Below are 125,841 nucleotides of genomic sequence, written 5' to 3' on the forward strand. Positions count from 1 at the left end.
ATCCTAGAAGAAGTTCATATGTAGGGGATACTGAAACAAAACAGAAGTGTCCTGCCCCAGACACACCCAGGCTGAAACTAAAACTTACTCTGAAAGATGAGGAAAAATACTGAAAAAAACCCCTAATTGTAATAGAGGAATTTATATCCATTTTAAAGTTTTTTGTAGTAACTGCACTGGACCATGATCTGAAAAGGTAGGCTTCAGCTGCTCAGTCAATCCGTAATTCTGCATACAGCCCAGCTAAAGCTCCAGGCATATGAATAGATTGTATTAAGTAACTACCTGTTTTCAGATTTCTTCAGCTGCCAGTCTTTACCCTTGCAGGCTCTCTGTAACATACGAAATAAAAAGGTCTTAAAATAACCCCATGCACTAAAAAATGCTGGGAGAGGACCAGCTGGAAGGCAGCCTGGCAGAAAAGAAGGTGGGGTCCTGGCGGACACCAAGTTGAACATGAGCCAGCAGTGTGCCCTTGCTGCGAAGGCGGCCAAAGTTATCCCAGACTACATTAGGAGGAATGTTGTGAGCAGGTCAAGGAATGTGATCCTTCCCCTCTACTCAGCACTGGTAAGGCCACACCTGCTGCACTGTTCTGTACAAAGCGAGACATAGAGATACCCCGGTGAGGGTCCTGCAAAGGGCCACTAAGACGATTAAGGGACTAGAGCACCTCACATGATGAAAGGCTGAGAGAGCTGGGACTTTATAACCTGGAGAAAAGAAGGTTCTTAGTGTGAATAAACACCTGAAGGGAAGGTGTACAGAAGGTGGAGCCATGCTCTTTTCAGTGGTGCCCAGTGAATAGGACAAGAGGCAATGGGCGTCAACTGAAACCTGGAAGTTTCCATCTGAAAAACTTTTTCCTATGAGGATGACTGAGCAATGGCAGAGGTTTCTCAGAGAGGCTTGGAGTCTCCATCTGTGAACATATTCAAAAGCCATCTGGAGATGGATCTGGGCAACTCTCTCCCAGCAGCCCTGCTTGAACAAGGGTGTGGGATCAGATGACCTCCAGAGGTCCCTTCTAACCCCAACCATTCTCTGATCTGTGATTCTGTAAAATATTACTCAAATTGACAAAAGATTAAAGAGAAAAAAATAAAAAAATACAGGAATAATTGAAAAAATTAGTCTTTAACAAGAAAACTAGGGAAAATATGCCTGAGCAACTAGAGCAGCAGAATCTTTCTGGTACATTTATTTATAACAAGTACTTAATAAAACAGCTAGAAAAAAAAATATAAACCAGAAGGAGGACATACAAATCCACAGATTATAAAAGAATTATATAGCTAATTTATGAACTACTGACAATTAAATTGGTATGCTAAGAGGAGAAGGTAGTGAGAAATAAAAAAAATTCAAAAGGAAGAAATATGGTTTGCACTTGTCCCATGGAAGTCCAAGGAATTCTAGCACTTGGTTTTCGGTATCTCTCACTTCTCCTTTCAGAAAAACAATTGAATATATGTTATTAGAAAAAAAAATGTATGACCCCAAAGAGAGACTGAGAACATACTAGAACCATAAGCAATAGAAAAAAAAAAAAGAATAGGATCAAAAGATCACAGAATAACTTATGTTGGAAAGTACCCCTGAAGTTCATTCAGTCCAGCCTCCATCTGAAAGCAGGGTCAGCTATGAGATATGACCAACTTGTTCGTATGCAGCTTGGTCTTGAAAACCTTCAAGGACTGCACAACTTCTCTGTTTTGATGGTTGACTGACCACAGTGTAAAAAGGTTTTTCCTTAAATCCAGCTCGACCTTGTCTTGTTTCAACATCAGTTCGCTATCTCTTGTCATCCCATCACACAGCACCATGAATAGCCTGGCTCTAGGTCCCCCAAAAACCATATCTTCTCCATGTTGAACAAGGCTCAGCTTCTCCTCCTGAGGCAAATCCTTCAACCCATGACTATCTTGGTGGCCCTCCACTAAACTCACTCCAGTTTTAAATGTAAATGACAAATCCTGGGTAAGATAAATAGCACAATCACTTCAGAGATAACCATAACGCAGTGATGAATAGTCTTTTTAGAACAGTCTTGAATTTTACATCTTAGAGAACTGATAATATATAAAAGACACAATTTGAAAAGATCTCCCTATTCAGGAACGAAGATGAACTTTTGCTTAACTTTTATTGAGATCAAAGTCCCACTTAGACAATTATGTTTAAGAATCTACTTGCATTTCTTAACAAGGATAGACTCGAGCACATGTTAAAGCGTTTTCCTGAATCTGGGCAAGAGAATGCAGAATATAACCTGTAACTGGACTTTGTATCTGATTACAGTGCCTTTCAAAACTTTACCCACAAATGATTCATATTTTCCCAAACCCTTACAAAACCTGATGAACTGCAAAGCAATTAAAAGACTGAAACAAAAGGTAATGGAAGAACATATACCAAGTCTGGAAAGAGGTGGTACAAGACACAACAGAGTTCATTTAGTATTACTAAAGATTTCCATTAGCTACCCATGGCGATAGATAAATAGCACTTACACTTGTAAATGACATTGTACCATTACAAATTCTAGTGAAAAGAGTGAAATACATTGCAAAGAAGTCTGAAAATATCAGACTATGGAAGCCAACACCGCTCGCCTTGCTTATACAAAATTCCCATTAAAACCATAAGGTGTGCAGAATTTGGCTCCTGGAAAGAGGAAATAAAGGAACAAATCCAAAGCCCACTGAAGTCAATAGGAGACATTCTTCTGACCTCAATGGGCTTTGGACATCACCCAAAATGAGATTCACTCTGGAAAAACGCAAGCTGAAGGAAATAATCATTCAAAAAGTATCTGGGAGAGAGATGTTTGGAAAACCTGGAAATCAAAGAATACCTAGGAGACTTTGTGTAATATATGATACGTGACAAGAGCTTATGAGCACTGTTACAAGACTGTACCTTTTCTAAAAGCTGATTAGTCTAGAAATGAAGACAGAATATAAGAAAGAAGGAAACAATCAATTCCGTCCATTTAGGGAGCAGAAGTCACAGGGATATCATATCACAGTGCACGTAAGTTGTTTTGTATGGAATTTAAAATGTGCCAATCATCAAAAAAAACCACAGCACCAAATTATCCCATTTGTGAAATCCCTAATTTCTCAGCTCTTTTCCCAGATACAAGTCTGCATATAGGAATCCATGGTCAGACTTCAACATGATAGAAGTGTCGTATTTTTTATTTGGTCCTCTTCTCATTTTAATGATGGTCAACAGAGCCTTTTAAGATTCTATCTTTCCCATTACACATGAATACCTTTTGCTAACCCAAGGATGTCCTCCTTCTTTGGTGGAAGGACACCCACTTTCATTCTCCTGTACACCTTGCTGCTGCCAGATGGAGAAAATTTTTCAAGAGTATACATACACCCCAGTAAAATGAAGGTCTGACCTTATTCTCAAGATCAAATAGACTCAACATCCACACTATGAATTCTCAAGATACCTATCCTCAACTGGATAAGGACATCTATAAGCACATGCTATATAGCAGAAAATGATAAAGGTGGTTTCTCCTCATCTGGTCTTCTGCTGACAGAAGCACATGTCTCCATTTATTCAGTGAAAGAACCTACGAACTGAATAAACTGATAGTATTGAAGGCTCTGGCAGGCTGACTAACTCATCTACTGCAGTTCAGAATATCTTGATCCTTCTCTGCTGTCACTACTGTTGCTCCTGAGGAGAAGAAAACTTTATTTCTCACAAAAAAAAACCCAAACAAGCTCTCTCAAACCTAAACTCCAACACAAACCATGTGTGGCTCAATAAATAAGATTCATGAGGTTTTGCAATTTACTGCTTCATTGGTCCAGATCACCTCTATATAACTTTTGCTTGTAAGACATAGATAAGAAAAGGGTGAAGACAACAAGACATCCCTGAATAAATGTATTGGAATAAATAATTGCAAGATGATTATGATAACGACACAGCTACAGTTCATTCTAGGATGTCTTTAGGTTCATACACTGTAGGTTATGTGCTATTTGTACCATCATTTCTGGTTTAAAATCTTTCTATTCTTAGATTTTAAAACAAGAATAATTATTTTTTTTGGAATTGTATAGCTGACCCTTCACAGAAAATGTTGGAAAACATTTTATTCTGAAATATTCATCTTTATGCTTCATAGATTTTTGGACAACTTTACATTTAAAGCTCATTGGCTTTTGCTAGAAAATCATGCCTCAACATGACTGTAATTCTTTCAGTGGGCTCAATCCTGTGAAATCCAGAGCACTAATTTCTATCAGTTCTCAGGTTTTCCCCAAATCTGATCTCTTGTGACATCATAAAATGTTCAATGAAATGAAATCACAAAGAAAGGATTAATTCTCATGGGTAGGAAGAAAAAGGAATACATGGATTTTAAAACACAAAGTTTGCAAAGAAAGTTCTTTAACAATAAAAAGGGAAAAGAGAAATTGTGGATAACATGATACACAAGAGAACCTTTCTTAGTAAATTGCATTGCAAAATCTTTTTATGAAGCTTCAGTAGGTTTTTAGAAAGTAGAACCCTATGCTCTTACACTAAATCCTCTGTGATTTTATAACACTGATACTGGAAAAATCAAACCTCTTGCCTGAAAGCTCTAGTTTCAATTAACGAGGATGTTAAGCATTTTTTTCAGATACATGAAAAGAGTGACAGGATTATAGACCACCAAATTGTTGGTATTTTAAGAATCTGACAGGCTCAGCACCATGTGCCATTCTAGCCTCTCTGTGTATCCTTTGTGGTTAAAACTCTTAAGCACTTTAAATTCTTTTGGTCAGTATTTTTTTCCTTTTAGGGCAGACAACTAGAAGCACATTCCAAGTAACCATTTATGGTGTACAGAAAATTATAAGATTCTAAAATCACCTCTTTGAAGGTGTTTCCAGGCATTGGATAGTAAAACAAATATTTTATTTATAAAAAAAAAGGTTGTTGTTTTAAATCTAGAATATAATTATCTATGTTCCAAATCAAATGAAAGACAGTAACAGCACAAAGACAGAGCAGAATAATACATGTCAAATCCTAGAGCCTTTACTTGGACAAATCTCCCATCAAGCTTTGGTGGCAGCTTTGCCTGATGAAATATAGCTAAGCCAGACCTGAAATAAGCAAAAATTTAAGAAGGCACATCAGTGGATTTGGTTATGGAACAACAAATGAAATGTTTATTTTTCTTGTCTGAAAAATAACAACAATCAATATAAAAGTGGAAGTCCACTAAAATGGTAGTCCTCAGATATATTTATCCAGATACAAAAGAGGACCAAAAAGATGTTTGAAGAAACAGATGACTTTCCAGAATATTTGATACAGGCTGGAAGAAATATGCAAAGAAATTTTTCAAATCATCAAGTTTTGGCAAACAGAACTGACTGTAGCTTTGCATAACTTCATTTACAAGTGGCTCAGTTCTCTCATATTTCTTCTTTTCCAATGAATAAGACAAAACTGTGGACTGGTCCCGTGCAGGAAACGCATCTGCGTGTTGGGGCTTACGGTGGGGAAGAGGCCAAAGCTCCTGTGCTGCAGCCAGGAAACCCACCAGGAAGCAGGTTCCTTGGAGCCCAACACCTGGGGAAGAGCTGGTGGACATGCAGCCCAGCAGACTGTCCCACTCGGCAGACCAGCGCGCCGGGAGGCAGGGGATGAGGGGAGCTGCCAACCACCTGCAGCTGGTATGTCAGGTCATGGAGCAGGAGAAAGATTCTGGCACTGTGCTAGGAAAGTCTGTAAGACATACCCCTATCTGTGGGGGTGCGTGGATGCTGGAGCCAAATCTGTGAGTCTCACACTCAGCGCACAAAAACTTAACAGCTCAGATGGATGGATAAAATCTGTATCAGTGTAGAAACTGCATGGGATGAAAGCTTTACAGTTCTGCAGAGGAATCTGGTTCTGCTCTGTGCCATCTGTGCACCAATTGTGTGGATTGTTTGTTGAGCTTTGTTTGTTTTTTTTTCATTCAAGAAAGATATAGAAGTCAGTAGAAAGAATGCACTTCAGGTCAGTTTAACTCCTGAGCTATTCTTTTTTGCCCTCACCACTGCTGATTACAGGTTCCAATTCCATACAAGAATTAAAAAGAAGATTCATGCCTAATTACTGTTTTCTACAATTTACTTAATTTCAAAGACAACAAAATTTCAAACTTTGTTCACATTACCAAGGGAGGTGGAGGAAACCTGGAAATACAGAAGCAATAAGATTTGAGGTCCGATTTTCAATATTAGATCCTTACAGCTGACAGTATATTTGTATGTGCATGTAATACACACACAGTCTGTTTGGAATCTAATGACCATGTGATAGTAAACACCTGTCAGATCCAGACCTTGAAGTGGATGCTTTCATTAGGTTTGTGCTAATACCAGTAATACCATGACTTGGTCTGCGTGTATTCTTACAATATACATATGAATTAGACTGAATGGTTCTTAGCAACAAGTAAATGCAACAAGAGAAAATAATGTAAGCTTATACATTAAACATTTATATAAAGATGCCCATTCCATGCACATAATAATAAACACATTTCAGTTTCTGAACATGCAATAAACACATTTCAGATGAAGATTTAAAATGTCAATGTTCACAGGCCCTGCAAACTTGCTGTGGCAGTCATGGAGTGAAATCTGAGACTATTAGAAACAAATAGAAGCCTACTTAATCAGGGCTCTGCAGCCTGTAGAAGTCCAGAGAGGCACCCAAGAGAATCCTTGAGGAATATGACAGCAAGGTGAAAAAAAGGCATCTGTCCTATCTGCTTCTCCACAAGCTTCTCTTGACTTAGAGGAAAACACAGCTCTCAATTACACAGGAAACCTTATGCTCTCAATCAACAGAAAGCAACAGTGGAAGAGATGGACTAAGACTTGCATAACATTGGTAAATGTCTTACAGGAATGTTTTTTAAAATCTTGATGTTCTTTTCTGGCTTCTGGGGTTTTGGCAGGAACTCTAGGCCCATTTTTGTGTACACATTTTAATGATGGGCTTGATTAAGAGACAGTAATTCCCTAGAGGTTTAGCTATCTTATTTATTGACACAAACACGAGTACAATGCCAAAATCAAATGGTTGCTTCCCAAACCATTGGAAAATCACAATGCAAACCCATGATGGATTCTTCATTTTCCAGGTTTCATGTATTTCTACTGTTTTCCACTGTACACAAGCTTTATTATCTAAGCAACAACCAACCTGGCCTTGCAAGAGACAACCTTCTGCCAAACAACAAGCAGTAGCAGAAACATCAGCCTACATCTGTCCATGAGGGAATTACATTGAGGTCCAGTTATATTTGTCCCAGCAACTCTGTCTGCCAAGTGAGCCAGTTTCCTTCAAATGAGGATTTAAAGGAAGAACACAGATGTTGGCTCTGGGATAAGCTACGACTGCTAAAGAAAATTTTAGACAATGAACTCTGTTACCGGGCAGTTCAGGAGTCAGCCTCAAAGGAAAACAAGGCAATGAGTTTATAAAAATTAACTTGCTGACCTCTAGTCTTCTCCTACACAGGATTCCAAATTTCCAACGAGGTCAATAGGATTTGCAGGCATATAATACATCTCAGGACAGGACTTTATATGCAAAGCTCACCTTATCTCAATGAAGTGCAACCATTTCTGGGATGACACATGGCACTAATACAGTAGCAAGAGAACAAAAAACTAAGGCATCTAGCAAAGCAAAATGTGGGCAAGGAAGTGAGCTTAGTACTTACAAAAAGTACTCAGGAATCACTGCTGATCACAAATTCTGTATCTCTTTGAGAGTATTTAAAGACATACATAAAAATACATTCAGGAATAGAACCAAGGCTTTTCATAACTGAAACACAATATGAAGAAAATATCATTGTCATACCCTGTAGTATACTAATGGCATTGAACTTCAGACTAACTGATCATTTTCTTCTTTCTCTCCCTGTCAGACTCAAGGAGAAGAACCCTTTCCTATGGCTCCACATTCCCAAAAAAATTCAGTCTCCTGAAGTCTTCTCTCTTGCAGGAGAAAGTGGAGATGATCCACATCTTGCAATTCTACCATATATTCTTTTACTGGAATAAGAAATGTTTCTAGATCAACAACTTAAGAAGCCAATGGAGTATCTGTGTGCCAACATTGAAGTCTCTTTTCATCTGTGAGAATTCCATGCTTTCTAAAAGCCTTGCCTTCTCATAGGAAGATGGCCAAAATCTCACAGAAATAGGAGTTTGTGGCAGAAATCTACAAGTTTTGACCACTAATTACATTATTTCTGCTTTTGAATATATTTCAGTGTACATGTATACATTACTCTCTATGTCTTCATTTCTGTTTTATTATTTTCTTTAGTTTGACTTTGATCTGAATTTCAGTTTATCATGAAATTGTGAATGTTTTATTTTTCATTCTTCTTCAGTCCTGTGGTTGTCCTCATTCTGGCATTTAGTGACTTTTCCCTTCACTTGTTCCTTTGTATTTCCTTAAGGCAACAAGCCATTCTTGTGGTGCTGGATGGAGATGGGTAAAGTTGCCAGCAAAATTTTTCATGCACGTGTGGTAAAAGTCATCTCCCCACCAATTCAGGTTTGTAAAAGGTAATTCTAGGTGGAGTTTCTACAAACAATGGTACATTCTATTCAGAGGTAATTGTAAAGCCTTAATTTGTCTAAATTACTTATATATATTATATGCATATATATTTTTCACATATGATATTGTAACAAGTACTTATGCATATTAAACATATGAATATGAGTGCAAGCATAACATTGTTCAATATTCCAAGTAGCACTATGAATTCCTAAACAGCCTGGTGCTTGCAAACACTATTACATGAACAGAACAAAAAACAGCTGTCAATCAATTAAAAACATTCATGTACAATAAAACATTAATGTTTTTAATTGATTGACAGCTATATATAACTTCTAACTTACTTTAGAAAAAATTTAGACAATGATATTTCTCATGTAAAACTATTTTCACCGAATCTACCTATATGAAATTTGATATTCCATTTGCTGTACTAGAAACTCAACAGTGTGATAATCTTAAAGAAGCAAATAGTGAAATTAATTAGATGCAGAAAATCTTCACTTTCTGTTTCATTATTATGACAAACTGCAAAACCCAAATATTGAATCTGAGAAATATAAATTCTGTTGTATTTAACATAAGTGTGGTGCAAAACCCACTGATATCTTTGGAAAACAAATGAGTCTTACAACTTACACAGAAAGCCATCAAACCAAGAATCTAGTACAACAGGGAAAATAGCTGAAAAACAACATAAACTTTGTAAAGGTTAGTGATGGTGCAATGAATATTTGACTATTGTGTCCAATGCCTCTTCAAGAGATGTTTAGCTGAAAGAGAAAGGTGTCAAAGACAAGTAATGAAAATGTGGTTACAGGCACAATATGACCCTATTATAAGAAGAAACTGCAATGAATAAGTGATAATATGACACAGGCATCAGATAATTAAATTTTGGCAGTAAATGCCAAGAAAACAGTTATGTCCACAGTGTTATTTGACAGGAATTCTCAGCAAAAAAACACATAAAGGAAACTTCATGGTTTTGATCACTACTGTAAATATAACAAAGAAAGAAAATGGAGGGGCTCAGTCACAACCTTCAAATGCCTGCCAAAGTAAACAAGAAGGCGTTTGATTTTCAGCCAATAAAGATGAAGTGAAATATGAAAGTGGGAAAGTTCTGGGTAGAGCTTTTTCTGGTAGAGAAAGACAGGCAGATGTGCATGATATTTTATTTATGGCTTTGGTAGAATACAAATTATTGGGAAAAAATGAAGCATTTTTTAAAAATATTAAAAATTAGAAAGTATTAGTTCTTCAGACTTGTGCTGAAGATGTTAAAAAAGGTACAGAAAACTTTGGAAAAGTGGAAATTCATTGGAAAAGTGCACTTTTCATTTTCAGTGCTGTTTCCCATGGAAGCTGAACTCAGCTATGGGATTGAGCTTCCATATGGATTACAAGATTACTAAAGATACATTTTCTAGGACAAGGCTACCAGAGACCACTGATGGATGAGAAAGAGCCAGTAAGACAGACATGAAATATTTCTGGAATTAATCCCTTGTACAACAGGATATAAAACTGCAAAGCAATAAATTCTGCAAAATAATTTTTAACAAATTTCACTAGATGCTAATTTATATTTGCCACAGATGCTTGACAAAAGTAATGGCACTTTCCGTTTTGGCCATCACACAACTTCCTCAGCTCAGTTTCACAGTGAGCCCTCCCACTGCTTCTGCACATGGATAAATGATCAGTGTTTCCTCCAACTTTGGATGGGGATATGGCAGTCACACCACTGCATGCAAAGTATACTTGTTCTGAAATAAAAAATTAAGGTAACCAGCCACAGTTCAATGCTGGAAAGGTATTTTTTCTAAAAAATTCACCATTTAAGGGCCATTCAGAGGCAGAAGTCAACAGTCCCCAGCCCAACAAGACTGTACTACATTGTATAGCAGGAGAGATACACTGTTCATAATCAACCTGCTGTTTGTCCATCTCTGTCTCTATTTCCTACCTGGTTTTCCCCCCTATTTAATGATTTCTTTGATATCCCTTGTTGGCAGAAAGGTAGCAGATGACTGTTCATTGTTAAAAGCAATAAAGCCAGCAGGGATCATTTCCCCTTGTTTTAGAGAAAAAAATATGGTCCATAGGTAACTGTCTTATTAAATTCTTGATACACTGTTTGACACCGTGACACATCATTGACTGCAAATACTTCCAGACATTTTGTCTACTAGCCAAGGACGAAACTTAACACATTACTTCATGTCAGAATTGAAAGGTAGAAAACTGGAAGATGCTGAGTGAATGGAGAACTATTGCAAGACTGTCTTACATTCTCCACTGTGCTTGGTATGATATCAATTAAAACATGCTTATCAAGATATTTTCTATATCTTTTCACTAAGTAACTATACCATATGAGATGGTATACTTAGGTCACCTCTGAGATGACCTAAGAAAGCACAAGACACTAAATTACAAGGAAAGCCAAGCTGAAGAAATTATGGAAAGAAAACACTTAAATAAGCAACATTCATCACCAGAGAATCTAGAGAAAGAATCAGAAATTATGACCGTCAGAAATCCTACAACTATTCAGGAAGAAGCATTTAAAAATAATTTTTAAAACATTTTACAGTGGCACGTATTTATCTTACACATACTGAACACAGTGACAAACAAGTGTAATACAAGAAACAAAGCCAATTCTAAGAAAAAAAATGTTTGCTATTCAAGCCATGGATCTGGTGACAGATGGAAATTGAACCTTTTAGGCTGTTCTTACCATAATGACTACTTGGAGAACTTACTAGTCCAATTATAGCCACAATTAGCACTTTTTAAGGACATAGATGTATAAACCACTGAGAGAGATCTAACACCAAAATAAAGTATCCTGTTTATTGTTATGTTGGCTTATCAGACACCGCAACTGGAAAAGGATTCATCTTTTTCACCACTTCCCCAGATTTCCCCAGTGTCCTGGCTTCCAGAGAATGGGTTTGTCTTCATGATTTTTAGTGACACCTTCAGTTCTCTAAGAAAAATGCAGTAAGCAATTTTTTTCCCCATGGTGCAACCCCAGTATAGTGCCCTCTATCCCATTTATCCACCACTAACAAGGCACTGGGCACAATCGGAGGGCACAAAATGAGATTTTCCAGTGGCTGTTGTATCAGCCCACGGGGGCCATAGGCAGTTAGCCTTCCTTGGGACTTGGACCAACTCAGAGCACTCTTTTACTATCAGAGAACTTAAGCAGAAGTCTCTTCCTTTTCCCGTCGGCTATTCCACAACACATCCCACTTGCAGCTCAAGGTCTACCAGTGTCTCCTAAGCTATGACAACACAGACAGAATCCTCGTGCTGTTTAGTGATTCACTTACCAACACACTGAACAAATCCTAATGTAACTTCCTACACCTCCTTCTCATAGAATTTCACACTATGCCATTTATAGATATATATTTTAGTGATTGTTAAACATTATCTGGACAAGAGTTATTGATCCACAAAGCAAAGACCGAATGACTCTTTAAAAAAAGAACATCTGACATCAACAGGTTGTAATGGTGTTGCTGCCTATCATACACAATTATTGTTTATTTAAAGAGCTTCTGAGAAACTGTGAGAAGGCTCATTGCTGTTTATCCCAAAGCATGGATGTTAGCCTGGAGTTGGAATGGAAACAGACTAATGTTTCCAATGAAAAAAACCCTTCTAGCCAAATTTTAATTGAAGCTACATAGCAAATAAAACATTTTTTCTCCCCTGGGAAATAGAAGACTCTGAAAACAAAATTGTATCAATGAATTTGGGATTATTTTTATACCAAAAGTCTAAACAATATAAACGATATAGAGAAAAGTATTCAGAAAGTCTTTAGTGAATAAAGAAAAGCCAAAACTTTTTTCCAGAAAATACTGAGGTGGATACTGATGTGTTTTTCCAATGTAAAGATACTTATCTGTTGGCAATCTGATATCCCCTGCTCTGTTTGCTCATGATCATAGACTAATTCTCAAAATTAATCCTTACGATTTTCATTCCATAGTTTTAAACTGTCTCCATGTGTTCTGAAGGTTTTATTATCTCTTAGAATTTCACATTAGTCATTAAACAATCACCTTTCATTTTATACACTGGGTACCACTTATAGCAATATTTGTCTTTAATAGATGATAGTCCAGCAAACATTCTGGAACAGATTAATTGTTCATCACTACAACTCATTGACTTGATTAGTAATGAAGAGATACTGCTATTCTGTAATTCAGTAAAAGAAAAATATAAGGCACCCAAATATGCAATTATTGTCTTTTTGTGTGTTTACAGACTAACATTTATTCAGTAAAGCAGTTTGGAGTCATTAATTCTTCTGGAAGCCTCTTCTGTAATTCATACTTACATTCATCCATACACCTTACTAAATCTTAGCTAAATAGTCTGGATCAAAACCATAGTTGCAGCATTCTGTAAACAAGGATTGTCTGGAAAAATTACCCTTACAATATTTAGGTCTCCAGAAAATATCCAGAAAATACTTTAAAGTTTGCATAAAACCTGAGATCATGGTGAAATTAAAATGCAGTCAGTAGCTATGCAAAGAAGTTGTGGAGGCTTAGATGGGAAACTCACTTTTGTGTCTTAGCATCTTAGCACTGCCCAGATCAGAGATATTATTCAGGAATTCCATTATGTTTAAAAGACAAGAAGATCATGAGCCCTGAAGAACTGTTTGCTAAGGGTTAACAGTAATGCCATCATATAGAGTATTGCCATTAGGCAGTACCATTCAGTATTAATTAATTAATTACCTTTCAGTAATTAATTAATTCTGATAAAAGCCAGTTTGTTCATTCTGAAATACTGGTTCACTTCCTCTCTCAAGTACTTTGATTGCTGGACATGCCCAAGCCAGCATATCTAGCTCACCAGTTGTCTCAATAATCTCTTTTAGTAGCCAGATACTCCACCCAAAATCTGAGTACACAGTGTAGAAAATAGGGGGATCCTGCAAGTTCCTTGCCTGGAAGGATACATAAATCAAGGACCTAAAATGAATAAGGCATGGCCAAGGCCTACAGTCTTCAAAGCCTGTGGAGGCACAGACCATCTAATATTGGTAATTAGTAAAACATTGTTCCCTTTGCAACAGAAGACTCCTGGCAAATGGAACTGGTCTAAGAATTCTTTAGACTTTAGAGTGGAGTTTAATTCCAGAAATGAAAATGAAGGAATGATTAGACACCAAATTCTCAACAAGTATTGTATGTCCTAAAGGGACCAGTGCTCTGTAACTATGTAAATCACCACCGTTGAACAGGTAACACAATAGAATGTGAAATTATGTCTGCCATATCAAGAACAGTCTGGAGTGATGTCATGGCTGAGAGACCATCTGGCCTTCATTATAAAGAGAAAAGAAAGTATTAGGACAAAAGAACACAAAGAAGCCATTTGAATCTGCGTCTAGAAAACTAAGCCAAATAGTTGAGCAGCCAACACTGCAATGATGTCGAGAAATAAGCAAGCCCACTTGGACTGATGAGAGGGGAGATTGATCCACATAAGCCAGTTCAAGAAGCAGACAGCCTTGGAGTAAAACACATATATACCACTGGGTAGGGACATGGAGAATTTAGGCTCCTTGGCATAAGCTCTTCTTTTGGTAATTAGAGAGAAGACAAAAATACAAAAGCCTTCTTAAGTCATGAGAAGAAAACTTCAGAGTCTTGCTGTCTTTTGCACCACCACACAACCACCAAAGCGAAAACCTCTGAGAAACGTGGCCCTACTTGAGAAAGCCAAGGTATCCCATGTAGGCTTAGTCATGGGACATAACCTTTGCATGTTCTGCAAAACTGAAATGAGGTTTTGGACTAAATCCTCAATGCAGAAGAGGCAAAAGGCAATATATTGATTGGAAAAGATCTGCAAAGCATTCCCTTTCAACAAGAGAACTTCCCTGTATGCCATATGCTGAGTATTGTTACTCAGCATGTTTTGGAAAGGACCAATAGAACCAACAGCAGACTTCTATTAATAGTGCAAAGACAAAATCTTGGATCTTGAGTGCCTGTGCTATAGCAAACCCATTATAATAGCTAACATGGACCCATTTCAAGAACTTGTGGTTCGAGGACAGATATCGGTTAAGATCAGAGGGCATATCTAGGACTTCACTTTTTTCCCCAGCAACAATAACCTTTGAAGAAAGAGTCTCAAAAGAGGTTGATCAGGCAGTAAATGGAAACAGCAGGGCTAAATATGAAAGGCATTTTTGGGGGTCTGTTTCTTCAAATAAATATAGATTTAGGGCAGGTGCCAGACTTAGAGGGGATAACAGAAAACTGGGGACTGTTCCTCATCAAAGACATTATCCAATAATAGGGAAATACCAGGAGAATCCTCTTCCCACAAGGTAAACTGCATGTCTGTTCTTCCCTTAAGCCACAACCAACATACCATGCCTAAAATATGAAGTTATTCAAAGGAATAATGACACACATTCTTGTTGCACACAATATCACCCTTAAAACTGTGCAACACCAATGCATGTTAGGAATTCAGCACTTAAATAACACTGAAAGTGTAAGTAGTGCTACAGGTTTTATCTCTGTACTTGGTCACACAAAAAAACACCCCAGATAACTTTTTATCTTTCAATGTGTCCAGCTACACATTGGTGTCCAAGGTCTTGCCCCTTATAAACAAGGTCAAAGCAGAAACTCATTAATTACAAAAATGTAGGGTCTGATTCTACATGTAACACTAGACAAGAGGTTGTCATATTTTCAGGCAGATCATTAGTCAAAGACCAGTTGCTTAATTACAGTATTTTTTGCAACCTACTTTTTGCAAAACTATTTTGCAATACTATGTGAACATAATAGAGGGTTAAGCAGAAAGATTTTAAATCAAAACACTTATCAGTTCTTTCCACTTTTATCCCTATTCGTATCATAACTCCTCAGAAATAGTGAATTATTTAAACTGTTGCAGCTGGTACAGAATGCATTTGGAATACCCATGAATTTCTCCAGCTTCAGCAGCAGCATGCTTTGGCTTAAACAGTCAAAGGATGCCTCATATTGCATTAGTCTCTTCCTCAAATTAGTGTTTTCTACCTTGTGTGAAAAAAAAATAGTAGCCAAACAAGCCAAAGTAGGAAATTAAACAGTTTGAGATTTAAGAAAAAACATAAACTACATTTGACCTGAGAAAAAAAGAGTGAAATGATCAATTAACTGAGCTTCTACACAAACTTAAAAGTCTGATGAACACTAATTGGCCTTATTATTTCAATTAAGTCTAACAGTATATATTACTTGAATTAAGTCTAACAGTATATGGACAGAATAGGAGAAAGCATTATTGGTGATAAAAATCAGTCAGGACAGTCAAATCTAAAACTTACTGCTAGCATTTGCAGGAGATTCTGCAGGAGTACTTCCTGTACTGAGCACAGGAAGTAAAATTCATTAACTACAACGACGGTATCTCTAACTTTGGAATTTCCTGAACTGCAAACTGCTGGAGCTGAGGAGAATATTCTGATAAAGTAACAATACATGATTGCCCTGTTCTAACTTTTTTTTTCAACAGCATTTATTTTAGCTAGTGGTAAAGATAGGAAAGATATTGAGGTGCTGGAGCGTGTCCAGAGAAGGACAACGGAGCTGGTGAAGGGTCTGGAGCACAGGTCTGATGAGGAGCAACCAAGGAAGCTGGAGGTTTTAGCCTGGAGAAAAGGAGGCTCAGGGGGCACCTTATCGATCAACTACCTGAAAGGAAGTTGGAGCAAGGTAGGGGTTGGTCTCTCCTCCCAGGTAGCAAGTGATAGTACAAGAGGAAGGGGCCTCAAGTTGTGCCAGCGGATGTTTACATTGGATATTAGGGAAAATTTCTTCATGGAAAGGGTGATCAAGCATTGGAACAGACTGCCCAGGGCAGTGGTAGAATCACCATCCCTAGAAGTGTACAAAAAACCACGTAGATGTGGTGCTTAGGGACATGGTTTAATGGTGGGCCTGGCAGTGTGAGGTTAATGGTTGAACACAATGACCTTAGTAGTCTTTTCCGACTTTAATGATTCTATGTTTCTGTGAAAAGAAAAACAAAACACACCAAGATACTTCACTTAAAAAAAAATCCAGAAGATTGAAAGCAAAAGATAACTAATATTAATATTGACATGACTAAGGTCATTAATGCAATTAGAGGCTAAGAGAGAAAAACAGTTTGGTTTTTGTTGCTCTGCAAATAGTAAGGCTCACCAATATAGCACATAGCAGGTGAGAAGCAATATTAAGACAGATGGACCAATCTCATTTCATGTGATTGATCTGATAGTTTGAATTACATGAAGTAAATGAGATCAAGAACTTGTATGTAAACATTCATATGGAAATAATATAAATAGGGCAGATGCTTACAATTATTATGTTTATTTGTATTTATTTTTATGGAAAGAGATACTAAAAGTTTAATCAGATTAGCAATTACAGTTCAGGAAAATGAGCCACAGTAGTTTCCTGTACATTTTTACACCTTCTTTTGAAAGCACAAATGTATCAGCAATTTTCAGAGATGGGATATAGGACCAGATGTATTTCTCATATTCAGATGAACATAAAGTACAAACCTTTGTAGTTCTGATTTTTCACAATTTCTGAATAATTTTCATCTCACAGAGCAACATATTATTCCAGACAATGTATTTATGAGGTCTTGTTTATTGTTCTGTATTTCTGGTGTTCCTCAAACCTATATCCCAGGACTATTTCTTTTAAAATGTACTACTTGTCATGTCCCACTACCCAAGCATACCCATGTTTTATTTTTTCTTTTAAATTCCAAAAAGACTTAGGCACACTGAGTAAACAGATTTAATAAGCTGAACTCAATCGTGACTTCTCCACTTACATTTTTTGGCAGAAAATGCCTTTCTGAGTTTCTATTTCGGTAAGATTCACTTAATACATCCAAAGCTGAGTAGGCTTTGATCCACAATTACAAAGTTAATATATATGGAGAAAGAATAATGCTGGGAAAATGCTCTCTTGGCAAATAGAAGCTAGAACAAATTAATCCCACAAATTTCCCACCTTTAATGAGTTCAAATCTTGCCATTATTAATAATACTGAAATAGTTATTAACATTTATATAAATATAATGAGAGAAGGTCTTTGGACCTGCCAGTAGGATCGAAAGCTATTGGAACTTTTATCACATGAGCGAGATCAAAACCAAAGCAGCTATACTCCTTTTTTTCTTTTGCTTTAAGTAACTCCATAGCCCAAGCATCTGACTATCGTCTTGACTTAAAGTACTTGGCCATAGCCCAAAGACAGGTTCAAATAAGGTTCTTTGATTCCACACACATGCACATACACACGTTCTTTCAATCCACTCTCCTTGCATGCAGGAGTCAACAGGACTGAAGGGCAGCACTTCAAAACATGCTCAGCACTTTGCAGGATGTGGCCTTTTATCCTCATTTGCCCCCTTGTGCTTGCTCAGCTCTCTTTTTACCAGTTCTACTAATAATGTTCCTCTGCAACAAAAAATACAGTCCAAAACCCATTGATGCCTGCTGCCATCTTTTGAAGTCCTACACAGTCTCTATCTCCAAGTGTAGTCCCTACACTCTATATCATCAATCTTAGTGACTAAGATAATTCTGAAAAACAAGACAATAAAATTCTCACTAAAATTTGCAAGGTTGGAAAATTCTTCAGTAAATACAGTCATTATTTTTCCCTGAGATATTGTTCTATTGTAAGTCTGTAAGGAGATCTCCTATTTATTTTTAAAGATATTAGGACTGAATTCTCATGGCTCATGATCCTAAAATGTGGATTAGAGTTTACCCTTGTCATCCAGCTATTCTAATTTTGTTCAGATTGGAAAACTGTCTAAGCTGAAAATTTTCTGCCTGTATCTTTAGGTTCCCATTCAACACAAATAACAGCATTTAGATATATGGGAGAGAGGAATGATGTACTCCTAGAGCTTGTTCTGGCAGTCACTTAGGATGCACATCTATATCCAGGAGCCCACAGACACCATAGTTAAATTCAGCAGATTCTGCACAGCAGTTGTACAAAATTAGTAGTGATGAGTACTTAGAAAATTCATGAGTCTTCTGGACTTGGATCATCAAACGGACGATTAAAATTTACAGCAAATCAGCCACTACAGCCCAAAGGCTGCACTCCTAAATACATGTTTAGATACCAAAATAAAAGTGACTTGAACATTTTGAAAGATAGTCATCATCAAGTTGGTGGTTTGTGAGCCTACAGCGACGTTAAGGAGTCACATTTTAGCACCTAAGCCTTCAAATATGAGTTCAAATGTTTTGTACTTTATTCTTAGATATCATAGTGCATTTAACTGTATAAACATTTGACTTATTAATTCCTTAAAATGTATTTTTATATTATTAAGATGTATTAGATGATTCCTGTATATGTTTGTCATAAAAATTATGGCGTGCACACCAAATCAGACATTACAGACATTGGGTGACATTACAATATTCCAGTATATTGTATTAAATAAAGTCTAGAAAATGAACTAAAATAAAAATATGAGTTGCAATATCCTGTATAAGCACTACTTTCCCTGTGTTTTATACTACAATTATTTTCTATTTTTAAGTATATTTTAAGACATATAATTCTACAACCTGTTTTAAAGGAATTAAAAGACAGACATTAACGATGCTCATTAGAGAGTTTTGGAATCACCAAAGCCTTTGGAGGCAAATAGTAAATATGAATGGTCTAACAGTTTTTTTTAATCAAGAAGTTAATGTTTTTATCCCATGCAGGAACTGCATTTTAACATACTCCACATCTCATTCCTTCCAATGAATCAGCGATAGGAATCCTAAAAAGTGGTGACCACACTCTTCTCAAATTTAATATTGTTGCACTACTGCTGATCTCAAAACATGCAATTGATTCATCTTGATACAAACATACTTTTAATTTATACCATGTAAAGAAATTATTGACAATCACATATCTGTCACTAGTTTTGGAGCATTTAAATGTAATTAGTTCCCAAACAAAAGGCTATATTCACACTCAAACACACACAAAAAATTAATCCAAAGCAATTAGAAGAAAATAAAAATAAAACTATCTCAATCTGGAACAAACCCTATCGTGTTACATAAGTTATAGGCACACATATCCAAAATACATAAGGTTATTAGGTCATTAAATTTTAATAGCAGATATTCTTTAATTCATCATTTCCCTCATTCTTGATACCACTCAGTTTTCAGAATTATTCTTGTGATATGAAGTTAACAAGAAAGTGACAAAAAGAAAGTGACAAAAACTTTAAGCAGGTAAATAAATATTAAGGGAAGTTAAAATATCAACATTCAAGAAAAAATTAAGTTGTAACTAACACTCTAAAAAGCACCTGATTCTTCATTTGCAGACTGGTTGTACTGAAAATTCACTAAGATAACAAAACCAGGAGTGGAAGGTTAAAGAAAGCACAGTAAGAACCACGTCTTGGGCTCTTCATCCAGGTGTTTTTCTTCTACTGATAAAACTGAATGGAACAGACAGTCTCCTTTAACTAGTCAGCTACTCTGAGACACCTTTGGGGGCACAGTTTGTGATTCAGTCTGTTCTCATGACACTGTTTGAACAAAAGAAAAAAAAAAGACTGGATACCTCTCCAGATAAAATTCTCTGATCCCAAAAATCATTCCCAGTTGGCTGATATCCAGTATAACCAACTCCTACAGTGTAAGTTAGCAACTAGATGATCTTTAAGGTCCCTTTCGAACCAAACCATTCTATGATTCTATGAACTGGGAAGCAAGCGCAGAACATGAGCAAAACAGTTCCAGCTGGTGGACTGCCTCATGTGGATCATAACTAAGGTGAGGAGTTTGAGTGTCCTTTTTTTGTAATGCTGCAAGATCTGATGTAAAAGTTAATTTAAAATCTGAAAGTTCTTAGGTTCTCCCTGCTGGTCCTTTGCCATAAAAACTTGACCATTATTATCACATATCATAAATCTTCGATCAACACTTTCATCCTACAGTTCTTACACAGGCAGTGCTTACAAATACAGTTGGTTATTTACAGTAGTGAAGCATAGACAACTAAAATCCTACCCTTGGTCCCCACTCAGGCATCCTCTACTATAAAATAGTGGTGATTCACAGTTCCAAAGTTTTTTGTGCAACTCTTACATGCATTAGTAAATAACAAAAAAAAGTGCTGTCTCTGTAAGCAATGGGAGCACTGTTCTACAAATCTCAAATCTCAATACTTTTTTAGAATGATTTGATAAATCTGTTAATGCCAATGAGAATTCTGGTTCTGCAAAGACAGCCACATCATGGACTAGTCAGGAATATGGAAAAAGCAGAGTACTGTGACTAATATTGTTAATGCCTCTTTACACAAGATTACAGAGTCACATTCTCAAATCCTGAAGGGAATTTGGCTTAGTAGCTCACTCTCTCTGATACTTTTAAAGAACAGAATGTAAGGTGCTAAAAACATTTATTTGGCAAGAAAATAATCTGAGACACTCTTAAGGGTAAAATAATTTCCCAGTAGGTGGGTCCAGGCACACAAAGCAGTTTGGAAGGTAACGAAGAAACTGAAGAGTGTTCTGATTAAGAGACACAATAACATTATGGAGTCATGTTCTTCATTGCTCAAAAGAAATGTGATTGATAAAAAACTTGATGCATGACATCTCTCAAAGTATCCATTTAACTTATTTCTTTTAAGTAGTAAATTAGTTTTAAAAGTGGTATTATAAACAACAGACATTTAATGAAAGAATGGTTAGAATGTAGACTCCTGTGGGATTTTTTTTAAATCTTGTAAAAAATATTAATATCAATGAGTTAGTTTTATAAGCTAATTAAACAAGCAAAATAACCACACAACATATAAGATTAGTATTTAGTTAAATGTTTCCAAAAATACATTTGATTAATGTTGCTAATTCCTCTATCCACAAGTTTGTATTCTCAAACTGTAAAGAAGAATGCAGAATTTAATGATTCTTTTTAAAAATAATATCAATGAATAATAGGTGTTCTGTCCTGAAGAGAACAGGAACTGACATAATTACTCAGAAAAATTTAAAAATTAATATTATTTTAGATTATTATAACAACACTACAGCACTATTTGTTTAGGCAAAATGCTTATTATTCTTAAAGCACTTAGTCCTGTTACACTCAGTTACCAGCAATTTTTCTAGCACTGTTTCCCAGGAGAGACCTGCTGAAATACAGAAAAAGGCACTCCCTGGAAAAGCTGTGTAACTCCTCTGTCTTGTAGCACTTTTGTTACACAACATTTTGACCAAAACATTTAGAACCCTTGCATAATTTAGATCTTTTTTTTGCTTTTGTTTGATTTGTTAACTTATTCAAATATAAAAACATGATCTCCCATCCCAAACCTGATGACTTTAGTACCAAGTCCTTCAGTCTCTCCCATAGTCAGCAACTCGGATTTCAGAGAAAGACAATAAAAAAATAAGCACCTGGAAATGGTGTCACCTTCAACTTGAAGAATCAACTCCCCCCTCACAACTAAAGGTTCTCAGTTGTAAAACATAAGGCATCAAATTTGATAGCTAATGGCTCCCAGAGCCAGATTATAAATAGTTTTCCTTTTTCACAATTATTTTCCTTTTTTACTTATTGTCTTACATAGTCCCAGTACAACAAATAGGACTACTAATTGTTTATTTAAGTCGCCACATTCTGGCCTTCTGTTTTACTTGGTAACAAACTAGTCGTTTTGTCATTTCATACTACTGACAATATGAAATATCATTAAAAAATGAGAAGTAGGGACATAGTTTCTTTGTCAACATCACCAGTCAACTTCTCTTTTTCTCACATAAGGTTTGAAATCTCTTCATCAGCATATACCTGCCTGTAACCTATATCTGTGTTGAATCCAAGGAGGAGCTATGCCTTTAACAAGCCAAATTCTGATTTATACCATATCTAGAGACATTTATTTGAAAGACTTCAAAGTGAAAAAAATGTGGTATTTTTTCCCCACAAATTACACAAAGGTGTACATTGAAAACACTTTAATTTTCAAAAATTATAGGAAATTTATTGATATGAAAAATATACCATCATATAGTAAAGTATTTAGTTACAAAATAGCCTTTCTTAGTAAACACTCTTTTTTCTGACTTCATATTATGGGTAATCACATGGCTCTTTTATTCTATAAAGATTAATCAGTTGATGAAGAGCCTAACTGAGCAGAGGATTCTGCTCTCTGTAGTTCAACAGCAGAAAAATTACTTTATAGCTGCACTTCATTGTACTTTAGTGTTTAATTTTTTTGAGGCTCTTATGTAGCTTATTCAGTTCAAACAAATTCTCAGCACATGCTTATATGATCTGTCCATTCAATTTATATTAAAAAGTAATTCTTAATACTTTCCAGCTATTTAGCTTGGGCAGAAATACACATAAGAGCAAGTTGATACTTAGAAAGTTTTGCATCAAATGTAAATGGCAGTAACTGAAATCAGTGAAGACAGATTTTCAGATTTGTTGTCATAGCTCTGCCACATAGAGTTGGTCTGCTTTCTCTAATTTAAGATCTCAATGTCCTTTTTTAAGACTGATTGCTTCCACATGTATGGGATAGTCTCAGTGGAGAGAAAGAGAAGGCATACTTCCCACTGATGTAATTGAAATTGTAGTGAAAAGCAGCCTCAGCAAATCAAAGTCAATCCCTTCAATGTATTTGTTTGCCCTGTCCTATGTTACATGCTGAATTTTTCTTTCTTACATTTTCAGTCAAATACCAGAAAAAGAGAGATATTTTACCTGCACAATTTTTTAGCCATAGGACTCTGTTTCCTGCCCTATTCAGGGTGAGACTATATCTTTATTCACTGAAGAACACCTGTCCTAAAGAACTGAATTCAGTGAAGCCCTCTGTAAAGTGACACATTCACCCATGGAAGAACTAATATTCTAAGTAGCACATTGTGACACTGTAACGGGCTGGTTCATGGGGTTATTAGTGGAAACAGAGTATAACTCTGCTAGACTGCAAAGTTCACATTCTCCAGATCATTGGTATGTAACTATACCTGCACATGACGTTGTAGCTCTTCAGTGACCTGTAAGAAATACATATGGATGATTTTATTTCCTGTAGTTCTTTACAGACTTCTACTAGAAGAGAACACTCTGCCATTATTGGACTCTTTTTTGTGTAAATGAGCAAGCAGCCCAAATTTTAAATGGGCAGACAAAATGAACCGTCTTGTAGGTCAACAGAGAAGGCTATTATCCAGGGAATTTGGGCTATTTTTCCTGTGTTGTCTGCCCTACTAACTGAATTCTGCAGACCTAGCAGTCAAGACCTATTTGAAAATATGGTATTAGATAAGAAAGTCTGTGTTTATTACAGAGTTCTTCTAATGTCTAGTCTAGAGTTCAACAAAACACTGAGAAAAACACTGGACTAGAATTCTAAACAATAAAGCATAAAACTGTAGTGCTTCATAGCCAAATATAATGTTTTCAAAGGTTTCAGAATAATTCTTATATTCCTATATTTGTATTTAAGGCAAGATTCTTGTAATTATGAATATGTGAAACTGCAAATTGTAATAATTTGGTTTTATTGTACTTCTTATTACATAAACACAGTATTATTATTTTTTTCCCAGAAGAAAAATGAAAGCATTGGTAAGCCAAGTATGAGGTCCTCTAACTGGACATGATACACAAGTGAGCTGGCTGTATGTTGAATGGTCTTTGAAAGTAAAATCAGAACAATGGAAACATCATGTTCATTCCTCTCTGTTCTGCTCCTCACTTGCAGTAATCACTCCATACCAAAAGCTAAAGTTGTGTCTTCAACTGGGTCTTCTCTGTTTCCTGCTTTCACTTTGCCTTGGATTTACGTGAGGCATGCATGAATGGGAAGCATCAAAACCCCTTTATTCCCAAAATACATTATGGAATATTTAGATAAAATTTCTTCAAAATGTGTCAGAATATCAAAAACAAAACAAAGCATAAAGAAACACAAAACCCCAAAACAAACAAACAAAAAAACCAGCCACCACACACATACAAAAATAGATTACACAGGATTTTTAACACAGACAAATTTCAAAACTTAAAGAGCAGGAACATTTTTAGGGGATGAGTGAGAAATAATTTAATTTTTTGTAACATCTATCTTCACAGTAAGCAAATACACTTTCAGCCTAGACCAGACCTTTTAGTGGGTAAGTTTAAGAAACCTAATTATTGAAATCTTGGAGTTTATTTTCTTGCACCAATTTTTTCCTTACACTGGATTTTTGAAATTTCAAACTGAAAAAAAGAAATTAAGGATATTTCATGTGCTTATGGATAACAATGTCTAGAGACACTCTCACTGTGAGAGTTAGATTTTAATACCAAAGTTCAAGAGAAGGCTAAAAACCAATTAGTGGTCCAGCCGTGTTAAACACTATACAACGATAAAAAGCAACCACAGTAGATTGCAACTGTGAAAGTTCAATAGTCCAGAAAATCATAAGAAGTCATACATATATGCTCTGATAGTCACATGTATAGTGCAGCTAATACTGGTGCTTGAAGCATGTATGCATTGTATGCAGCATTTGGTCAATTATTCCTTGTTATCTAAATCAAACCTCTGAATGTATAATTAATAACAAGCCCAACACACCATCTTTTCAACACACATAAGCCAGTTCCCATTGATGTAGATTGAACCTTGTGTTAACACATACTGCCACTAGAGGATAGTGTTGTCATATTACTATGCACACACATTAAGTACATGAAATTACTGTAACATTCAAGTTATTTATTTTCTAAAACCAGAAAAAAATACTGTATTTCAATAAAGGAATACTTTTTTTGTGACAAACCATGAAGCCTGTTTTTTTGAATAAAAATTAGAGAGCAAAATCACATGGCATAATTGCTTATTAGTTTATATATACTAACAATGTTGAATATGTTATTTGTTTTCAAGTAAGTGGAATTAATGTATTTCAGGAGAGTGTGCTACCTGGGAATCTCCTGGAAGGAGACAGGCCTTGTGCAGGGCTCTGACATAGAGCAGATAACTGAATTTTATTCTGGTGGTACTGGATATTTGAGAGAGTGACAGGTATCAGACTTGAAAAATTGACTGACAACCTACTAAGGACTAGGAACCAGATCAGACCAAGCTCAGGAATATTCACTTATGGCAACAAAAGAGAATAAGAAACTCAGTCCTGTAATACATTACTTATATCCTCACTTCAGCAAAGCAGAGATAAATAAGCTGCAGACTTCAATTAAAACATGCAGACTGAACATGGGAAAAAAATCTGCACAAGTTTGAAGAGTACACTGTATCAAATAAAAAGCCATGATAAATTGCTGTCATCAGGAACAAGAAAGAAAAGGAGGAGAAACTGTCCCAAGCATCCCCCACAGCTCCACCTGATGCAGTATAGCTGCAAGTTTCTCCATGTTCAAAATAAAAATTCTAATATCTGGGAAAAACCAAAAATCTAACTTTAGTCTGGTGTTGATGTGGATATTATTATTCTATTGAGAGGGCCAGAATATATTTTACACACTTGTTTTCAGATGGAAATCTACAGTGGAACACTGTGAACTCATTTAGACCTAGGATGACCTTATGAACTTATTTGATATACTGACCACCACACTCTTCAGAACTAGAGAGCATTTTTCCTTAATGTTTACTATGTGCTTACATTACTAACTCGAAAATACTTAAATTAAGGTGTGTATCTACTGAGGTTTTTTGGATTGCTTTAATTTAAAAAGTCAATAGGTTTAGCAATTGTTAGTATTTAGAGAAGAAAATAACAGTAAATGTGGCTTAGAAAATGAGAATTATGAGATAGGTGAAGAATCTGAAAGAGTGCAAGACTTGTTCATTCTCTTTATACATGTAAGGTAGTTATAAAAAGATGATCACCTACTGCTAGGATATCCACTAGAAGGAGGACTAGAAGAAGCACAGGAAATATTAATTAAATAGTACATTGAGAAGAATTTAAAAAATTATTATGATCATTCTGCCAGGGAACAGACCCACCAAGAAGGCTGTAAAACCTTCTTTACCGAAGGTTTTTCAGTAAATTTAAATATGCTTGTCATAGATTATTTAGGAGAAAAAAAACAGACGAGTAATGGGCTATCATGGATTATCTCTTCACATCTATTCCCCCTTTCCTATATATAATTCTTGTACGATCCTAAACAGCTGCAAGACAAAAATCTCTACTCATTTGCAATCTTACTAAAAATCAATGTTAAGAGGGAAAATGGCATTGTACCTGACTGGTTCACTCATTTTATTAGTAATAGTAATATGACATTTTTAGGAAAAGGGATCCGAATCAGGTTTATACTAGCTGTTAATAATTAAGAAAAAAATCTGTCTCCATTATCGGTGGTTTTTTTCAGTTGCAAACACATACACTTAGCACACTTCTCTATCCTCTTGGGCAAAAATCACCATGTAAATAATTCTCTTCTCTTTTCCTAGCTATCAGTTCATCAATAATATCAGACAACTCCCAATCTTGGGAACTCTGCTACCAATTTCTGAAAGTTTGTTTACAGTACTGAAACCAGTTACTAGAAAAAGGAAATAGTAGTTACTAAAAAAAAAAACAAAAACAGATTCTTCAGCTTTGTCACCCCACAACAGAAGCATTAGTCTTCTAAACAGAGTTATTTAAATTCAGTTAGGGTGATAACTTCATTAAATTTTATTAGGTCATCTTTATTTAAAATTAATGGAAAATGAGTAATTTTGAACCCAGGAAACTCCAGAAACATTTTGCAAGGATTTTCCTGTGAGCTGCTTCTTTATGCCTTACATTTGTACAGATGCCATCACTTTACTGTGGTTGTTTTCTCAAGCATTACACTTTACTGTTTGCCGATGATATTTAAGCAATAAAATTCTGTATGTGATCTCTGCATCCTAAAGAAATCCATCAAATCTATCAGACCTTCTATAATATGAAATGCTTCATTCAGATAAGGGTTTGGGGTTTTGTCTATGACTGCTGAAACTTGTTTTAAGTTGTAGTTCTCATTTCCTTACAAATTAATTTAATTTTCCTTGAAACATTTACAACAGCTCTTTAATTGCATATAATGTCAGAACATATGTCCTGGGTTGTTCAGTCAAGTCATTGTTATTATTATTACCTAATAATATTATATCTGCACCAACAAGGCACTTGGCTGAAGGTATATGTGTTTGGGTACATTCAGTTTTGTTTTTAAGTGCACAGGATTAAGCAACTGTGAAAAGATAACTGTTGGCAGATGATCTTTACAGAAATGGCCAACAGCTTTCACAAAAAGAAATCTAAATACATTGTCAACAGAGACACTAAACTCTGATCTATGAAATATTTTAACCAGCATTAATTGTGGGGTGGGGTGAGGACCAGGAGACCCGAAACTGAACTTCAGGTTCTGGACCATGACCACTCACACATTACCCAGGACATCAGTTTAATTTTTCTTTAAATTTAATCAGCAAGTTGCAGAGATATTAAGAAATAATTTTCTCCTGTATTTCAACTTTCAATCTCTTGGCTTTTGTTATACTGCCATGAAACGTTCTCCAACTGTCAGTGACTATGGAGCACCTGGATTTTTAATGTCAGGATTGCAACTGGCTTTCCTAATTCACATACTCTTAGCATAACCTAAGTAATAGAAACAAGAATGCTTCATATCCCAGCTTAATCCTGACCTCATTTTTTATATAAAAACTATGTCTGAGGTTGAGTTTGACTTCAGACAATAAGGGTTGTGAAAAATACCCTGCTGAACGAGCTAGTTGAGGTGGTAAAAGTGCTACAGTAGATGTAGCAACACTGATACTAGCAAAAATGAGACACAATTTGTCTCACTTGAAGAATTACAATAAATACAAGTGCAAAAAAATCCCCATCTAAACCAGTCTAGGACACATTTGTTCCTGTTTATCTATATAACCTCTTTAGAGTTTCTTACAGAAAGGTGAATACTAGGAACAGAAAAGGCCTTGATGCTGGTCCTTGTCCTGAAGGTCAAAGCCAAAATGAGCAGTCAGACCAGCAGGGAGACTGGTCTGCAGCAAATCCTTAGAGATCCTGTAATTTATGCTGTCAGTTACCTACTAGGCACCGGTTGCCATAGCTATAGCTCCTCAGCCCCTCTGTACTGCAGTAACACAATATTTAAGTCACAAAGGCATGAAAACTACAGAGATTTGTAGAGATAAACAGCCAAGCTTTTGGTTGTTTTGGCCAGTTCATGCTACTTGATATTAAAACAAATATTTTTTTAAAAAATCATAGACAAAAAAGAACTTTTGTTTTGCAAATGTTTTGGATCAAGGATGAAACCTGTGTGCCATTTTCTTCCAGGCACATAATTATTTTTCCAGTGCATACAAACCACCCTTTCTAAGGAAAAAGAGATCAATACTTCACAAAAAAGCAAGACTTTCAGAGACATTAAGAACTTAACACCTAATACCATCTTGTTTTGGCTGCAGGCTTTTATCTGACAATTTTTCAAATCATATTGTTCCGCAATATAAAAACAAAACAACTCCCCAAATGATAAGACTGTAAATTACAGGTTTGAATGGCTTGAATTCTAATGCAATAATTGTAATGTGCCTGGTGAAACCGTTAATTAAAAATGTTAAAACGCTGTTCAAACCAAACAAATTCTCTAGATATTTTTGGCTATTTTACTAGCACTGACATTTCCTCTGACAGAACTGCAGTAACCTACATAAGCATTCAGTTTCTTAAGTCCAAAACATTACATTACTCATTTCATAGCATCAAGCAATTTGTATTATCAAGTACTAAATTAGTTGTTTTAGTTATAATAAACTATTATACAAGTTACTCTTCTTTGCTTAGACTCCCTATTTTGGAAAATATTTTGAAGCAGCGATAAAACTTATTAATGTAGCATAGATTCTTATGAAAACACTAAGTAACCTCATATTCACGGATCAATTCTAATGTTATACCATGTGTTTTAATTCTTTTTATCCCCTAAAACAGAAAATACCATGAAACTTGCCATGGCTACTAAGGAGATGCTAGAGCTCAGAAGATAAATAATGCTGGGCTAGCTTATGCTGGAAGAACTAACAGCAACATAAAAGCTAGAGCACAATCCCTAAATACATTATTAATGATGTTTTCTTCTCCAATCAGCAGATGGACACTGAACAGCTCAAGTGACTGGTAATGGGATACACAGCTTTTCATCTCAAAGTATCTGCTTCAGGTCTGCCTCATGTGGATTATGACAGTTACTGTTTGACAGGTATTCAATAGCCAAAATGTAATAACCAGTCCCAGTCTAGCTTTTCCTGTGCAATCTGGTTAACAAAGCTGGCATGTTGTTTTCAAACTCAGGGCTGAGTAGGCCAGGAGACTGGATTATCCTTTTAGGTCTAAAGGTTCAGTCCTTCAAAACAAATTTGAAATCCTGGTGCAAACGGGACAATGGACTTAGTGGTCACTTTCCATTAGTGTCCATCAGGTGTTTTTTCAATGACTAAATTAATTTTTAAACACATAAACCAAAAAAAAAAATTAGAAGAAAATCAACCTGAGATGAATGGAAAAAAAGTTAGTGTAATGAGACAGACTACTGTTTACATAAAGCTTGACATGAAGGACATGATGTATTCCTTCTTTTACATGCACAAGGCACAAGAATTTTTAGTATGGATACAAACTTTCAGTATGCATGCAAAATATCTGTATTGTCCAAAAAGAATTAGTGAATTGATAAAAATCAACTGATTGTAACTCCCTTTTGCAGGAAGCCTGGCAGCTGCTTTTCTCAACAAAACTTACCATGAGCTTTGAATTTTTTGTAGGTTTTTTTCATGTTTACCCAACACACCAATCACACATGTTTTCACTGAATCCAACCAAAATTAGGAGTATTTCAAACCAGACCCAAAGGCTGCCTACATCACCTGGAATCTGATAGCAAAATTAGTCATAATGTAGAAGAACTACTCCTGTGAAAAGAAAATTTCCATCAGGGTATATTTGGAGTAAGCCTAACAATAGCCATCTCAGACATAATTAATCAGTAAATTTCAAACATAAGGTCAGTATCATATGAAAGCTTTTTTATGAGAATATTTTTGAAAATGTATCAGATATGAAAGGGAATTATACATGTAAAAGCGCTGCAGACATCTAGTAGCAGGTCATATGTTGAGTCTGAATTGTTAAAAATACAACTGTGTTACCTCCTTGACATCCATGGACATTATCTTCAAGTTTTATCTTCTCTCAGCTCAGTGCAGAACATGAAGACAGATGCTAAAGACAGCTCTCCGATAGGATTAAATTCTTTAGGTTAAAGATGGCTGAACACGTAATTTAAATCTGGATCTCTGTTCATCTACACAAATCCATTACAATCATACTTCAATGGAATGATTGAAACTCAGTTTGTATTTAAAGTTACTTGTTACCACCATTATTAGAATCGCAGCCCAGATTGCCTTCTTCCTTATTCTAGGCACTGTAGAGACAAATTGCAGTCAAGGTAGACTAGAGAGATAAAAATGTGAAATAGAAACAGAAACATAGAGATTAACTTGCCAAAATCACACTGCAAATCAATGGTCGCATTAAGAATAGAATCCAGATCATTCAAGCCCCAGTCCTTTGCTGAGCTCACAGAGTGTTCCCTTGGGCTTTTTCTAAGACATCTTTATTAGCCATCAGTGTTTACCAGTAGTAATTAAAGTTAGACCATAAAAAGATCTTTTAAACACAAAGCATCTGAACTTACCATCTCTCTGTAATGTTTACAGAATAATCAAAAGTTGACTAAGAGGCTCCTGAATATACCTGCTGTACCATGTATATTCAAGGCTCACTCAGGCCTACATGAGCCTGTTGGGCCAGCGGGATACAGTGAACAGCACGCACAGGAATGCAAGGGTCAGCATCAAGTGATGAACTTTATCTCTTCAGGCCAAATTACACTGACCTATACACAGCTGAGCAGCCTGGAAATGCACAGTCAAAGGTTGAACACACTCATCTGAGTGACTAGCAAGCCTTTCCATCTCTTAAGAAATATATACCTAGTAAATTTTACTTTTTAATTGCTCAGCTTTTGATCATTTTCCTCTCAACTCTGGCTTCAAGCCCACAACTTATGCATATAGCTAATTTAGCATTTCACTGAATAATCCTATATATGAAGAATACTGTTTAGGAAGTACATAGCAAAACCAGATTTTACTGTGAAAAGGACATTTCCTTACCAGTATTTCATGTATAGTGCTATAATACTTCAGTCTTCAATTAAAACCTCTAGTTGGTTCCATAATATAGGTAAATTTAAAAAAACAAACTCTTAAAATATTAGCTATTAGTTCATCTAGTTTCTGACATTTTAGATAAATACTAAAATGCCTTCACATATTTAGTAGAACTAAAATTCAAATCCAACTTACTACAGTCAGAAAAAATCTAATTAACTTGGGGTGATGAGTAGGATTTCTATATAAATGTATGTAAAGAAATCTTTATTTATGTATCTTACATACCTTATCTTGTTTCTGTACACATTTTGTTTACCTTACTGCCATTATCCCCTTTACATATAAGAAAGAAGCTTTAAATGTAAAGTACCATGAGAATTATGAACAGGCACTTACCAATCTGCTTCTTTTATATGCTAATAACAGGGATTTTTCATTTCAATTTCTTTTGAAAAGCAGGTAACTTTCAAATGAATGCTAATTCTTTCTCTGAAACAAAAATAAAGGAGTCCATAAAGAAATCTGGGCATTTAATCTATAAATTAGAAAACACAATATAGAAAATGAACTACCTTGGTAGCCCCAGTGAAGGGAAAAATAGATCTCACAATTGAGAATGGAGAATAGATCTCACAATTCTTGAATCAATGTCACATGTATAGGGAGACTTCTCTAAACAGCCAACAAATGTATGAATTGAGATCTTCTGACAAAGTTGAAAAGAAACATGTAGGATTGCAATAAAAACAAGAGCAGATACACACAGCATGCTGGAGACAGGAGCTGGTTTGTGAGATTAAACTCTATAAGAACAGTTGTGGTCAATCAGCTCTGCTGACATCAACATACATGCCATTTTCACAGACAGCAAAAAACTGTGGACAGTAAGAAAAGAGCATAAAGTTAAAACACCCATGAACCTCTGTAAAGGGAATGTATCATGTATAAAGATTATGTGTTATGCTTCTATGGAATGCATGCAGGCAAAAAATCTGTGTCAAAGGCCTTGTTTTTTGGCATCTTAGTAATTGTCCATACATATTGTTTTCTGTCAGTACTTTTATTCCCCTGCCTGGTGTTCAAAAGACATTCTAGTGTACCTAAGAAATGATGATAAAATGTAAATACAACTCACAACTGTGCAAAATTTCTAAAATAAATACTGAACACAAGATGCAAACAAATTTAAGCCTAGGGCAAAATCTGTACAGGCATACCAGATAGACAGAACACACCATGATACAAATACAGATGGAAGAGAAATCTGCAGTTACGTTGCCCTAACACCTCCTATTGTAAGGTTCTAGTTTGAAATGCTTATAAACTTTGCCAATGTTTAATTGCTGCATCTAAATACTTTCAGAGTACCTGATTTTTTTAAACCTTCAGTAAAAATGGAGCTGACACCTTCTAAAATGTGACTAAGCAAAAATATTCTGGTTTGCCAAAGTGGACAAATTCTTATAACACTTATAGTGAAACACTGAATTTAGAATGATGAACTCCTGAGTACAAGAGAGACATGGAGCTCCTGGAGTAAGACCAGTAGAGAGCTACAAAGATGATTTAGGGACTGGAGCACCTCTGTCACAAGGAAAGGCTGAGGGAGCTGGGCCTGTTCAGTCTTAAGAAGAGACAAATGAGAGGGGACTTCATCAATATGTACAAATATTCAAAGGGAAGGTGTCAGCAGGATGGAGCCGGGCTCTTTTCAGTGATAGGACAACAGGACAAGAAGCAGCAGGCAGACACTGACACGCAGGAAGTTCCACCAGAACATGAGGAAGAACTTCTTTACTGTGCAGTGACCGAGCACTGGAACAGATAGACCAGAGACGGTGTGGAATCTCCTTCACTGGAGATATCCAAGAACCATTTGAACGCAATTCTGTGCCATGTGCTCTGGGATGACCCTGGGTGAGCAGGGAGGTTGGACCAGATGATCCACTGTAGTACCTACCTTCCAGCCTGACCCATTCTGTGATTCTGTGACTCGGGAGTTTTGCCATCCAGTAGAATCTACAGCTGAATTACAGACCGAGGCTTCCAACATAGCACATAAGGAGATTTTGACTACACCTATACTATCAGGTTGAATCATCACCTGTTTGGTTCCAAAGTCCTCTTTATTAGCATTCAGTCTGTGCACATGCTTGATTATTCCTGGAATACCCTCTGAAGCAAAATAACAAGGTTTCCTCTTAGACAAAATCTAGAAGCCATTCAGTAGCTAGATAGCTCTAGGAAATGGTTTGAGTACAAAGTCTCTCTGCACTTGATCCAATCCTCCAACATCATCCTTGCAAGCCTTTTGCCTGGCATGACCCCATAACACGTCTCTCTGATAACATGGTTCAGTAGCAGATAAGTGGTGCGCCGCAAGCACTTCTCCTTTTATCTTGGGCAAACAAAATAGGGTTTTCTTATTAAAGAACCTTTCAAAATTGTTCAGATGTCTCATATGAAAACATAGACTTTAAAGTGCTAAGAGAGAGTCAGTGTGGCAGAGGACTCTATCACAGCTTTTGAAGATAAAGGACCCTGACTACCAAAACAGACGTGGTAGGACAGCTTGATGCTGAGGGGTTTCACTGTAGCCCCAGGCAACGATATTTAAAAACAAGTTTCACCCATCTTAAAGTACACAGTAAGAAATGGCCTGATCACAGGATGTGAGCACAGCAGAGGAGCGATATTAGTGCTGTGCATGCAGAAAGGCTGTGGAAAGGCCTGCAGAAGCCTACAAGATTCCTGCAAACCCTGCACAGTGTAACAGCAGGCAGCCTGCCCTAGGGGGAGCAAGCCAAAAGCTCTGTAGATGGAAGCTGCTCCTCACATTCTGTCAAGGAAGCACGGATTGCTCCCGAAAATCAGAAATGCAGCGTATTCATCAGCTGAGAAGATGGACACTTCCGAGCATACATAGAAGCAGCCCCTCATGTGTCCACAAACTCATGGTACTTGCAGGGTTAAGTCCTGAGTGTGCCTTCTGAGTGTGTCTTTCAACTCTTCCCACACTGAGATAAAAATATACAGCTATATTAGCTATGACAAATCCTTAAAAAGCCAGAAAAAAAATATGAAGTGTTGAAAGAGAAAATCTTGTACGGCATCAACAGGAGGTACAATTAATTGGATCTCTTCGTTCATTCTATAAATATCAACTTAAGTATGATAAAAATGAAAATGTAGGAGTCTTAGCTGCAGTCACCTTTATGTTACTAGTCTCACTCATCTGATACAAAATTAATCTTCCCTTTTATATCATGTGGGAAGAAGGAATCCTAGTACATGTATGGGAGCATTGTACTTAGCACAGCAAAATCCCGGAATGAACAAAGACTGCTAAAAATTGCATCAAAATACACCATAAGAATACTCAATTTGGATATGAAAAAGAGAAGAATTACCAAAAATAAACATGTCCCTTCTACCCTCTAAATGCTAGGCACAGCCAATAAATGTTAAACAGATTATTATATAATATTTTCAAGTATCTCTTAACTCATTACGAATGCAAAAAATAAACCCACAAAAATAATGAAAATGTGACAGCAGACATCCTGGTTCATATATGTTACCAACAAAGTTGCACCTCTCTGAGTTTATTCTCACAGAAAGATTCTACTGCATGACATGCAGCAAAGTCTTGCTTTTATGATCCTTTTATTTGCTTCACTGAGACAGAAGAACACCAAGCGATTTGTACAACGTGTTTTAATGTTACTATTTTTGTAATTCCCATCTCTGGAATTTGGGTACCAGCACACAAATGCAGGCACTTCTCATAGGAATTGGCATTCTGGATAAGACAAATGGTTCATCCGGCTTAATAGCCTGTCTATTACTTTGATCATCATCTGAATTCCCACATGTAGGTCATTTTAATACTTAATAACCACTGTGCAAACTGTGGCCACAAGCAGATAAAAATGTTTTAACTGTCATTAGATAATATTAGATATTTTTGTTATATATAATTTGTCCAGGATATTACTGAACCTCAGTAGTGAGGCCTGCCATGTAGTTTAACCCCAGTAGGCAGCTAAGCACCACACAGCTGCTCACTCACTTATCTCCAGTGGGACGGGGGTGAGAATCAGCAGGGTAAAAGTGTGAAATTTCATAGGTTGAGAAAAAGACTGTTTAATAATTAAAAAAAAGAGAGAGAGAATAAAAAAGAAATATGCAAAAAAACCCCAAACAATTGCTCATCACCAGCCAACTGATGCCCAGTCAGTCCCCAAGCAATGACAACCCCCGCCAACCTCCCCATCCCTCCATCCAGCCTTACTGCTGAGCAAGACAACATACAGTATGGAATATCCCTTGGGTCAGCAGGGGTCAGCTGTCCCAGCTGTGTCCCCTCTCAATCTCTTGTGCATCCCCAGCCTCCTTACTGGTGTGAGGAACAGAAAAGGCCTTGAGGTTGTGTAATCACTGCTCAGCCATAACAAAACCATTCTTATGTTAGTAACAGTGTTTTCATCCCAAATCCAAAGCACAGCTAGCCCCATTAGAAGCTACTGTGAAGAAGTGTAACTCTATCCCAGCTAAAACCAGTACAATGCCTTAGTAACATGCTGCATGAGTTTTCCATACTCATTATTTATGTTTTTTCACATTTATTTTAAAACTAAGTTGGCCCAAACAGAAATCCAGAATCCACGTGTTAATTAACATGGACAATGGTTACTGGCATACAATAGCAGACCAATTACCAGCCATATGTAACAGCATTTCCAAGTGGTCCAGGAGCTCTATTTAAGCTCTGGCCTGTGCATCCAAACCTGGCCCACTTTGTCTGAGCTGTATCTATATGCAGCCCTATCTCTTTCCAGCATGGCTTACTGACTGAACTTCCTAAGTGGATCTCAGGTGTACATTGCAGGTACACCATTCTTTCTGGCCCTGGTCTCCTGGATGAACCATAAATCTATGTTATAATAGTTCTCTCTCTGGGCTTGTCTCCTTGAACCTCAGATCTGTGTTATAGGAAGTCTTGTCTCCATTTTGGTCTTTGGTCTCCTGTTTTTCCTTAGTGGATTTCTTGGATGGGCCGCTGACTTTTTACCTTGCCTTGTCTCAGACTGGTGACTATCACTATCCTGACCCCACTGGGATGGTACCCTGGCCAGTGAGGACCTTGTCTTTGCTGTAGCCATGTTCTTTTCCGAGCTCTTTCTCTCTCATGGAACAACTCTTGCTGCTCCCCAATAGAAGATAAGCAAGGTGGCTTCTGGTTTTTTCAATAAGCCTCTGGGAGCTTAATGAAAAGGGTGTGTAACATGAGTTTCACTACTTACCTGAAGGAAAGAGAGTCATGATTTTATTTTTTTTTTAAGTGAAAAATCTCCTAGCAAATCTTTTCTATAATGCTATCATTGCCTAAATAATTGATAATGTTGTTCACTACATTCAAATGAAATCTTATCAATTTTTTTAAACATAAGAGGCAAGGAAGAGAGTGAAATGAATTAAGACCAGACAAAACTCAAAGAAATCTATATTTCAATGTAATAATTCCATGGTCATTGAAAATTCATAAAGTTGAGATTTAGATAGCATAATTAAATATCTATGAGTATTATGAAAAATTTTTTACCAGCCCAAACTTTACAAAAGTATGCATCAGTATTACAGCTAGAGGGTATCCAATACTACACATACATATGACTAATTATGGTTCTGAATGTGCACCTCTAGTTCTGTGTTAAGTGATGCCAATAATTGCCATTTGTAACCATGTGGTCACACATAGAGCTAAAATATCATGCTACCTACATGCATGAAGCTCCAAATTTGACCCGCTACTCATTACCTCAAAAGAGTCTGACTTTTATACAGCTTTGACTAAATTGTTTTGCAACCTTTACAACACTGCAGATTGTGACAGCAGGGCATCCAACACTAATGGGTTTTAAAAGAGTTGAGAATTAAAGCCATACAGTTTAGATTGAGAACAGCACAAGAATTATTTAATGTAATTCAGGGTAAGCAGAATGAATCCATGCTACTGGAGAAAGTTCCTGAAAGATGTTTAAGCATTTTTTGGAAGTTGAACATACTGGTTTTGCAGCTTTTGATGCTAGGCTGCATAGAAGCAGAGTCTATTACAGGTACTGATGAATTAGTTTATTCCCTCAGTTAGTTCCTTCAGACATAGTCTGGCAAACACTTGCTCCTGACAGGAAAGTTACCTTAAATAGTAGTTTGACCTGCACAAGCACGAAAAAAAATTTGTTTAAATTTCAAGCCATCTATTCCAGCCTTCTTACTGGCAGTTGTGCTTCCATTTTCAATTCTCTCTTTACATCTGACACAGAGCCCCAGAAAGCAAGAGATCTGCTTCAGTCAATGAAGAGATGTTTGGAGAAACAGCCTGACAATGTTTGACAACTATGTATAATGATGACAGTTCATTGGCTTCTCAAACCTTGTCCACAAGTGCAGTTGCATAGTTTCAGTTGAGCCAAATTAACAGCTTCCTAGCAAAAGGTCTCATTGTCTCCTGTCTCACAGCTCAGTTAGTTTTCTGCCATTTTAACAAGCTGAACTGGCATACCACCCAATTAAACTAGAGACAGTGCATGGGAAGCAGTAAAGTCATACAGCTGGGGATGGAAGATGTTATCCATCACAGTGACAGTGATCTGTTCAATAAACTCAGGCCAGAGTATGACAACAAAACAAATGAAAAGCACACAAACAAAAAAGAATATCCAATACTTCTGGAAAAGACTAACTATGTAAATATTCCCCTTTCATTGGCACCCTGGACACTTGGCCCAGTTTCAAGCTATTAAATATTATCCAGGTGTTTTACACAATACTTGACATTATTTGGTGATTTAACTTTTGCAAGTTTAGACAATTTAATCACTACAGCAAAAAATGCAAATTGGAATCTATGCTGTATGCATTAGTTTTTGACATTTTAATTACAGAGATAGGTCTGAATCTGTTCTCATTTTTGAAAACACCTAGTTTGCATGAAACATTCAGAAGTTAATGCAAATATTAATACAGCCATATTCACACTCATATTACATCACCTTATTTACATAGTTAATCCTGCTCTGTAGCAGAATAATTAGGCCCACAGTGACATACCATTGTAGTAAAAATAAGATTTTATCATGTAAGTCACTTGACTTATTCTCATGTTTTATGAAGACACTGGAGCATACAGATGGAACTATTTTTCTTGTAAACCTCCTCCACCCACTGACTATTTCATCTAATACAGCAGGCCTTGAAAAACACAATTGCTTTCTGTTACTGGTGAATTGGACTCTGCAGCAAGTGCAGTGAGGGGGAGTCAAGTTTTCACAAGAGTTTCTACATCTGTGGTCACAAAGAAAACCTCCTAAATGTTAACTGAGTCAGCACCATCTTTTGAACCTGTATTCAGTCCGACGTATTGATTCAAGGTTTCCCAACTAACTGCAAAATAAGGACAGATAATTTTTGCTGATGCTATTCGGAAGCACTTGGTAACATCGAGTTTTTCCATTATTTGGAAAAACTATGAGCACTAGCAAGCACAAAGGAGGCCAAGAGCCAATGAGAAACTCATTAAGCTGCTTAAACCGATCTAAATCTAGGCTGTTGAGGTCACATCCCGCCCCCGCCACATATTTCCACCCCCCTCCTTCAGCCAATGCTAGTGTTTACAGAAGCAGGTGGTGGTGTGCCAGCTCAAGGCAAAAAAAAAAAAAAAAGGCAAAAAACAAACCAAACCAAAATCAAACCAATATATTGCTTTGAGAGGACAGTTTTCAACCTGATCAATTCTGTGAACAGGTTTAAGGAGCTGCACAGTACCAGCATCAGGGCAGAGGAGGGAGATAGGAGCACAACAGCTGGGAATTAAGAGTAGTTTAAGCTTCTATGAAACTGAAACCTAACAAAAAACTGGAAGCTCTTGAGTTTATTCTTAGCTGTCCAAACCCTTTCACACACTGATCAAACTCCAGACTACAGATGGAGGTAGATTTCTTTTCTTTATTGTCGCTTAATATGTCCAAAATCCATTTATTCTGCTGGTGAGAAATCTCATTTATTAGTAGTAACTCATTCATGACTGGCTATTAACAGAGGCACAATAGTGATAACTGCACTGCATTTATAAACCCTCAAACCAGAGAAGATTAAGGAAAGGATAAGAGGCAGACATAATTTGTTTTCCTGCACTTAAGAAGCAGGAAAGGAAGAGGGCTGATGTAAGAGGAAGCAGCTCTCCATAGTGAGTAGACTTCTTTGCAGTGCCTGGAAAAAGGAAAGTTTCTTTGTCCTTTTTGCCACAGCAAAAGCGGTGTTCAAATACAATGGATACAAGCTGATGTTAGAGACCATCCCTTCAGACACAAGTGGTTATTAGAAATCCCACTTCCCAAAAAGGAGAGCATAGCTGTTTGCTCGTGCTGGCTTTGATACTTACAGGTTGGGTAAGGAAGGAGATTAATTTCACTTTTATGCTGTATTTATTAAGCTGTAATTTTTCTATCCTTTAGCAGTACAGCACAATTAGAATTTAACAAGTATGTCTCACCTAAATTTTAAATGCTTTATGTCCTGGCATTATTATGAGTATTAAGGTCCCCCGCACTTTTTACTCAACTAACAGTAATTTGGGGCTTAATCTGGCAGTGTGAGAAATACAGTTTGTAGATTTTCCAGATGAAGTATCTGCACATTTCTTTTAGCCAAGATCGTTCTGATTTTTTTGTATTCTGCCTTTGAGAGATTAAAAAGCGATTTGTTAATTGATAATTTAAAAAATTATCTCTGGTACAGGCGGGCACCGTGAAAACATACAGACACCTGCACCCAAGCTTTTAAAAGGTAACGAGGAATAAAGATACTGTCAGGAAACCAGGCTGCAACTTTGCAAAGCTCACCTTTTCCTCATGCATCACACACTGCAAGCGTGCTCTGAAGTCCTCAAACTGATGATAGGCACATTGGGTTTGTACCAGAGGGCCAGCGTGAGTCGGGTATGCCCTACGTTGGGTTTTTTGGGGTTTTTTTTTCCTTAACATTTCCGCTCTCCAGTGACAGGCGCCCGGAGCCCCTCACTACCCAGAGCGGCTCAGGGCGGGGGGGGTGCAGCGATCGCTCCCTTCCCATGGGCTGAGGAAGAGCCTACCGGAGGCTCGGGGCGCTGAGGACAATTCATCTCGCCCCGCTGTCCCCGCTCAGCCCGCGGGGCCACCCGGAGACGTGGCCGGAGCCCGGGAAGACCCGCCGGGATCACCTCGATCCCAGCGGGAGCGCCTCCGACCCGCCGGGGTTCGAGGGGGGGCCGGGCGGGGGCGCCCTCAGCCCCGCCCGCATGGGTGACGCGGCGCGAGGCGCGGCCCACGTGACGTGCGCAGCCAATGGGCGGGCGCGACCGGTCCCCGCGGGCGGGGGAGGAAGGGGGGGGGGCGCGAGGCCGCCGCGGAGCGGGGGAGCGGCAGCGGCAGCGCGGGGCGGGCGCGGCGCGGGGCCGAGCGGGGCCGGCGGGGGCTGCGCCTCCGCGGACATGCCGAATAAAAACAAGAAGGAGAAAGTGAGTCGGGGCGGGGGGCCACGGCGGGGAGGAGGAGGGGGGGCTGAGCCCCGCGGGGAGGCTGTGGGGCGCAGGCCCCGCGGGGAAGAGGAGGAGGGGCCTGGGGCGGGGGGCGGCAGAGGCGAGCGGAGCGCGGCTCCCGCTCCCCGGTGCGCGGCAGAGCCAGGCGAGGGGTACCCTCCTCCCTCACCGCCGTGTGCCGGTCCCCGCCTTCCTCCCAGAGCCGGGCGCTGGGGAAGGGGCAGCTCCCGGCGGGGCCTAGGCCGGGGGTGCCGAGGCGGGGTCCCGGTGTCGCCTCAGTGGGGGTGGCCGCGGGTTCGGCGTGCGGGGGAGTGCGGGAGGGAGGGGATGAGAAACGTGTCCTGCTCAGCCGCGGCTGGCGGAGGCTGAGCGGGGAGAGGAGGTCTCGCTGGGGTGGGCCCGGGGGTGTTGGGGAGCGGGAAGGGGTGTTTTCCAGGCAGGGTTGCGTGGGGGGTCTTTCCTTGCGGCTGCTCGCCCGCACCCCGTCCCGGGAAGTTTGGCTGCTGCGTAGCTCAGGCTGCGGTGGGAGTTGTGCTTGGGGGATCTCCTTAAGTATCCCAGGAGCGCTAATCGCCTCTCGGGAGTCTTTCAGCTCCTTTTCCTGACAATAGGAGAGGATCTTTGGCCCCACTTCGCCTCAGGCTCTACCGGCGCTCCCGGGAGGGATTTGTCTGGCGGCCACGAGAGGGGCTTGCACGAGTAATGATGGCAGAAAACTTGTAAATCCAGCAGGAAGTTAGCTGGATCGCACTCTGTTTTGTGTGAGAGGCAATTAGCCATGTGAGTGGAAGTCAGAGACAGCGAAGTGTGCTGTCTGCCTCATCCAGCTGCCGGCCCTCCCGACCGCTCCTGTTTGGTGGATCCTGTTTGTCTTTTAGTTTGTCAACATCGCTTTAAAATTAGATGTGGGGAAGTTGGGTGTTGTGGGGTTTTTTTTCCCAATATCCTTCGCACCTTTGACGTTAAAAACATTGAAACTTTCCTTCACTTTTCTGAGAGTAACAAATGTCAAAAGTAGTATGCTGCAGGTGAAGGATGCGAGTTAAGTAGGATGCTGTGAGGGAGAAAATTGAGTTGTGGGCCTACTTCTAATATGAGACTTTCTAGTCCCTAGAACAGACAAAATAATGAAGTGTAAAATGTGTGCTATACTCGTGCTGATTTCAAAGCTAAACTAAATATAAATATTTCTGAAGCTATAAACTGAAGAGAGCAAGTTCATAGACATGGTTCAAATCGCTTGCATTCTTGGTCTCTGCCTGCTCACCTGTGTGAAAACTTATCTTTATGGGTGAATTTTGAGGCATAAATAAAACTCCAAAGCCTTTCTACAGATAAAAATGTTTAAGGCAGCTTTGTAGAGACTGATAGTTCAGTATTAAGATCTTCCAATAAAACAGCATCATTTTCATTCTGTCAATTTTATTACTTTTAGTGAGTGTCTTGACTTGAAAATCTATCTAGATCTCCTTTTCAGAAAAACTGAGACTGCAAACTTTTTTTTTTTTAAGGAACCTACAAAATCAGTCAAGGGTGGAAAAAGTGGCAAAGATGGACAAGATAACCAAGACCATGAGGTAAATATTATTAAAATATGTGGAATTTTTCCATGCTAATTTGTCATGACTTTTAAAGAGTGCTTTAAGTTTTTCTAGATTGTTATAATTTTGACGTGATAGGTGGTTTTGAGGGAAAATGATTGTGGAACAACTGCCCCGGTATTTGACAAGATAAGAGAAGATGCTTTTAAGGAAGTCAATTTCATTTAGAGTAAATAAATATTTGCTTGCTACAATCTTAAATGCTCATCTGTTTCCTTTTTTGGTCATGATATCTGCATCTGTCTTATTTTCTAGTGTTATTGTGAGAGTTTGGGCTTGTCTTGCAGTTGCTCACTGTAGTTTTTATCATTCTCTGTAATTCCCAGAGGTCCCTTCTCTCAAACTGTCGATGTTGGCATGTCAGTTAAGTGTCAGTAGCCTGTTATATTGTCAGGAGACCTTAGGCTTAATCACAGGCTGCCAGCTGTTTTGTTGTGTGGTTTCTTTTTATAGGTATACGATGGAGTGATCCATTTTTGACTGATTATTCTGTTGTAGATGCTGATTTTTTCCTTCTGCATTGCTCTCTGTTTTGTCCACCAGCAAGGCACAGCAACTGGAAAGGGGTCGATGAAATCATTATTCACTCCCTTTCCCACATTAATCCAGAAACTCAGAATTAGTAGTTCTGCTGCATTTGGAATCCACCGTTCAGGTGGATTTCTTGAAATTTTCTTTAAAATGTTCATGCTAGCTTGAATGTAAAACGCTGTACTGAAAAGCTTATGTACTTCAGCCTCTAAACTATGTCTTGATGTCAACAGATAATGTTTGAGAACAAAATACTCATCCAGCTTTACCGTTTTTCCCGCTCAGAAATGACTGTTAGGGATAGGTGGGTGGGAATATTTGTTATATGCTTTCTGATGCATTTCAGTGAGTTCTCATTTGTATGTTGAGCAGAAAGATTCGTGCTACTGTCATAAATTAATAAGATCATTAAAACTTGTAAACTACAGGTAAAAGTATTTTGGCAAATTTCGGTAAGAGTGATTGAGTTTTGGTGGAGGGAACGTCGGTGCTAGAAGGGATCTTACCTACTATGGAAGCTCATAGAATGAAATGGGAAATATATCAGTGTAGATGTTTATAATAGTATATTGTCATATGTTCTGCCTTTACAGTGTATTGCTGTGATGTTAAAAAGAGTGTCACTTCTTGACCATAATTTTAATTCCTGTGCAGTTGTAAGGATCATCCTTATCAGCATCTTTGCTAGACATTTGTTGACTACTTATTTTCTCAAGCTTCTGAATGAGAAGTTGCTGAGACCAAGACTGATTTTCTTATTCCTTCTTGGTACTTCAGGATAGAGTATAAAGCTCCCATAGTTAATAAGCGAAGAACTTTAAATGTTAGCTGAAAGTGTATATGTGGGTTTGTTTGACATTTCTTTCTGTGTTTGCAGATCTGGCTTTTTATTTTTTAAACTTGAAATGTGAGAGAGATGAGTCTCAATAGGAGCATATGTTTCAGTGTTCATCCACTGTTTCTTTTGTCCTTCTGGGTAGAATTCCCAATGACCAGTACAGTTTACTTGTCTGTGATACTTGATCATATGTGAATAGGGGTAGAATGGGAAAGGAACCGGGAATGTGACTGGCACATGTAGTACATTTGTAATTCCCAGCGGACATTAGTCTCCATACAATTCTGAACACCTCAGTGCTTGACTCATTAACTTAATTAATAGAGTAATTGCACACAAATAGTAATGTAGACTTTGCATTCTAACGTGGCTGACTGTAATCATGATGTATGTTAGCTGGGGCTTATATGAGCATAAAGGAAGCTATTTGTTAACATAGTGAAGATTAGTAAATATAGAAATAATCTGGAGCACACTCTAATACATTTTTACATTTCTTTATTCTTTAAAGAAGATTTTCTTCTGTTTCCTTGCACATATGTTAAAACATAGCTTTTTAGAAATCCTCTTCTAGAGTATGAGTAGGTTTGGAATTATGCTGGTTCGTTTCAGCTTTTTGTTTCTCAAAATGCATTTGATGCATATGCATTTGATGCAAATGAATTTAATGCAAATGGCAGATTGTAAAGACTAGAAACCGTCTGCTATTCAAAGAACAGGGACAACACAAGCAGCAACATCCCACAAATACTTTATTTATAGACACTTTTATAGCACTTAACAAAATTCATGATGCCTTGAACTTCTATAGATAAAAAAGTACAACAGATCTTAATATTTACAAAAATGAACACGTGTTTTTCCTGTCTTGCAGTCAGGGAAATGAGATTTCAGTTGATTGAAGCTGTAGAGCAAGTTTGAAAAGGGGTTGAAGTGATTCCTGTTATGCCAGGTCAGAATGCTCATGTTGAAGGAGGGTGAAAATGACTTAAACTGAGGGTTCTTGCGTTGGCTGTGCCTTGGTTACTTGATGTAATACTAAGAAAGCCTTGCAACATGTGAAGCATGTTGCATGGACCTCTCTTCTTATTTGCTGTGTGGACAGCAGTTAATGCTCAAGGGGAGAGATTCAGAAACAGTAAATGTGTGGTCTTCCATTCTGGTATACTTTTCTTTAAGCCAGTATGTGGTTTAGAAGGTTGCTTAACTGGGTGTTGTGTAAAATTGATTTCATATTATAATGATGTAATTGACTTTTTTAATACTGTTATATTTAGATATTTCCCCCCCACCAAACCCTGCTTAATCTCCCCTAGATGGGAAGACCTCTGTTACGTCGATTGTCCTTCTCTGTTTCCATCCTCTGTTCTCTTTTTTTGTGACAGAAATACCAGAAATGCACTTGCCTCGTGGATAAGCTTTGGTGTAGAGTTCTGTTTTGTCACAGGAGTGTGGAAGTCTCCTTTTGAGTTAAGGCAGAAGTAACTTATGGACTGTCTAATTTCTTTAGAAAGAGATGGCTTGGTAATAGTTAATGATTGTTGAGAAACATCACCTTTTTCTATCTCTAGCAAAAAAATTACACATAATAATTCAAGGGCAGTACTTTAGCAGTGGTTTTCAAATACTGCCATGGGGGAAGGAAGTTAAAATTTGAACCCTATATACTCTTAGTTCTGTAGGAAGGTGTGTGCTAAATCTTGCACTTTTCACCAGTCACTGAAATGGTCCAGGAGCACTTGGACAACTAATTCGCTGCTGTGAGTCCTCTGGGGGATGGAAGGGCCAGGAGTAGCTGGTAACCTTTCCTACAGGACAACAGTAGGTGACTGGGAGTGATGGCATCTTCTAAGTCTGGCTGGACTGGCTTTAGAAGGTGTGAAACTTCTAATTTTAAAATTGTATTAATTTAGCTTCTGAGTAGTCTGTAGAAGGGAAAGAGTATTTTTGTTGTTTAAGAAAGTATCAGCTTGTTGACTTTCAACAAATGAGAACAGGAATCTTAACTTGTTCTTAGGCCGTGCAGAGCAGCAAACGGAAGACTAATGTGGTTTTGAGGAGCATATGTGTGTTTGTGTATTCTCATTGTTTCCATGTGCTGCTCTGGTTGCCTCTTTCTACTTTAAAGGTATTTTGTTGTGGTTTTTTTAATACAGACAAATCAAAATGTAATAAAATACACAAAAGCCATTGGGCTTTTTTCTTGCTGTGCAAGAAATAGCTTGATTTATTGGCAACATGTGTTGCTCATGTTGGACTGTAATCACTATTGAAACCAATTTTTAAAAAATTCTGTCCTGCCACTGTCTCACAGCCATCATTTTTCAGCAGGTGTACTAAACATTGTTAATAGCTTCCAGTGCAGCAATTTTGTCAGGCTTTGTTTTCAGAGGTTTTTCTTCCCTGCTTTTTGGAGCCCTTTTTATTTAAAAGTTAATTTCTTAAGCTATTCAACATAATGGTAATTTTTTTTGGTAATAAAATTACCAAAAAATTACAGAAATCTCTCTTTAATGGGCCATCTTCAAAATACTTCAGCGGAAGTAAGGATTTTCATCTTTCTGAAAGAACCTTGAGAGGTGTCTATTCAGTCTTCCATCATCAACTTTCTGATATTAGCCAGCACATGGTAGGGAAAGACTATCAGTATTCTTGGTACTACTTTTACTGATCCTGATTCCATGAGCACTTATGATTGTCACTTTCCTTAAAAATAAGAAACTACAAAAGGGATGGTGAAGCAGTGTCAATGGTTTTGCAGAAGATCATATGTAGAAATATCCTCATATTTAAAGGAAAACAATTAATAGACAAAAGCAATAAATTCAGCATTTCTGTGTTAACAGGTTTCTGTGATCAGCAGCAGCAAGCTATTTAGAAAGTTGACTCAATATCTTCTATATACTATTGTTTATTTTTCTCATGTTTACTGTTTGTGTTTTTCATTGTGGTGCTATTTACCCTGAGAAACAAGTGTATCTGATCTTGAAGATGTTGCATGGAGGCTGTTATGCAGTGTCCAGCTTGTGGCTAGATTTTTCTACTTCAGAATTTTTTAAGTTATACTTGAAAGTCTTGGCACAAGTAAGTACTAATTAGGCAGCTCATTAGGGACCACAGCAGAGGAGCTTGAGGTTTGGGGATTGGAGAGGGGAAGAATACCTTTCCAAAAGTTCTGGCATTGTTTTATATTAGAACTACTCCTAGATAATTTCTGGCAATACCTTCTTGTCACAGATACATATTTATTACCATTTATATAAAGCATCCATCATTTAGCTCTTTTCAATTACTGTTTTTCATTCAGAGAATCATGGAATGGTTTGGGTTGGAAGGGAGCTTAAAGATCATCTAGTTCCAACACCCCTGCCATGGCCGGACACCTTCCGCTGGACCAGGTTGCTCAAAGCCCCATCCAGTCTGGCCTTGAACACTGCCAGGGATGGGCATCCACAACTTCTCTGGGCAACCCATTCCAGTGTCTCACCACCCTTGCAGTCAAGAACTTCCTGATATTTAATCTAAACCTACTCTCAGTTTAAAGCCATTCCTCCTTGTTTGGTCACTACATGCTCTTGTAAAACATCTCTGTATTATCTTTTTTATAGGCTCCCTTCAGGTACTGGAAGGCTGCAATTAGATCACCCCAAACCCTTCTCTTCTCCGGGCTGAACAAACCCAATTCTCTCATCCTTTCCTCATAGGAGAGGTGCTCCATCCCTCTCATCATCTTGGTGGCCTCCTCTGGGCTTGCTCCAACAGGTCCATGTCCTTCCTGTGCTGAGGGCTCCAGAGCTGGATGCAGCACTCCAGGTGGGGTCTCACCAGAGCAGAGTAGAGGATCAGAATCACCTCCCTTGACCTGCTGCCCACACTGCTTTTGATTCAGCCCAGGATACAATTGGCTTTCTGGGCTGTGAGTGCACGTGGCCAGCTCACATCAGCTCTCACCCACCAGAACCCCCCACTCCTTCTTGGCAGGGCTCCTCTCAATCTGTTCATCCCCCAGTCTGAGTTGATAACTGGAGTTGCCCCAACCCCGATGCAGCACTTGGTCTTGCTAAACCTCATGAGATTCTTGTCAAGCTTGTCCAGGTTCCTCTGGATGGCATCCTGCCCTTCAGATGTGTCAACCTTACACCAGTTGGGTATTCTCTGTCACTCAGTGGCACAGCATTTTTTGATACATTGCATTCAACATCTTTGAGGTGTACTTGTTCTTCCTAGAAGCTGGTGTCCTTTACTGAGAGATATATTTAGCATAGACTGGATTTATATCTTTTAATTAATGCCTGAAGTTAAGTATTAATTTATTTATAGCTTAAAACAGCGTATTAAGGGTTTTGATAGTACTCCCTACACACCCTCAGTTTGAGTTATATAGCTATCTAGATCAGGAATGGCTGATAGCCTGTAATAAAGCATCCCCAAACCGCCAAGTTTTCAGTGGATCAAATCGTTGCTCTGTGTTTGTCTGGTGTATTCATCACTTACCAATCCTGGCTGAACCCTCGCTGTTTCTTCAGTGTGTGTTCAGTAGAATGCCCCAGCTGGACTGACAGGAAGAATAGCCAGTGCTGTCATGAGTCAGTCCCATCCAGTAGATAAAGCTGACTGGAAAACTGGTGGTCTTTCACTTGGAAGGAAAGATACTCACATTATGAAATAAAATTGAAATTTTGAACAAGTAATCCTCTCAAGTTTGAATCACAGAAGGATTATAATTGGACAGCACTAGACCTTCTGTTATGTGAAGCTTTCTGGGTATATTGTTGTGGAATTTCACTTCTAACATTAGCAAAACAGGACTTAAAACCAAAACTGCATATGAAGTTGGGATGGATTGTCTCTTGTATCAGTTACATAGCTGATGGGAAATAAAGTCTGTGGGCTTTGGAGTGGGTTTGTTTGGTTTTCAACTGATGTACCAACTTCTTGAAAAAATTAATTTCAAAACTAATTTTTGGTCACGGCTTGCAGTTCTGATTTTCTGTCCTAGAGAGATTATTTTAATGGGTTGATATAACTATTAAAAAATACTTAAATGTAGCAAGTGAATACACCCTTAGTACTAAGTGAGGTGCTGTTTGCTGACTAGAAAGATGCACTATGTGTTACTCTTAAAGCCTCTATGCAACTTTTTGTTTGTCTTTAACTCCTGTAATTTCCTATTTCCAGTTTTTATTGACATATTGCCTTTTGGTGTTGGAAACTGGAATTTCCTTCTGTGTTCAAAGCAAACGCACCTCAATACTGACTAGTGGAGGAGGGTACCTTAACAGTGCTTGTTATGTAACTTTAATGTTATGCTTTTAAAATTAATGGAAATATTAAAATGTACCAAACACTGCTGCATACAAGTATTTTGTTACCTAAAATGAGATGCTTCTGAAAACAGCATCCTATGCCCTTCTACTTCTTATACAAGGCTGACAACTACTTGTGTAACATATGAGGTGTGAGGACCGTGTGTGGTTTGTTTTAGTACTTGCTATCCTCTGCTTTCCAGTCATGCTTTCAAACGCTCTGAATCCTTCCTGAGTAGAAGCACAGCAATGAAGGCAAAGGCTATTCTAATCAAAAGCAGCAAAGTAACTTTTAAAAATAGATATCAGCATTTTGTAAACTGAAAGCATCCTTTTCATCCTTTTTTTCAAATTATTTCTTTTAAGTTTTTTTGTAGGAGTAAAGGCCTACCACTTCTTAGAGAGGACTCAGGTGTACATTAATGCTTGTGTAATACAGAATTATTAATGTAGCTATCCCAAAGAGAATACAAATAGTAAGAAAAACCAGGTAACTGTTGAATCCACCCATATGTTCAGACTTTAAAAACATTATATCTTGTATTTCCTCCCTCCCCCCCCATTTCATTTGAAGCCAGAATAGATTCGTAATTCTAGAAGTGGGATGATAGGTTTTGGTTATTTTTGTTTGTGTGTTGTTCCTCCACAACAGGCTTTCAGGGCCATTGGAAAAAAAAATTAAAAAATAACAACCTAGGAAAAAAAACCTGGCCTATTCTAGAATGTACTTTTTAAAGGATTAGAAGATGACTGCTAAATATTATAATTTGCTATACCTTTAAAGTGACTTTTCTGTACTTCCTCATCACTGCTTAATTTAGCAGTCTGAAATACTGACAAGTAAGCTTTTGCAATGACATGTAAAATAAAAGCATGATGTGAGCCAAAGATAAAATGATTTCGTATAACAGTTCTGTAGAAGTGGTTAAGGTTGTTATTCATAGAATGAGAATGGTTTGAGTTGGAAGGGACCTTAAAGATCATCCAGTTGCAGCTCTCCTGCCATGGGCAGGGACACCTTCCACTGGATCTGGTTACTTGTCATGGGCTGTAACTCTCTTAGCTCTCTCAAATAGCATCTAATACAAATACCAAATTGGTGGGCAGGAGGCAAAGGAAAAAAATATTTCAGTATGAGTGTGTGAAGTGAGAAGCTTCTATGAATGGATCAGGGAGCACAAGAATAGACATCAGTGGTAAAGCCACACATGCAGGAGCCTTAGCTTATCAGTAGCTTTATATAATTAACATTTACAGTAGGGTACAGGAGTTGGTGACTAAAGTGAAAGAATGTGTGTTTTCCTTCAAATATGGGAGCCTTTTATATATATGTATGTGTGCATAGATGTGTGTGTGTGTATATATATATATATAAAAAGAAGCACAAAGGTAGTTTTTGTTGGATTGGGAGTTTTTTTGGTTTTGTTTTTTGGGGTTTTTTTGTTTTGTTTTTTGAAAGTAAAAGGGTGTCTCAGGTTGAACAGAGAGAAATTACAAATGAAAATAAAGAAATAAAGTAATTTAAGCCAGGGCATCATTTATTCAGATTCTTCATCCCTGTATTCATGTAAAGATTTTGAAATAATACATAGGACATTATCTGGTTTAAATCACATTTAATTAGCTAACCGGTGGTTGCAGGTAATTTTTTTTTCTAGGGCCATTTGTTACTTTGAAGTTTCTTTATAGAAGATACATTAGGAAACAAATGTTGCGTTGCTGTCTGTGTTTGTGAAGTACCAGATGCTCACTGATGGTGGTGTTTCAGCAAACGCAAAGCAGGGTGAATCCTCTTACAGCCTGAGCCTGGGTACCCTCTCATCTTTGCCAGTGCTCTGCAACCTCGGGCTGCAGATCTGATCTCTGACTGAAAGCAGTCAAATATTGGTTTGTTCCTGGAGTAAACTAGTTAAAATAAAATTAAGTTTACAAGAAGCAAATGGAAAACAAGCCTTATGCTACTGATATTTAATTATGAATGTAAAATTATAGTGTATTTATGTCAAGGATGCAGTACACATCAGATTGGTTTGGTGTGTTGCAAGTCAAGTCTGCTACACAAAGCTGTGATGATACAATTCTTTATAAGATAAAATTGGAGCCCTGTGTATAAGCAGCTAACAGGAAATACAAGCAATGCTTTGTGTTATGAAAAATAAACAGCAGCAAGAAAGGCAGAAGAGTTTCAGCAAGTTGTAGATCAATCTTCTGAAGTGGTTTGTGACTAAAGTTTCCTGTGGGCACCCCTCCACAGTGAAAAGGGCTGGGCAGCCTTCACTGCTTATAGGGCATGTCCCAATCATTGATGCAGTTCAACATACTCCATACTGTCTCAGACAAAACACTAATGGAGCTCTGTTGTTAGACATCAAGAATAGCCAGCAGTAGCACTGCTTTATGTAAAATGCAAAATCACAGTTGCTAAACAAGTACTACAGCATAAATCCGCGAATGCTGATTACAGTGTGCCAAAATATAAAAACTTTGTCATCATCACCCTACTGAAAGGTTAATCTTTTTGCTTATCATTATAACAACATGGTTCCTCAAAGCTTTAGGATGCAGTTCTTGATATAATAAAAACATAGTAAGTTATACTGAGACTACCACTGTGTATGTCAACTACTGAGACAGTCTTTAACAATAGTAAGTATATTTGCTAGAAGGTCAGCTGCAAAGATCATTCCAGCAAACAATCCAGGTACCATTCTGGCAAATGATTTTGTTGAGGAAAAACAATAAACATCTAAATTGCCATTTGTGTGAAACCAGCCAAAGCCTTTAACACCATAAGCTGCATCTCCAGAGACTCCTCCTTAAGCTGTCTGTCCAAACAGTCTTGTGGTGGTAAAACTAGTGAACAATAATGGCATACTAGCAAGAATCTTCAACAAAGAACCTCAGAAACATTTGCCATCCAAAATGGTACCTAACAAGCATGTAATTTCCCTGCTTTTTTTAACTGTGTTGTTTACGGATCAGTGCTTCTTTTTGTGTGTCCAACTGACTCCATATCAAGCTTTGTATAGTTCACACTGAGTGTAGATTGAAAATACTGATGCTAAAGATCATGGCTAATTGCTCCATAACAAACTTCTTACTGGTGATTGGACACTTGCATGAACTAGAAGTGCTGCAGACTGTCTGGATAGCTCTGTCAGGCCTACCTTTAATACCATTAATACCAATAGTTTATTCTGATGTTAGCCTCTTGGAAGGCATGTTGAACAGCTACTATTAACAAATCAGCTGACAAATAGTGCTCTCCTGGTAGTGTCTGCCTTGAACAACTTGCCTTGGTCCCAACTGCTGATCTAACACCACCAGCCCACCTCCTGCAGGTATGCTGTGGATGTATTTACCAGGTTGATGGCACCTGGACCATATGCCAGATATGATCTGTCCTTGTTCCCACCCCCAAAACAGTAAATGAAGATCTGCGAAAAAGAGAGCTCCATGGTAGTGTTCAAGATTCCTGGAGCATTCAGAGATTATCACACTACTTTGAAGTTACTGCAGTGGGAAAAATACTGCATGTAAGGCTCTTTAACTGCTCTCCACCCATTTTGGCTCCTTGATCTTTGATTTCAGTTCTCATCTTAAGAGATGAAATTAAATTCAGCTTCTCAGCCTAATTACATTGATTATGTATTAGGCCTCAACCTGTTAGCCAAATTATTTTGATTACATACTGGGCCCTCATACAGTTCTGAAAATCAAGTTGTTAATGTCCCTTTCATGTTTTCTCGTGATCTTTGTTTGGTTTCAGTAAACTGTGTTTCAGTTTCATTGTAAGTATGTTTTAGATGTAATCCAGAATGCTTTCATAGCATTCTGAGTCTGCCTTGGCAAGAGACGTGCTCTTCTGGGTGCTATAGATCAGACCTCTGTTTATCTTAATGAAAAATAAGTCCATGGAGGCTACTTAGTATATGAAAAGGAAAAGAAGGAAGGGTTTAAATCTGCATTAAAATAAGCATTTTTCCTCTCTTTCAGATTCAGACTGATGATTCTTTTAAAGTGTTCTGTGATTTGTGTTCTGTGATTTTTCACTCTGTGTACTTGAATTTCACAGGGAATCTTAATCGTGTGTTAATTAGTGCAAGGTTCAGCTATCCAGATTTCATAGTCCAGAGTTTTTTCTCAAATTTTTGCTGGTATTTGGCTTGCTGCTGCCATTGTGGTATGGTAATACCACACTGATAAAAAACTTGAATTCAGTGCTGATACTCATTAGAGGGAAGAAATTTGCAGATTAGTGTTAGACTGACCTGTGTGGAGAAACACCATACAGGGTGCTGCCTAGCACCATGTCTTCTTCAGGCAGAGAATCTCTCTTGCCTTGCGCTTATATCGTCACTAATAAGCCATGCAGTTTTTTAAATCTTTTAATGACACATGGATCCAAGTGATTTTACTGTCATCTTCAAATCCTTCAAATTTATCTTAGAAAGCAATATGCAAGCTTGCTGCATCATTAGAGAGTTGATACCACTCTAGGCTTGGCTTGGCTTTTAATTTTGTGGAGCAGAAGGCTTTGTGTGCTTTGTTCTCATTCAGTTATTGGCAAGTGTGTTTATAAAGGTAAGGTCAGACAGAGTTCTTCTGGTTGCCCTTGTTTGTCAAGGTAGCTTGAATACCATTTTTGGGGGACTGTCAGAAAAGCAAGGATAGGGTCTTCTAACTTATTGACATATATGGATGCAGGGTGGACCCTCCTTACAGGTCCCAGTATGGTCGCTTATGTCTTAGCTAGTCAGCCGACAGTAAAAGTTGCATTCTGGGATGCTCGATGATGATCAGTTTAATTTAAAAATTTAAAAAAGAAAAATTGGCTGTAGATGTGCTTGGCCTTTGTTTCCCTGGTTGCAAACTTGGCATTGTGCTCTGATCTGTCCTTACCTGTGTACATGTCAAGGGGTGAAGGATCCAACTTTGCTAAAAATGTGATGTTGAGACAAAAAATGTACCACATCATGCCTGACTGATACAGGATGACTCAAGTGATGCAAGGGCAATCTACCTTGAACTGTTGTGACTGGCAGGAAACCTTCTCCCCTCCCTGTCTTTCACTCTCTTGGATTAATTTTAAGCTTAGTCAAAGGCACTGATGAACATAAACCATATACTTTTGATTATTAAAAACAGAATTTAAAAGTTGGAATCACACTGTTACTGATTGTCTTAATGTTCAGTGAAGTATGTAAAGCTCTGATTTTTAAAATAAATTGATGAGAAAAACTGAGGGTTGTGTTTTAATCATGATCTGAAGAAACACATTCTTAATCTGACATTTTTCAGAGTAGTTTGAACACGTTTTTAGAGGTTTTGGAATTGAATGTGTCTGTCAGTATCCAGACATTTGGGTAGGAGGGAGCCTTTGCTAGAACAAGGGAAAGAATAGGTATTTCCCATTCTTGTCACAGGAAGAGAATTGATAAAAACATATTTGTAGTTTGACTATTTTGGTGTCAAATACATTGAATTGTTCACTGATGTAGCAGAATGTCCATTTGTTAGGAGTTGTGGTTTCTGAAGTAGTTTGGTTTGTTACTGGGAGTAGGAAGCTGAGCTTGGATCTTTGATCTGAACTAACAAGCACTGTACCTTTCATGAAAAGTGTTACCTTGAAATCTTTAGCAGATGAATATACAGAATTGTTAGTCTAAATTTATTTGGCTTTTTTTAGAGGTTTGGTTAAAATTGCTGAGCTGTGTGGCTTAAGTTGACTTAACTCATTTTCTCCAGTTGCCCTTCTATCCAAGGGCTGGCTGGCTGCAAGCTCTGGAGGCCAGTTCTCTTGTGGTAGCACCACAGTGCCACTTGCAGAGGTCATGGAGTACAGCTGTGTGGCATTGAAGTAATAATGACTTAGAAACTGTTTTGGCAACCTTCTGGTACGTGCTGGCTGACTAGAGCATGACTGAAACACAGGGATGATCATGCTTGATGGTGGGAAGGAGGAGGAAATCTGTTGGATAAATGGCCAGTGATTCAGGGCTAGAATTGCTCTGGAGTCATCATTTCTAGATGGGAGGTTGCCATAGCAACAAAAAATGCTTTCTTTCTACATTTCTAATTAGAAATGGTACCCATCCTCTTAAATAACCACTTTGGCTAATTTTAGAATTTATCTGCAATTTAGAATACTCGCTTTCCTGAGGTATGTGCTACCTTAGGATACCGTAGTGCGTGCATGTGTGCAGGCACATGTGAGCACCTGTTCGTCTGAAATTGAGAATTTGTTTGGGAATAGAGGAAACAGGAAAATGGCTTTTCCTGTTCCAAGTAATGAACAAAATGCAGGTGGCAGTGGAAGGTAGCCACAGAAAAATACCATTAGGCTCAAGCACAATATTGAAAGTACAGAATCCTGTGCAGTAATAGTGTTTATAATGAATCTTAATAACATTTTTTTTAATACATGGGAAGTCATTGCTTCCTAATTCTTAGATTTTCTTTCTGCTTAGTCTATTAGTATTTTTGTTTGTAATGCATTTTTTGAAATTTCAGTTAGTGGATAGAACTTACCTTGCAGATCGCTTGTATTTCAGCAAAAACACTTTTAAGCATTTAGTGTTTGGGATTAAAAAGTGAAATAGTCTGAAAAATGTGATGTAATAGGTAATGCTGTGATGTACAGAAATGCTTTTAACTTGCCATTTTTATTGAAGCAAGTTCTAGAGTGTTTTTGGTAACTGAGAATTCTAATATTCAGTGTATTGTCTCCCCTTATTTGTTCTATAAGGCTGTAAGGGGGTTTTATGATACTAAATTTTGAAAATGGGCATCTTAAATCTGTTTAATGAAAACTAAATGTTACTTTCAGTTACTTTCTTTGATATCTTAAGTACTGTGTATATAATACCATACAATACAATTGTTAATCTATTCTTGAAACATATATTATTTCCCAGTTATGCTGCTAGGACAAAATCTGAATAAAATTACTGTCTTGGAGACTCTAAAGGTAGATAAATTTATGTATGGTAACATTTCAATGTGCACTGAATGTGTACACTCCCAGACTATGCAAATTGCTGATGAATAAGCTTTTCTGGAAATCCTTTCTAGAACCTGAAGAAAATTGGTTTCTCTTATTTTAGCAAAGCCCTGTGAAAATGCCATTGATGTTATTTCAAGCAGGAGGGAAGCACTGCTTTTATACCTATTATACTTAACAAAATTCTAATTAAATCAATTCAACTGCTAAAGTACCAGCATTACAACTTGATTTCCATCATGAATTTCATTCCCATATGTTTTTTTTCCCTGTCTCTTATCTTGTGGGCACTTTCTGAGAATATGGTTTTTCTTGTGAGGGAAAAAAAAAAGCCAAGGTATATTTTAAGATCTGTGTGCTTCTAGCTTGCAAATTTGAGAGACTTCTACAGCAAATTAAGGGCCTGCAGAATGAACTGCAATATTGCAGTAAGATGTCTTGATCGGGTGTTTCTATACTTTTAGTGTAGACCACTCCTAGATGTTTTATCATTCTTGTAAAGAATGTCATGACATTATTCATATTTTAAAAGTTAACTATTGCCTACTTTAAACCTGCTTTTCCTCCTTCAAAAAAAAGGAATGAGAAAGGCAGCATTACAAGTTCTGACAGGCTTTTGTTAATGATGCATTTTATTCAGCTTGAGAGAGAGCACTGTCAAGTGTAGTCTGGGAAATAACACCAAACTGGAAACCTATAGTGGGAACCATTTTTCTGGTTTTATGTTAAAAACTTCATACAGAGGAACAGTGACAGTCTGATAAGGACTATTACAGTAAAAGCAACTTGCTCTGAGTAGGCAGTAAACTGCTACACATCTTCATGTATGTTTTAGAAGCTGTTGAAGCTACTGCAATAGTAAGACTCACTCCTAACTTTATATCAAAACCTGAATGCCCCAGCCAAGCTTGGAACTCTGGCAGCGAGGTACAGGACAAATAGACAGTGAAAGGTTCAGCTGCTCTAAATAGACAAGTTCCTGTGATCCCTTTGAAGCTGTTGGATACCTTGGAGACCTGGACTTCTCAGGGGTAAAAGGTGAGAGTGGCTAAGGGACTACATTATTTGAAAATTTCTTTTCAGTTGGCTGGTAACTTCAAATAAATGGGCTAGTGCATGTGCCAGGGTGATCTGTTCCCATCTATGTGAGGGCTATGGTACAGAAATGGACACTGAAAAGATAAGCAGAAGAATAGGTGACTATACATTCAGAGGATGATGAATACAGTAATTTAATTAAGAGCTTATTTTGCTTCAATCATTTCTGTAACAAAAATCACTTTTTATAAGATTTTCTCCCCAAGTTCAGCTGCAATTAACTGTTTTAATTTCTTTCTAAACAGGTGTCAAACAAAAAATCAAATAGCACTCCTCCCCCAGCACAACTATCTAAAATTAAAGTACCAGCACCACAGACAGTAGTGAAGAAGGAAAAGCGGCAGAGTTCTTCAAGGTTTAATGTTAGCAATAACAGGGAGCTTCAGAAACTGCCAGCTTTAAAAGGTATGTCTTTCTAAATTAGAATTACTCTTGTGGGGAAACTTGTGCATGAGACTGAGGAGCATTTCAGCTATTGTACTTACATCTGGACAGCATACATAATATATTGTGTATGCACCTATGCAAATGGCACATATTTGCACTGGGGTGGGTTTTTTGGTTTTGTTTTGCTTGATATTTGAGGACTTCCAGTGTGTTGCTTTCTTGGCAATCACTATAGGCAATGTCTGTGTGACAGCATATTCACTCATCTCATGTAAAAGCAGAATATTTGGGCTCTCTAAGCAAAATATTAGGCGTCTGTCCTCAGTGCAGCATGCTCTGAGCAAAACTCTGCTTTGTTTGTGCTGAAATTTCTCTTGGCATTATGAGAAGACCTGGCCTATGACTATTTACGGATCTGGTTTTCCTGAGCATGGGTCAGAATGGCATCTTTTTAGTGAATATGAATTTTTCCTTTGTCGATTTTAAGGCTTTGTGATCTCTTAGAATTCTATTTACTGCCATCTGTAATGAAAAGATGATGATAATTGGTGTGTCTTCTATTACACAGCTTTTATCTTTATTTTAACTACTACCTGTTGTGTAGATACGTTTGAATAGTGTGCTATGGTAGCTTGTAGTACCATGTGTTAGGGTAGAGTTTTCCAGGTGGGGTGAGATGTACTGATCTATTGGTTATGAGCTACTGATTTGCTCTGGAGGTTTATTTAGAGAAAAAAAAAAAAAGCTGTTTTGAAGTGCAGTCTGTACTGCTTTCCAGTGTTCAAAGTTGGCAGTGAAAGCCTGATTGATCACTGAAATGTTGAGTAGTACTGCTGTAGGCAATGTGAAAATATTGGGGATAAAACTTCTTTCCCCCAGTCATTGTTTACTTATTATAATGCATTACTATTTCTTGGAAATAAGCTCAGCTTCTCAGACCATCTGAATTATACTGCTTTTCATACAAGATCAAATTAGTTTGCAAGATTCTTCTCTTCACACAGATATTGCTTTTACAAAAAGAATCTGAAATACTCTCCATCATGTCAGTATAGCAGCCTATATATACAACATGCTGTTAAAGTTTTTCAAGACTCAACTGCTGCTTAATTAGTTAATTTCAATCTATTTATTAAGTTTGTTAATAAGAATATTTAGCACCACAGAATATGAATAACATGTTCTGTCTTTTAAACTGACATAGTAGGTTCATGCACAAGCTGTGACATCAAGGGCATGAGTGACATTAGCAAATGACACTGAATTAAGGTTACTCCAGTCAAAGTGTCTGTATATGCCTAACTTCTTATAAAAATCACCACTTTATGTTCAAAGATTCAGTCACAAAGAAAAACATTAGTTACTTTGCCTATTTTAAATACAATGTTTCTGGTCGTGCCTGGGACTGCAGCTCAGGGAGACCAGAACTGAGCAGAGTGGACAGTGAGCTGAAAATGGGAAAAATGAATGCAGATGAGAGAGGGGGGAAGGAATCCATCTTACAGTGGGTGAGGTGAAGTTTTAGATCTGTGTCCACCTTGGCTGTGTGTCAGTTTAAATTAGTAGGCCAGTGAAGGGCAGAGGAATACCTGCTTAGGCTTGGAGAGGGGAGAAGTAAAAAAAAAAAAAAGTCTTAAAAACCATCTAAGGTGTTTTCTGAGAGCATTCCAGCATTTTTGACACAGTGTACTTAGATGTGAAGCAATGGTAGGAGTGTTGTTATGCATGTGCACTGTATTTGCCTTTCAGTCTACAATCACTCCCCCGCCTCTCAGGTGAAATGAAAGAAAAGATCTGGAACTTCTCACTGGTGGATGCCTGGTGCTGTATGTACATCCCCAGGCTGTCAAGGATCACACTGGTGCAATTGCTGATCTAGTGATGGGTAGTAATTGCTACCTTTTATTAGTAAAGGTAGTAATAGCTTTATTAGTAAGCTATGTCCAGTCTCATGGATCATAGCAGGTGTCTGTATAATTGCTCTGCTCACTGCATGTGCTTACTCCTGACATAATTCCAACCTGTTATTGCTGAGAATACTTTTGGCCAGTGAAGCTGTTCCTCTAACATGTGCAAAGATACTTGTCTTGATGTGCATTTAGTGGGTCAAGTGAACCTGAGAAACTTTCTTTTTGGACAGCTTTAAGTGTGTTGTTTAATGCCTCTGTCTGGACAGGAGTTAAATTGGATTGGCAGGCTTTAATTTAAAGGGCTGAGATTATTAAGGCAAGTTTCACTTCTATGAAGTGCTGGGAAGAACACAGTGTTTCTTCAGGTTAGCTGTGTTTAACCAGCTTTCAAACTCCTGTAATTTGTAACAGGTGGCTGTATTTCTACAGCTACAGGAAATCTTTCTTTTGTCTATAGTAGACCAAGAGATGTGTATTTTCATATAAATGTTGCGTTGACTACTGTGTGGTGTAATGTACTTTACTTGAGATTGTATTTTAAGCACAGCAGTAGAATGGTGTTGTCTTTGCATGCTTTAAGGTCCATATTAGATATGTGAAAGCTTTTAACTGGTAAGTTCTAAATGACCTGCAGCATTGCTGAGATAACCACCTTTCTTTTGTGCCATAGCACTGGAGATGAGGTCAGCAGATCACTTGAAATAGTAAGAAGGAAAAGGAGGAGCTGCCAAAGTGGTTTTTCATCAAGATTTCATATTTAGGAAATACTTTTTTGGTCTTCAGGCATGCTGCAAACTTTCTCTTGGGCGTTGCACAAAAGTGCTGATGATAAGTTTCCGGAAATACCAGCATATTTGCCCTGGTGTCTGGTATTAGTGTGGTATGATTTGTGTTCATTGGAGCAATTTGCAATTAACATTGTGCACCCTCAGATTATACAGGAAATGGAGGAGCAGGATAGCTCAAAGAAAAGGAAATAGATTATGAATTAAGAGGCTCTAAGAATAGAGCTGAACATAGAAAAGAGAAGTCTCTGCAACTTGTTTGTGGAATATCGAGATCTATATATTCGTAAAGCTACAACCTAGTGAAGCTCCCTGCAGCACAGTGCAATGCAGTCTGATTTAGTTTGGGTAGAACAGGTAGCTTGTCTGCCCACAGATAACCCAGAAGTATCTCTGGAGAAGTGCCTCCAGGATGGTGTCAAACATCCTGAAAAGGTCTTACTTATTTTCATCAAAAACATAAATTCTGTGCCAATAAGCTTGTGCTATGCTGATTTCTGCTTACCCGGTTCCCTTTGTTAGCTAACATTTATAGTATGGGTACTTCAGTTACAGAAAGTTGAGTTTTCTTTTAAGTTGTTTATTGGAAAAAATTACTTATTGGACTTGAAGGTGTGTTTTATTTGATTGTGATGTGATAGCTTGGAGATTAATGCTTTGGTTTTATCAAATATAAATGGCAAAGGGTGCTTTGGTCTTCAGACACCAGTTTTTTCATTTTTGGTTTCCTAAGGAAGCATTTTGTAATTTAGGATAGATTAAAATTGTTTAAAAAATTATAAATATGTTCTGTATGAGATAAGCGGCATAGGTGTTCAGTATTTATATTTTATAAATATATTTGAAAAATACTATATCCAAGCTCATATGTACCTGACCACTAAGACACTGAAGGAGTTTGTGTTCGTTGCAACTGCTTACATCAGATCTATGCAAGAAGCTTGAGTTCATTGTTACATTATGGATAATTTTTTTCATTATAAATTAGCAAACAGTTCCACAGTGTCTGTGATTTAGTTTGTTGTGCGCTGCAATTTATTTCTGGTGATGTTGATGGGTCATCTTCATTTCAGTGCTTGATTCCAGGTTACCTCTGTAAACCCAAATAGATCATATACTGGAAAAAGCTCTAGAGCTTGAATCTGAGGGATGTGTGTGCTACTCATCCTGCCGTGTGAGTGTGTTATGTTATGAATTGCATGCTCTTTGCTTGTGCACTTGACAGCTGCAATAATACATTTTCCCTTCAGCTCTCATGGAGTTAGTACCCAGACCATCATAATGATCAAGTCTCTAAAAATTCTAAACAAAAAAATGACCTGGATTTAATGCTGAGGGAAAGGAAGGGTATTGGTTTTTTCTTTTTTCTTTCTTTTTTTTTTTTTAGGTTTGATTTGGGTTTTTTTTTTTTTAGTTTTTTATGAAGTAATTGCATTTACTTTCAGATTTTTTTTTTTTCCTTCTCTTACGTGCTTATTAAGAAAACTTTACCACTTTTAAACATTTGTAAATTCTACAAGCTTAGTTTACTATCTAAACCTTTAGGAGATCAACTTAATGTTTTCTGAATTTTCCCAGGAGCGTTTTTTGTAACCATTTTTCGTTGTTGTGGTTTTCTGTTTTGGGTTTTTTAATTAAAAAATAAAATTCTATTTTTGCACTCTGATTTTACTGAGAATGTAATTGTCCCTTACCACATGAGAGTAGTGAGTGAATTTCAGCATCTGCACATCTGCAGGACTTACATTGCTGCTGTGATGGACTTGCTGAATAACTGACCAAGATCAAAAAGGACCATTTCATAACTGGTTAAGTAGCAACCTAAATGTTAATGTATTTCAGTTCAATTCAAGAATATTAATATGGAAAAGTAAAATTTTAAGTTTAATGCTTCCAAAATGTACATGTTATTAAAAATGAGAATTAATATTCATAAAAATTTATCATTTTACTAATATTTCCTTTGCAGTTTGGCAAGCATTTTTTCCACATGGTGCAATTTTGCTAATTTTGTGTTTCTAAGATGCTCCCTTACCCATTATCTACATTTAGTTTATATGCTACAAGAGATTTTTAACTGTGCAAACAGGTTAATGTACTTGTATTTGTACATGTTATTTTGCAAGTGTGTGCTAATTTCAGTAAACAGTAGATGTAGTAAACTGTAAAATAGAGAACTTGTCCAGAGTGGTGAGTTTTTTAAGGATGTGGTTTGAATCTTTACAGTATGTAAAAAAATGTTGCAATGAGAATTCTTAAATGCAATATTAAAACACCCTGACTGGGATAAAATGTTTTATATGATTGTGTCACAAATCTAACTTTAACCTACGAGTAATAGTCATTAAAAGAATGTTCTCTGTCAGTCATAGAATAACAAATTTGATGCTTAATATTCTCAAGTGTTGCAAACTTTCCCAGTGAACATATGATAGTCATGCATATGTAAATTTGGGCATGATTCAAAAATATGCTTTTTTGTAGCATTTCTGCATATACTTTTTTAAAGCTGGGTAAAATCCTTTTATAACCATGTAGAGGACTCCTGGGATGCCAGTGTCGTGATTTAGTTCATGGGTTCAGGTTTGGGTTTTTTTGTTTGGTTTGGTTTTCTGTTTTGGGTTGGGTTTTTTTCAGATAAAAGTGAGTGTTGTATGATATAATGTTAAAGCTAGTGATTGCAGTTCAGCTTTTATTTTCTAATGCAGTTCTGAATATTTTAAAAATTACTGTTTACCTCCTGGAGTTGGATTTTTGTTCTCAAAAATGTGGATACAATATTCATATAAATGTAAATATCGAGGCAGGAAGAAATAAGTTCCATTGACAGCTGTGGACATACATACTGACTTTTAGTGCTGAGAAGTATAAATTGTTTTCTTAATGTAGAATAACTGCATGTAATATGATTAAACAGATTCTGGTATTTTGTTGTTGAAGATCTTGCCATGCATGTTGATCAGTCCTGGTTTTGATCTTCTGGTGGAGATGCCAGTTTCTGCCTTAGAATGGTTTCAACATTAAAAGTACTATCAGTCATATCTATTAAAAAAAACCAAACAAAACAACCAAAAAAAACCAACAAAAGGGGGGGGAAGAAGTAATGAACATGACAAGTCATTTTTCTGAGCACATTTCATGCAGAAAGCATGGCTCCTTATTTTTTTTCTTTTTCAGGCAGAGACTTCATAACTGTGCCAAATTCTGACTCTGTTCTGTGTAAAAGAACATCAGGGTGGTGTCTCAACTTGTCTGCCTGTGATACAGAACTCTGATAGGGAGGCAAGCATTATTAAAGCTTTCCTAATGTTTTTAAGCCATAAATGGCTGTCTAGGAGATAGCTCTGTTTTCATTATCTGTACAATATTAAAGTCTGATGAATCAAAGTTGCAGAAGAGGTGATTCTAGTTTGAGTCTGACACCTAAAAAAAAAAAAGAACAATTGAAACAAATTTTGGTTGCTAAAACTGTTGAAACCACAAGAAAGGAGGAAAAAGTGAGAATTTCTCAAGAGGTCAGAAATGTAAGATTGTGTGTTTTTCTCAGTTGCAGAGTAAAGATAAGTAAGCAAAACTGATATCAAGTAAAGGAAAAAGCAGATCAAGTATTGTTCTCTGTGCTGCAGAGAAATTCAGCCATATATGTTGATAATTTCCACAAACTCTTCTTGGAATATGTTTAAACTTAAGCAGAGTGTGTTACCTGTTCATTTAAAACCAACATCTGTTTTCATGATACAAAAGAGACTGACTGGACATGTGCAATGTAATTAAATTTATGGGAATCATGGTGCTAATGGACTGCTCTGGGGTTTTGAGGAGCATTTTCCTTCTAAGCTGTTGGGAATGGAGATCTCAATGTTTAATATCACTTTCATTGCAGAAACCTACTCCTGCCACTTGTAATTTATATAGAGAACAAAGATGCAGTACTTTGGCCTTTCCAGATTAATCATGCTTCTTGTGGGCCTGTGTGGCAATTAAGGAATTGTGTCCAGCTGCAAGGTGGAAGCATGACTGTTTAGATAAAAGTATTTTGTGCAAAGTAAGATGGTAGATTAAACAAGATAATGCTACCATAAAAGATCATTTGCCCTAATTCATAAGGCATTTAAAAGGCAAAACACTGAGGCAAAACAAATTCATTCTCATGCAAAACATCAATGAATGCAGTTTTGTGAAACAGATTATTCTCTTCTCCCTTGTACGTGAACTACATTGGACTAACTCAGTCTGCTAAGTGCTGTCCTTCTGATCCTGACTCTGTTCGAGCTTTTAAAGGTTTTTTGGCAGTCCAGTATTTAATTTATTAAAACAAAAAGTCCATAGTGGAAAACACTGCAGAAGCTTGTTCTTTCCTAAATCAGCATGGTTAGGTGTATGTGTTGAATCGTGTGGAGGAACTGTGGAGGTTCTTTGTCCTGTTGCTTTAGCAAGTTTGTCCTTGAACTGTGACCTTAAAAGCATTATCAGTGTTGCATAAACATACGTTCCTGTATTTATTTTTCTTTTAAATGTTAAAATAATTATTAAAATGTGTGCAGTGAGCATATACATTTCTAAAAGCAAAACCTGGAAATGGTTTAGTGTTCATACAGGAAAATATGATCTCCTAAATGAGTAAATATTTTAATAATAATGGGTTTTAAATAATATTAAAATAGTTAGAAATTATCCAGTCCAAATTGCTACATACCGTTTTAAAGATTAAGAAGCATGATAGCTAGTGAATGAAGAACTACCAAAAAAAGGTTGTAGAGAAAAATACTTTGCTTGAGTATGTGAATTTTTTTCCCTTAGCTAGTTTTACATGAAATCATAGGCTTGGACTAATGAGCCATTTTCATTTCAACTGCCCTATCAAACACCTACTCATTAGTCAGCAGCTGAAAGTGTTAGAAGAACGCGCTACATCTGTCACTGGCAGCATTTCCTACCAAACTTGTTTCCACTGAAGCTTGGATAAAATCCATAAAAACAGGATTTAAAATGTGATATTGTCTTATTTTCTATACTCTAACCTGTCTCTGAATTCAGTTTAAATCTCTCTTAAAGTGTCTTTTATTTATGCCCTCGTTTGCAAAAAGAACGAAATTTTGTTCATTGCATAGATCTCCTTATAGTCAAACCTACACATTTTTGCTGCTGCACTGAACTTCTCTTCTTAAGACCTCTACAGATCAAACATTGAATGCAATATTTATACATGTAAATGTAAATCAGTGTTTGTTGGATAACTAGCATGCTTTCAAATTTTTACTCCTAAATGCAGTTTTTTTATGCTTAATTTCTTGAAAGTGCCATGTGTGATCTGTGTAATAAGGCCACAGACAGGAGTGAGTTTGGTGGTATTTTGGTGGAGTTTTCACAGGGCTTGGTTAAAATAGTGTGCCAGTACTTGAAATGAGCTTCTGCAATCTGCCCTGGGAATTATGTTTTTGTACCAGATGCTGTTTTTAAAATACATTTCTTTTAAGATAATAATTTTTTGTGGTGTACAGCTTTCTGTACTCAACCAGTATCTACTGATTTCTCTCCCTACCCCCCACTTACAAAACCTTTCAAGTGTACAAGATCAGCTGAAGGAAAACTTGGCACTGTGGAGCCTACGTGCTACAGTGACCATGCAAATATTGGGAAATCCAGATAGTGACAAATCCAGTCACAGGCAGATGTTTGTTAATTCCACTTTTAACCAACTTTTGCTGTACTAGAATGAGTAAATACTATCAGTTTCTCAGTGTGGAATGTAGAATCAGCTTTTGCCATGCTTCAGTCTTGAGAATTCTTTAAGGAAGCTGCATGATAGTTCATACCCCTTTCATTTATCATCCAGGTAAGGATTTTTTCCTTATCTGTTTTCTTTTGATAGCTTGGTATTAATATGGTGTTCATTGCCTCTGTTTTCTTGAAGAATTTCTTCTTGGCTGTCTTTTGGAATTGAGTCAGAACCCCATAGGACAAGCCCAGTATCCTTTTTATTTCTATGGTTTTTCCTCCAGAATGTGTAGTATCCAGTACCTTTTCTCCTCTAAAATAAATTTATTGTCTTTGAGTTCAGGGTTGTGATGAGACCCTTATTTTCTACAGCCTGGAATCATTTGTGAGAATAGTAAGTTTTGCGTAGGCTGTAATTGGAGGGGGGGGAAAGTAAACTACATTGCTCCTACCAGAGAAAACAAGTCATGTTTATTCCTATCCCTTTTTTGGGTTGCTGTCTGGTGGGCCAGATAATGGAATCAACATGGCTCAAACTCACCGTTTTTCTTCTCATTTTAACTCTGTTCAGGATCCCTAATCTAGTTCGACCATGCAGCTGCACAAGCCGTCGTGCAGCGATTCCAGGCAGTTGTGCACCTGTGCCTCAGAAGAGATGGGATGGCAGCAGTAGCTCATATAGGTTTAGCTCAGCTTAGACTGCCATGGAATACAGTCTGAGTTAGCAGAAAACTAACCTGACAATAAAGTGGCTTTCTGTTGGATAGTGGACTACACCAACTCAGCTGTGGGTCTGATGGCAACTGAAGCAAATGAGAACAAAATATTTTCAAATATAAAGAGAGGAATGCAGGAAAGGGCCTGAAGCAGTCTGCAACAGGGCTGGCTTAGGATGCTGAGGAATAGCAACTTCAGCAATTGTGGAGCTATGCCTTTAGTAACCTTAGAGCTCAAACTAAACAGCCTCCCCGCCTCTCTCCATCAGAACGTGAAACTCCTCATACAGTCTGAAAGGTAACCAACCAAGGTGTCTTAATGTCAATACAAGTTCATGCAATTTTAATTATCTTATGTTGTTGATTCTGTCACTATCAGTTAGAATAGCAGCTGGTTTAGAATGGAAATGAAGGCAACCTTTGGGCAGGTGAATTTGTTGTGTGTTGTAGGGGGATGGAAAGGGGGGGAGGGTTGTTTTTAAAATCACAACCCAAATGGAGTGTTTGTTTTTTAAAAGTGCTACATAGCCTTCAAGTGTGAAGAGTATTCACCAGCTGTAGTGCTGGATGCTAACTAGATGATCTTTAAGTCCCTTCCAACCCAAACAATTCTATAAATGTGACACATTAAATTACATCCTGAGAACTTTATAGGAATTTTCCTTCATTCCCATCATCAGAAAGTTGGAAGCAATGAGCAGGGTTGAGAGGAAACCTGTAATAGCTAGTTTCATTATACCATCAATGTTTTTTCATTCATTTAATTTTAAAAAATGGATAGCTGAAGTTAATACAGTTTTTCATTCTCTTGCAACACAAGTGTCTTCATAAATTTGTTAAAGTAAGCTCTTTTTCCTCCCATTGATATTCACTAGCTCTGTTCCATTTGCACTGTGATATTCTTTCCCTTCCCATTAGTATGTCAATTCCTAACTCAGTTTTCTTTGCAATTTTTTCCCAAATGAAGTTGCTCAAAATAATTCAACTTAAGTAAATATTTTCCTTTGGTGGCAAATCAAATATTTTAAGGCTGAAACAAAGGGAGGGTATACAAACCTCCTGAGCAAAATGTACCTCTCAATCTGTAGGACTGGTGAGAAGATTGCAGATGTTGTTAACAAGCAAAAGGTCTTATAAAGATAAAAATACTTCAGCTCTACTAGTGTCCTGTCAGAATTACACCAGAAATACACTGAATTATGGCTCTTGTAACCAGTTTCTTGGTGGTTTACTAAGTACTAGCCTCAGAACTAACACAGTCCTTCAAAGAGGAAGAAATGGGAACAGGGTATGTGGTTCTTGCAAAAGAAAACTTACTGAATGTGACTTGGTGTTCTGCCAATGTGACTGCTGGCACCACAAATGTCACATTTACTCTCTCTAGTGAAGAACACTGGAGGGGAGTTGACTCAAACCATTACCTAAAATTTTCTAATGAACCTCCAACTTTGAAAGGCATGCTTTTGTATAAAATGGGAAATGGCACTGTAACTAAAGCAATATTCCCTTTCTGCTCTGTTGTTGTGTCCCATTAGACCAGTAGTCTTCATAGCCATTTAATCTGTGCAGGGAGTTTGAGAGAGATACACAAGCAGCAGCTGACCATTAAAGTAGAGAGGAGGAGTGATAGAGCAGCTGCTCTTAAAGATGTGGTTACCAGATAAACTGGAATTTTAAACCTAATTTTTGCCGCTTCATACTGCAATTTATCACTATGGAACAATCTAATTGTACTTTAAGATGGGGAAAAGAAACAGAATTTGCCACAAGATTCTGCATGTGAAAATATTTTTAAAAATTACTTGAGTTGTTCAGTTTTCTCCTTCATCCATCAAAATCTTTTAGAAAAGCTTGTTTGAGGTCAGTCTTGTTTTTGTTTTTAAATCTAGGGGGTTTTAAAGGCTATGGTAGCTTTTTGTTTCATAAGACTAAAGCTTCACATTGAAGGTTGTACTTGATGATCTTAAACGTCTCTTCCAACCTTGATTCTGTGATTCTAAGGTATACCCAGGGGATATACAGATAAAAGCCTGACATTTTTGAGAATACACCTTCCCTGATTTTGCCTAGACTGAAAGGATAAAGGATTTGAATCTCTGTAGTCTTAGGGAAAAGGTTTAAAAAGGCATCAGAAATTCATGTAGTCTATTTTGATGTTCTCAAAAGCAGGATCAACTACATTTACGTCACTCATTATGTTTGGCCATTTTTAAAATTAATTAAAAGTATACAGTCTTTTATTTTGTTTTAGTATGCTTACTGTGAGAGGATTTCCTTTAATTTCTAACCTGATCTTCCTTGATGGAGGATGCATTTACTGTTTGTAGTGAATGTAGAAAAACTAATTCCTTCCACCTCCATAATTACTCTTGGATGTTCTCAGTCAAGTCCTTTCTATTAAAAAACAAACAAACAACAAACAAACAAACAACCCACACGACATCAGAATCTCAGAGAAGCTGAAGTTTTTTTAACTAAGTAATATTTTCAAGATTTTTTGTCTTTGTACTTTCTCATTTGGAAGGTACTACTTTACCCAGGAGGTACTACTTCAAAAAGGGCCTTGTCAGCAATCAGTAAATCCAGTTTGTTTCTTTGTGTCTTATGGGTGATGTTCCTCTTTTTTATATCGCAGTTAATCTTTTCCCTTCATCCAGTTGAATAATATTCAAAACAACTCTAAGTCACCTTTGACAGGGTATTATTGTAATGCAGTATAATTTTTCTAACCAGGTATGTATATGCCCTATAATTTGTTTTTATTTCAAATTTTCATCAGCAAATTACCTAAATGAAAAGTGTCTTGTTTTCTGATGTATTCCATTTTTTTGGAGCAGATATGAGTTAGGACGGTGTCATAGAATAAGTAATCTAAATACTTATTAAAACCAATATGTCCCATGCAGTATTTGGGGAGAAGAACAGATTAGATTGGAGATGGTACAAGTGTAACAGTGCCAGTTTCTCGGCACATCACTCCTAGGGGTGCAGTACCTAGGAGACAAAATGGTCCTTCAAATAGCTCACTGTAAAAATAAATGTGCAAGTCTCATATGATGAAGAAAAGGTTCCTTACAGTTTGTTCCAAATATCTTAAGTAATTGAACTAACAAGTTCAGGAATTGTTGTGCTGTGCTTTTTTTTTTTTCTTATTTCTGGGATTATGAAGCAAAACTGTTTTCATATGCTTATATATTGGTTCTTAGTCCTCCAAGACTTTAGTTTTTAATAATAATCTAAAAAGTTACTTATAATTACTGACCTTTCTAGAAAGGAAAACCAGTGTTTTGCAATATCCAAGTTTAACAGCATAATCTTAAGGTAGATCCATTTTTAGACTGAAAGAAATATTCAGATGCAATTTTACATTGAGGTCCATTTCTGGATTGAAAGAAATATTAAGCATGAAACATGAGGTTTTCATCTCCTGCTTGTGATATGGACATATTTTTGTTAATAAGGTACATAGTAGCAACCGGTGATAACAGTTTATGGAATGCTTATGAGGTTTTATATTTCTAAATCATCAACAATAACAGTTGAAAGACCTGTATCTGACTGTGAACTGCCTTTTATTATGGCCCTTGAAAGGTAAACTTGTAGATGTTGCCCTTAACGCTGTGGTTTTTCACGGTTAAATTGAACTCCGGTTTGGTAATCCTGGGCAACATCACTGAAGGAAAGGTTGAGGTAAGAGGGGCGGACGGGTGGGAAAAAGGCATGCGCTCTTTCTAGCAGGTGCTACTGAACATCATCGCGGGGGCGGGGGTGTAACAGCAGCAATGAGATCATCCTGGTTTAAAAAAAATAAAAAAACTAAATAAACCCCCCCAACCAAAGGCAGCGGCCCCGTCATCTCCGCAGCCGCTCCGGGGGCGCGGGAGCGGCAGCGGCGCGGGCGGAGCGCGGGTTGCGGGGGGAGCCCCGCACCGGCCGCCGCTCATTCGCGGCCTCCTCGGTGTCATTTGAAGTTGCTGCCGTCGGCCAATGGGGCTCCTCCCGCCCGCTGACATCACTCCCCAGCCAGTTCCCTCCAGCTGCAGAGCGCTTCAGTTTCTGTCTTTTTTTAAACTAAAATGGAGGCTGGTTTCTTGCCTTAAGGAATACAGTGCTGTGCCTGCTGGAGCCTAGATGTTGACATGTAACAGAGCTGGCAGCAGGATGGTGGTTGACGCAGCCAATTCCAATGGGCCGTTCCAGCCCGTGGCCCTTTTGCATATTAGAGGTGAGTTATTGTGCGGGTGAGAGTGATTCGCGACCCTCTGACGAGCGAATAAATGGCTATTGTGGAGCTCGGAGAAGGGGAGCAGGAAGTCCTTTGTAGCCCGGTCCCTCTCGGTTTGTTACAGCTGCAGTAAAACCGGCGGAGAGCAAAGCCCGTTTTGTATTAACCGTGTTTGGGGAAGGTTTAAGAATTCGGAGAGGCATTGCTTACATAGTTAAAAGCAGGTTTTACTGCTTTCTGCCGTAACTCTCCCATCCCCCTTTCAAGCTGTGCTGATGTCAAAGGATGTGAAGTCACTACCCCAGAAAGGTACTGAGTGGGGGAGGGAAAAGCCAAGTTATCCCTATACCGTTTCTGTAGAATAAGGGCAAACCTTTGGTGTGCTGCGAAGCCTTTTTTTTGTGTGTGAATCGTTCAGATAGAGCCCCTTTAAAGTGCTCTGCAGCTTGTAAAAGAATTGGAAGTGTTGTCGGGGAGGAAGGGGGGAAAAGATGTGACATTCATTATGAAAATATCCTTTATGTATTCAGAAGGCATTTCCCAGAAGAGATGCATTTCGGCTTTAACAAGGAACCTCTTATGTGCCTATTGCGTTGTGCGTTCTGAATGTTCAGTTTCTTCACAGAATATGTTCTTTTGGGTTTATAGAATTAGTGCATTGCAATTCTGCATTTTATATCATTTGTTGGGAAAATACATGTTGGTATGACACTTCTTTATAACACTGTGTATCTCTTGTTCTGAATTTTTTTGCTTACTAAAATTTTGCATTGTTTTGGGTGGTTTTGATGTATTTTTTAGCTGCTTTTTTTTTAATGTCTTCCTTAAGGTGGTTTTGCTTTAGAACTTTATGAAAGCCGAACATGTATTAGCTGGGATCAGCACACCTTGAACAATGGCATTTGTATTCAAGCAACACAGCTGATACCGTTCTCAATTACCTTTGCTTCTCAGTTTTCACCAGTGTAGGCTAAATGTTAGTACTGGAAAGAATATTTTTTTCATTAATATTCCATACACTGAAAAAATTTTGCTTTGAAAGTTTATAAAACCCCAACTGTTAAGAAGTCTGCTCCTTTAAGTAGTAGCACTGGTCTTTGTATATTAAAAATTTTTGCTTTACCTTTTAAAAGAGCCATATCCTTCTCTGTCTGAAGTGGGACTGGGTAAATTCTAGAAGACTCTAATTTTGGTCTGTGACTGGGAAGGAAATGCAATAAAATTCTCTTGATTTGGAGTAAGGACTGTGCTTGTTGTCAAGGGTATATAAATGCAACTGCATGACCTGTGGACAGGCCGTTGCTTTTCATCCTGCACAAATCACCTTAATTCTCAAATAGATGCTACCTTTTGGAAGGGGAAAAGCACCATCTTTTAAAGATGCAAGTCAGGAAAACAAACCAAGGTTGGAATCAGAATGATGAAGTATTGTAATGATTGACCTTAATCATCCTTTGTCTCAATATGATAACAAGGTTCTTGTCACTGAACTTCTTATCCGTGTTGCAGCTCCAATGAAATACGTAACTGTGGAAACAATGGATTTTAAGAAACTATTCTGAAATTTCCTTTTCTAACACCCACATTTTTGGTACACTGGATAGTATAGTACTAAAGTAGAGGTTAAAGGGGATTTGTGGTTTGGCTATTTTTTGGGTGGTGTGGTTTTTTTCTGTTTGTTTGGTTTCATTTTTTTAGTGGATTATGAGAGTAGACTTTCTTGTAAGCAATTAAAGAATAACTGGGAGATTGTTTTTCATTTTTCAGGTGGTAGGAAATAAGATGGGTCTCTGTAATTATAGCCCAGAGGAGTTTCTTGACATTGGGAGAGGAAAATCTTCTCTTCCATACACACATGTATACAGAAGTTGCTTTAGGTTTTTTGTGTGTACTTTATCTCATCAGCTGCAGTGATGCTACCAGTAGTGATGCTTCCAAAAGGAAACCTGTCAGAACAATACATACAAAATTAATAGTGGTAAAAATTAACTGGTAATTCTGAACCCTAATGACACATTATTACCATTTGTCCCAATGCATGCTTCTTCTACAGTTGTCCTTTTGCATCATCTGTTGCATTATAGGATTAAATTTCTAGTAGAAGTGCTCCTCTTGGCAACTGTAAGAGCTGAAACTTCAAGGTCAAGGACCGGTGGTAGGGGCACAAGCCCCTCAGGTGTTTCTGGTAGATCTAGTTTGTTGAAATAGAAAAGATATTTCTTGATCACCAATTTCATACAATCTTTAAAGTTTTAAGATGATGTAGTTACCATATTTGACCTTAATGTTACTTCTAAAATAATATGTGAAGCATTGTGGACTACACTGTCAGTACTTCTTTGAAAATAAAAACTGCAATCTTGCTTTTAAATTTAATTCTAAAACATTCTCTGTACCTGGATCATAAGGACTATGTGATGTTTGCAGAATAAAAAGGAAATATTCAGCAAACTCCTGTCCCATTCCAGATCAGAACCTTTCTCCTGCCCATCCTGAGCTGTAGACAGCTTTGTTGGCTGGGTTGCTTACAGCTTTGCTGAAAAGAAGTAGGAAAAACAGATGCAGGTGTTTTTTAAAAATGATGTTAAATTCCTGTGAATAGGAAATAAGGGTGTCAGAATTTTACTGACTGTAATTTGCTGACACCGGTTATCTGCACCATCGCCAAAAGAAGGACCAGTAGGTATTTGTAGGATAGGAGGTGTCGGCCCAAATACCCCATCTTCCAGCAGTTTATTTGGCTGCTGGTGCTCAAATTTATCTTGGATGTGGTGCAGCCATTTAATCATGATTCGGGCTGCTGTGGAAAGAGCTGTGAGAAGTCTTGTCAGGGTTCCCCTTTGCTTCAGGAGATGTCTTTAAGCTCAGGCCTTTGGCCTTGGTTGTTGCCTCAGCGAGGCTGCAGCTGTGTGGTTGTCCAGTCACGTGCCTTGCTGATCTGGATCCCAATGTTTTGGCTCCCAGTTTGCTGTGCTCCCCTCCCCGTGCACTTGTTCAGCAACCACGGGACTGTCGGCTGCCCCTGATTGCTGTCAGCACACCTGCTCCCCCTTCTTCATTCAGGTACTCTGAGACTGTGCCCTTTGTCACAACCATAGACTGTTGGCAGCTGTTCAAGACCAATGTGTAGAAATCAGATCTGCAGAAGGTGACTTTTGACCCATCGCCGGAAAAAAAACAAGCATCGAAAGAGACTAATCCATGCTGAGTGCAAGTGGTGTGACACCATTGCTGTACATTATTTGCTTGTGCTGAAAGCACTGGCTGAGAGAGTGTTTTGCCTTCTGGGTAGTGAGCCCTTGGTCATTCCACCTGCCACAGGCTTTCCTGGATATCCGAGTAATGCTACTGCTGTATTGATCTTTCTGGAGTGCAGAGATAGTGCATAATGGTCGGCTGAGTTGCTTGTCACTGATTTTCAGTGACATGAACTGAAAACTTAGTTGTATTGGAATGATCCAAAGCTTCCAGAAAAATTACAGTTTCACTTTGAGCAGCTATTATGGCCTTGGAATAACAACTGTGGTTTGTGATCATGGGTAGGGACTTGAGCTTGTGAAACAAATGGTGTAGCTAAAGGAATTTGTCATGGGATATCTGCATGAAGAGCTCCTTTAGAATCTTTGTGCATCAACAGGCCACCAGCTATGAAAATGACATTAGGACAGCACAGAGGGTTATTAGGTATCAGGAATTTTTGCAACAAGGAAGGAAGCAGACCTGGATGGATGCGTTTTCCTCTTCATGGAGCCCTTCTGGCAGCTAAAACCCTAGTTAGGGTGATGGAAGGTCTTGACTGGAGGATCCACATAAATGAGATGAAGCTTGGGGGAGGGAATTAAGACCTTTTGATTTCCATCTCAGTACTTCAAGCAAAGCAAGCAGTTGTAAAAGCAGCATGGATTAGGACAAAGAGTAAACTAGACTTAGGAGTTACCAGTTCATATTTACTGTTGAGAGCTGGCCTGCTCAAAGCCATAACTGTATGTACAGAATGCGGTTACAGGTAAAAAATAATTGTATTTCATTCTGTTAGGCAGAATATGAATATTCATGGCAGGGCAAACATTTTTCATTAGGAATACAGTTTGATGTTGATAAGAAAAATCTCCTAATATTGTTTTGTCAGTGCATAGAAGTAGCCCAGATGCCAGTGTTTTCATGAACTCAAGTCACACATGTGAACAAAACTCTGCTCTGACCTGGCAAAGTTAGCAGAATATAAAAGTTACTTTAGTGGATTAGTTGCTGACTGGCTGGGACTGGTAATGTCTGTTCATGCTTTTCAAAAATTATTTTGAAGTTGTTTTGCAAGACATACTGAAAGTTGTGTGGGAAGAAGGGTGAGAACACCCTGATATTATGTTAACTCAAACTGATGCTTCCTGTAGGCTGTAACCTGTATCAAATCTCTCATTGTCCATTCTTCTCCTCTATCTTCCAGGGCAGCAAATGTTTTTTGTTTTGTAACTTCAACTTGTTACAATTGAAGTTACTTTAGATTTTGTGAAAGATGCTTTGACTTTTTTTTAAAGATGATGTGAACTTAGTCCGTTCTTTCTAGCTCCTTGTACATATCTTGAATAAGGGATCATGGAAGGTACTTCAGGTTCCATCTTTGCATCGTTCTCTTCTTCAGGGCTAAAAATGTCAGTAGTAATGTTATTGTGATGCAAGTATCTGAGTGTTTAGATAGAAATTTGTATGCTCCTTGAAGGTGGTAAAAAATCGTTGTCTTGTTGGGCAATTTATTTCTTAAAGTAGAAAAGCTCAGCACTTTCATTTTAGAAAGAACCCAGCATGTGGCAGTAGCCATTCATCTCATGATGTACAAAGGAGGCTGAAAGGCCTGAGTTTGTTTGGCCTGAGGAAGGGAAGGTTAGTGGGAGATCTCATTTCGAGTAACTGGAGGGTTTACAGCACAGAGCCAGACTCTTCTCAGAGATCCACAGGGACTGAATGAGAAGGAACTGCTATGAGTGGCAACACTGGAGATGGCAGTTGTACACAAGGAGAAAAAATTGTCACTGTAGAAGTGGTTAAACTGGAACAGCCCCAAAAGGGGCTGTGGAATCTCTGTGGTTGGAGATACTTTGAGTGGACAATGCTTGAGCAGCCAGGTTTATGTAGCTCACCCTGCTTCGAGTGGGAGGTTAGACTAGCAGAAATGACAATCTCTTCTGGTGAAAATGATTCTATGATTCTGTCACTCTTTGGTGCATATGAATCAAAAAAAATGACTGGACTTCCTGTCACTTAAAATATTACAATATCAATTTTAGTGTATTTTTAAAAAAAAGTCAAACAGCAATATTATTATTGTAAACAGGTTTCTTCCCCTTCTTTTCTCTTTAGTTACTAAGGCAGACTTTTTAATATGTTTAGTGACCAGTGTGCCTATTACTTTTACCTCTGTTAACTCTAAATTTTTTGTGTTAATGGTGTTTTAAATGATTTTAAATGATTTTAAATTATTTTTACCATGTTTCAGCAAACTCTTAGAGATGGGTGACTTGAACCACATGCAGTATTAAAAATATTGGCGCACTAAAAGGATGTTTTGTTCATTTCTAAATCTTTTGTTAGGAGCTCAGCAGTAGTAAAAAAATGTATGTGTTTTTCAGAACAACCATAACTCTTCTGAATAAGCTAGAATGCATAAATGTATACAATCTCACCCACATTTCTTTACATTTGTCAGCTTTTGGAAAGTTCTAATAAATTGAATTACTTCGGTTCAGTACCGTGAGATTTTTCTGTAGTTCTTTTTAACAAGCTTTAAGCTAACAATGAATACAACTTTTAACAAGCTGTGTGACCTTGCTATTCATCTTCTGTGGTGTTTATGAAAATGTTGAACAGTGTAATTTCTAACACAGATCCTTACAACATGTTTCTGGTAATCTTCCTGCATTATGAAAACATGATGTTAAAAGTATAAAAATCCCAGGATAATTGTCACCAACTTTCTAATACTTTCCAAGAACTTGATACCTTTCAAGCATAGTTTCCTTTTTACATGCTCAGTTTGCCTTTTTTGGTGTTAATATTTTATTATAGTCTGAAACTGGCCTATGCTGATTATAAAAGCATACCTAAAAATCGTAAAGTCATTTTTCACGCTACTGTTTTGCTGTTACTGTGTTCTGCTGTGGAAAATGAATCTAGTTTATTCCTTCTGTATTTTCTGTATAACTATAATCTTCACCTTCACATGCACCTTGCACTTTCCACATCACTAGGTTATTTTAAGGATGATAAACTTAACTGGTCTGAGCATATATGTTTACTTAAATATTAATTTCCTTTAGTTCTTTAGCACATTTAAATGTAGTAAACAGTCTCTTTGTCGTGAGAAGTGAGCAAAGTCTTCCTGGGAAGACAGATACATAGAGTACTGATCTTAATTTTTTTTTAGAGGCGCTTCCATTGCAGTGATGAATCATGTTAATTCTCTTTGAGTGAATTTAAATTTTGAAATTTAAGGCTTGTTTATACCTTTGTGGAAATATGCCCATGCAGAAGACTTTTAAAACTTTTTTCACCCCTGCCAATTCAAGAAATGGGATTTCCCATGGCCAGCATGCAACCTCTGTACTGCTTGTGGGTCCTAGTTGTTGTTGGTTCTGGACCTAATGGATAAACTGCAGCTGAGATTTAAAGGAGATAAAAATGCTTGCTCTTCCCTTTTCTCCCCTAAGAACCAATTATAATTTGGTAACTTGAAGGGGTGAGAACAGGTATCAACCCTGTGTTTGGACTGTTATCTTCCTACCAAGCCACCTGGACTTCATTGGTGCTCAGCCTGTCTCCTGGAGCTCACAGTCACCCATCTTGCCGAAAGTTTCCAATACCTCATAGAAAGTTCTCAGCCACTGCTACTCTTTACCTGCTTAATGACTTGTATGGAATTGTCAGCTTTGAAACCCATCCACTGTTCCTTTAGATAAGCGTTGCCTCAAAAAGGAGAAGCAAGACCATCTTCCTCAAGGACAAGCAGCAGTTCTATTCTTAGTGAACCCAGGCCTCTCATATATATAAAATTGTGAAATGTTTCATCAGTTAGTATTAGCTAATCACCTGAATTGTCAAAGGACTGATTTTGGTACGAATGACTCTGTTATTGTATTACTTCTTGTACAGTTTTGCTGGATTTTTTCAAAGGACATTCAGACATTGACTGATGGGCTTTTAATGTATCTACTCAAGAAGCTCATGGAGAGTGTTTTTAGTACTTGACCAAGAGCAGATTTAAAGGAGGTTGCTTAGTTATCTCTCTCTCCTGCTGTGTTTAACACGGTGATGTGCTTATTAACTCTCCACTTACCGTGCATAGCTTTGTGTCAGAGGATGTCTTTTACCTTGTTACTGCCTTTACTCTTTGTTCTCTGTCACTTCTCTTTTTTGACTTTGTTGGGTTGCTTTTACCTTTGTATAGACCTTTTTCCTATATAGAGAGTGTAGGTAGAGATTCTGCTGCTGGAAACAATGAGAATGTTCACACTGCATGTAAAATATCTAAATCAAAACTGTAAAATGTTTCTAGAGGGGACTTTTTGTTGAGCTGAAAATTCCATGAAATTATAGGAAGGTAGTCAGTTGGAATTTTTACATTGCATTTACTGACTCATGGGGTAACTTGCATGCCCTTTCAAGGAAGCAGAATTGTACTGGCATAAATGCATGTGTCCTCCAATTTTTAATATTAATATTAATAATGTTTTGTGATTTTTGCTATGAAATACATTTTAAGGTTAAACTTAAGCATCATCTGTTTCCGAGCAAAATTTTTATCTCCATTTTTCTTCAAAGCTTTTAATAATTAATTTAAACTTCTGTAAAATCAGCTAATTTGTGCCTTGTACTATCAAATATTGTTAGCTACTAAAACCGCACTGTAAACCACTCAGACTAAGTGAGCACCAGAAATGTTTAATAGATTACTTAACATCTTATGCAGACAAGATGTTCATCTGGTAGAGTTGGCCTTTATGCTCTAACCTTTATGCCAGAGGTGAACATCTTGTACCAGTGAAAGCAGAGTCTTGTCAGCCTGAGGGGCTGGTGCTTGTCCTCCCCCTGCACCATTGTGTGTGCACGTTGAGTGTGGGGTGTTTTAAAGCCACATCTGCACATCTTTCAATCAGTTCCACTTAATTCACATACAAATCACGTGGTACCATTTCTGCTATAGCTTGCAATTAAGTTCTGTTTTTCACATGCAGTTAAACTTAAAGGTGAGGTCTGACTCTGGGTTGTTATCAGTACTGGAAGTGACAGCTTTGTGTCAAGTTTTGTAATTTCTACTGGTAACCATCTGAATTTTATGAAGTAAATATTTTCTTCATAAGGTACACAAAATAAAAATTATACATGAAATGTTAATTGTAAAACTGAATTAAAAAATTGGTCATTTTGGACTTTTCTAGTTGTTTGCAGCAGTCTACTAATTTGAAACACTTTTCCATTTTGAGAATTTTAATGGAAGGCTTCTAATTTGCATTTTGGATTAAAGCTACTAGCTGTGTGGCTTCACATAGCCTTTAGAACCAGATTCTGCTATTGCTTTTATATTTAAAGTGAAAACATAACTGTGTCAGTGGTGTTTCAAAAGTATCCTGCCTTCGTTCAAGTCATATTGGAAAGAAAACTTGAACAAAATTATCAGAGTCTGGGGGGAAAAAAAGTTTTCTGTCCTTTGGGTATAAGTTTTCTTTAAATTTTTTTCCAAACAAACTGTAACTGTTCTAGTCATAACACTGTCTTTCTTTCTTTCTTTCTTTCTTTTAATTTATTCCCGGAATGTTTTTATACCTCTTGCTCTTGTTACATCCAATCTTCTATATAACATGTCTTAAAACCCAAAAATTTATACACAGGGGTTCTTTGAGGACTGTCTGTTATTTGCATGTTATAAAAACTTCTGAGTTGTTCTTGTCCCAGTAGGAAATTAAGATTTTTTTGACCTTTGAATTGGAATAAATGCATTGTCTCAGAAGTATAATTTTGACTATATACTTCACTGCATCACTTTTCTCGCTCCATATTGGAAACTCAGTAATCTTTAATGTAGCTTCAGGAATAAAGCACCCTAAAGCTTTTTTTTTAAATGGAAGAAATTAAAACAAATTGCTTTCATTGCACATCTAAATCTTCATTTAAAAAGGAACAATATAAATAAAATAATATTTTGGGAAATGTGCTGGGAGTGAGATGTCTAAACATGTCTAGGACTTTTGGACATGCAGTAGTGGATCAGTTTTGGATTCATAGTTAATACAGTCAAGCAACTTGTTTGTGCTCTGTAAATTTACAGATTTGTTGGAGGGTTCAATTTAAATGTATTACATACTGCAAGTCACTCTTTCTGCTGTGTGAGAGGGGTGGAAATTTGGTGGAAATTATTAGCAGAATGAGACCCCTGGTGGCCTAGTGGTTAGCGTGCAGGACTTTCACTGCTGCAACCACGGGTTCGAATCCCCGGTCTCCTGGCCTGATGGAGGTCGTTAGCCCTGTGAGGCCATCCATCTATGAGAAGGACACTCTAAACAAACCTACGTCCTGAGGACCTCACTGCCATTGTCCAAGCTTGCTTGGCCCCGGCAGATGAACCTTAGGATTAAAGGGTGGGCTCAGTCCAGCGCAGGCTGTGTCTCACCTAAAAAATCCATTGCGCAGGCTGGAAAGGTAAAAGACCTTTCCCCAAATCTTCGTTCGCGAAGATGGGCCATTATTAGCAGAATGTTGATTTTTCTGGCAGTTAAGGAATATACTCTGTTAGGGACACTGTTGGCAATAGGTACATTTTCTGTTCTTACTAGAATTCTGTTGTGAGACTGGAGATTAGTTTGACCAGAGACTGGAGACATTTATTTGAAGGAAATATGTGTGTTTTCAGACAAATATGATATGAGGAAAATAATGTTGGATTGTGCAGGAATGATTTTTTGATTGAATGGGAAATTATTATGCACTTAATTCCTGACAAAGCGAGCAGGTATATTGTATCTTTAATCTTGTTAAAATATCATTATGTTGAAAGCAGGTATTTTAGTACATTTTAAAATGGGCATGATTGGCTTTCTACTGTATTTGAATCAAAACTTTCCTTGCTGAAAAGTAACTTTATTTCCTAAGAGAGAACTGCTTGTAAGTGCTGTTAGCATTTGACATGGCCAGCATTGGCTGCTAAGCAAGTTACTGACCTAGTTCTAAATATATTTCTTTTTCTTCTTCCCAAAACATTGTCACTGTTGTGCTTGACCATTTCTTTTACCTGTATCACCTGATACAGGGTACCTTAATTTCACAGGCGTATGGGACTAAGGAAGGGTTGCTTATGCCAAAAAATGAGGAAAACTATACACTGAATTGGAAGATAGGTTTTTTTTTTCAGGGAATACAAAAAAACCAAACCCAAACAAAGGAAAACCAAGCAAAAAAGAAAAAAAAAAAAACACCAAGCCTCCCCAGCAAACCTACCCCATCCCCCCAAAAATTCCAAAATACGCACAAAAAAACCCATACAGGAGATGTAACTTAGAATCTATTAAGTCCATTAAGAAATTGTTCTTAACAAAACCACAAAAGCTGTGGCAGTTTCCGGTGATACTTTTGCATATCTTGTAATGACTGCTGGAATTTTTAATGTTGTTCGGTGACTTGGGGTGATTTTAAATGTTCGTCAGCCATTCAGGACCTTAGTTTGCATCTCAGCTCAGTGTGACCTGTTTGAGCTCTTCCTATGAATAGACATTTCAAAAGGCCTATTCCCTGTCCTATTTCTAATATTGAAGAGTGGAGAATGTAGAAAGCGGATTGAGGGTTGTCATCAAGGAAGAAATATGGAAGTTTTGTTTAATTTGAAAATCAATGTTAGCGTCAGAGAAGCAGGAAGGTGCTCATAACCCAAGCTCATAACTGCCCAGGGACTGGGCATTTGCTTTAGGTTGCACTGGGGTATGAAACACTTCAGTTTGACTGTAGAGAACCAGTGGGGTGGCTTTTCTTCATGCTTTGTAATTTATTGTGTCATCTATTTCTAAGCCAACACATGACCCAGCTTGTAATATCTATCAGTGATTATTCTAAGTGTCATCGTTGAATTCACCTATTTTTTCATGGAGAAAGCAATTCCCAGGTTTAACATATGTACAGGGAGCGAGGAGAGGAGGAAGCAGGCTGATAGACTCTGGAGAGGGAACCAAGTTATTTTATGTTTTGGCAGTTGGTTGTTCCTTGAATTATGTTACCATGGATGTGTGACAGGTACCATTGATAAGTTACTCAAACTTGAGAGCAGTATCTGACTAGAATTAGGGGGTGGTGTGTGGAGTTTGGGTGTGTTTATAGCAGATGTTTAGGCTTGATTAGCTGATGCTTATTTCATCCAAGTGTCCAAAGTGGCAGAGTTTATTCAGCGGTTCATGTTTTTCTTCAGTTTACTTAATGTAAATCTTCTGAGTTACACCATGCACTTCAGTTATGCTACAGAACAAAATTCAAGTCTGGCCTCAACACTGTAGAGGTTTGTTTTTTCAGAGAGATTGTTGCATATATTTAAAAACAATTTTAAAGTTTTCAAATGCAGTTGAAGATGTTGCATAACTGTGTTTTTACACTGTGAGAATGGATTGAAGTACACTCTAATGGCTAGGAAATGGAGGATTTTTCTCTTAGTGTTTTGTGTTTAAAATGAGTTGTGCTGTCATATTAACTGTATATATGCTAAAAAGCTCTACTGTGAATTCCTTATGGGTTTGGTTTCTCTTTCCCTGTTAAGACACTTTTTTCTTCCATTGTCTATTTGATTATCCTCCCTGTCATTTTTCTCCCTAATTTTCAGGTGGAACTTCCATTTCATTAGCTCAAGCCCATTTCGGCTTGTTTCACATGTCATTTCCTGTATAAGCATTCCTGTTCTTCCTCTTTATGCTTTGAGGTATTTATACAGTTATCACTTTTACTCTTCACTTTCTATCTTTAAACATTTTAACATAGTCTAAAAAGCCTTATTTGTCTTAAATATGATTACAAATATATTCTTAAGGGTTTTCTTTAATTTCTTATGGCTTCTAAGAAAATAGTTGACTTCTGATAAAGGTCTTTGTAAAACAGGAACTTGATGCAGCATGGTGATGGTCCACTTTTGAAAAATCATTAGATAATTTGATGCGCATAATATTCACTGTTGATCTACTTTTATCATCATTACACTGGTGATGTACACCTGGAAAAAAGTTATTGGCAGTGATTTCAGTGCCTCAGGTCGTTTAGTATGTAAAAATTATACCAAATAGCTTAAAATGACAGCAGGCTTTTTTCCTATTTCATTATCAGTCAGTCCTTAAAATCTCCCATCTTAAATCTTTGACAGTTAAATGTCATTACTTAGTTCCTCTATCCTCAAAACCACAGTGTAATCTTGTAGTTAGGAGATAGCTGCCACCAGCACTGGATTCCCCAAGGACTGGAGCTTTCAGAGGGGATTAGTATTGTAAAGCACCTGTTTTGAGCTCCACTCCAGGACTGACAAAACATGTGCTTCTCATTCCTTTCAGGCTCTCTTATGCCATGGGTTTTTTGCAGTGCTATCTTTTTCTTTTTTTTTTTTTCAGTTGCTGTTTAATTAGTCTGATAATGGCTCATTTGATTCTAGCAGCCCTTGCCTTTTGGGTTGTTTTCCATTACACGGAAAAAAGATTACTTTAAAATTCTCATAATCGAATGAAAATTTAGCCAAGAGATTTCTTTATGTGGAAACCAGCAATATTAAATGCTGTGTACCTTAGTGAATTCCAACATGTTGCTCTTGCCTATCCCTTCCCCACTTCTGTATCATACAATCATATCATGGAATGGGTTGGGTTGGAAGGAACCTTAAATATCATCCAGTTCCAAACCTCCTGCCATGGGTGGGGACACCTTCCACTAGATCAGGTTCCTCAAAGCCCCATCCAACCTGGCCTTGAACATTTCCAGGGATGGGCATTCACAACTTCTCTGGGCAACCTGTTCCAGTGCTTCACTACCCTCACAGTAATGAATTTCTTCTTAATATCTAATCTAAACCTGACCTCTGTCAGTTTAAGGCCCTTACTCCTTGTCTTATCCCTACATGTTATTGTAAGAAGTTCCTCTCCAGCTCTCTTGTAGCACATTTAGGTGTACTGAAAGATGCTATAAGGTCTCCCCAGGTTCCTGTTTTATCCAGAACGACTCCTGCTCTCTCATCCTGTCTTCACAGATAAGATGTTCCAGCCCTCTAAGCATCTTCATCACCCTTCTCTGGGCTCACTCCAGCAGGTCCATGTCCTTCCTGTGTTCGAGACCCCAGATTTGGATGCATAATAAAGATTACTTACCTTATTTTCTATCAGTATTTAGGGAAGTAATCATATTTTGGGTGTCAGTCTTTCAGGTGTGTTACCAATTATGAAGCAGCAGCAGTTAGGAACAGTGCAATTTTTCCAAATGCAGGGAAATGAAAAGCAGAGAGGGTTTTTTCAATTACAAATTTCTGTAGAAATTTCTGTTTCTGAAGAACAGCCAAAAGGTATTTCTGGCAGCAGCAACTCAGTTCCCTGAATGCAAAGGCATGGACATTAACCTGTGATTGCAGCTGGTTCTCATTCCCCCCTCTCCTGAATGCCTGGATCATCGTGGGGCTACACAAAAGCAGCTGATGCAGACAAGGGTCTCACTTTGGAAGTGGCCTTGAACAAAAGAGCCTTTACTATGATAATAGCTGGTTGGAATAGTGAGTGTTTTCTTGTAAATCTTATGGAAGCTCTGAATACTTGTAAAATATTTCTAATTACTGGTCAGGAGTTGTTTGGGAATCATGAGCTTGTTGTAGATCAGAATGAAAGTCTATCTAATCTTCAGTGTCCTGTTTCCAATGGGAAATGTGCTAAGTGTTTAAAAACAAAAAGGCATTGAGAGCTACTCTGTAGGAATGTTAACAGGTATCATATATGGTAATTGGAGAAGGACCTTAAACTTACAGCTCAATTCTTCCAGAGTAAGCCTGCATTCTTTTGTAATACTTTACTTCACTAACATGTGCATCCCTTTATCTTCAATAGTGAGCTAGGGAGTGGAAGTCTGTTCCTCTTCTGTGCCACTAAGAATTTTTGTATATGATGCTCTCTTGAGACTAATACAGGGACTCTTTTTCCATGAGTATTCCTGTGGCTTTGGTTGGTGTGGCCATTTCTCTTGTTTTAAGCATTTCTTTTGGCAAAGGAATGTTTCTGCAGGGTCAATAATGTTCCAAATAAAACAATATAAACAGCAGTATGTTCTATGTATTCACTAGCCCGATGTATCCCTACAACATCTAGCCTGCATTGATTTATCTGCAGCCAAACTCCCACTGCTAGGGTTGCTAGTTATAGTATAAAATGTATTGTATATAATTATAGTACTTTCTTGTATTCCTTGAGTTTATTTTTAGGTGCTGCTAGAAGTAATAGCTTTAATTAAACTTTTCCATGCATGAATTAGAAGTTTTCTTTCACGTGCCACCCACTTATTTCCAATATCACATATTAAGATAGAATACTGTTAACTGGGGGAGTGTCATCTCTAACTAGTATTAATTATTGTCATCGAGATTTCAATAAAATCAGTGAAAACTACAAAGACTTTGTCAAATAACAGAAATGCAGTGAAAATTATTCCAGAACAGTATTTCATGCTTTGAATCAGGATGGTAATTAAACCATTTCTAAATAAGGTAAATATTTTAAATGGGATTTTATCAAATGTTAGACCAGCTTTTGTAATATTTTTCTAGGTTTTTTTCTGATTTTTCTCATTTTTAAGGAGTTGAGCACTAGTTCTGGAAAAAGTGCTAATTCTGGTAGATCTATGTTTTGACAGATAATATTGTTTTTTCTGTACTTCTTAGTTCCTCTGCCTTCATGTCTGGCAATTTCTATTTCTCTTACTCAAAGTACTGAGTTCTGTGAAAAAATGCTGCCATGGTACTGTCGACTGAAATATCTAAAGAGAACATTGCAAGATATTGGATTCCCCTTGTTGATGTCCAACTATGTAGTGCAAATTACAAAGCTTCACTAAAGCTTTAATGCTGCTTTTTTTGCCAATGAACATGAAATTTGAAATGCACTAATACTTTTGACCAGCAGAAGGGACCTGTTACCAATATATTTAGAAATATATTTAGAAATACATTCTGGGTAGCACCATAGTAGACAATTAAAAGTTGTTTTTCCGTATCATTAAAAATTTTAGTCCTTCATTAGGTTTGCAGACATGTTTCATAAGGCATATTGTCTACTTGCAAGCAAGAGTCATCTTACATGCTCGGACTCTTGCTCTATACCAGTGTCTTAAGGAAGCAGTTACTTTCAGCATATGATTTTTAGTTAGTCTCTTCTTCTATGACCTTGTTTTTGCATATGCTCCGTCTCCTTTTTGTGGCAGTTTGTGTATTCTTTGACTTAAACTTCTGTGTGTGTTTCTGTGTTAAAAAATCCAACTGCCCACTCAAAATGAGAGGAGCTTTATTTACTGTGTGTGCACATAATGTGATTGGTAGCTGTGGGCATCTGATAGTTTTAAAGAAAAAAAAGAGCTCATTTTCTTTCAAGGAATTGGGGACCTGTCAGCCAAGCAAAACTGGTGCCTCTGCCAAGCCTTTATGTATGAGCAAAAAAGTGTTCACTCAACTGAGATGAATTTTCTCTTCTATGTGTATTTTCTGTAAATTATCAACCATGTCTCTTGTTTTCTGCTTTCAAAATGGTGTAACATAGTGAGTTTTAATGACCACAAATTGCGGGTTTTGGTAGAAATTATGTCAGCTGTTCTTTGTGTGAGGAATGACGTAAAACTTGAAATTTCTAGCTTTATTTCAGTTCCAATCTGTACTAGAAAACAACTGTTTTGTGTGACATCTCTGGTTCACCTGCTTGTCCTGCTTTGCATTTTGACCTCCATCCAGCAACTGTTAAGTTACTGTTATCATAGAAAAATGGCCTTCAATGAAAAAGGTGGAGAGATCAATCACCAGTGCCCAGCGATGTCACAATTACAACACAAAACTAAAAATCTAATTTTTAGATTTGAAGGAGCATAAAAAATGTTATCCAGAGAACAGTAGGTCTCTACAGTCCCACAATGCACAAATATTCATGTGTCATAGAATACTAAACATATGTTCAGGCACTTAAAGCCTGAACTTTGGTCTCTTCTCGTTTATTTTTACTTTTCCTAATTTTCTCAAAGCAGGCATAATTTGTTTTAATATGAAGACAGGGAAAATCATGATTTGTTAGAATATTAGCAGTGTTTTAGTTCTTTAATTAAGCTGTACATTACAAAAAAATGGTGCCTTCTCAGGGGGCTGTAGTTTGCTGGTAACTTCTGGGTGCAAAATGATGCCACATCCTGACTGAGAAGCAAGTGAGGATGAGGACAGTTACCTTGGTGAAGTCTGTTTAAGGAATCTGTTTCCATACAAAGTTAAGTGTTTAAATTAAAGCTTTTCCAGCCAATCCTTTGTGTTCTGCTAAGGCAGTTGGTAGCTGAGTACCTGATCTTTCCCTGACTGTTTCAAACAGCAACTTGGACTGAAAGTGCTGCCATTCAGTGAGACACCGGTCTAGTCAGTCTGATATAAAAGCACAGCTGGCATCAATGATACTTTGTTTATACTCATCAGTATATAGACAAGTTCATGGCAAGACCATAGTCTTAAGATGATGTTGAAAATTTTAAACTGAATAGCTTTTTCTGTATCAATACTGTGTTAAAACAGAAGGGATAGAGCTTGCATCTCTGTGGGTTGTGCAACTTGATCTAACAATTATCCTGTGATTGCAGGGAAAAAATCTCTGAAAAACCCAAACAAGACAAAAAGCTAATCCCTCAGTCCAGAGACTTATCTTGCTGTTGTAGTACCTTCCTTCTTTTGGTACTTTTTCCAGTGTATATTTTTTATCTTACAAGGACAGTAGGATAAAAGTTTAGGCATAAAATATGCTATAATAATATTTGTGTAGGTCTGTGTTAGGAATTGCTGGACATTTAGTCCAAATGTGAGACTGACCTCTCTTGTGATTCTGAAGAGCTATACTTCTGTTCCAGTAGAAGACCAGAAATGGTCCTCATTTGAAGTGTGAGTAGTGATAAGGGATAAGTGTTTGGAGTGAATAAAAAGTCTTAAGATTATTCTCGTGCTACTGTTTAGAAACAAGTTCTGTGAACATTATGTAAATAGTGGCTAGCAATTGGGGGGAGAAGTGGAATATATGGGGGTTTGATTTGATTTGATTGGGGGGGTGTTTGATTTGCTTGGGTTTGGTTTGTTTGTTGTTTTTTTTTTAAAAACATTGCTCAGTGAATAGCTCCAAATGTCAGTTTTGGTGTAATTTTAAGGAGTAGCTTCTGCATAACTGTGGCCTTCCCATAGTCATTGGGGAATGGAGCACCAGAGTTGCACGAGTATGGAATTTTTTTACCTGATGGCATTCTCTTCAAATATGTCAGTTAACTTCAGCAATTGGAAGTGAGAGGTTTTCGTTTAATACAAATGGAAGGTGATTTGGAAATCACAATGCAATTAACTGAAAGAACATAACCAGATAGTCCCTGGCACATGGCTGAGGATAAATGGCTTGTCAGAGTGTCCCAGAGTTGCTCTGCAGTTGTGCATACATGCTCCACACAAAAAGTATGGTCTACTCCACTCAGCTTCTTAACCACCTCCTGTTTTCTGTCATGCTGCAATCATCCTTTCAAACCTGAAAAGTGAGGATGATCTTGGTTTCATGGCAAGTACTGCAGACAAGCAGCAGAAGAGATGTGAGGTCTGGACACTTGAAAACTGTGTGTGAACACTCTTAGAGGAGGAGGATGTATCTCAGCCATGTAAACAAAACACAGTTCCTTAGAAGTACGTGAGGTTTTCGGTCTGTATAAAGATCTCTCAAATGGAATAATGAGAATGACTGAGATATAATGACTTCAGAATAAATGGCAAGGGAGGCCTCTTGCCTTGTTGAGGGTGTTTCTTGACCCTTGTGGTTGTCAGTCTTTAACTTTCATGATTAGTGGTAATTACATCTTTAATGCTTCCTCTCCTTTAAGGTTAGTGTACTGTAAATCACTGTAATTGTATGTCCATTACTTGTATAATTATAGTCTGTATTTAGGCTTTGGATTTTGTGGAGTATACATTCATAGCACAGGTATCCCTATGTGTAACTGTTGTTACGCTTCAGGTTGAACCACTTTCCATTTTACAGTTAATTGGGAGAAGTTTACCACTCCAACCACTTTGTATGTCTGAGACTTTTTACATTCAGGTCATAAATTTGGCTGGCTCTCAGTATGCAAAATGCTTGATTAAATACTTTTTGTTGTTGTTTTCTCAGGAGAAATTATTCATTACTATAGTTTTTAATCCAAATAAACAAAAGCATGTGTATTCAGATACAACATTCATGTGTCTTTGTTCACGACACTAGACAGGAATTTTAGTTTATTTGTCAGAAAGTTTTTGCTCTGTTTAGGGACATCTGTCATCTAGCACCTCCTTTCTGCTTCTTGACGTCTGCACTGTCCAGGTGTCTTGCTGACACTGAAGTCTGTAACTGGTTGTGGTTTCTTTCATGTATGCTACATTTTTATTCTGTATGATCTCCTGGGCTAGTACTATAGGGATTTTTTTTACTGGAATTAATCTTCAGAGTAATTCACTGTGCATAACTTAAAAAAAAAAAAGCCAGCTGTTTTAAACCAAATACATCCTCCAGGTTTATTAAAACAAAAATACTTTTGAAAGCAACTCCTCTTGGGGAGAAAGGAGCTATTCCAGATTTTGTTATCATAAGAAGTTTGTCAGGCACTTAAAAGGAGAGCAACTCGTATTTAACTAAACAACTGTACTGTAGATATGTTGCACATTGAGTTTATTAGATTGTACATATATGTGTTAGATTGTGTGTGCTTGTATTCAGTAATACCACTTGAAATACTTGATGGTAGCTCTTGCTGCTTGTGTAAGAAAATTTTAGCATTTTATGATACTCTAAGGAAAAAGAAAACTCATCAACTGGAAGAAATGGGAGTAAACTGCAGAACTATTTACAAAGTCAATCCAGTCCTACTCTTTTGTAACATGCTATTAGTGTCTTAGCAGTTCATATCTAACAGTAAAAAAGTCATTATGCAGAAACATAAAATGTTCTATGGTGTAAATTTATGCAGACTTTCTATGTTGTGTTCACATTTCATGTCTTAGTGCTGTAGTCAAGCGACCATGGTAAATGGACACAAATTTTTGCTGCTGTCAAAATGTGGTACTGCTTTCTTTATCACTGGCTAGTTATTACAGTATTTCCTAAATATTGAAAATTTAGGTTCTGATCCTGAAAGTATTTGCTGTGTAAAATCTTTAATTTCACATGCATCAGTCATTTTAACAGCTCATGGGATTACTTAAGCAAAAAACAAAGCACATGCAGGCATTTTTTTCAAGTGTGTATTTTTAACATGCAGTATCTATTTCTGGCAAGGGCAAGTATGCATCACTGTTGCAATTTTGTTAAATCAGCCTGTCACGTACAGTGTGTTTCACTGGGGTTCGTGGTCTGGACCATTATATTCCTGAAAGTTGTGCAAAGATTTAGAAGGTTTGCTTGTATTCTTAAACACTGCATTTCAGGAAGTAAAAATGGGGAGTCAAGTGAAATCCACTACAATATAATTTATAACCTATTATTTTTACTTTTCAGATGTTCCTCCTGCGGATCAAGAAAAGCTCTTTATCCAGAAGTTGCGACAATGTTGTGTACTTTTTGACTTTGTTTCTGATCCACTAAGTGACCTAAAGTGGAAGGAAGTAAAACGAGCAGCTTTAAGTGAAATGGTAGAATATATCACACACAATCGCAATGTGATTACAGAACCTATTTACCCTGAAGTAGTACATATGGTAAGTGATTTAACAATGAGAACTTCTTATTTTGTAATGCAAGGTTGTTTCTTCAGCTGTACCAATTTATCTCAAGAAATTTTACTGAAATCTTCATAAAAGATCAATTGTGTTTGCACATCTGCAAAAAAATAAGAGGACTTTGACATCCCATTGCCACTGTTGATTCCTGTCTTTGTAAGATAGAAATTAGGCACATGTATGAAGCAGAATTAGCTTATGGTTCAAGTTCTTAAAAATTAAATCTTGTATTTTAAAAAAAAGGTGTTGCTTTTCTTCCCCACAAATCTGTTTTGAAATAGGTGGTAATAAAAATGGGGAGGGAAGTTAAATATATCTAGCTATTAAAAAAAACATAGATTGTGAAACTGAATATTTGAAAAAATTATAAGATTAGAAATAAGATCACCTTGACACTTAATCTTATGTAATCCTATTTGGGGATTGATTTCTTTTTCTGTGTTCAGAGATGAAAATGAGTCAGACTCTATTAAATACATGGCAGATGAGGGTTCTGCTGGAACAAGCTGTGTGAACCATTCAGACATGCATTGTTTCTGCCTTCTCACTATCCAAATCCTAGCCAGCTATCATGTGAAAGTCCACCCCAGAGGTGGCCATGAAACTACAGCAGAGTCTTTCAGGTCTTGTTGTGCTGACGAGACACCAGTTGCCTGCAGGAGCAATTGGATTGAGGTCTTGTAGCTGTTGTCTGCTGTACCCTGAGAACAGAAAGTATCTTTTGAAATTCCTGACTAATAAGCCTGCAAGAAACTCTTTGCCCTGTGTAACATGTTGTTTTTTCCTGAGAATTTAGAGCTTAGGGCAACTTTTCAGGGGTTGAGAAAACAGTGTGCCTCTAACATAAATATGAACTTAAACAAATTTAGAGGTCCTCCTGCAAATTGGAGACTTCGAAGCTTCTTCAAAGATTCCAAGGATTTATAGCATGAAAGATGTTGCTTATTCTGAAGATTGTTATCTAAATCAGCCGTAAGTGTTTGCTGATACAGAAATTACTTTCATGAGAACTTCTGAGTATATGAGGCTTATGCATAACTCTGGATGCCGGCACCCAAAGCATTGAGGATGGTTAATGAGGAGATGTGGGATCATGGCTTTTCCCATGTTTTCATAGCTTATTTATATCTAGGCTTTTTCTAATTGATTGCTTGTTTTGGAATACTTGACACTGATGAAAGGAGAGATATGAAAGAGAATAAGCTTGCTGAGACTTCATTTGGGTAAAATGGAGTTCATGATGTGTTCTTGAATACCTATGGCAGACATTAGTGTTTGCTCTGAGCAAGAAGTCTTAATGCAGGCACAAGTGATGAAATACAGGCAGTTATCTTCCATCAAACAGTTATGGCCAGAGTATATTTGGCTGAGGACAATATATACTTTCTTTGCTTTCAGATGCAACTAGTGGCAATAAGTCTGCACTTTGGTCAGTTTAATAAATCTTGCAGCAGAATTTGGCTGCTGCCTGAATTGCCAGGGTTTGGCTGGTAGCACGCAGCATCTGTTCTTTCAGTGAATTTAAAATGCTTTCTATGTGCAAGGTTCTAAAGGGTGTGGGGTGTGGGACTTACACAGTACTGTGAGAGACACTGTCAGTAAAGGCATCTGGACTAGTATTTTCAGACTGGTTAAATTCAGGTGTTTTTTGTTGGTTCATCTGATGAAGGAACTGTATTCTTCCTGCAGTAATATTATCATTACTTTCCTTTCAGGCATGTATGTGTAGATTGAGGTGTACATTTGCTCAGTTCTGGCCATACATTTGGATTGACAGTGTGGATTTTAAGGAAAAATAAATCTAATTTCCTTGTGTGCTTGAAGACTTTTCCAAGAGACATTGAAAAGTTATGTGCTGCTGCTACCACTGAATTATGTTAAGAAGGAATAGCATTTTTAGTAAAATCATGAGTGATTAAGAAATACTCAGAACTGAGAATAGTTCTCGGTCTGGAAAGTTTGTGGACTTGGTAGTTGGCATAGAAATTGGAACTTCACTGTGCCATTCTGCCAGTCTTCACAATTTGGAGGTTACTTGTTTGTGTCTGCATGTATGTGTACATTCTCTATATATATGTGTGTGTCTAAGTTCTGTTTGGTTTTGTTAACATATTATGTAGGCCAATCACTTAGGGCAATGAATTTCACAAGTTACCTGTTTAATAGTAATACTTGTATAATAATGTTTCCTTTCCCAAAGCTTCAAATGTTCTTTCTTTCTGACAAGAGATCTTGTCTTTATAATCTGAATCTCTTTTATTCTTTATAATTCCTAGTGCTTGTGTCACGTCCTTCCACCCACCAGTAAAGTCTTGTCTTTAAGTTATGTATTCATTTACTGGCTTAGCTAATAATTTAATATTAAACCTAAGTCTCCTTTTCAAAAGTTACGGGAAATTAATTTCTAAAATGGATTTAATGTTACTCTCCAGAATGGATTCAAGAGCGTCTTCCTTTCTTCCTCAAATAGCCAGCTGACATGTCCTTCAAGTTCTTTTTATATTTCTAAGCAAAGATGTGATGAGAAAGGAAATGTTTTCATTAACTGTTTATATAACAAGTTCCATTTCTCAGGTATAATATAAGTACCTCTTCTCAAAACTAAGACATGTAGGCAAATGTCTGATTTTTTGATGAAAAGCATCCATTAAAAGTTCTTATTTGGAAAAGAAGATATTCTTTTTTTTTAAGTTGGCTTTTGAAGAAAGCAGGGCTTTGTGAGAATATTCTGTTGTGTACTAGCTTGTCAGAAGCACAAGATATTAGCACAGGATATTAGGATATTAGTTTTGTAGAACTTTGTGACAGTTGCTAACTGTGTAGAATACAGACTCAAATTAATGCTGGTTTCCACCTCAGGGCAGGATGGGCAGTATCTGGATCGTTTTAAGAGGGACTGTGAAAGTGAACATCGATACTAATTATTCACTTCCCCATCTAACCAGCCAGAAGGTATTGAGGAGAGCTGAGAGGAGGCTGGGGCAGTACTGGATGTGCAGGTGTTCAGGGTTTTAGTGTTCTGAGAAAGAAGTAGATCAACAGTGTATAAATATGACTTATTTCTAAGCTCCCATAATAATTTCCTTAGTAATGATAAAGATGAGATACTTCTGGATGTTAACATTTTTGTGAAGCACATAGACTAATACTACATTTTTAATATGATATTACATGTAGGAACAGATCTAATTTTATTCAGCAACTGAATTAGTTTTCACTGCAACTTTTCATGCATTATTAAAACTACCTGCTCAGTTATACCTATGGGAGCTTAATTTATTTCTTTTTTGAGAGGGGTTGCAGGTGTGGTGTTTTGTGTCTCTTACTGTTATCTTTGGTCTAGAATAACAGCTGTTGCTGTGAATAGAGGTCTGCTACTTGTTGCTCTATTTAGCTGTTAGGTTGGCTTCGTTCACATCAGGCTGCTCAGCAGAAAGCTGTGTAATGATATGTCTGATGCTTACTTGCTTGAAAATATTCTCTAGTATTTTATGAAATGGGCCACCAGAAAAAGAGGGTGCTTGAGTACCATTACAGCAAATATCTCTAAAGTGGTAAAAATGCAGGTTGTTTGCTTTTCCTTTTTTTTTATTCTCCCATCCTCCAAAGTTATGTCCTTTGAAGTCAAGTGTTGTCAGTGCTAACAGCACAGAGAGAATTTTGGCTCACTAGCCCAGTTTTCATAAAGACTCAAGCTTCATAAAATTGGGGGGGGGGGGGGGCTTGTGGGATTTTGTGGGTGGGAGAGGAACTGGGGAGGGGAATGTTTTTAAGTTATGCTATGTTTATTTATACTTCTGTGGGAAATTTGCCTTATAGGAAATTGGGCTTTGCAGCTTGTCTTGTCTGTTTGGTCAAAAGACTGAGAAGTTAAAAAAAGGTTAACCATTTGACAGAAAGGTAAAGGAGTCGCTGATATTAATTCATTGTAAATTTTCCTAAATTTCAGTGGCTTAGTAGACAAGAGAGTTTCAGGATTTTGCCCTTACTGAGAGATGTTGCAGCTTGATTTGAGCAGTTTTATATTCTGTTGGTCAAGGATATAAAATGCAAAACAGATCAAATCAGACTTCATTGGTTCCACTGCTCGTGGAAAAAAATACTCTGTGGGTTTTAAATATTTTCATTTGCTATTCTCAAAACTAAAATGTGCAAAACTTTGTTGCTAACACCTTACATGTCCCAGATTTTCTGCTTTATAGTGAGAGTCTGAGACTTTCTTATCTAAAAAACTCTGATTATTCTACCATTTACTTTACAACACTTGCAAGTTTTATGTATTGAGTCTAGACTTCCTGGGTTTGTTTTCCTGGAAGACCATTGATGATTGTAGATCTTCACTGTATTTGTGGTTAGTTGCTTGATGTCCATGCTTTTTAAAAGGGGAACATGAAGATATATCAGCTTTACTTTTAGTTCTCTGAAATAGTAATTACTCCAATATGTCAGTCTTTGTGTGAATCAAACCTGCATCTCAGTTGCTGTAATGAAGGAATATTATGAAGAAAAACAGAGCATCAGGATGACTTTTCCTTCGTGGGAATATAATGTACACCTTGCAGATTTAGCTGATGCAGTTTGATACTGCCTCCCACTGTCTGCTCTGCCATCTGTCAGATGTGAGATGACAGGACAACACATGCTCCTTGGCCCTGCCAGTTAATAGGTAATTCACAGCTTTATTTTAAACTGGGAATGGAGGTGTTAATGAGAAGAAGTCAGAATGTGAAGAAGGAAATACAGCATTCTGTTGCTTTTCCCAGAATCCCACCAAAGATGCATGGAATGCATTCTTCTGCAAAGAAGCATCTTTAAACTGAGACAGCTTAATCCTTCAGAGCTTACTAATAATCTTCAAATGATCAGCATGAAAGCTTTGATGCTATTTAAAAAAAAAAAAAAACCAAAAAAAACAGCCAACCAAGAAAAAAACCCCACCACCAAAACCTCAATAAAAATGTGTGTATGACACATGTGGTTATTATCTGTGATAGAATTTGGACATTCATAAAGACTGAAATTGTAGCATAAAGAATAGGTTTTAAATGTGATGTTGGAGTAGAACTTGCATTCTGAATAGCCACATTATAAGCAAATGCAAATTTGTGTGGTTTATGTTTTTTTTCCTTAAATTGAGCTGTACTTGTTGAAAGCATAGGAACCTTTCAACTGATGCAAAATAATGTTTTATTTGCTTCATCCTCAAATAAGGCATTCAGTTCTGTGCAAGTGCCAGTGGAGGGATGTTCTATTTTCTTTCTAGCTGGTCCTGGAGATACCCTGTACTGGCATGTTTGCTGAGCCAAATACTGATTTTCTTGCAAAGGCTCTGTAAATGTTTCTGCTGCTCATGGTGATGTAGCCTTCTGCAAAAAATTTCCATTTTCTTGACAAATCAGCTTTTCTGCCCTGTTGTCTCTTACTTTGCCAGACTTGAAAGTCTTAGAGTACATTTCCACTCTAAATGCTTGCAAAAAGACACCTCCAATCTGTTACAGCAATAGAATATCAATAACAATGTGTAGGTTAACTCTTCCTAGTACTTGCAGTATATATTTAAGATGGAGCCTGTATATATACACGTTATGCTGAAGCTCCATGCAGCCAGCTGCAGCTGATTTGATAAATCAGTTTTGTGCAGGCTAGAGCTCTCTATTTGGCGTAGTCACCATTCTCATTGTGAGTGTTTACCAAAATTTATTTTTAAATATTGTAGTATTTTCATAAGCACAAAATGATCTGCGTATTTGAAAACAGAATTTACTTCAGTGTTGTAAGAAGAAATAAGACTTGAAGAGAATTTCTTTATGAAGCCTAATATGCTCAGTTGTTGCAAAGGGTCAGGACAGCCCACTGCTGTGGATTTATTTTGGCAGGCTTCTCCGTCTTGTGCAGTGTGTCCAAGCTGCTGAGAGACTGAGGCATTAGTCTTAAAGAATCACTTTGAAGCAGAGGCTGTTTGAGACCATATACTAATTTGAATTGATCTTTTTTTTTTCTGTTCCATACAAAAGTGAGTTTAGACTACTCAGTACTAGATGGGTGATGAGTAAGCAACAAAATAGAACAAGGAAGTCTCTGTTGGGCACACTTGTGTTGCTAAATAGATGACGTTTTTCTACTCACTCAGCAATTTGGTTGTGTCATACCAATGACTGTGCCTTACTGAACACTCTGGATTGCAACTGGAATTGAGGAATTCATGTCTTTTCAGTACTGACAGCCTATACAGTTAAAGGCTTTCTCAGGTTTTCGTACTGCAATGCATAGAAAGCGAACACTTGCACAGTATCCCCAACTTGCTCACACAGTAAAGTTTTAATTAACTCCTCAGGGTGTGAGAACAATCGTTTGCAACACTAGCAAGTTGTTCCATTCTTATCCACAATGAAGCCAGCTGGTTTTGCTAGCTGTCATTCCAGGTGAAAATATAGAATATTGCAGACCTTTTAAAACCATTGCACCGTTCTAGATAAGGTTACTCTTGAGAATGCGTGTTAAATTTATTCCTAAAAATGATGTAAGATTTTTTTTGTTCAGATAACAAATGCTTTTTACTTTCCATTTGTGTTTATATGCATTGTGTGGATTGATACAAATGTGATTATTTGTGATTATATATTTTTATCTAAAAACAAAAAAATCAAGCTACATGCATTTAGTGATGGGGTGATTGGTCCTGTTAAAAACAGGACCTCTTAAAAAAGTTTTCATTCTGTGTGACAGGGAATGGTTTTTTTTTTCTTTATTAGGGACTCGGAAGCTCTCCTCATGTTTAAGGGGTTTGTGAAGGGTTCATCTGTGGTACAAATGTACATCTAGACAAGCACTGGGAAACACAATAATATGTGTGTATATCAACAACTTGAAAAGCAATTCATGTTTACAGTTTGTTCCACTTCCATGAGGATGCTGAATGTTTTTCAGGGGGTTGAGAATTCAGAAAAAAGTGAAAGGTGTAAGGATTAGGATTTGTGTTTCTCCCCCTTCAGTGCTCCTGTGATGTCAGGTATATGGACATGGTTTAAGAGAAATACCACTGGGGAGAGGGGGATGGAATTTGGTTTTGAAGTGTTTCAATGTGTGTACAGCCACTGTGTAAAATAAAACTAGAAATATTTCATAGAGAAGAATAGTTGTGAGTAATCTTTGGTTTGCATCTCTGCTTCTGACTTCTACTTTTGCCAGTTGCTGCAAGGCCTTATGAAGTGTGTGTGTGTCGAAATGTTTGTTTAAACATTTTATATACGTTTGCTTGGGCTATTAAACCATGTCTTGTGTAGAGACATCAGAGCAATATCCTCATAAAACACATCCTGACAGTAGCTTTGTGCTTTAAAGAGTACGGCATGGAAAAGCGTTCTTTAAGTTAGAAGTCTTTAAAGAAGAATGAATGTTCCTCGCTGTTTAAGATGCTGTGTTATATAGCTTGTATTTTTGCAAATGTTAATTAAAATAGTTCACTTAAGGAATTCTTAATCAAAACCATCTTTGAAGTCTTTTTTTAATCATTCACTTGTTTCAAAGTTCTTAAAGACACATGTAATTTCAGTTTGCAGTTAATATGTTTCGAACATTACCACCATCTTCCAATCCAACGGGAGCAGAATTTGATCCAGAGGAAGATGAACCAACCTTAGAAGCTGCATGGCCTCATCTACAGGTATTTCATGGAGACTAAGACATCACAGTCTAACAGAATTCTAAGATTAAAATCATTGTTTATTTATTCAAAATTCTTTAGGTCATGTGTTTATCTCAAGTACTTTACTGTGCAATTTTCAAAATATGTTTATTGAATTTAAACTGATAATCTTTTTTAAAAAATACAGTTATACTATAGGTTAAAGGCTCATTGTTTCTTGTGGTAGAGATGTAACTGCTACGATTTTAAATGAGCTTCCATTTGTCACTATGAATGCTTTGATCTGGCTCTGACAGAGCTTGAGCTTTCAGAGGTACCGTGACAAACAGAGAAGAACAGAGAATTTTTAAAACATGTACTTCTGGGCATGATAAATATTAGATTACTGTATGTCATTTGAGTAAAATCTAGTGATGGAGCTCAGCAGAATTTCAGCAGTTTAAAGAACCTCAAGTTCTTGTAATTTGTCAGGAGAGCAGGAGCAAAGCTTTTACTGTGTGATGCATAGATAAATATAATTAAAAACATTGTGCCGTTCTGAGCAACTAATTAGTAATTTTAGTAATGTGATACTTATAAAATGGTTTCTTGTTTAAAAGACTAATACTGATTTTTTTTGGTTTTTTTTCAGCTTGTTTATGAATTTTTCTTAAGGTTTTTAGAATCTCCAGATTTTCAACCTAATATAGCTAAGAAATATATTGATCAGAAGTTTGTATTACAGGTAAGGTAAAAAAAAGAATTTTTAACTTGAAGCCTAAATTATTTTTACAATACATTAGATTCAGTTAAAGTGCATCTCTTTTCCCTCTTTGCAGCTTTTAGAGCTCTTCGATAGTGAAGATCCTCGTGAAAGAGATTTTCTTAAAACAACTCTTCACAGAATATATGGGAAGTTTTTAGGCCTAAGAGCTTACATCCGGAAACAAATTAATAATATATTTTATAGGTATGTCAGTATCATTGTATTATGGTGCATGTGATCAGGTATGCAGTTAAAACTAAGACACTGCTAGCAATTTTTAAAATTCTTAGTAAGTTTATACCCAATATTGCTCCATCTAACAATAGTTAATACCAGTCTGGAAGATTTAAATTAGAGTAGTCTTGCACATGGTATTAATTTGGCAGGTGAAATTTGAGTTGGTTTATGATTTATTTAGTAGGTGTTTGGTATCTTGTGTGAGGCTTTTTTTTCATATTGGCTAGTAGTATTTGTATTACAGTAGTGCCTTAATAAGGTGTAGTTCTTCATAATGCAGAAATTGAGCTGAAATCGAATTACTGAGAGATCTGTAATTTGCTTGAAGGAACATATTTATTGCCTTTTCTTTCCTCAGAATTGAGATGTAATGTTTTGTTCTCATGAAATATTGGTTTAATTCCCATAGAATGAACTGTAGAATTATCCCTGAGACAAAAAAAAAAGAAGATAAAAAATGAATCCACTGTAATATCAAAGATCTTTAGAAATGCGTTTTTACTACTGTTATGTCCAGGGTGAATGCAAGATTATGGTGCCTGTTTCAATTTTTTCATTTTGATATGCTTCTTTTCTGCACATAACTATGTTGTGTATCAGTTTTACACTCCTTCCATCATGCTTCCCTTATTCTCTACAACTTCATCCCAGAATAGATTTATGGTGGTACCCCTTTAAGAAAATAGCAAAACACTGCTTCTTCCTCCTTGCCATCTCATGAATGGCACCCAGCAGTACCAGCTGTAGAGGGAGCTGATCTCCCCTGCCTATGGTCACAACTGAGCCTTTAGAACCGGAGGAGCTACTTTAAAATAATTGGTGAGCCTGCATGAGCTTGCAGACAACTGCTCTTGGCAGGACGTGTGAAGAGTCAGTATGTCCCAAGGAAAAAATACAGGTGTATCTTTAAGATGTAAATTTCCCACACACACCTTTTATTTAATTAATTCCAAAATGCATAATTTGGTAAATAGCTGAACCAGATGGTAAAACAGCATCACAGTGTATTATAGTGAAATAAATCAATAAATAGTGTTTTTGTTTGCACTTTCGGAGATAATGGAAGCAAAGTCTTCAAACAGAGATAGTTCTGGTGCAAAACTTTTGAAAGACTCAAAAATGACCTGGTCATCACATCAACTTTGTAGTAGTTTGTTTAAAAAATGTTTTCAATCTGATATTTATATGGAAGATTATATAATTTGCACAACCAGCAAATTGTAGGAGGAAAAATAAAAAACAACAACAGACCAAGAGAAAAGCTCACTTAGTTGGATAATATTTCAGAGCCAGAAGCTTAAAAATTTTTCATCCAAGTATAAACTGGTGTACTTGGATAGGAGCACCAGGGAGGAAAGTTGTTTCAACTTCTATCTTGAGTTAGTACATTGTACATGAAAAGCTCTTAAAGTATGCATAGAATTTTTCAAAATATTTCCTTTTCTTATACTTTTACCTGCAAGTCATCAGTTTATTACTATACTTACCTAAGAAAGGTGTGGTCTTTATTTGTCTTTTAGTCACTGACTGCAATTCCATGAATTCTGTCCCAATAGTGTTTTAATCTTATTTTTTTTGGAAGTAAAATACATTTTTTTGAAATTATTAAACCCTTATGTTCCTATTTATTCATTTCAAAGCTTTTTGTATCATTGTCTTTATGTTTGCTTGGAATTGTTGTCCTGAATTGCATGGGAAGGATCTTTAAGGATTAAAAATAGTCACTTCAAATATTCTGGATTAAAAGTAGCGGTTAATATGTAAGCCTATGACAAATTTTTTAATTAAAAAATACTTTCAAATTAGTGGAATTATTTTCTCCTGAGTATAAATTTTTATAACTCTTTGCAAATTACCTGAAGGCGTGCATAGAACTTTCTCACTAAATTTACACTCGGGTGATTGGGAAGAAGGGTGAGAAGTGATTGCCTAGTGAATTACAGTGCTCTGTCAAAAGAAAATTCAGGAAAATTTGACTTCCTCTGTTTATTACAGAGCTTTTTGTATCCACAGAGATCTGTAATGCCAAAGAGCTTTTTAGATCCAGAAGTAGTAACTGAACACCTTGCGTTGCGTTTGCATTTGCTATAGAAGGTTGAGTCTTGGCATTTAATTATGCCAGATGCTCTTGTGTTTTTTTAATATTTAAAACGTTGTTTGCTGTGTTTAGTTTTGCATTATTAAAATGGCATAAAATACAAGTTTTGGGAAAAGCTCAAGTATGTGCTGCTTTGTTAAATGTGGGGGGAAAAGAGCAAGTGTGAAGGTTGAAAGCATCTTGGTGTGCTCGTGACTTCTGTTTCCACGAAGTTTCTTTTCCACTGTGTGTGTCTGAGTGACTAGAACATGGGAAGTCAAGGCTACTTGTAATGTTAAATGGGGATCTTGGTGTTATTGTATCTCTCTTCAGCAGTAACCCAGTAAAACTTTTCATTTATTTAGGTTTATTTATGAAACAGAACATCACAATGGCATAGCAGAATTACTGGAAATACTGGGAAGGTAAGTCATAGGTTTTGTTTAATTAAACTCACTTGGTTTTAAGACTAGACTTCAAAAATCTAGTTGGGGATTAGATACTGATTTCAGAAAAGGTTTAAAATGCCTTTGTGTCACATGTAAAAACTGTAACAGAGTAATTTTCAAGTAAGATTGTAGAAACACAGAAAAAACTTGAACCCTGTGACAATGTTTTGGGATGTGACAATTTTTTAAATCTTATTTTTTAGATCTTATTTTCTACTTAGGTTCCTTTTAATTAATATTAGTTGTAAAGCAACTACAAATAAAATGTAGTGAGTTGAAATTTATTAAAAATTCTTCAACATCACTGAATACATAGTGGATAAAAAAAGGAAGCCAAGGTTATGAAACTTAAGAAGCCTCTTTTTGTTAACCCAAATATTTTTCAACTTAAAGCTGATAGCCTCATCAAAACTAGTGGGTTTTCTGTTAACTGGTTTCTGTAATCCATATGCAGGATTTTGGCATTTTTTTATACATTAATACACCTTAAAAGCTTAGTTAGGTCTACTTTATGGTATTTCCATATCTTTGCACGTAAATGTAACAGGTCATCGAGAGCAGGGTGTTTGGTGGTGTGTCTGGTCAGGCTTTGTGTATCTCCAAGGGCGGAGACCCCACAGCTTTTCTAGGCAATGGTTTCCCTTGTTTGACCCCACTCAGAATAAAAAGGTTTTTTTCTTATGTTTGAATGAAATATCCTGTGTTTCAATTTGTGCCCATTGCCTCTTTCACTGGGTACCACTGAGAAGAGTCTGACTCTTGACACAATCTCTTCATGTGTTTGTACACATGGGTGAGATCCCCCTCAGCCTTCTCCTAAGGCTAGACAGCTTTTTCAACCTTTCTGTGTATGTCAGATGCTCCAGTCCCTTCGTTGCCCTTTACTGGACTCCCTCCAGTGTGTCCATTCCTCTTGTCCTGGGCAGCCCAGAGCTGGACCCAGCACTGCAGATGTCTTACCAGGGCTGAGCAGAGGTGAAGGATCACCTCCTTCAACTTACTGGCAATGTTCCTGATGCAACCCAGAATGCTGTTGAAATTGGGAAGCTGTTTTAAAATTTTCTAGGTCTGTATGTCTCCCCAGAATAGTTCTTTAATTTTGAATGAAACGTTCAATGATTAAAGGACTTCCATATCCATCATTACTTATAATCAAGTCATAGTCATCGAGACATACTGAAAACTCTGGAAAGCTACTCAAGTATGGAGCTAAATCTTCAAAACTCTTGCTTAAGTCACCAGCTTTTCCATTCTTGGTTTTGTTAGGTTAGCTTTAAGTGTTATAATTTTAAAAGTTAAGTTATTGGTTTGGGGTTTTCCTGTCATTCTTCCAAATCTAAATTTCTAGTAACTAAATAAAACTTCTGGGCTGTAACTGTTCTGTCTTGGTTATTCTTCCAATCCATAAAGGAGTTTCAAACGTGTTGTTGACATAGAGCTTCTTAGGAATAACAGTTTTTAGTTGGTTTTCTGGGGTTTGACTTGGCAAAAGCAGAGAATAATTGAATTTTATGCTGAAGTACATTCTTTTCCTTTGCTGAGTGCTATATAATACTGAACAAATGAACACTTCCAGTGGGAACTACTAATGTGGTTATGTTTTTTCTGATAATCATCTTTCAAGAAGAATGTAGAATTCTTTCTCACTCAATCAAGGCCAAACTTAGCCTAAATTTTGCTCCTCTCTGTAGTTAACAATCCTTAAAATACCTTGGAGAAACTTTTTTTTTTAATTAATTTTTATTTCTCAAGTATGTGTAAGTTGTGGCAAGAACACCATAGAAATGTTGATGTTGAAATGGATTTTTGATGTTATGCACTGAGAGACTTCAGAAGTAACCTTATATCCTCTAAATAGCTGTGCAGTCATTACCAGTGAAAATTACTTTAAGCATGCACAGCAAGGGTGAGCAAGTGTTGTTTAATAAGCTTTAATTCTGGGATACCATCTGATTTCTGAGATTGAAATATATGTAACTTTGAATTTTTTAATATGTTGTTTTTTTAAGAAAAGTTTGGCTGGTTCCTTCAGCCTAAGTACCTTCTCTCCTTATTAGTGAAGAGAAAAACCTTGGAATAAATAAAATAGGATTTAAAATAGTAAAGGAGCAATAGGATTCTAGATGTTTAACTAATATTAATGTTAACAAAGTGAGTAGACACAAAACACTGTTGTAGTACTGTAGTTTTAGGTAAAGGTGCCATTGACCCAGTATTGAGCAGTATCTGCACTCACCTGTAGCTGGAATGTCATGTTTGGTTGTATGCTAGGGCCTTGCAGAAATAGTAAAAGTTAAGTAGAAGTCATGTTTTGACTTGGACTGCTGTCCTGGATTACCTCTTCCACATCCAGTCTCTGTTTCACTCGTTAATACTGTGAAGAAGATGGGAGAAACTTGTATTCAAAGCTTTGAGAATAGTGAGTAGTTCGCAGTGAAGGGTGGAGTCTGAAGTGTAGGTGCAGTTATATGCTGCTTGGAAGAAGAATTTGAGACCTGTGAAAGACTTGGTTGAGGGATGGGCAGAGATTGATTTGACTATTCTAGTCCTTTGTAAACTTTGGAAAACAAGTGCTAAACCCAAGAATTTTGGTATATCCTGCACAGTAGTGCAGACTTTGTGTAATTACTGATCTTTATTTTTAAACTTCTTTCCCTGGCAGCATAATTAATGGATTTGCCTTACCATTAAAAGAAGAGCACAAAATATTCCTATTGAAGGTTTTGTTACCATTGCACAAAGTGAAATCACTCAGTGTCTACCATCCACAGGTAAGTTTTGTTTGGTGCTTTTCGCACTAGTGTTTCGTTCAGCTTGTCTGGAGAGGCTGCGGGACTCGAGCCACTCTGGTGTGGGTTCTGTTCTAGCCTCCAGCACTTCCCTCTTAACTGGCCTTGGGAATTTATTTAACATATATACCTATAGTGCTTCACATGTTGATAGACAAATTTAAAAGAATACATGTGTGTATATAATAGATACATTTTTAAAAAGCACTGTAGTGTTTATAGATTAAACACGTAGTAGTTGGTTAATGTTAGAGTTCTTGATATATGTAATGTTTAGACACGAAAAATTGCAGAAAAGTACAGTTTTAATGAATGCCATTTTATTCTAAACTACATGAAGCAATTCAGCTGAATTCAAATTGTTACAAGTGTTGATGTTTTGAAAGGAATTGGGACTTTATTAGGACATCATTATTTAATTCAATAGATCTTTTTAGAAGTACACAGAAAAAAGGGGGCATCTGAGTCCTATCATGCTTTTAAACCAGCTGCATCTTTTCTATGATGAGTTTAGTTCCATTCAGTATTTCTAGAGGAGTGGGAAATCCATACAGTGTGAGAGAAAATACAGTATTATTGTGATATGCTGAAATTTCCCCCGTGATTGTTACATAACTTTTGGGTTTTTAACTTGAAAGTTCAATATGTGCAGACATCTGTGATTGTTAGCTTTTTCTACTGACCTGAGATGTGTTGTTCTTTATCTGTTCCCCTTAAACCACAAATTCTCCAAAACCTTCAGGTGATTTGCATTGCTTTTCAGTATCAGTAAAAACAAGATAGTGACAATAAGGATGCCTCTCTTACATGTCCTACTGAATGAAATGGGAAAGTACTTCAAGTGAGTTTAGTGTGTGAAACACCAGATTAAACCCACAAAAATTCAAATTGAAACAGTGGCAGATACTCAGAAGGGTTTCCTGCCAAATCCAGTTATACATGGAGAAAGTTAATTTCCATGTTAAATTCAAATTTACTTTAGAATAGCAAAGAACAGTAGCTCTAATAATCTTTGCACATCCCTCAGATTACCTAGGGACATTCTGGGTAGCAGTCATCAAAAACAGGAAAGGAAATGGGTCATCAGCTGAACTTCCATAAATAGAGAGACTTAAAAGATGATTAAACACTTTGTGAGGCGTGCAGTGCCCACTTAGTTTGGGACTGTCAGCCCATGGAGCGAAAGGGATGTAATAATTCACTATCTCGGCACAGGTTGACAGTTTCATTCTCAGAATTGAAGTTGGTAAATACTGTAAATCAGCCTCAGCTTGCATCAACTTTACATTGATATGCATAGTTCTCATTAGTTGTCATATATAAAAAAGTCCTGAGATTTACAACTGTTCAATGCACTGTTATCTAACTTAGGTTATGAAATACAAAATACTTACTAAATCAGCATGGGACACCAAAATGTTAGCGGGCGGAAAGCACTCTAGAGGACAAGATTGTGATTTTTAAATCCTGTGTTTGAAAAGATGGAATGTGATGAAATGCCAAGTGCTAGGTCTAAAAAGAAAACATCAAGTCATGTGTGTCTGTATTATAACACAGAAAAAGCTGAGGACAGAATTGGGAAGGTTGGAGAAGATAGGTAAAGTGTATTTACCCTTCTGTTTAAGTTGTCTGCCAAATCATTTTTTTTTTAAATTACAGAAGAAACTTCTGTTTTTATTTGAAGTATTCAGAAGTATTCTCAACTTATGTTAATGATTTCAAAATGTGTATTAATAAACTCTTTTTCTTTTACTGTAGCTGGCGTACTGTGTAGTTCAGTTTTTAGAAAAGGACAGCACACTTACAGAACCAGTAAGTTCATCTTGCTATTATTATATATTTTGAACTATTAATATCCCTTCCATTTCTAGACTGTTTAAGGAGGTTTGGGGAACAAAGTATTAATACGTAATTATTTATATTAGAGTCAAATATTTAATCATTTTGATCTATGAAATTCAGTTTTCCAACAGAATGTCCATAATGAATTAAAACGTTAATAGCACATCTCTTACAAACAGACCAGAGTTTGTTCTGCTTGTTTTGTTCTGGCTGACCGGATACGAAATGGTGGATCCAGAAGCAGTTTAATCAGAAATTAGCTTGGCTGAACTGTGCTCTGTTGAGGGACAGATGTTATGATGGAACACATATTTCTGGCACACAGAACTACCTGCTGATGCAAGGCTTTTGAATCAGATCGTGTTCATGGCTACCAGCTTTGGACCACAGACAAAATCGAACTTTGGACTGGCTGCATGTAATTGTGTGGATGAACAATTTTAGCTGCCCTTGATAGTATAGTGATTTGCCTCCTTACACTCAATATCAAGTGGGTAAAAAATAATCTGTTTAATCAGTAAATCATTAAAAAAATTACTACTGACAAAAGTGCACCTGACTAGATTATGACCATTTCCACTGTAAAATGGAAACTGGATTTCTTGAAATAAATGAAGTATGCAGCTGAGCAAGAGTTCTCTTCTAGTTGAAGCTTTTAATATTTATTAAGATATCAAGTCCCAGACATTCTGTCATTTGTACTATATGAGATCTTGAATTCTTAGCTTTCTTCCAGACATGAGCTGGGATGTTGCATATTTCCTAGCAGAAATCTGAACTCATATGCATCCAAGTCAGTTTCCTTTTTTTGATCTCAAATTAGTAAATGATTACAACATTCTTTAAAAACTTAGCACATGCGTCCTCGAAGTACTGAAGTGAAGTACTAAGTTCCCCTTCAAAGATTCTGGTCATTTCAAATGTAAATGCTTTGCTTCCCCTTGCAGTTGTCACATGAGATTTTTTAAAGTCTTATTTTTAAAAATCTGTTTAAATTGCCCAAGGCTTCATTGAGGACATAGTGTCTGCTTTTGTGATTAAATAATATATACATGAAAGATGCACTGATTTCTCAAAGTTGTCTTGTCAGTGATGGTATTAAATATTGCTTGTAGGTTTTATACTTAAAAGTCATAGAATCTTATGTATTTTGAGTGTTCATGATGTGCTAGGTAAGCAAGCTGCGTGAATTTATTGATCGTGAAGAAAGTTAAGACTGTGATTATACTAAAATAGTCAAATAAAACTCAATGTTTAAGAGCAACATGCCTAGAGTATTTGCTCACCTGTCAATTTAGGTGTTTTTAGTAAATATTTTCTTAAAATATAATGTTAGAAAATTAATTTTTTGAGCTTTGAAGTGCACCTCCAAGAAGGTAGAGATAGGGATTTAAAGCTGCTGTTACTTAAATGGCAGATAATTTTCCCCATAGTATAGTAGCAAATTTTCTGCTGTTACGTGGGACAAGAAATCCTGAGTTTTGTGTTCTGCTTAAAATATCAGAGTCGTTAATAAGATACAATTCAATGTGAAGTAAAGTCAAATTATCATGAAATTATGTTCTCTTTGTCTCTACAGGTTGTAATGGCACTGCTGAAATACTGGCCAAAGACTCACAGCCCAAAAGAAGTCATGTTTTTAAATGAACTAGAAGAAATTTTAGATGTTATTGAACCATCTGAATTTGTAAAAGTTATGGAGCCTCTCTTCAGACAGCTAGCCAAATGTGTGTCCAGTCCACACTTTCAGGTCTGTACTTACTGAATGTACAGTAATGTGAGGATTTTTGTAAAGCAGAGTTGTAATGTGGTATTATTCACCATAATGAATTTATTTATTGCAAAGAAGTCTTCAATTCTGTGTCAAGTTTCAGGGATCCAAACGTTAGCTCTACTTTTCAAGAGTGCAGTACGTGTATTTGTGTTGGGTGATTCACTTCAGTGTTACGCTTAGCATAAAGAAACTTCAAAGCTCAACATTTTCAGAAGTACCCGAACGCTTTCAGTACATAATGTTTGCATTTCATAGCTTGTAATGGAATTCTACAAATACTCGTTCTTTTGGGAAGTATTTCTTTGCTTGAATTTCAGAATTCACGGCTTATAGTTTGAATTGCTTCCCTATCAAGGAAAAAGCAATTTTTCCTTCTCTTTCCATCAACTCCATGACTCCCATTTGCGCTAAAAAAAATCCAAATCTGAGTTACAACTTTCCTTAACTTTCCCTTGTATTTGCCAAATGTTTTAGTTATTTGCTTTATAAGAGATTAAAGAAGTGTTCCTTTTTTCATGTCATCTTAGGTGGCAGAGCGAGCATTATACTACTGGAATAATGAATATATTATGAGTTTAATTAGTGATAATGCAGCAAAGATTTTACCCATCATGTTTCCATCCCTGTACCGGAATTCAAAGACGCATTGGAATAAGTAAGAAACACTTGTGCAAATTTCTGCTACTTCACTTATGTTTAGTCCTAGGCTTAAGAGTTCAGATCTGTGAGTTGCTAGTTTAACAGTGTGTTGAGCTGTTTGTTCTATGATGTTAAAGTTGCTGGATGAAGAGACTGTTATCAATTTTTAGGAAATATTAAGAATTGAGGAAGAAGTTTTTCCTTTTTTCATTGAACGAGAAACAGTATTTTAGTGCATCTAATTCATGATGTTTTTTCTATAAATGTGAAACATATTTGGCATTCATCTGTAGCTCAGATGCTTCTAAAGGCTAACTTTGATTTCTGATTTGCGTTTTTCTGCATTCTGGTGAAATATCTTGTAAATCAGATCATTTTTTCCTTTCCTTTTCTTTTCTTTTTGTTTATTGTTGGGATTTTTTTCCTTCTTTCTCCATTGACTAGTTTCACTTTTTTCCCCCACAATAACGTAGTACTTGCACATGAAAACAGTCCTGGTCAGCTCCCTTCTGCAGCTGTTCCATTGTAAAGGGCCTCTTTGTTTGAGCTATTGTGCAACTGCTGGGATGGTGACAGTATCCCAGTCTGGTTCTGGCCATGATTTGAGGACTGCTGGTGGGCTGGCCAAGAATGAGTAATCAATCTGCCACTAAACACTGGGAAAGAAATGAAAGCTACAGTGATGTTAAAGTGATTGCTTACTGTTGCTGGGTGTAAGCACTGATAAATAATGTACTCGTTAATAAAATTCCGATTCAGTGATGCAATTGTACACAGTAAACGTGAGTTGCTATTGGTTGTTTTTTCTGGCCTTCAAGGTCATGCATTCATTTTAGTCTGAGCAGAAGTCATGCCACCCAGTACAGCTGCACTCTTACTTGTTGCATGATACAAAGTAATTGTTTAACTGATTGCTTTTTGAGCAGCAATGCATTACAGACCAGAGCTGTAAACTACTCTGTAAAAGTGCTGTGTAAGGCAGATTGGTTTTGTGTAATTTTTTTGGAGATTTCCACTTTACTTTTCTAACCCTTTTCTGAAGAGTAATGGATAATTGTGTTGGAAGTGGATGCTGTTGCTGTGTGGCAGTTTTCAAAATGAAAAAAATGGTGTCTTTTCTACATTATTTTTAATCACTAACTCTTTTTTCTTGAATTTGTCGGTTGCCAGTAAGTCACGATCTTTAATGGCATCTTGCATTGTCTATAATAAATCTATCTTGATTAGTGTTAGCTACTAAATTTCAAAACTAGTCCTGTATCGATACACATAGTATTAAAAGTTAAGTTCAAACATCAAAGTGTAAGTGATGCAGTAGTACTGTAGTGTAAGAAAACTGCATTCAAAGTTGGTAATTTTAGTTCTTGTGTTAGGCCTTTTGTGGGTTAACTGAAACTTCCATTAATTAATTTTGTTTCCACTTATTCTGAAATAATGTAATTTTCCAGTTATGTAGGGTATTGGCTACTGTTGACCAGAAAAAGTAGATTTCAAAGTTTAAAGTACTCTGAGTTTCAACCAGAAGTTTTACTTATAGGACAATACATGGCTTGATATACAATGCTCTGAAACTCTTCATGGAGATGAACCAAAAACTGTTCGATGACTGCACACAGCAATTTAAAGCAGAAAAACTGAAGTAAGTTTTCATGTCAGTGTGTCTGTCTGTTCTTGAGTAATTTGTTCAGAGTGCTTTAGCTCTGAAAAACCACTGTGTCATTAGTGGGAAGTTGCCCATTTGATTCCACTACAGCAGTCTCAAAGTTGACTTGGCGAAACTTCTCATTATATGTGAACTGTAAATCTTTTTAACAATAGGGTGCCTCATGTAGGCTTAGACCTAATACTGCTGGGGTCACCATCTTCCTAAAAATGAAGTTTTTGAGAGGGACACTGCTAATCGTGGAGCCCAGTGTAGCAGATCTGTTAAACAGTTCAGTTCATATCCTGTGTTTATTTTAGCATGCTTTATTTACCCGGTGTTATTTTCTTTCATGTTGTCACTCTGTCCCAAAATACTTTTCCAGTGTTTTTCAGCATTGCGTTGTGTGTGAGCATATCTTCATGTTCTTATAAAAGTTACCTGAAATCAAGTTGTTACTGTATTGTAGTACAGGGTTCAGACTTTATCTGACAGAAGAATCCTGCTGAAGTGTGATTGAGAAGTCAAAAGTGTTAGTGGTTTGGGTCTCATTTTAGGAACTGGGAGCATAGTTAGGAAATGGGTCCTGAAAATACCTGGATTTAAATTTTATTTTTAATTCTTTCAAGTAGTGGTTTAAATTGTACACTTATTTTAAACTGATATATTGGAAATGGTACAGATTCTCAATGTAGATTGATTTGTCCAAGTTTTGAAGTTTCTTATTACATTTCAAGTAGAAATGAGCTTGTAGTGTAGCAAATTTTTAAAGTCCATGTGTTTATAGATGACAAAATTGTGGGCATTGGCTCTTAAAAAAAAGTCTGTAATTATCTTTTCCCACATAGCAAATAAGTAGAATCCCTTTTATATGAGAAATCACTCTTTTCCTCTCTGTTTTTTAGGAGTTTTTTGGGTGGTATTTTGAATGTGAACTAAAGCAAGGAGAGTGCTGAGTGACATGGTGGCAAAACAAAACAGAAAATATCTCCTACCACACAAGAACTTAAGAAGGGGATGGTTAAAGAGTTCTTCCCTCCCAGCTTGAATTAACTTGAGAGCTGGAGGCAAATTGTGTATGTGCTTGGATACAGCTGCTCTTCCTTTTTTGTTCTCTTAACATTTGGATCAACTGCTCTATGAATTGAAGGCTGAGAGCATTTTTAGCCCTCTTAGTTCAAAGTCCTTTTAAATTCTACTAGCTTTCAAAGGCAGATGATCATTGTGATCTCTGTAATAAGATGTTTATTTGTAAGAAGGAAAGGAAAAAGAATCCTAGATTTTACCATTTCAAATTGCATTAGGCATAAGGAAACAAACCTTTGCTACTTTAATTAAAAAAAAAAAAAAGCATTCTGGCTCATCCCTCTTGGCTTGCAACTCCCTAGAATGAGCATCGTTTTGTTGGGTACTTCTCTGTTAGAGTTCAATTCAAAATGTCCCTGGGCCTTTTCCTTTAAACTATTACCTGAAGCTGTTGGGCTGACAGTAAAAATACCTGCCCCTTTTTGCAGGCAGTTAGTGACTTCTTATGTTTCAATACAGAATTCAAGTATTGTAAAGTTAAAACACAAACGTGCTTTCAACATAGATCAAGACTTCTTTCTGTTTTAATTTTAACTCTTTTAACGATGTGCACTTATTAAAGATAAACTGCTATCAACCAGTTTGTTGCTTTCCTGAGAAACTATGAGATTTTTCCCTTTTAATGTTGATTTGAGGTCATGGGCTATTGATATGATGCAAATTATCCTGTCAACAGCAATGTTTTGGGCAGTAGACTGAAACAGGCATAGCTGAATAATTTATTCTGTTGAATTCTTTTACTTCTACATGATTTTTTTTTTTCAGAGAGAAGCTAAAATTGAAGGAACGGGAAGAAGCATGGGTTAAAATAGAAAATCTAGCCAAATCAAATCCCCAGGTATTTAGAAAAGATTAACATGCTCATGTTTAAATACTTCAGTTTTGTTAAATATCAGTGGGGGAAACAGGTCTGACTGATCATGGAAATAAAGCAATTTCACTAATTGTATTATGAAAGATATACAATAAAAGTACTTTTAAAATTTGTAACCCTTCTCTTGTGCAAGTAATTATTTTTTCTTTTTAAAAAGGTTTCTTAAAAGTATGATATGAAGTACTTTTTCCTTTTCTTATAATAGGACATATACTGTATTGCGGTTTGAAAAGTTATTGTGCAAAATTATGGAAAAATATAGAGATGCCGTAATTGGTTTCTCTTGAAAAGCTGTTTTGCAAACAATATATTACAAAAGAGATCTTTCTGCAAACTGTGAGTTATGACTGGTCAGTTTTCCTTTGTGTCAAATGGATTAAAGTAATATTGTATGTCCTTGTCTGCTGCATTTGTTCTCATACCTGCACTGGGCCGGTCTGCTGGGGAACCTGCACTTCAGGTTCTTCCTAAAGGAAAATATCCTGTCAGGCATTACTTGATGTAAATCAAATTCTGATAAACAATGGTCCTTTAGACTATTCATTATATTTTGAAATTATGGGAGAAGGGAATGGTTTGGCCTGGGTTCCCCACCCCCTTAATTTGCTTGGAGAATGCTGCCAGTTTTCCTTTATCTCAGTCATATTGCTATGAATAAAAAGACCCCAAACATTTAAATTACTTTACAGCCAGAATTTTACTATACTGCAGCAAGAAACTTACTGTACTGTGTATTTCCAACACTATCTAACTGAGTTTAAAGTGGTGAAAGAGGGAGAAACCGTACTCTGTAAACAGAAGTGGGACACTTTCTGATCTCAGTGCTATTTTAAAACAGAAACCGTAAGGTAATTTTTTTGTCTAAGAAGGAGGAAATTCATAAATGTTTTTTTCTTCTTGTGGCATTTCTCAGGGAACAATTGCTAAACTGCTTAAATAAAATCTGTCAAAATTTTTAAAAAAGTCAGTTGACAACAGATCAATTAATTTAATCAAAAAGGGCTGTTCATATGAAAGCAATAATTGACTTTTAAAAAGCATTTATCTAATGAGATAAGCCATACAAAAACCTTGTTTGAAGAGTACTTGATATACATGGTCATTTGCTATCACAAACGATGAACTGTTGCGTGTTTGATTAATAAGGGGGATTGAGTTGTAGTAATAACAAAAAAATTTCTACAGTGCATATTTCCTTTTCTTACCAAGTAACTTTTTGTAAATGTATATTTTCTGAAACTTGTTAACACAACCTTATACAGTATGTTCTGCGTAGTATACTTGAAGAGAGCCATTAATTAGAAGCAATTAATTAATTTTAATACTGAGTGCTCCACTGAATTGACATAAGGATATAAACGCTTTCAGCACTCTAGATAATGGCTTTTAGGGGTTTCTTTTTTTCCTGGAATTTCTTTTAACTTTTTAGTTTGTCTAATGACTGACAATTCTTGTTCTTCAGAGCTACTCCTGACTCTGCATGAGACAAGAATACATTTTAAGGTTTTAGAATAATTATAATCATTAAATCCATGCATTTAGTTATTGGTATACTCAGATACGAAAACATTTATGAGGAAAAATTGATGAAAAATCTGCCTGCATACATGAGTTCTGAATTCAAGATCATATACACCTCATCGGAAATAAAATATAAAATATTGAGATTGCTGGACTGTAAGAGTTTTTACAAGATTTTTTTTTTAAATTCTCAAAAGACTTCTATGACTGTTTTACTTTCTGAAACAGAAAAGTTTAATATTTTGTTTTGAAACTACATTAAATGTATATTAACTATATTTGATCTTTTGACAGTGTATTGTCTCTTCCAACACAGAATTGCACCCAAAAGTAAAATCGTTGTGTTTGGGTTGCTACATGGTTCACAAATGACTAGACAGCATATAAATAAGGTTTCACATAACTAATTGCCAAAGTAGGCATACTGGCAAAATCTGAGTATTTTAAAATTCAGTCTCAGATAATCAAAGCATGGGGGTTTTTATGCTCACTGTGTTTTTTAGCAGGATGTTTCTGCCAAATGAAAGTATTGGAGTTCCATTCTAAAATTCATTACTTGTGCCTGGAAGCATAAGATATCGAAGCTGATCTCATATAACTAGTCATATAATTCAAATGCTGAAATGCACTCTGAGTATTTAGGTATTACTACTAAGAATGATTATTTTTAACACTTTGCATTTTATTAGTACCCGACATATAGTGACGCGAGTTTGCTGAACAGTCCTGTTGCAATGGAAACAGATGGGCCTTTAATTGAAGATTTGCAGACGCTGAAAAAGACAGTGAAAGAAGAGGCTTGTCAGGTAAAGCCTTGTGAAGATAGCAAAGTGCTCTAATTTATTAATTGATTTTTTTAAGTGACTGTTAATCACAGACATAAACTTCTGTTGTATTTTCAGCCTTGTAACCATTTATACTGGAGTAACACACTTCATCAGAGCTGCTACTTTCAAGTGATACTGTAGCAGCCAGGAATACAGTGTTATGTTTCTAATCTAGTGAATCTACCTAATAGTTTCTTTTGACATTTCTTCTGCAGAAACTTTGGGGTTTTTTTCTCTTAGGAATGGCTTTTTGCATCATGATGGGAACAATAATTATGTTTTGAGGATAGCTAGAACTGTAGCTAAAATCTACCACATCATGTTCTAGTCTCCTCTCTATAAAACAGCTTTGTTTTTTCATACGAAAAACTTGTCATTAGAATCTCACTATATTTTGTACATTTTTTTGTTTGTTGTTCAGAGCCTTCTTAGTGGCTAAAGCTCCTGTGTTTTGAAAAGATATGTAAAGTGTGCTTTTGTCTTGCCCACTCATGGGTCTTCTTCCTCAGTCCACCATCTGTCAGGTTCTGTTACCAGCTACAGAGCAAGGACTCTCAAGGTCATTTCCATCCTTTTTGTCTTTAGCTAATGCTCACTAATCTTCAGGTATTTTTAATTTATTCAGTCAAGTGGAACTCGAATGCCAACATTCAAACTAGATATTTCAACTTGGAGCTCATGGAAAATGGAGAGGTGACAGGAAGTATTGCAGTATCACTAAGATTTCTGGTAGAAATATATACTATATAGTACTATGAATATGTCTAAGTCCGGCAAAGTTTAAGACCAGAGAAATGGAGCTGGAAAAAAGAGTTGAGATTGGAGATAAAGTCTGTTAATTTGAACCAATGTATCCAATAAGACATTTAATAAAAATGAGCATGTGGTCAGCCTTACCTCCTGCATTACTTTCTTAAAATTCCAGTGTCATTATCCTGCAAGATTATATTTTATTTATTATTTATACTATAGCATTTTGGATGAAGGTCTAAATTGAAAGAAATGCTGAAATGCCTCTAAGACATGCTCAATGATTGTTTTTTAAACACTTCTATATGATGTGGATTCCAGCGCATTACGTGTAAATCTTGGTGGCTGAATTATATCTCTATCCAAGGCAATGAATGAGGTAACATTCTGCTGAATGGGAATGCTCATTAGAGCTAGTCAGTGGGGAGCACTGGGCTTATTAAAGTTTCTAAACCTCTGCCTTGCTTCAGACCTTGGATAGCTTAGCCAGGCCCATGTGATGGGGAGAGGGGCCTCCTTTCACTCACTCCAGAACCTAGTATCAGTGCTAGTGGAGAAAGGTACAAACAAAATTATTTTGCCTTTCCTTGCTCAGAAAGTGTACAAAGCGTGAGTGAGATGGTTAAAAGGTTATAAGCCCGTTATTCAAAGGCGAAGATCCTGCCCTAGTGAAGATAACAGAATGTTTTCAAACAGTAATCCTTACTATTAAGAAAAACTTCTAGAAAGCTGTGAGAAGTATAAGTTTGCAAGAAGATGGATACATTTGGGTCACCAGGTAGGAAAAGAATTGATATAAGGATTAGAGTATTGCAGAAAGCAAGCTAGGTAGCATTCCTACATCAGTCTCTGAGAGGACACTTGATGGACCATTGGATATCCCTTGCTAAGTACCATCAGAAATTAATGGTAAAAGGAGCTACTACAGCTCTCAGGTAAAAAGGCAAGTCAAAAGGACAGCTTTGTTTGTTTCTTAAATTAAACTTCAAAAGTGAGAAACTATGTTAAAATCTATAGAATTGCAGTGAAAGTCAGGTTTATGCCAGAGGTCAGCAATGTGGCAGAATGTCCTTACTGAAGAGGTGATGGACTGACTGGGAAAGTAGATCAGGAATTTTTTTCTGTACCAGACTATGTGAGCATTTTTAGTGAATGCTGTTTGCCACAATGAAATTTGACCACTGTGACTTACTAACTTTTTGAAAAAGCTGGTAAATCAATGACTAAGTAAAAGCCAGTCAGATTTTTTGTAAGGACTTCTTTATAGAAGAACATGAATAAACAGGGAGATTAGGGTAGGTGAGAGAGACATGGGAACTACATAAAGGCACCATTACATAGTTTAAAGATACTTTGACAGGAATACTGTGGTTTTGAAGAGCACTGGTAAAATTGGTAAAGTGGTAGTAACGTTGTGATTGTTAATAGCTTAGAATTTCTTAGTTGTTTTTAATTTTTCTTCTGAGCAAAAAAGTGGTTTTAACTGCATAGCTGGTAGGGTAAAGAGGAGAAAGTATAAACTTCTTCCCTTATGTTTTTTATTTCTTTTCCCATAAGTCAACATACTTATGTGCAAGAAATATTCTTAAGTAATTGTTTAGTAATTAATAAGTTGGGCCAACTTTGTTCTATTTTCATTTCAGGCACAGAAAGATCAGAAAAAAGATCGTCCTCTTGTGCGACGCAAGTCAGAACTGCCTCAGGATATCTATACCATGAAAGCCTTGGAATCACATTGCAGAGCTGATGAATTAATATCACATGATGGGCATTAAACTATTACAGTGAAATATTATTTTGGAGGAAAAGTTTTTTTTCTGGACTCAGTTCTACAGTAGAACTTACTTTTTTGTGCCATACCAATCAGTTACACAAAGTCAAAGCTTTCTTCAACCCAGTTCTGTAGGCAATAACTTAATAGAGTATGCAGCTCAAGATTAGTAGTTCAAACAATGGTAAATTACCCAGTTCCATTTGCAGAATATTGGGTTGACTATAATCAAGTGGACACAATTTCCTGGAGGTGTTGTCATAGTACCAGCTGGCTGATAACATGCAGTTTTTGTAGTCGTATTTGAGAAAAACATTCTATAAACTCTTTCTGTCTAAATAAGTGACCAATAGTTGGTACTAATGATAAATGTGTTTTTCAAAAGTAAACTTATTTCAAATATAAGTATTAAACTTTTTCTAGGATTTCTCACCTTTACAGTTATTTCCACATTATTGCTGTCCTGTAATATACCAGCAGTTTTGAAAATACGCCATTATTCTTTCGTATTATAAAACATGGCTTACAAACTGGTAACATTCATGACAATCCTCAGTCATCATTCCTTTCTAAGAATTCTGTAAATTCATTTCTCTTTTACTTAGGATAAAGATATATATATCTATATATACCACATCCTAATACTTTATGTAGATTTAAAGCCATATCTTCCAGTCTTTAGTGTATAATATGGCACCAGTATTCCAGGTATGAACTGGTAGAAGATTTTTTTCCTAAAATGAAAATTTGTTTACTATGACTGGGAATAGACTGAATATGAAATTTCATTTTAAGTTTTTTTCAAGTCAATAAAATTACTCTTTCGCTGTTTTCTCCCTTATCTGAGCTTTTAATACTCAGCATTTTTCTTGGGCTCTAGGAGTTCAATATTCTGTGGCAGATATTATGTGTGATTTCAGTTGCATCAGTTTTTATCTGAAAGGTGAACATAACCTTTCAGGTAACACAAGATCATAAGCTTATTATTTAAAAAAAAAAAAGCAGAACAGACTCTTGAATTCCATTCTGCTTCTTTCTAAATGAGTCTAAGAACTGAGGAGATAGTGACCATAATTTTACCGTGAAAATATTTTTTGTTGTTGTTGTAAAGAGCACATGTGCTGCAAATACACCTCACAAGTGAACTGAAAATGCATCTGAGTTGCTGATGATCTTCAAATGCTGCTATATATTCCACAAGATTACTTGCATGTAATGAGCTTTTTGTTGTAGATGGAAAAGCACGGGAGGAAAATCTCTTTAAAAATATAGTGCTTTGTCTTCAATATTTGATTTCTCTCAGGGTGGCCAGTATTTTGACTTACTTATCCTGCTTAAAAGCTGTTTGAAATGTGTTCTGCTATTCTGAATGGGTGATTAGTTTCTTTTGTCTCTGGCAGTAACATGATATAACTTAATGTTTAATGTCTTGATGCATAAAGAGATAAAAAACGTGGCTTCTTTAAAAACAGTTTCGTTCTACTTTTTAAGGAAGTATAACATCTCCTGCATCCATAAAAAAGAATTGCGCAAAGCAGACATTCATAGTAACCTTGTGCAGATGTAGTGCCTGCTGTTTGTTGGTTGCATTTAACATTCAATTTCCAATATTTGTTACGTTGTCTATTGGAAGAAAATTGTGAGTGATAAATATTGGCTTACAACAACTAAATTTCAAGACCAACCCAATCTTTTAAGTGGAATGTCCACTGTGTCTGAAAACATTTCCTGTAAAACTTGAAAAGAATATGCTTTACCATTAGGATAAACTATATGAAAGCAGTTTAAAGATGCCTTCTCCTTTTGAGGGAAAAAGGGTGCTTTTTTAATTGTGTAAAGCAACGTCTACGTATTTTGATATACCATTGTTTGAACTTCCATCTTTAGCTGGTAGATTATCAGTTACCTTTGATTTTGGGTGTTCAGTATGTTTGTGCAAGAGGTCGCTGAAAGGAATTATTCCTATGTTACCCGGGGGGGTATAAAAAAAGCTGTATATCAATGTTTGATTGGTTGTGTGATGCTCAACGTATAGGAACATCTTTCACTGTCTAGATTTTATTTTTGTTCTTTATTGAAGATAAACACTCACCAAAAAGGGAAGTATTGTGGTATTTTTTAGGGCTTGAAGGTCGCTATAAAGACATATTTGAAGTTTTGGGCCACTAAACATTTGCTTAGGCAATATTCCAAAATCTATCACCACTAATTGTTTAGCATGTTTATTATCAATATTTATATACTTCTTATAATCCTGTACTAAACAATTCTAAAACTAATACATCCAAAATAAAAAGAAAAATTGACGTAGAATTTTGGTGACTGTTGTTCTTCATAAAGTTCTGTCTGACACCTTCCCCCCATTTTCCAAAATTACACCTGTACATCAGGAATGTCAAAAGTAATATTACAAGTGTCTTTTTAGTGTGGCTTTAGTATGGCTTCATTTTAATATTGTACATACATTGTACCTTGTTTTATGGTAATAAGTAATAAAAATGTAGACTTCATATTTTGTACAGAATCGTCCTATGTACAGAATAAAAAGTTCCTAGAAACAGCAAAAATAGGTAAGTGGCACAATTATTTTTCATTAGACAATATCTGTAACATTATGCATTAGTGGAATGTTAAGTTCAAATGTACCTACATATTTTTTAACATTTTGTAATTCGATTTTTTGTTCTGGCATTGTTTCTGAAGAACTTCATACACCTGCCATTTAATATGCTTTTATCTAATTTTAAAACTTAAAAAAAAAAAGGGTGTATTATATGGACAAATAAAGAACATGTGAATTTTACTTGCTCATCATGAAACTAAATTTAACACAGGGGGTTTGGGGGTGTGTTCAGATTATCATTGTTTGCACAGTCAGCTGTACAGATGAAAATAATTTCATAATATCACAAAAGCAAAAGAAATATGGAAAGGCCATTACCAAAAAAGAAAAAGAAAAAAAAAAAACCTCAGGAATAATGGATATTCAGTAGAAAGAAACAGACTTCAGTTGTAGAGCACCAATTAGTACTAAAAGGAATTTGCTAAAACTCCAATCTACAATTATGGAAAATGCACCTTTCATACCACCATATTTTCCCCTGTAACACCTCTACATTGATAAGTTGTCAAGCAAAGTAGCCAAAAAATCGGGGATTATATTGTGATAGGTGGTCAAGTGGCAAAGATGTAGGGAAAAACTTAAGTCTGCAGTAGGAGTTGTCTTCCCTCTGCAATCCATAAAAGTCTTCAAAAGAACCAAGGAAGTAACTCACATAAAGCTGACATTCAGTAAGAGGAGGGTTGGAGGGGAAGTTGGGGGGGTGGTGAATCTGGAATCAACAGCTGATTACTGACTTGAGTTATAAATGTAAGATTCGAGTTATAAATTAGGTCTTTACATACCAAAAGAAATGGCTTTCTGCTTGAGCTCAGTAGTAAACACATCACGTCATGAATGAAAAACTAGATATTGAAACAACTGAGGATCCAGTCATTCACTTTAGGAAATTAGGGTCAAATATCTCTCAGAATGCAATATTTTTAAAATACTGACAATGATGACATTTTTCCCATATAAATACCTAAACACCATACTGAGTTGCAAGCATGTTCAGGAAGTGACCTTTAATCCTTTCTCTCTAAGGGAATTAAGCTTGGGGGCTTTGACCAACAACCTTTTTTGGCATTGCTTTCATGGTTTGGCTTTGTAGAATTGGAAAGGAAGGTGCTGGTGTAGCACCCATTGCTTGTATTTAGAGGTTTGTTAGATTTGCTTTATGTACCTCCCAAACGTACTTACAGGAGATCACTGTGATTCCAGGTAATCCCAATGTTCTGGAACCCATTATAGGCCACCCACCTGAAAGTGGAGCATTTCTGCCCCTCTGATCTTGTCCTTGCTGTGTGCAGTGAGTGTGGAGACTCTGACTGAGTAGCTAATTAAGAAATGCCATTCTAATTACCATATCACTGTCTCCCTGGATTAGTTTCTTTTCTATGAAACTTGGCTCGAGCTGTCTTTACCTTATGAAATAAAGCTTTGATGTAGTTAAACATTTTGTATGAAGAAATTCCCAAGGGAGGATTTACTGTGGAGCTAAAGAAGGTAACGCATTATCCCTTCCCCTCATAATTGAAGAGCAGCACGACTGTAGCTGGCTTTCCCTGGGCCCAGGCGTGAGGGAACTGCACTCACTCCCACACCAGTGAGAGCTGCACACACACAACATGAGGTTCATAAGCTGTGTTGGTAAGGGGAGAGGGCTTCCACTGTTTAACTACAAAGGGGAGAAGGGCATTCACATAATTGCCTCGAGCTATTTTAGGTATTTTTGTGAAAACCACACTGCTAGCATGAAGGGTTTGCCATTGTAATTTTTCTGATACCCTGGCTGTAGAATTAAAGATGCAAGAGGATTAGAGATGGGAAAGCAAGTGATTTGCTCTGATGGTTACTTGTTTGGGTTTTTTGCTTTGTTTTTGGTCTCAAATACTACTAAATTATTATTGAGTATAGGGAAAAAAAACTTTTTTTTCCCCTTTAAGTTGTTTCTTTTATAAAGTGTGAAAAAGGTTTTGTTTCTACATATGTTGTGTGGCATTTGCCAGGAGCAAATCTTGTCTGCCTTGATCACAGTCGTGGTTCTCATTCTCTGAAATACATATCTTCAGTTAAATTGTAGGGCATATGTGTCATACTGTCAGTCTTGCTATTTGGATGACTGATTTCAGTGGCTTCTCATACCTGTGAGAAGGGCCAGGTCCTTTGTGTATCCAAGAAAAGGACATCTGTAATAAACTAGTGGAAGATCAAGGCAAACTATTTTTCACCCTGACTGAGCAAGCTAAAGCCTATTCTCTCCATAGGCTTTAACTGCACAAGATAACTTGTGCAAAAAGCTAGTTTGTCTTTTCTCTGCTTCAATATCCCTTTATAGTTGGTATCTTTCTCCCATTCCCTTTGGCACAGTAGATAAGGATGACGTGATTAAAGGAATACAAAGTGTCTTACCTACACTAGCTTTTAGTTGCAAGTAGCCTAACATTTAGATATCAGAATTCAAGACTTGTTCTTTATGCCATAAAGTCTTGTCAGACATGGCGCATTTCTATTTTTAAAACCTACTGTTGAGGGGTTTTTTGACCCTACTTTCTCTGCAATTTGACAGCAATATATATAAATATTTGCTTGAATTGTGATTTCCTATCCCTGTCCTGCTTTCTTCTTACTTCCTAACTTTCCTTATTTGTATTTTTTTCCTGGCAACAGTAATGAAATATTGTATCTCACTTTGTAAGCTACAAATATTCTGTCAGGTTTTGGTGCAGCAGGTGATGATTCCTTTAGAAGGACAAGCATGCCAATACTTGGAACCATCTCTTGAGCTCACGTCCAAGGAGATGCGAAGTTACGCTTCAGATGCATCAAAGTTGCTCAAGAATATTATCAACACCGTTTTAATGAACATCCTGAAGGCCACAATTTAGCCTGTGTTTTTGGATGCTTGGCCTGTGTTGGCACTTACTATGTGGATGTAAGAAGCAGCTTATTCTCCCCTCATTGGAAAGTAATCAGACAGAACCAGATATGGGATAGCTTTGGAATTCAGACAGCTTAGAAAAGTTTGCTATTTTTTTCATGTGAAAAGCAATCCCAAAACATAACCTACATATAGAAGAATGATCAGATGTGAGCAAACTAGACTTTGGAAAATGGCAATAGGCAAGTGTTTTATTAAATGCTATCTCAGTAACTATTCTGTAAATAGAATATTCAGATCAGTACCTACAGCTATTTTTCTTCATCAAAAATAAATTCTACCTTTCTAGTGAAGGGGGAAGGTGTTTAAATGGTTTTGATTCATCAAAAACCAATCACCTCTTTTGGTGCTTGTGGTTGAAACTTACTTGCTGAACAGATCTTTTTTTTTTTTCCCCAAACAAGAAGGTTTGGTTTTTCTATTACTTGATAAAAATCAGTGTTTTGTCAAGGTTCAACTGGACTCATAAACCCTTTAGGAGCCTTGAGCTTGACATGCTTTTTCCCATAGTAGAAATGGAGGAACCAGGGCATGTGGCTGAGCTTTCAGGATTCCTAGTATTGTAGCTGGACCTAGACACTTTTGCTGAGTTACACTTGTGTAGTGGCTTACAACTCAGGACTTTCTTTGCCAGGCCAGATATTCTACCCCGGCTTCCTTCTTATGCAGTACATCTGAACAGATCCTGGGCCTGAAGGTCTCTGCATTTCCCTGTTTATCTACCTGAGGAAATGCATGTGGGGTTCAGAGGCAGTTTTTGCTTCTCTTTTGGGGGCAGTTTTCCATTTTCCACGTGTATATGAGCAAAAACTGGAGTTTCAGTCTGGGTCGCCCACCATCCCTAGTGTACTTTTGGGGAGTCAGTGGAATTGCTTTGGAACTTCACAGCCCCCTCTCCAAGACACATTCAAATGCCAGCCAGGACCGGGGAGGAGGGTACTTGTTTGGGCACAGAGAAATGGAATCCTCCATCTCAGTGGCAGTGAGCTAAACTCATCTAATACCTCGATCAGTCAAAGACACTGAGACGTGGCAGCTGTAAAAGACCTTTAAGAATTTTTAAAAATGAGATTCTTTAATTTTTAATTAAAGTCCCCTTTTTCAGTTATGTGCTTTTGGTCCCTGTGTGTCCTTTGTGTTTGGGAAACAGTCTCACAAAAGACTGGGATTAATGGTTTGGGTCCTGGATTCATCAAAGGATAATTGCAGGGCTGGCTGGGCTGGGTATATAAAGCCCCCGAGGTCCAAGAGTCGGGGGTGGTTCTTCACTTAAGAAGCCTTGCAGTTGGCCTGCTGCTAACTTCGTGGGAAAATGTCACTTGTGCCATCTGTTAAGGCTTCTGGGTTAATTTCCACGTGAAATAAACATTTTTCATTTGGACAAATGAGCCTCGGAACTGCTTTGTCTTCCAGGTCCTGGGGCGGCGGCAGCAGCAGAACACGTTTCGCCCGAGCGGTGCTGCCAGGGCGCTGAGGCCTGGATGGGGGGGGGGGGGAGGATTTTCCCCTTCCCGCTCAGATCCTGCCCTCTCCTTCCAGAATAAATCACTCGGATAAAACCCTTGTGGAAGGATTTCCTGAAGGGAACCCTCCAGTACCTGAAGGGAGCCTACAAGAAAGATGGAGAGGGACTTTTCACAAGCGCATGTAGTGACAGGACAAAGGGGGGATGCATTCAAACCAAAAGAGAGTAGGTTTCATGAGATATGAGGAGGAAGCTTTTTGCTGTGAGGGTAGTGAGGCGCTGGAACAGGTTGTCCAGAGAAGCTGCGGATGCGCCATCCCTGGCAGCGTTCAAGGCCAGGTTGGGCTTTGAGCAATCTGGTCTAGCGGAAGGTGTCCCTGCCCACGGCAAGGGGGATGGAACTGGATGATCTTTAAGGTCCCTTCCAACCCAAACCATTCTGTCATTCTATAAATAGAATAGCGAGGCCGTGGGGAGGTGGGAGGAGCCGGCGGGAAGCAGCGGGGAGGCGGAGGGAGCCGCTC

The 125,841-nt window shown here is 37.0% G+C and overlaps 1 protein-coding gene and 2 long non-coding RNA genes across 4 annotated transcripts in view; 1 reads left to right on the forward strand and 2 right to left on the reverse strand.

The window, feature by feature from the left end:
- LOC113963142 overlaps nucleotides 1–825 on the reverse strand; it is a 9,205-nt gene extending 8,380 nt beyond the window's left edge. Inside the window, exon 1 of the long non-coding RNA XR_003532655.1 lies at nucleotides 749–825. This is a non-coding gene — a long non-coding RNA (uncharacterized LOC113963142). The remainder of the gene's footprint in view (nucleotides 1–748) is intronic.
- A 29,980-nt stretch (nucleotides 826–30,805) lies between these two features.
- On the reverse strand, nucleotides 30,806–41,242 carry LOC113963141. Its single transcript, XR_003532654.1, has 3 exons — nucleotides 40,860–41,242; nucleotides 32,353–32,445; nucleotides 30,806–31,202 (listed from the first exon to the last, which is right to left on the reverse strand). It is a non-coding gene; the product is annotated as an uncharacterized LOC113963141 (long non-coding RNA).
- Nucleotides 41,243–41,434: 192 nt separating this feature from the next.
- On the forward strand, nucleotides 41,435–121,112 carry PPP2R5C (protein phosphatase 2 regulatory subunit B'gamma). Of its 2 annotated transcripts, XM_027673986.1 has the most exons (16): nucleotides 41,435–41,512; nucleotides 43,045–43,110; nucleotides 58,156–58,315; nucleotides 91,421–91,620; nucleotides 99,194–99,304; nucleotides 99,918–100,010; nucleotides 100,105–100,235; nucleotides 102,711–102,770; nucleotides 105,457–105,565; nucleotides 107,342–107,395; nucleotides 109,005–109,175; nucleotides 109,727–109,854; nucleotides 111,376–111,477; nucleotides 113,332–113,404; nucleotides 115,651–115,767; nucleotides 118,182–121,112. In XM_027673986.1, the coding sequence occupies exons 1-16, from the start codon at nucleotides 41,486–41,488 to the stop codon at nucleotides 118,311–118,313; spliced, it is 1,734 nt and encodes a 577-aa protein (XP_027529787.1). In that variant the 5' UTR covers nucleotides 41,435–41,485; the 3' UTR covers nucleotides 118,314–121,112. The 2 variants fall into 2 exon arrangements, with proteins under 2 accessions (XP_027529787.1, XP_027529788.1); XM_027673987.1 differs by lacking the exons at nucleotides 41,435–41,512; nucleotides 43,045–43,110; nucleotides 58,156–58,315 and adding an exon at nucleotides 71,399–71,651.
- Nucleotides 121,113–125,841: the final 4,729 nt, after the last annotated feature.

This window comes from Neopelma chrysocephalum, unplaced genomic scaffold (assembly GCF_003984885.1).
Source record: "Neopelma chrysocephalum unplaced genomic scaffold, ASM398488v2 Primary Assembly neopelma1_24, whole genome shotgun sequence".
NCBI lineage: Eukaryota > Metazoa > Chordata > Aves > Passeriformes > Pipridae > Neopelma > Neopelma chrysocephalum.

Bases quoted from the DNA above. Each gene is read 5' to 3' on its own strand.
- PPP2R5C (XM_027673986.1), top strand. From the start codon at position 41,486: ATGCCGAATAAAAACAAGAAGGAGAAA. The intron at 41,513-43,044 runs GTGAGTCGGGGC...TTTTTTTTTAAG, and splicing joins ATAAAAACAAGAAGGAGAAA to GAACCTACAAAATCAGTCAA. The intron at 91,621-99,193 runs GTAAGTGATTTA...ATGTAATTTCAG, and splicing joins ACCCTGAAGTAGTACATATG to TTTGCAGTTAATATGTTTCG.